General features: G+C 42.5%; 1 long non-coding RNA gene across 1 annotated transcript; it reads right to left on the bottom strand.

Annotated features, from left to right (window-relative positions):
• Nucleotides 1-48991: 48991 nt before the first annotated feature.
• LOC138065585 (uncharacterized) lies at nucleotides 48992-86963 on the bottom strand. Its single transcript, XR_011138631.1, has 4 exons — nucleotides 86825-86963; nucleotides 84742-85007; nucleotides 80747-80853; nucleotides 48992-50609 (listed from the first exon to the last, which is right to left on the bottom strand). It is a non-coding gene; the product is annotated as an uncharacterized lncRNA (long non-coding RNA).
• Nucleotides 86964-128053: the final 41090 nt, after the last annotated feature.

Genomic DNA, 128053 nt, shown 5'->3' with positions numbered 1-128053 from the left:
TGTGCTACTGAAGACATTGCATATCATGCTTAAAAGGCACTTAGGGCTTCAATGACCAAAAAAAAGGTTATCTGAGGAATAAGTTTAAATTAGTTACAGTCCTGGCCAGTCCTGCCCTCCTCTCTTTCCTTTCTACAGTGCTTGCTTCTTAAACCACTAGCGCAAATAGGAATTTCAGCAGACTATCAGGGACCAAACTTGCACTTCTTAAATGGAAGCTCTTGTATTAAACTCTTAACTGCAAAGCAAGTACAGTCACTTGTGCTCGTTGTTCCAGAAGGCACAGGATCAGGCCACCAGGCAGTGTTATGGGGATGGCCCATCCTGCTAGGGAAGGAAAACATGTCATGATCTGAACTGGGTGGAGTGGAAGAAATAATTTTCAAATATTTGTTTGAACTTGAAAGCCACTTTGTATTTCACTGTGTTCCCTACACCATCGTGTTCGCTCACCACAACTGTTTGACTGCTGGATGTTATATAAATGAATACTCATGGAAAGCCTGGTTTTCATACGCATGCTTGAATAGTGTCTGAAAGTCTGTTTCCAACCGAATTGCTGTCTACAGGATAGCTTTTGAATGATGCTGATTTCTCAGTTCTATTTATGATCTAGTATTTACTAGAGACGTTCACAGCTACTGAGTATTAGCTTAATAGACCTCTCTCTCTCTCTTTCAGCTTCACTTTCAGCCACTCGCTATTCCTCCTTTCTTGCTCTCTCAGTTCTCTCTCCCCAAAGTTTAGAAGCAGTAACTTCAGCCAGAAATCCTTTTTTTTCCTAAATTTAAAAATAATGTGGCTCCTCACTATAAAATGTCTGTCTCCTCCACTCCCAGCCTCCTGGGGGTTGCCGTGGGCATGGTCTGCAAATTAAGTGGAGGCACTCAGTCCTCAGCTCAGTTCTAGTCAAACATTAGCTGCAGTGTTTACCCTTGTGTAATCTTCAGTTTTGCATTAATTTAATACTGCTCAGCACTTTTTTAACATATTCAGCAAATCTGTGGCACACAGTGCTTTGTGTCTGTATCTCCCCCACCAAACCGAGTTTTGATTTTTAACCAAACTCATCAAAGTAAACTCCTCGGAATACTTTTCTCCCTCTACTTTGATCTTTACTTAATAAAAAAAAAAAAAGAAAAAAGTTACTTTATGTGGTAATTCAGCTATACTCTGAGGGTTTTTTCCCCCTTAACTTCAAAGAGAGCAAATAGGAAATTGTTTTCATTTTTCTTTCACATTTCACAAACAGCATGTTCTAGTTGCTTTTGAGCAGCAGAAGGTAGTATGCATCTCCCTATTAATAATTCCCAGGTAATACCACAGCCTCTTGTAAGCGTAGATCTCAATAAATTCTGTTCAAAATGCAAACAAATAAAGGGTTTGACCTCACTTTGAAGGTCTGGCTAAAGGACAGCTAAAAATGGAGTGGGAGCACATCATCAGTCTTAATCAGCCTTCTATCTTTGAACCTTCCTCTGAGCAGAACAAAACAAATAGAAACCTTGGAGTATTTTGTTAGAAAGCCACTCGCCTCCTGGCTTCAAAACTGCAAAATCAAAATTCCACTGTGCTGGAAAAGGGAGTGATTAATACCATATAAGCTAGAGATCTGGCCCCATCCCGGTTGTAGACAATCCCACAATGAAGAGTGAAGAGATTTGCCAAAGGAAAGATTGAAGTAAAGTTGATACCAGATCTCAGGCTTTAGGTTCTGGGGAATTTTGTCCAAATACAGATCTAGCATTTTACACCCACCAAGGACACCTGTATAACTTTGACTGCAAGACAGAGCGGGCAATCAGGTTCTTATGTCATCATCTGAGCTTTTTTTTTTCATTTGATCTTTTCCAGGCTGGTGAGACACATGAGCACATGCCTCATACCACCTACACTGATATAAGTAACACTATAAAATCAACGGCCATATGATGGAAAGGTTTAGGGCTCTGCACGCCTATGCACAGGCTTAGCTTTGGTCACATATGAGGTCGGGTCAGGCCTGCAGAGGAGAAGGAGGAGGAGATGGAGGAGGTTAGTTACACTATGCATAGCAATGGCCTCATGAGAAGAGCTGACAGCGTTGAGGGCAGTCAGGCTGCACTTGGGTTATACGGTGGCACAAAGTCCAAGAAAAAGCTGTTTGAGATCCGTCTTCTCCTTTTACAACCGATTTTTCATCAAACCACCCTCAATGTGCTACTCTCACCCCAAGGATGCTATGCATCTGAATGTAGCCCTCACAGGGTCGTGCTCAATTTCTTGTGCTCTGAACTTAGTACAAAGAACGTAAATCCAAGAGCAAACAAACAAAAACACAGAGCTTGCTGTTCCTTTCACAGGAGATAAGTCCCTTTAGCTTATTGACATACATTGCTTTGCTTCTTCTCCCATTTAGGAAAGTATACAATTCAGTGTGTGGCGGGAACTTGGAAGCGAAGAGCATGTTCTCCTGGACGGTACCCCGCTGGCTGAGTGCTCCCGAGGGAATCCCTTGATCTCCTTGCGCCTGTCTGAGGCCCTGTACAGGTCAAAGAGACTAAGGAAAAGTCGGTGAGAATTTAGGCACGCCTGGCTCCAACAAGCCATTTGCACCAACTCACAAAGGAAAAACCTTGGAAGTGTTTCCAAAAATACAGGCCAGTCGTGTGAGTTAAGGCTGCTAGGGAGCCTAACGTGCAGACTTTCCCCATAATCAGGGTTTACCTCAACTCTGTTTATTCTGTAAACTCTGGTTTCTCAACAGAAACAGCTCATCACGCTACACCCAGGCTCGACAGACATGCAGAAAGTCTTTGTAAAAAGCTAGATGTAGAACAACCCAGCTGTTTCTTTCATGAAAACTGTTTGTTAGCAAACTATCTCATCATTTTCCAAGCATTTGAAAAAACGATATTAATAATAATTACATACAATGGGAAGCGGCCAGATTGATGGCACTGAAAAGCAAAAGAGTATTTCAGGCCACAGACAATTACCAGTGTAGACAGTAGCAGCCTAAGTGTCCCCACAGTCTCTGGCCAGGGAGCAGAGGAGGGCAGCCCAGGCTTTATCTTGGAGATAAGTGAATTATTCAGAGCAAGCCATTTGCCAGATTGTCTTTTTTCATTTTTTTCTTGTGATTTGAGGAGTGAATTTCTACTGAGCGCTTATGATTTCACAGATTTATTTCTCAGAATTGTTGAATAATTCTTGGCCCACAGCCCGTTCGCAAGCTGTTCATTTTGAGACTGCACAGGCTGAGCAGCATTAGGGAGTTTAGTCCTAGGTGCTGGGCAGGGCTGGAGGCTGCCACAAGCAAGAGAAAGCTGCGTATGGGTGGAGAGCAAGAGGTTGCATAGGACCACCGCCACACTGGGACTGTGCCTGAGGGCCGAGCGGTGGTACACGAGGGTGAAGGTGAGACATGGCAGCACCTAGCTGCTTTGCAGTTCAGGCTGAATTTATGGCTTCTTTGCTCCTAAAAACATGTCAGTCCACCCTTCCATCCTGTGATGTCAGATTGAGCCTTCTGCATCTCCACAGCTAGCACTGGAAGGATGGAGGAATGCACATGGACACGCAGATGTAGCAAACTGCCTCATTACTTTTCATTTTTTAATCGAATGTCAGGGCTGAGTACCTATATTCATTTATTCAGCGTTCACTGGACTATCTACCTGAGCTTCCATTACGAAGGTGCACAAACAGGGTCAGCATGAATTCACTTTCGAAAGTAAAACAGTCACATATTTGTGAGAAAACAAAGGCAATGTGCTATTTTGTCCTCTTTGATGCCTATAAAGTGTCAACCTGCGGAAACAGAATGGAGGGGAGATAGTGATTCCCTGTGCACTGCAGTGGCTAGTAAATGGAGGGCAATACAATCTGGATTAAAGTCAAACCACCGTAAGCTCCTAACTGGGTCACTGCCAAACCCTGAGCCATCCAGTCGCTCTCTCCCTCGCCCCCAAAAAATATGTTTAGATTCCAAACACAAAGCCTAATTGTTTATTAAGGAAGTGGTTATGATGGGAAAATAATGCCGCTGTGGAGGAAAGAGCAGGAGGATTTTACAAGATGCAGTGGGATTTATCATCATCTCCTCTAGTTCATGCCCCTCACCCCTCTGTTCTTCCTTTGGTTTTGCTTTAGTTCATACTGAAATAGAAGTTGCTTCTCTGGCTGTGGACAGGATGGTATGCAAAACCCACACAGGATGAGTGCATTGTCTTGATATCATGAAAAAAGAACAACTTTCCTTGTATTCATAGCCCTATAAGTCTCTGGCTAAACACGTGACCTTATTTAACTCCTGCTTTATTCTCCTGACACTGCCGATGTAGTTGCAACCCAAATTGATTTTACATCTTGCTGTAGTTCACTGAGATATCTCCTGTTAAGGAGAATAATTTACGCATGTGAATTAGAATTAATTTTTTCTTTTGAGAATGTAAGATTGTGAACTAATTGCCTATTTTGCGTAATGATACCTGAGAAAGCACCACAAAAATCCAGAAAACATAGTCATATATTTTGTTGCTAGGATCTTGGTGGCATATTTACAGGACCACAGTCACCTCTCCGTTATCTCCATTCGAGCTGTACCTGGAACAAACTTATCTCAATGAACCTCCGGTGGCAGAACAAGAAAATTCCCAACGGTGGAACAAGGCACAAAACAAATCCAGCTCATTCCTAAATCTGGAGTGTTCACATCATGTGTATCTTTACTCAGTGATGCAGCATGACTCACAAAAATGTTAGCTCAAGATGTATTTTAAACTCCTGAGCTAGCACTGTCCCGAGAAGAAAATTCTAATTTTGCTTCCTGTGGGCATACTTTCGAAAGCAGATTATAAATCTAAGTAGTGAAAATTGCACTCCCCCTTTTTTTTTCCACATAGGCAGTTTTGGAAGATCGGGATTTTTCACTGTAAAAACAGCAAATTGCCCACACAAACAATTTACATGCACACCCAAAACCACACACTCCAAATCCCATGCTCCTCCTCTCCACCCTTGCACAGTGTGTTGCTGTCTTTTCTCTGCTGCCTGGTTGGTCTATACTTGCCTTTGTGAGATTGCCCCTAGCTTTGCAGTAACAAATCTAGGCCTTTCTGTTGAGATAGTGATTGTTCATGCTCTAAAACCAGCAGAGCCAGTTTCATTTCTGGTTGGATGCAGTTTGCTCCGCGTGTTCACTGAGGGCATTTCAATTGAAAAGCTGAGTTGAGACCATTTCGAACGTTTGGCTTGGAGCGTCAGGCGTGAAACAGATTTGAAGAAAGCCATTTATGTGGTGGGGCACAAGGCAACTAGCTTTGAACAAGCTGGCACTGCAGGCAAGAGCAGCACAGTTGCCATTGCACACTAGTCTGCCCAGGCTGTTTAGTAGGCTCTGCCTGTATCAATGCAACCTTACTTGTCCCGGGAACCAGTTCCCCACTTTTAGACTCAGCTTAGGTTGCTTTGGTACTCTCAGATAATCTTGTTCCCACCTTCACTCTCAGATTCCCATCCTTTGATTGTCTACTCTATGTATGTTGTATTTTTCTCTCTTTTGTAGCAAATCAATCGCTTCTCTCAAAAAACAAAAGCCATGTGTGATCCTGGGAATAGCTGATTTCAAGGACTGCCCCCTGTGGGAAATATGGACAAGATTACACTCACTTTAGCTCCATCGTCTTCCAGTAGACTTTGCATCCTCCAACATCTGCACATCCCTTGTCGTGCCCTTGGCATCACATTGCATAAACACCCTCTCTCATCAGATCAGGTTCTTAAAAATGAAAAATATACAAAAATAAAGATATACTTAAGGGCCACATTGGTACGAGAGGAGGCCCAGTGCAGGCTGTGGTCAGAACACTTGAGAGAGACAAATGCTGAGCAATGGGCAAGAGCAACTGTCTTGATGCGTGGTCTGGAAACCACCTCCAGCACAGGCAGCTGTAGCATTGCAGACCGACTCCAGCACATCTGCACATTTCTGCGCTGTGCATTGTCTCTCCTCAAAAAACTCACCTCCAAACCAGGGCTCATTTGAATCAATAACACCGTAAGTTTGCACTTAAAGAGAGGTAGTCACTATCTCCCCCTCACAGTCAACGGAGGAGGCTGCTCTGTATCTTTGCAGTGCCTGGGAAAGCCTCTGACCTCTCTGGGGACAGCTACCTCAAAGAAAGGAGACCAAATCAGGGGTGAACAATGCTTGTTCTCTCAGAAAAAACATAAAACAAAAACTATTTTGCTTTTATTCATTTTTTTCTTCCAAAACCTCATACCTTTGTCAGAAAAAAAATGGGGGAGGACTTGAGAATTTTCCTACGAAAATTTCTGACTTGATGAGAAAGCCAGATTTTCAGCAAAAAGCAACAACAAAAGACATATGTTGAACAATGAATTTCATTCAGCTCCATAGGCTGGATGAACATGGCTGGCACACACAAACCAGAAACATCTCCTTGAAGGGACAGAAAGTACGAGCTCCTCCTTTAGCCTATGAGACATCAAAGTTATTGAAAAAGTGGGTTTGCTTTCCTACCAGAAGAGATCACCAGGTCATGGACTCCATTTCCAGACATCTTCTGTATGTTCCTCAGCGTTCCTCTAGTATAGCCTTTAAAATTTGCTAGAAGAAGCAGCTTCTACCAGTTCCCAGGGGAAGCCACTCCACAGCAGGCAAAAGCATTTAAGTATTTCAGATTGTTCTCCACAGTTTTTGCTTCCCTTACTCAAGATAACCCATTCTCTTGTCACTCCATGTCAAAGAAAATGAGACCTACCTGGAGTTCAAGTCTCTATATCATTCAATTGCTAAAAATGGCCCCTGACAATTGAGAAATTTTTCCAGTCAGCCAGGCCCTGGACAGGTTTCAGGGACCTTAAAGAGGTTTCCAGGGATCCTGGGGATGAAAAATCTGAGACATAGCTTTTCTCTCATGCCAGCTAGCACTATCCTATAGTTTCCAGGCATGATTCATGTGTTAACCCACACAAGGAACCGTTGAGATGGGCTATTTGGACAGGAGGGGTGGACTTCTTGGAGTTTTGGCAGTGCTGTGTCAGCCCAGACCTACCCTGCCACCATCCTCCGGGCATTTTCCTGGGCAGAGGGAAGATCATCAGCTTTAGCCAGCTTCTCAGGTGTTTCAACCCACCATGGACCCAAGATCACCCTCTGAGATCTCTTTTTCTCCAGTGAGCCTTGAGGGAGCCTTGGGCAGCTACAGCCATACCTCAGGTCCCTCGTTTAGGAGGACATAAAGTTCACTGGAATAAATCTAGGGTAATGTTTCTGAGGGGTTTCAACTAGCAAATAGCTATCCTTCTCAGATCAGATTGTACAAATGAGATGGGGAATGAGCTTCACACCATCCTTCCCCGCTCACAACCCCTGCTGATATCTGCTTCTGTGCAGCAGTAGATGGCCATGCTTTGCCTTTTGCGTGAGAAACTTGGCGTATGCTTGTTGCGAGATGTCAAGACAGTGCATGATCTGGCTGCCGACTGCTGCACAGTGAGATTTTTGAAAGCTGCCAACACCAGCCTTATTCTGCTTGCATTTAGTAATACACGGGTTTTCAAATCCATCATCTTTCTCATTAATTAGCACATAATGGTATTGAGGCAGTATATCACAATTAGCTTCTCCCTTGAGACTCCCTGCCACAAACAGATTCAGAACATCTTTATTTTCTTCTAAAGTGCATTAATCTTTATAATCAGGCATTTTTGCCTCTTCTTTCCTCTTTCCGCCCCCTAACAGAAACCCTCTTCTCATTGTAAGTCGGTTAGGAAGTCCTGCTTGGACTTAAACATCAAATCCAGGAGCATTTCAAAACTGGATTGCTGCTTTGGTTGGTGCAAAAGTTTGCCCCTGTTGATCTAAGTGGTCTTCTGCAGTATGCAGTATTATGAGCCCGCTTAGCGCTTTCTGCACAGAGCTGTGAGTAGCTTGCCACTAAGTAACTTATTCTGATCTCTGCTGATGTTTTCCTTTTTGGCGGGTTTCAGGAGGAGAGAGAGAGAGGGAAAGGACGCTCTGTTTTTCGAAGAGAACTGAGCATTTCACTGCACTGAATCGCTGACGTTGTGTGTGACCGTCGTGTGCGTAAGGACCGATCTCTGGCTTTCTCTTGGGAAGAGGAGGGTTAATTTGCCTGAGTCCAGCCACTGGGTTGAAAGGCAGAGGGGCAACTGCGATTTCACACACCACTGATTTCGGAGGACTATACCTATTTACGTTACATGTGGAGACAGAAGCTGTTCCAAAAGACATCATCCTTCTGCCACTGAATTGGGGGATACTTCAGGGGACCAGTGGAAACAGGACTGAACCCCAGCTCTGCCTCTCAGCGCTGTGTGTTCACTATGCATGCAACGTGCTTTGCTCTTGAAATTTATTTCAAGGTCAGAGAAACTTACCTTCTGTGTATATTGGGTTGAGGCATATTTTGTTAGCAAAATTTATAAGATGGCTTGTTTTAACAGTTGTTACGGTAGATTGATTGGGTAATATTTACTTGTGCTATAATTATCTTATTTCATAGTAGTGAATGTAAGGAGGCAGCTAGGCTCGCTGAAACCAGAATAACAGAAATCAGGAGATTCGCAGCAGGAGGCAAGGTGTTGTACTGTACATACTGTTGTGTCTTGTTATTTATATCAAGCTAAACTTGTTTTTCCAGCTATTTGTGCAATTGACCAGCTACCCAATAAATTACATCATTTCCAGCACTGAATGGCACTATGACATGTTAACTAGGAATTTAAGCACCAGAAAATAATCTTGACTGACTTAAAAGCGCAGCTATAAAAGCTCAATGAAAGCTAATTTTCTGAGGCGGGATGGGGAGGGGGAGAAGTAGGAAGCAGGCAGGAGGAGGAAAGGAGGGAACAGGGCAGGGAGACAGACAAAAAGAAAGCCACATGCACGACCAGATTCACAGACATACACAAGTTTTCAAATTCTTAGTCTAAAAATATACTCTTTGCAAAGATTCACTTGTGGGTTGATCACCCTCTCCTCCCTTGGCCTTGCTGACTCTGAGCCCCTTGTACATTTAAAGGTATAGAAGAACATTTGCTTAAAGGTGAACTGCAAAGAGCTCACACTAAATTAAATATATGTAATTATATGCGGCAAATGACCTCAAATAGAATTGTAGAAGCAAAGATGCCTTCCCCACATGTATTTTAAACTCATTTCGTATGCAGCAACAGACCAACGTGGACAGATACAAGAATTATCTTGTTTTTTGGGTTTTTTTAACTAGACAGCCACAAACTTATTAAGCCTTTCACTCTGAGCAAACGATCTCACAAAGGCACCATGGTCTCAGAAAGCGAAAATGGGAAAGGTTGGTGCCAGCTGCAAGGCTGGGTGTATCATGGGGCACGCTGGCTTCCAGGGCACCCAGCCCAGATAGCGCTTGGAGGGCTCCCCCCGGCTAACCCCAGCTTTCTTTGCCTGGGGTCTCACCCCAACACGAATTTAGGAACTGAGCAGGATCCCTGAGTCCCACAGGACAGGCACAACGAAGGAGCCTTTTTTTCTGTCTGCCGCATCCCTTGCATACGGCCCCGAGCCAAAACCTCAAGCCCCCCGAAGCAGAGGGGGGCTGTCTCTGCTCGTCATGCCACGACTTCCCGTAGCCTGGGCTGGGGGTTTGCTCCCCGAACCGGACCAAGGCTTGTGCAACCTTTGGTTAATTTTAGCTTAGGAAATGGGAGTCATGCAATTGCTCTCTCTGTTTGCCTGCCTCTCCTTTCAGCCTTCCCTTCCTCTCAGTGCACGCACCCTGAGAAATTTTGAATCCAATTTCAACTAAAACTAAATGAAGGAAGAAAAGATAGACCCAAATTTGTGACCCTAGTGAGGGAAGGACACGCCAAACTCAGCTGTTATATTTGGCAGAGCCTGTCTGGCCAACCAGCACAAGCTTACTGGCTGGCAAGTGAGCGTGCACACAGGCTACAAATGTGTATTCAGTTATATGGTGCTGCCTGGCTGGAGGGGGAGCGGGAAGAAGCTGGCATTGTTGCAGTGGCATCAGGGCATTAGAAGTCAGAAGAGGCATATCTTATGAAACAAGCTATCACCACTGGTCCTGTGACTCACAGAACAACATGTTTTCATTTGATTTACATTTCTTTTCACTCTGCTTCATTTTGGTGGGAGAGGAAGAGAGACTGTGTATAATGTGTTTCGTGTACATGTACAGCGTGGAATTTGGAACACACCTGTATGTAAAATCCCAAAGAATAAAAAGGAATTATTCAAGAAAGTAGTCTCCTTTTTACTTTTATTTTATGGAGTGATCACTTAAAAGAATGTAAAGAGCTGGCTAGCTCCCTTGGGTCAGTAAACAAGGTACCAACACAGTATCTCCTGGGGAAGCTTGGAGGCCTGTCTTGGCTGAGGACACTGTCAATGTATGGATCATGCAAGTGAGGACCCTGCCACTGATGTTCCCCTATTTCTTGTCTGGGTGCCTAAGCAAAGAGCAACCCAAACTTTGGAGTGTGCTGAAACACAGAGACGCCTGGGACAGCTTGCAGGCTCTGAAGATCAAAGCTCTGAGCAGTCGGTTTCCCAAGAACAGCAGTATCTGTGCAGTTCTCATTGTCTTTCCTCCAAACTCTGCACGTTCGCATGCCATAACATCCTGGCGTGAGTAGATTTATAAGCTTCCTCCAGCCTTCTGTCTCTCAAACTGCAGGGTGCTTAGAGAAACCAGTGCCACACGCACTTTTATTTCACTCACCACACATGCTGCCATCTCTGCAGGCAAGGACGGGACTCACTCTGCGCCAGGTTCTGCTCTCCGTTCTTTCTCCCTGAGGACAGTAGGTTTGCCCCAGTGTAAATGAGAGCACAAAAGCTGGCCCTTTATCAGTGGATTTTGGTGCTCTTTAATGGGATTAGCCAGTTCCACCCAGTGCTAGTTTCTACAAAGGCTTTTTCTCCTGTCTCAGTGACGTGCTACATCTTAATGTGTGTGGCCATATCTGCAGTCGATTTGTGCAGTCCTTTGTTCTTTGCACATGTTTTCATTGCCTAGGGGGCATGCAGCAACCAGGCTTTTGTGGTACCCAGTTTACTTGACTGTTTATACAGTTAATGCACTGCAGCCAAAGTAAGAATCTGCAATATCAATTCATTGAAAGTAAAGCTGTACCACAATCACAGAGCAGGTTTGGATGGGCAGCATCTAAAGGAAGCAACACTGCCAACAGCATATGGCATAGCTGGGATACCTCTCCTTTAACTTTAGCCACCTGCCAGCTTGGCAGCCCGTCTCAGCCAGATATCTAGGTCCCCAGTGATGACAAGACATGAGAAGCAGCACCTCCACAAGGTAATTTATCGCCTCTCCCTTAGACACCTACTTTAGGTCGAGATAATCACATGCCTGAGGGCTCTCTGTCTCTCTCCTTTCCCATCAACTACCATAGGAACTTCACACAACTACCTTTTCAAAGCCCAACACCAGGGAATGTGAATCTAGTCCCAAGTTTCATTAGAGGCGGGACTGTTCAGGACTTGGAAACCTCAGAGCTCTTTTCAAATAAGCTACCAGGCCACTCTTGAAGAAGGTGATCAATGATGACTTGAGGTGCCTGTGGATATTTTGTTAGGAGAAGCATAGAAGTGAGAAGTTCTCTTGCCTATCACAAACTGATATACGCATTTACCTGGTCACAGAGCATTTATCATAAGACCATAAATCCCTGTAGCAAGTATCCTGAAAAAAGTATTGCCCACTCAATACGGCTTGAGTTTTCCCCCAACCCAAGCACACGTATTATTTCAGCCTAACCAACTTTTAAAAAGAAACATTTACTGGTTATATTCAGGTGAACATAATCAAGAGAGCAAGGAGTTTGGATCATTTGGAAAACTTTATATCCAGAATGGATTGAAATGATTGAAGATAAAAAAGTGTTATAGAAACTCATCAGGGAGATATCACTAGCCAGAAAATTCAGGAGGACCATTCATATCTTTTCACTGTAAAGTGAATTAGAATTTCATTTACCTGAAAATAAAATTCATTTGTGTTTTGAAAATCAGAAGAGTTCATATTTCTATTTTGAATTTTGAACTCTTGTGTGTCCTTACCATTCTTTCTTCTACTTTCCTTTTTTTTTTTTAGATTCTCCCCAATTTTTTGACTGAAAAATATGGAAAACAGTAAAAAAGAGTTGGGGAATTTTCTCGTTTCTTCCTACCTTTTTTATCATATTTTTCTTTTCTCCAGGAAGAAGAAGTAGAAATAGAACCAGAAATAAAAATAGCACTAGAACTAGAACTAGAACTAGAACTAGAAGAAAAGAAAGAAAAATATGGAAAAAGAAATACAGTTAAAGGTTCAGCAAATGTTGCCTGTAAGTGTAATTCTAAGTATCAAGAATAGAAAAGTGTCTTTTGTTTTTTTAGGAAAAAATGATACTTTGCCTTTGAGTGACCTGTTCTGGGAAAGCTACAAAATGTGTTCCACACTGCTGTCAAGCCCCATCCGCCCAAAGGCCTCATGAGCAAGCCCAGACAGATGGGCTTGGTCATGTTTAGCACCATTGTGTCATCCCAGAGCCCACTGATGCCAGACACGGAGCATATCGGGCAGCTTCCGCTGCGGAGGGCTACAAAGATGATTAGAGGACTGGAGCATGTCTCCTATGAAGAAAGGCTGCAAAAGCTGGGCCTGTTCAGCCTGGAGAAGAGAAGATTGAGAGGCGATCTCATCAACGTGTATAAGTATCTGAAGTGCCTGATACTATACCGTGTAAGTATCTGAGTGTCAAGAGAATGAGGCCAATCTCTTCTCCGTGGTGCCCAGCAACAGGACAAGAGGCAATGGGCACAAGCTGAACCACAGGAAGTTCCACCTGAACCTGAGAAAAAACTTCTTCACTGTGAGGGTGACAGAGCACTGGAACAGGTTGCCCAGAGAGGCTGTGGAGTCCCCTTCGCTGGAGATATTCAAAACCCGTCTGGATGTGATCCTGGGCAATATGCTTCAGAGGACCCTGCTTGAGCAGGGAGGTTGGACTAGATGATCTCCAGAGGTCCCTTCCAACCTAAACGATTCTGTGATTCTGTGATTCTGTGTGACTGACTGATGTCTTCTCTGCCTTCACCTGAGCAGGGTAGCCCAATCAGCAGATCCAGCACATGGAGCCACCATAGGGACGCCGCTGGCTTTTTACTGGCTTTGTCATCTTCCAGAGTGGCCCCACGAGGTGCTTGGCCCATCCACCTGCACCCCTCCCACCTGCACGCTTCCGTCAGGGCAGCCACTCCAGAAGGCATCCCCAAACCAAACAGGTTAAGACGCAAGAATCGAATTGGAAACTTTCTGGCACTTTTTTTCCATACACTAAATCCTCGATAACAGATTAGCACACCAGAGTCACTGAGCAAACATAATGACTCCTTCCCCTTGCTCCCTCCCCTCAGCAAACCTATGGCTGGAAAACCTATAAATGTGCTATTTCAGCTGTTTTAAGCAGCTTATCATGATTTTCTGAAAGTCTGGCCTCAAGACTCTGGATCCCTTCTTAATAACATTTAATGCTACCATTATGTAATTGAATCCATTTTGTCTGTGTGGTGGGAATATTATTAAACTGCAATCCATTTCACTGTCTTGATGCACTCGGACTTTCAGGTCCAAGTTTGGAATGTCAAAAGCTTTAAGGAAAGAAAAAGAAAAAGAAAAAGAAAAAGAAAAAGAAAAAGAAAAAGAAAAAGAAAAAGAAAAAGAAAAAGAAAAAGAAAAAGAAAAAGAAAGAAAAAGAAAAAGAAAAAGAAAAAGAAAAAGAAAAAGAAAAAATAAAAAAAGGGAAGGGAAGGGAAGGGAAGGGAAGGGAAGAGGAGAAGAGAAGAGAAGAGAAGAGAAGAGAAGAGAGGAGAGGAGAGGAGAGGAGAGGAGAAGAGGAAAAAGAAGAGGAAAAACACTAATCCATCCAGCAACTTCCGTTGCTATCCTGAGTTTTTCCACAAAGAAGTACTATCAATTATTTTATCACCCTTGTTCTTATATTTCTTATTTTTTACCATATGTGCACAAAGCCCATAGGGCTCCTATTCATTTGTCAGAGCTTCATCCTTTCCTGATATGGGGAGATTCTTCAGTATCCTGATTTGCTGAGTGTTAACTTTTTTGCCAGAGAATTTTTGGAAATGCAATCATGTCAGGGGATGGTACTTTTTTACATCTGTTGCCCCCTCCATATTAAGTGCTTGGCTTGTTGCCAGCCATCTTACAAGTAGCCATATTATTATTGAAACCACATGCTCATTAGTGAGGCTGGCACTGGCTCAACAACCACTGTCCGAGGCTAACATTATATTCCATTATACCCCAGACAACAGGACAGTGCAGGATACAGTTTGAGCAGAAGAACAAACAGTCTCATTTGACAAAATCTGAATCTTGAACTGTTAGAAATGTAATCCATTTTCTGTCTATTAGAAATGTAATCCATTTTCTGTCTATGTGTGCAGGCGCTACAAGTTCACAGAGAGATGTATTTTGAAACAAAATAGTGCAGCATTACCCTATATCTTCTTCATTTTTAATTTCAAGGTTTGCAGGGACAGCAGGAGTTCCTGGGCCCTTCTCTAGTGGGTTTAATCACATTATCCTTTGGGAGGCATGCAAGAGTATTTCACTTAATATACAGGAATGACTCATGGTCATTGCTTTCAATTAGGAATGTCCTCTGGGATTTCTGGGAATGGTATTCTCTTGGTTTGAAGAGGGAAAAGAGAATAAGAGGGAGAAACACAGGCAGAATGAGACCAGATCAGATCAACTTTTCCAAGAAAAGCATTTCAAAGTGGATAAGCTTCCACTTTCACTCATACATGCTGCTCATTCGCCTTGCCTAGCATAGTTACTGGCATTCATTTCTTAGCTTAAACCAAGGGTTTATGTGAGCTTCATCTTCCACTGAAGCCCTTGCTTGTTTATCTTTGATAGCCGTATAAAACAACACTTTCTAAGGTCAGAAACCTCACACACTAGAAAATGGATGAGGACATTTTTTAGTGTTTCTTTTCCTGCTGGAAATAGCAGCAGCTGAAGGTCAGTTCCTGTTTCTCCTGCTATAACAGGTATTACACCAATGCCTGTGTGCATAATGTCTCAGGTGCAATATAATATTTCTCAAAGACTTCTGGATTGATTTTAGTTCAGCTGATTTCTCACAGCAGTAACCTTATTCCATTAAACTACTTTCATGCTGGTGACCGGGACTTACAGAATTACACAGAGTTGATTCCAACTGTTGTTAAGGTCCATACAAAGGCAATATCAGGACCATCCCACACTAATCCAAAAAGTGAGATGAAAACACTTTCTTTGGTTTTAAGTGTACCTATTCTTGTATAAAAGTACTATGTCCTGTTCCCAGAAGCAGGGATAAACTTGCATTTATCATAACCCTGAAGAGAAATAAAGGCTTACGTGAGAAAAGACAGTTCTAAAGTCCCGCAGTTTAGAGTTTTAGAGAAGCAAGTCCCGTTTGCAAACACAGACTACATGAAGATAGCAAATAAGCTCCTTTTCTTTGAGGAAGGGAAGGGTTAACCCTGACAAATGACATGCTAAATTTAGAGTCATTTTTGCATGTGGTTGCATGTCTAGTTGGAACGAGTCTGCCAAAACTCATTTTACTTATGACCCTTTACAGCTAGCAGAGAAAGAGGTCCATTGTTTTCTTTGTATTAGCGAGATTAAAAACACAGTCCCCCCAACTGAAAAGGCAAGCACTGGAAGCACTGTCTGAGGCAAAAAGAAGCATTTTTAATTCTTAATAAACCACATATATGCATACAGATGCACATCTATATGTGTGCATCCAACACATGCAAGCATGTGTATATCCTAGAGGGCCAGATCTTGTTCTATAAATGGCTACATGCCATGTGGGTGAAAAGAAAAAGAGAAAGATGGATATGTCTCTTGCTAGCCACCCTTACTTCAAACACTGTGACAGAGTATTCCCCTCGTAGCAGGCCCTCTGGAGATGCCTTATATGGATGTCTCTTACTGCATCTATCTGCCCTCAACCAGACGTGACTGCAAAGGAGCAGATATGCTACTACCCTCCTGGCACAAGCAGCAGGGAGAAAGAGCAGACGAGCTGAGGATGGCTGCTGTCGCTTTCCAGAGCAATGGCACATTACAAGGCTGCGGAGCCATGTGAGTCTGAGCAAGCTCTACAGGTCCAGCCAGCCTCGGCAAAGAGGCAAACATCCACCCACAAAGCTTCAGCAAGCACTTGCTGAGGATGGGATTGATTGGATGTAGAGGTCTATGTCTGAGCTAGGTGCCACGGGGCCCATTTGGCGTCAGTAGGGAGAAACAGCCACTTTTGGACACGCTGTTACACTGAATGTCTTAAATAGAGCTCCATGGGCTCTCAGGGGAGTTAAATGGCTAACACAGGTGTGGACATCTGTACTCCTGATATCAATAGCTAGCTGGGATGAATCACACCCTGGATATTTTACTACTCTTCATATTTCTTTGCAACAGGTAATCTTTGCCTCTCTTCTGCTTCTGATGAGGAACTGGCCTTGACCCTCTCAAATCTTAGTCTAGCTGGCAAAACTCCTAGAGGAGCTCCTCCACCATATAACGGGCTAGAAATGAAGTTAGTGTGTTGTGAAAAATAGCACAACAGCTGCACAGCTCTTCTGTAGGGAGCACGATGGCTGAGCAGCAGGACTGTAATAACTGTCTCTACCTACACACATCTTCACTTCTTTGTTGATAATAGAAAACTCATTTTTCTTTTCTCTCAGAGTCATAGTATTTATCTTCTGGCTGCAACAGCAACACAGTTAGGCAGGGTGCTGGGTTTTCTCTGAGCTGTTGAGAGCACTCAGGTGACATTGGACGTGCCTTTCTCATGTGTGCAACGCTCTTGCAGCCATAATGTTCCAAGGAGGTAAACTAGGTGGAGCTGGTGGAGAACACAGACAAAGTATAGAGGCTCTTCTTCAGTTCTGAAAGATAGGCAGCAAACTTCAAAGCTAAATATAGAGTGAGAACAATAGCTCTGAATTTGGTTATGTTAATCAGTGAAGTGATCTGAGAGAGAAGATGATTTCTATCAGTGGAGCAAAGAGGCATGCTAGCAAGGAGAGAGGTCCCTTTGAGACAAGCAGACAAAGCAAGAGAGAGAGAGGTAATTATCACCTGTATAACACCAAAGGGTTAGTTGAAGGGAAATGGAAAATTACAAACCAACTTCTCAAGCAGCTTAGGCAGAATTTAGTCACCCATATCCAAATATGTGATCCACAAAGGATTTGCTTAATCCTTTAGATGTCTGAGAGTCTGTAAGTGCTTGAGTTTGGACGGGAAAGCTCAATTTGGCGTCGACTTTTCTGCTGCAAAGCATGCCCAATGGAACCATGATACTGGCTGAGCCAAATACTTTTTCTCCATCTCTGCCAAAGACTGTGAGATTCATAGATTGTGCCTCAGTTCCCTAAGGCTAGATCCAATACAGACATTCAGAGCACACCTAAAGTTCCTTAACAATCACGAAAGCAAGAGATGCTTTCATTACCCGTGTGCATTAAACTCGAGAGTTTAATGCACAATAGCTCAGCAATTATCCCGTAATTTCCCAGAGGAGTAAGACAGGTTAATTCCCTCATCTTGAGGGCACTCAGATTTCATATCAACCACCTCTCATGAAGATGTTCCAAGCACCCAAGAGTGGACAATATTAGTTATTTGTTTCCCTGGCAGGCAGGTGGAGCAGCTTCCATAATTTCTGAGAAAGACAAGCAGCTGTGCCAGAAGGAGAAGAAGATTCATAAAACCAGAGAAAGGATGGTCCTGACTCCACAGTCTTCCCCTCTGGACACTCCCCCCAGTGCTGGGGACTCCTGGACTCTAGTTCTCAAAAGATTTAGGTTCTACTCAGCCAAATCAGCAGTACTTCTGAGTGTACACAGCTGCAGAGCTGTAGAAACATAAGAGCTTTTTTGGCTCAAATTTTGGCACCTGGTGTCAGTCTAAATCATACATTAGGCATCCACGTCCTCCTTTGGATTTTGCCCTAAGGGCCCTATATGTATGCGTTCATGGGAGGGGCATCTACAGATCAACAGGCCTTGGGATCAAGACTGCAGTTAGAGTCTCACCAATGAGCTGCCATGCAGTTAGGTCCTGCCCCTGCTTCTTCATTACTCATTCCTTCCACTGTGCCAAGCTCAACAACCCATCAAAGTCAGACCATTGCCAGTGGTTTTGAAAGGTCCTAACGACCGTTTGCACTCCTCAAAGTCCTATGAGGAAGGCTCCAGCACATCTCCCTCTTCTCCATCCTCCTGACACCTTCCTTTCACTTCAGTTGGTTCTCAGTGAGTTATAAGGGACACCGAACTGTCCAGACGCTTCAAAACCGGGTTCAGCGGTTTTACATGTGCCCCACCAGGTGTAGAACAGCTTATGGCATTTTATTCATTTATTCATAGTTAAAATCCCCAAATGTATTTCCATCCACAACAATTTCTGTTCCTCTGCGATACCCTCTATCTTCCTGAGCTCAGTATTATCTCATGATGATGACTTTCATAACTTACTTACATGTTGTGCAATTGATTTTATCAATTTTAATTAGCTCTCAATTCCACTGAATGTTCCTCTGGTTTTTTTTATTTGGAGAAAGGGTAAAGAAGAGCATCTGATTTGTCTTCCCAGTACTATTAGCTAGCTTGGATAGCTCTACCATATCCTTCTCTTTTTCATTTCCTCTCTAAATGATCCCAACCTTTTCTGTCTCTGTTCATATGGAAGTCATTCCATGTCTCCAATTCTTTTTTATTGTCCATCTCTCTATCTAGTTTTACTATATCCTTTCCAGGAGCAGGGAGACCAGAAGAGAATGCAGCATTCCAGGCAGCTGGAGGAATACCATTTATGCCATGACACAGTGGGATATGGCTGTATCAAACCGTGAATTCCATTTTGTATTTTAACCTCCATTTTGTACAACGTACTGAGAGTGTTTAATTCGAAGCCAAGATGTGGGACTGAACTCCAGTACAGCCTGCTGTCACGGAAAGGTATTAGACACTGCCCCAGAAAGCCACTTCATAGCAGTCTGGACCCAACAACGGCAATTGGCTTTGAACTGTTGGCCCAAACCCAAAGGAAAAATAGATTTTAAACAGAAGGTGCTGGCATGCCTGGTGGATCTGCAACTTCCCAGCCTCAGCACATGGCAAGAGGAAAGAGATTTTGCTTAACTGGAGATATTGCTCTCAGCAGCATTAGCTATCCATTGCCACGCAACAAAGCAGTGGTAGGAAAAAGAAACCCCTCCTGTTCTAACTGACGAACAAATCTCATGGAAAAGGTGAGGCTGTGCAGAGGGGAAGGTGTAGTCTCCAGATGTTTGTCACGTGGCAAAGTTTTATGGTGGCTTTGAAAAGAAAAATGACTGTGGAAGTCCGATATGGCAAGGACGAGTATCCAGAGTCCTCAGACTAGCCAGAAACAGCAAGTGGACTAGTATATCTTTGATTTAGGCACATATTGGATCCAATATAGGTCTAGTGGACACCAGCCACATTCTGCATGTTGAATCTGTTATATTTTACATAGCAGCTTTTATATATACCAACATTTTCTTTGCTTTTTAATCATTGCTGCACAATGACCTGCCTTTGTAGTAACCAAGGCTGCCCCAGTCAGCCACAGCTTTGGATCTTGCTTTGCCAGCATGGTCGACGTGGCACAAAGTGGGCTGACCCTGCTTATTTCCATTTCCAGACCCACGCTGCCCTTTCCCAGAGGAGACATTTGAAGAGTACCACCCTTACCAGTCACGGAGGTGCCCAGGACCCAGAGGATCTCCTAGTGCCTATAGCCTCCACTGTTCCTGTCCTGTCTCCCCAGGACACTGGAGACACCCATCCAGCTTCGCGCATGCAGAGGCTGAACAGACAGTTATTGCTACTGTCATGGCAAAATGAGCATGTTTGGAAATAAGCACTGTTTGGAAATGGGAAAGGACCCTGCCTAGAGAAAACAGTGGTCATCCCCCACTGCTAGGCCCCCGAAGTTTTAGGTGGAACCCTTGAAACTCTGGATGGTGCATCAGGCTGTGCTGGTGAAGGAGGCAACATATAAGGACTCCCATTCAGACATCTGCCTCAGGTCTGTCATGAATCGCCCCTGGGAAGCACCTTTTTGTCTCTCATAGTTCTTCTATCCTTAATTCTGAGTCCCTTATTCATCTCGTTGCCCTTTCAGATTACAAAGAGGATATGCTGAAGAGACTCCATCGCGTTCCAGACCTGCAAGACCCACCCTGTCTCCCTCTTTGTCTTGCTGAAAACTGACGTGTTAGTCCTACCACATCACCTGCAACCCCAACAGTCAACAAAGTGTATAATATTGAACAACAAAATCATCAACTTGAAACTGTTGAGAGAGGAGAAGAAGAGGTAACCTCAGCATTTTGCAAAAGCTGAATCAAAAGCAGAAGCGGACTCAAGAAAAGGCAAAGGCTTTGAGGCTTGGAGATAGGCGCGGAAGTGAGAGAGGGAAGTGTTTTCGGAATAGCAGAGGCAAAACAGAAGAGCAGAGGGAAATGTAACATGTGCCTTATTGCCTGTTGTGTAGGCTTCAGGAAGCTGTTTCTCAGCTCTTGGTGGTAGATTGTTATATGCTTTGCACACACATCAAATGTATATTTCTTTTCCTTTCAGCATAAGTTACTTTCTTCTGCTGCAGTGAGTCTGGATGGTTATTTCTGAAACACCTACATTAATATTTGGCAAGTGGGGATTTTCTTGCTGTTTATGACGAGGTCCTAACAAAGTGAACAATAAGTCCTCCTAAAATTCCCACTAGTAACTGGAGACTCATTTCAAATTACTGAATTTACCAAATGAAAGCAAATGAAGAACAATAAAAAGCAGGGAAAATAGATGAGAATGTGCACTTATTTTGACAATTATTATTGCACTTTAATTATCTAATATGCCATTGTATAATTTATAGGAAAAGCAAAGCCTCCATAATGCAAGCCAAAATTGCAGCAGTTTGTCTGCTACTAAGTATTTGATGACACACACAGCAAAACTATCTTTTCCTCCTGCCGTGCCTTATGCCAGGCAGAGTAAAGGAGGAACAGTCCTGCATCCTGGCGTATGGGTTACCAAACAGAATGAAGGCTAGAAAGCAAAGTCCGGGGAACAAGCACCTGGGTTCCCACCTGAAGGAAGACTCAGAGCAGCAAAAGAAGCCATGATCTTCCTCTGGTCATGCCATTAGTGGACTTGTCTTCAGACACAGAGGAAAATCACTGGGGCTAGAGCCATGAAAGCACTGGAGAGAAGGGGTGGGGAAATGCACTAGTGATTAACAGCTGCTTTACATGCCTCACTTCAAAATTCAGACCTATGAAATCCCATTCAGCTTTTGGATAGCTCTAGAGGCAGTTTAAAGCTGGCTTCTCCAGAAGCACCTGCTTCTTGATCTGCCTGTGACAGATCCATCTCACCACCAAATGTGGCTGGAGGAAGCAGCAGTGACAATCATACCACTTCCTCTTTTGTGCAAGAGCTCAGTGGCAAGAATGTTTATCAAGGATATAAGAAATTAGGTTCAATGCCTTCTTCTGGGGGAGTTCAAGCCTGCATGGAGGAAATTCAGACACTTTATCTGTGCCCTGACCAGAAGGCAGTGAGATATATCCTGGGCACAAGGAGATCTGGAGATAGCAAAGGAAACAGAATTGCATCTTGCATAGGTGCTGCTGGAAAAGTGTTGGAGGGTGGAAGCAGCACTCTCTTTTTCAAAGGTTAACTGGTTGTTTTCTGAAAGAAAGGATTTAAGTGCTAGCCCCAAATGAAAAACCCAAATTTCAGCCTCTTATGTCTTCAGAAGAGAGGCAGCAGGCATGTCTTCTCCATTTTCTGTCTGACTCACTAACCCAGAGATTGGAAAAGGACTCATTTCCCAACCCTGGGGCTCAGCTTGGCAGGAGAAATAAACCCTACGCTCTCAGCGTGGCCACCTGCACTGCGAGAGATGGAGAGGTCCAAATCTGCCCCAGCAAAGCAGGAGCTTGAGCCAGGGCTTCTCACATCCCTGAGACAGCTTTCAGGGGTCTCTTCCCCCAGCCACTCCAAGCATGAGAAAATCTCCACTTTGTCCTGAGGCAGAAAGGTAGGAGGAGACCAATGTCTGTCCCCAGTGCAGCGTGGAAGAGGGCGATGGGTTCCTGTTCTGGCTATTCACCGGTTGATGCAGGAGGACTGAATTTTTTCATACACCTAAATTCAATAGGGTCTGTCTCTCAGTTACGTTAAAGCCACATTATAAATGCTGGCAATGTAGAGAGGCTCCAAATGTAATCCATAACCTAGCTGAAGGTGTTTACTTACGCTGGCCTTAACGTAAAAGGGAATCAGCCTGATAGGTTCATTAGGGTTTGTGTAAGAAAACACCCCACACTTGATTTGAAGAAACTGCTGTTAGCCAAGAAATCGCAAGCAATAGTTCTCCCCTAGCAGAAATGAAATAGCTTGTACTCATCAGACCAGACAGTCCTCATCAGGGGGCAAGGGCTGTGACCAGCTAGAGTCTAGTAGAAATTTCTAACGTATGTGATTTCCAATTGCTAGTGAAAACTCATACGGGGTTGCCAGATAACATTTATCAGCACACACAATGTAAAAAGAAGAATTCCACTGAGAAAAATATTTTTGGCCCATATTTTTCTATTAGGCCTGATGAGGAGGGGGAGGGGGGAATGTCTTTCTTCCCTGCTGGCTAACATATATAAGACAAAATAAACAGGCCTGGTGCAGGGACAGTTTGCTTCAACAGTTATCTAGTGACTAGTAAAGACAACAGCAGGATTAAACATATTTTTTGAGATTTCAGATAAGTAAGTTATTTTATGTTTTGAAAGCTCAGCAATGTAGCTTCACCATATCCAGAACAGACCTGAACTTGGCTGCAGTCACTGCCTTGAGAAATAGACTCCTTCTGGCAATTCTATTCAGCAGTGCAAGAAACACCTAACCATCCTAGCTGAGAAAACTTTTTCCAGAAAGGTATTTTAGGGGAGGGATAAACAAAGCCTTTCCAAGCCCATCTTTACCCTAAAGGATCCTTCCACATTGCTCTGCTCACTGAGAAGTGGCACATGACTGGAAAAAGGAAAACCTCATATGGACTGGTTTGGACACAGTCAAACAGGCTTTGAATGTTCTTGTTTAACCAAACTATTGCTTTAAAAAACAAGATCTACTGTAATTTTAATTTCTGGCAGATGAAATAAACATGTTTGGATCCAAACCACATTATACTATGTGTGTGCCTTACTGTGAATGAAACGCATTAGTGCTTTCATAATGTGTTTTACACATGAAGCAATGATAACACATCATTTTTGCACATACTGTAATGAAGCAGGAGAGAAATATATGCACAGAAACCAGCTTTACTTCCACATATTTGTGCTCAGAATCAGTTTATCCTTCTCCTAATTACATCCGTTGTGAAACTACAGTAAAATTAATTAGGAACAGAATGACACCAAAGCCGCAACATAACCTGTCACTTCTGCATGAAGTCCTGAAAATGTGCATTCAGGTGTGGACAGAAATTTGGTCCAACCTGCGCTTGCAGATCCTCTTGCATTCCCTTTTTGCGAGTACTTTAACGATTACTTTTGCAGGAAGGAATGTTCACCAAAAAATCACTTAATATTGCAGAATATTTGTGCAAAGTCAAGATGAAATTTGTAATGGAGAGAAATTGCACTGGAAAAAGGATTCTGAATGTTAAGCATACTCATTTAGGGAACATTCTTCACATCCAGCCAAAACAGACTGAATTTCAAGTATCAATATACTCATGACCAACTGATTGCAAACAACCTACAGACCAAGAATTATTCATGGAAGTTATTTGATGAGTCAGTCTGAATAATTTTCAATAATGATCAAATGAAATAAAATTGTGGTCAGGTCATGGAAACTTAGTGAATAGAAAAGGGGAGGTGAAATTTATTGGGTTGCTTGTTGGGAACTATTTGTCCAGCTCTGCCTCCTACCCATACAGCAACAGAAAAGCTGCAGGACGCGTCTGTGGAGCAAAAGAAGGGTGGGTAAGGAGTCCTCGTCCCACTTTGGTGCCACAGAGCCCATCCAGTCAGGAGAGCTATGACAGAAGTTCAGTTTCTTTTGTACCACCAGAACAAGGTAAGGGAGCTATACTGCCCCACTGAAGAAAATGGTGTGTTCTTAAGATAAAACAATTTTTAAAATTTTGCCAGTGAAGCGATACAATCCATTTTAAAAATAACCAACTCTCTGAGCACCACCTTTTATTTTCCTCTCTTTTAAGCTTGTTATTCCGGAATAGCTCAGCTGATTCGGTAGAGCTCTGTCAGGTTTACAGTGGCATAAGGAAGATCAAAGTTTGGTCCTTAGTGGTTTTTATGTAATTGCTGCCCAAGAAAAGAATCGGATCTTGCCTTGAATACGGCTGAAACCCAGTTATTTTTGATTGAGTGACTAATAGAAAAGATATACACTCTCTATGGGGTATGTATTGCTCACAACCAGCTCTTCAAAACACTCATCAAACAGCATTTCTCTCATTTACTTTTAATATATGGTACCTCTTTTCTTCATCTAGGATCCCTGGCTTTGTATAAGGATCTATGTATAAGGAAGGAAGATTGTATCTTTGTTGACAATAAAACTGTAATGTAAAAATACAGCAAGCACTTTGGTTTACGAGTGCAAATAAAACATTTCACTTCAACACACTGAGGACAGATTTATTTTCAGTTGCTTCTTTATGAAATGGCTCCCTATACCACCACATACGTTTACACACACATGCAGGCAGATTAGAAAAGAAATCATGCTGGTTCTTGGTTACCACCACAACTGCTAGAGAGTTCATGTATGGTCCAAAAAGAGTTTTCAAATGGAATTTTAAATTTTTCTTCCAGCAGAGATTCGTGGACTTGATTCCTGTCATCACTGAAGCCAACAACAAAACTATTGTTTATTTCTGTGGGAAAAGGATCAGGTCCCTTATTTGCAATTTTGGCTTTTTTCAGAATCATGTATTTTTTTATTAAAGGGAAATAAATCCCTATCTGCATTTAATCACACAACTAGCATGAAAATGAACTCAATGAATAAAAATGTCAGGAGTGGGAAACGATAGGGTTCTCTCTTAGCCAAGATTTCTGTCTAAAATTAGCCTGCCTTTCTGGATTTACTGCTGTTATTAAGTGAATGTCCTTTTGACAATAAAGCAGTGCTTCTTGGATTTAGACAATGTTGTGAAGAATATGATAAAGTGCTCTGTGATGTATGACTTTGATTGACTCGGGGGACCTTACTGTTTCAATGCTGTGGTCTGTTCTTTGTTCACTAGATGAAGACTTTCTGTTCATTTAATACTCAGTTCAGGACCAGAACTTGGAGAAGGATGTGTATAAAGATGTAGAGTACCTTGTTTCTGCCATGCTAACATGATGAATTATAGTGTATTAAGGAAGTGTTGACACATGTGGGAATAGGCTCTTGACATGCTTGCCAGTAATTAAGGCACATTGTATGTAAAATCACTAAAAAAAGTTGGAGGCTTATTCTTTGTTATAGGGATTGTTTGCCAAGTGGTGTTATTCATAGTCTTGATGGAAAATACTTGTATCTTCAAAATTGTTGTGGTTCACACAATAATGAAGGCAACAGACAGAGAGATTCATTAGTATGAAAGTTTTTAATGTTTCCAATAGCCAGATAGGTAATCGTTTTCCTGCTGCAGAGGAAAAGCTGCACTAAGACCAGTGCCTAGCGGATAAATCACCTGAACACTACCAGAATGATCGCAGAGTTTGATGAGCTGTTACTCAAATGTAAGGGAGTCAGTATTCACTTTGTAAGTGCCCTAAGACTACCCCTGAGACATGCCGTCCACCTGTACCTTCCTCCCTCCTTCCTGTCCTTGCCAGGGTTACAAATTTCTGATGTCAGGCTCTCCAGGATCTACGAGCGTGCCTGGCACAGCCTCCTCCCGTCCTCCTGGGACGAGGAGATCGACCAAGGCATTGCCAAGAAGCCACGGTGGCTGTTCTTATCCCCACTGCAACCCACGCACCTGCTGCAACCCCCATCAGTAATGCAGGCGGATCCCCTTGAATTTCCACCAGTCCCACCCAGTTCTGGGCCCCTAACCTCATCCAGGTTTCAGTCTGGTAAAACTGACTGTATTCATCCATTAGTGATCTTGTGCAGGGCATGAAGCAGACTGCCCGCTCTATGCTGGCATGATAGGTACATTTCTTTGTGTTTTTTGCCACGCAGCCCCTTGTTCCTCAATCTCTGCCCTTGACTGCATTTCGTCTGATCCTTGATCCAGTCATGTAGTTCAAGAGGAAATGCTAAGAAGAGCTTGGCCACATCTAACTGACGCAATACGGACTTTAACAGCTTCCTGGTGCCCAGCGTGGAGCAGCGGAGAGGTGAGTTCACCCACTTCTCCATGGACCAGCCGGTTCACCTGCCCCTTTCTTCCTGACCTCGGCGCTGGTGCTGCTGACACGACTCTCTCACTCGGTCCAACAACAAAATTAAAGCTTTCCTTGACTTTGTTCCTATCATCAATAACACATGCCCATCTCTCCTTCAGCTTGAGGGACAGGCTCCAGGAGGGCAACTAACCCGGCAAGCTTTACATTAGCTTTCCAGTTTTCCTTAAGGACTCTATGGAGCTCATTGTAAGGTAGACAGATCTTATCTTCCATTTCTTACTTTAGGATATTTAACTTGCTTTTGTTCTGGATAATACTTTTTAAGACTGAAAAGAAATCGTAAGACATTCCAGACAACTTCATGTTAAATCCAAAGATAACCCCATTTTAGACAATTTTTTAGTGTGTGATGCCATACATTTATCAGAAAGTTTCTACTCAGACAGTTGGCAACCATTATTTAGAAAATGCTGAAAAATTGTCTGAGCTGGGGAGAGAATTTAGTGCTTGATTCAAGATTATAATGCACCACAGGACAGACACTAGAGAGACAGAAAAGAGCTCATAGGATGCCATTCAGAGGTTTTGTATGAATAAATGCATATTTCTGAATGTAAAATTTCTCAATAAGACTGCATTCAAGTGTATCTACTGAATACATCTCAGCATACTTAACAAGTCAAATAGTACCAATATCAATTCAAAAAAGACCACAGAAATATAATATAGAGGGGTGCTGCTCTGATGTCACAGGCAACAGCAAGTCTGTACCAATATAGACAGTATTCAATTGCCAAGAAAATATGACATTCTGTGATTCAAAATCATCCTCTGACTTTTAGGATAACCACTATTCATTTGCAAAACAACTAGCACTTTCATAAAAAGCTCAGCTAAGCAAGAAACCTGTCATAAGATGTAAGTAAATTGAAAATTATTTCTAAAGACCTTTTTAGCCACTCTTTCTTTTCCACCTTCTAGCAGAATCTTCAATATCAGAAGTTTCCCCAAAAGATTAACCTAAAGCCCTGTGCTTTGACATGAATCCCAATGCCTATTGATTTATTTAAAACATTTTGTTCAATGAATTGTATTATCTACACTGCCAAGTTCCTTTATATCTTTCCATTGGCCAGCATAGCCTCCACAGAGTATACCAGCCAAATATATAAACTCTGCATATGTTTCCACTAGAACAACTGGCCTCACAATTAAGTTCAATTAGTTTTTACTCCCAAGAATTTAATCACATCTACCATAACACATTCAGTAAGTCAGAGTTTTATTTTGACTTTTTTCCTACTTCACTAGACATTTACTTCAAACTGGGACTATACAAACCTTCCAGCTCTGTAAGGAAATGGTAAAGGTAAAAGGTCAGAGAATAAAAAAATGCAAATGATGCAACAAAGGTAAATAGGGAACGATATCACTGCTTCTCACAATACCGGAACTGAGGTGCTCCCCATGAAACTGTCAAGTGACAAGTTCAAGGCAAAGAAAGATAGAGTTTTTCACGCAGAACAGGCCAAGTTGCATAACAGATTACCACAGGGTTTTGTGGAAGGCAAAGGTATAGAAGTGGTCAAGAGGGGATTATCCAGATTAGTAGAGGACAGGCCATTAGTGGCTATAAAAATGGTGGCTTAGCTGCAACGTGAGACGGACCGCTGGAAGGGAGGATGGAGGAAGCATCCCTCCAGGCTGCCCTGCTCTCTGCTCCTCCCAATCAGCCTCTGTTGACAGCTGGTCAAAAAATTTACTGGGTTACCACGACTGTTGGTCCAACCTAATCTGGCAGTGCTAACTCTCATATATTTTCAGCGTAAAGGTGTTATTTTAGGCAGCTCATTACACAAAGGGAAGTAAATTCATAAATAATGAAAATCAATGAAAATGATGAAACATGACATAAACTACTGCATTATGGAAAGAGTGAAGATGTCCCCCCATCTGCAGCTCTGAAGTCATTTTTGATCCTATCTAACATGACACAGAAGACATTTTAAAGGTTCCAAACTCTCCAATGAAAATGATTCAAAGAATTAATACCGTGGAAGGGAATTGCTACAGGAGCTTTCAGTAAAAAAAAGAATAAACAGGATCATTTATTTTACAATGAGCAAAGGGAAACATGAGTTAGAGATAAACAAAACAGAGAGTGCATAAAAGTCTAAATGTATGTTCCTATCCATACTCTTTTACAATGAAATAATACACTCAAAATGAAAAGCAACAAGCGAAAGAAGACAGATTTGCTTGCAATTCACAAGTAAGTTTTGAAGTGTACTGCTACCACATATTTTTGAAATAAATATGCTAACACTAAACAGAATTAATTGTTTTCTTTAAAAAGATCTTCTTCTGCTCTGTTTGGTCTTAAAGTGCTTCAACCCTGTTTTCACTTGAAAGAACAGTGCTGTTGACATTTTTTATTTTTCGAATTAAATTTTGAAAGGTGTTTTTAAAGCCAGAATTTTTAATATAGTCTGTGTGAGAGTTAAGGAATAATGTTATTTCCTCTCAATTGACATTGATTGCACTGCTTTTTTGTTCAGTATTATGCTTTTTCACTTTTTCTAGATTTAGAAAGTTTTTTTTTAAGATGAGGCAGATACAAAAACACCAAAAAGAACTATTGCAATTGAACCTCCAAAAACCACTTAGAATTTCATTTTCACAAAAATAAAAATAAAAAAATAGGGAGATACGTAGTGGGGGAAGAGGTTAAGCAACACCTCTTTCAGAAATTCTTGTCAAGGGAAATGTTTTGGATCCCATTTAGTTCATAAGTTTCAGAAACAAATTAGAGAAGGACAGGAACAATAAGACCATGCACACTACAGTGTGGTACATAGAAGGGAAGCAATATAAAAAGGCATGGTTCTGTACACAAGCCATTCATGAATTACTGGGTTAATGTAATCTTAGACAGCAAGTAGGTAAGCAGAAAAAACCTGAGCTATGGATAAACTCCAAAGACCTGATTCTAGCTGCTGTTGGAGATGCAGGTATGCTAATGTAGATGAGCTATTAATAAAACATAGTTTAGCAATTCCTACCCTTCTAACAAGTATTCATGCTTCATTTTGGTTCTGATCCTGTAGTCCGTATTCATGTGAATGCATATTGCCCAACCAGGAAATGCTGTTGGATCATCTCCTGGAGTCCATGCTTGGCTTCTTGGGCCACAGTTTTAACTGAAGGTAGCAAGAGTTTTGCCTGAGTAAAATCTGAGCAAGGACTTCCAGGTCTGGCCCAGTGGGACTGCTCTCAGGAGGAAGGGTTGAATTGTTATACCACAAAATACCAGCTGTACTTACGTTAACCAGGATAAAATTTCAAGGGGTATCCAATCCCTATACCTCAATGTAAAGCTAATCACCAGCTGGACTAAAGAATAAATTTCCCCTCTGGTATAATATCGCACAATTATATGCATTATGAGGGTTTAAAATCTGGCATTGGCTATGCTATTGTTGGAACCAAGATAACCATTCTAGTTCCAACATGAGGCCATTCGTCTACACTAATTTGTAGGTTAGGGAAGGTTTTAAAATAGGAAGTCTTTTCTTATGCAAATAGAGACATGGTAAGAAACCATGGGCCTGTAGGCAGCTGTCTGATGCATCACCAGATCACAGAGCGTGAGCGTCACCAGACCCACACACCAGGGGAATCTTCAAAACCAGGTTTAAATGGTACCACAGTGTAATATAAACCTTAAACTGGGCCTCTGCACAGGGGTGAGTTTAACTTATGCTTTGTATCCAGCTTCTAAAATATTGCTTACAACTGTCTGGTCCAAAGACTTGGGATGAAGGAATAAAAATAGGGAAACTAATCCTAATAAATTATATATCCCATAAATCCTGAACATACGTTGCCCCTTTTATTGCTTTCCTCATATTCACATACCACTGTATTTGAAGTATTCAGCAAAGTCTCTGCAAACAATGAACACTTTTGCCTGTGGTTCATGGAGGAGTGGTTCCCCTGTGGAAATAGTGCATACAGCATCTGCTGCGTATCATTGATCAGCTTGCTCACCTCAGTCACCTCCTGCACACTCCCTTGCATTCCCCACGGAGCCCCCAGGGACCCAGGGAGGGTAACATCCTAATGTTGCCAGGATCCCTTGGGAATACCTTCCAAGACTGGTATGAAAAGCAACGAGACCATCAAACCCATCTCATATGCTTCCAGCCTGAGCCTTTTCCCTCTCGGGCTTTCTCTGTGCACATACAAGAGCAAGAGGGATTTCCAAAGTAACGACTGATGTATGGGTTTTACACAGCAATAAGAAGGCAAAAATCACCCTACTCTTCTCGAAAGAAGCTGAACGCGCATCCCAGAGGAATCACCAGAAGTAGATGCTCAGCACCTTGGGGCTCCAGAGTGCTCCATACAACAACTCCAAAACACATCCCCAGTAGACACCACCTACCCGGACCCCACATTTGGGGCCACCAGGCATAGCCCTCGCGGGTGAATACCAACGTGAGACACCTTGAGCTCTACTTTTCCCTTATGTACTGCCTCAAAGCAGGCTTTGACCTCAAATCACTGCATGGCTTTTGGCTGCACTGCTCAGGCTCATGTGTTGCAAACTGGCATTGCAAAGCCAGGCACAGGGAGCCCTTCTCTTTGTATCTGCAGTTCAATGCCTGTCTACATCTGTGTTCCTGGCACTGTGATGGGACCGAGCTACTCACCAGAAACTACTCACCGAGTACTCAGCTACTCACCAAGAAACATGAGGGAAGCAGCACCTGCAGCGCCCCGAGCCAGGCACTAAAATCAGTGCTGCTGGTTTGCTAGATGTTTCCTAACAGATGCAGCTCATTTGCTAGAAAGAAGAAAACAAAATCTCAGCCTCCTGTCATCTAACTGCGAATCATTAACACAAACTTTGTTTATTAAATTTAAAATCATCAACAACCTAGACGTCTAACAGGAAATTCTGATATTCCTTGTTGACAAATAAGAAGATGGTGTCAAACTTCCTGTTGCTACAGGAAATTGGCCTATAGACAGAATTTAGCATCCTCCACGTCACAGTGATTTGCAGTGGAGTGTTACTTTGCAGGAGAGGCAGCACCCTAGTTATACTTCCAGCTTCAGCTACTTCTGCACTTAAACTCTGGGAACTCTTTCTATATCTTATTCTTCTACCTACTTAAGAAAAGCAATTAGCCATTCAGGGTGCAATTTAAATGCAATGAAAAATGATTTGATAGGTGCAAAGAATAAAATAATGCCTTTAGTAGCCAAGTATCAGAATGCCGAATATGTATTCCCATCTTACAGCACTAAAGTTATAAACACATCAAAAAATTCCCATAAGTGTAAGACAGACAATAACCAGAATAGACAAAAAAGACAAAGTCTTTGGTAGTGGGGCAGAATAGTGTTGTTTTGCAACTGGGGGAAAAACTGTATATTGATCTGTGATATACTTTAGATAACACTACAATTCTGATTCAATACTCTATATCCCAGAAATCATCTGGGTGTTTTAATACAGCAGCTACAAAGGTTAACAATTTTACACAACAGTTCTGATGTAGTATACCCCTGTTAATGTCTGCGTTTAACACTGTACAACTTTCCAGTAAATGGATCTTCTCGAAAGACAGTATAGTGCATACTAAACAGATTAAAAATTGAGGAGTCCCCAGAGTAACTCAATGGAGAGTGCCTGTTCAGTGGAGATATTTTACGGGAGGCTCATTTGGATTTGCTTTCATTATTCAATATGTTTATCTGCGATCCAGTACAAAAATCTAAAACCGTTCCTTGCGAAATCTGCAGATGACACAAAAATCATGGAGTGGTAAATAATGAGAAAAGCAGATCTGTTCTACAAGCAATCTGGCTTGTGTGGTAACCTGAGCTCGTTAGAAAAAAGAACACATATTTTATTGTACAGTTAAGCATAAGTCTGAGGAGCCCAGATAGTTTGTACACTGAGGATGTGGGCTGTATTTTAGAAATGGAGAGTCAGAAGAGGATTTAGAGGTCACGGCTGATAACCAGCTGAGCTGCACAAGAGTTCACTATGCAATGCACTGATGAAGAGAGAAAATGTGAGTCTGGTTTGTGCAAGCAGGGGACTATGAAACACAAGCACAGAAGGACAGATGCTCACTGTTCCTGAGACTATTAATAGTAGCAGTAGAACAGGTCCAGCTCTGATGTCCATATTTAAAAATGACTATTGGCAAACTGGAAAGAGTTGAAGAAAGAATTACAAATATATTTGCAGTTGGCAAAAGCTGTTAGTGAGATACTAAAAAAAAATCTCAATCCACTTATTTTATCCAATAGAAGAATAAATGGTGGTTTGTGTGTGGTTTATAACAGAGCTGGCTGGGAATTCTGTCTCAATAATGGAAAATGAAATTTCCACACAAATTTGTTCATAGAAAAAATAGTGCTAATTTGCCTTCAGGACAAACAAAATGCAATATTTCACTGTAAGTCACTCCACCTCAATTTTTTCTGTTCAAGGAAACCTTAAACCTCATCTTCATGTGAAGGCATTGATCTATAGCTTGGGTACCTGTTTCCTGCTCTAGGCCAGCCACAGCGTGGTTTGTCACTTAATTCTGCGTTGCATGTAACATTGTAGGAGCCAAGAAGCTTCAGCCTAAGTTTAAGAAGGATAGCATGTGCTCAAGTTGTAATTCCCAGGAACAATGCAGCATTATGTGAAAATATTTTTTTTATATTGAACTGAAACAAAACAAAAGGCCCAGTCAATTCAAACAACGCAGGTTCTGCATTGAAGAAAATGTTCATTTATTTTCTTTAATTTTTTTTTTAATTTCCATTCTGCTATTTTTTCTTATAGAAGGAAGCTTTTTAGTATAATTTGGGGTGGAAACAAGTGTTGACAAGCTATATCTGTCCATTGCGTGAAAATTCCAAATTTCGTTCAGTATTAGCTTACAAGTAGCTGTATTATATTTCTGATACCGGAGGGATCTCTGAATTAGCAGACAGAGACGTGACATCCAGTAGGTGGGATCTGACACTAGATTAATCCAAACTAGATAAATGCCAAGGTTTTAACAAGGAATTAAGGAAGGAATTAAACCCTGCAACCATTTATCTAGGAATGGCATAGCGTCTCTATCACCCACAGTATTTAAAGACGAGCTCTCTTCCTATCTGTTCTAGCTAGTGATTCGATCCTACAGACTGTGTTATAATAGATAATACCAAAAATCCCTCTAGTTCTAACATCTAAGAACCCAAGAAGCAGTGCTGCAAGGACAGAAACTGCTAGAAACCCTCTATTTTCAGGGCCAGAGAATAGTGATGGTATATGATGCCACTGGATATCTTTCCTTGTCCATCCATAATACAGCATCAGTATAACAAAAAAATTTCACGGCAGTAACCTGTAAGTGCTCTGTGGCTTGGAGCCTGCCCTGTTGGACAGGGCTCCCTCAAATTTAGTCACCTTAACCGGCGCTTGCCTCTTAGTCCCAGCGACATGACCAAGCGCGCTCTATTAGCCTTTTTCTTGCTTTCTTACTTGTCTGATACGTAGTCCCCAAATAAACAAAAAACCTAGCAAATTGCCTGTTCTGGCTCCCAGATCTGAAAGAGGACAGTAAAAAGCCTGATGCAAATATTTTTAAAGAATAGGTCTAATTAGCATAAGAAGTATAAAATAAGTGTGCTATACAACCACTTGGCAAAAAGCTGAAGTGGAAGCAGCGCTGGCACTATCACTCTCCCCCAGCAACGTCATTGTAAGAGTTAACTCCTGTATTCTAGGCGATGTTGACACAACCGTCGGAGACGAAAGTAAGTAGTAAAAGGAGCTGGATACTCTAAGCTCAAGTTAATCCATCCACCGAACAGGAAAACCTCTTTCAGTAACAAAATAGACCTTCTTAAGGTCAGTGATACCAGAGTTCATCAACTGACAGCAACCTTCTGAATGCAAAGGGAGTGTGATTTTTTTCCTTTTTCTTGGCTATGCAACCAATATAGTTTTGTTTTGGTCTGCCGGTCGGTTTGTTTACCAGAAAAAAAAAAAAAAAACTCTTGTGCAAAGAACATGTTTCCTTGTGCAACATATTCTGATATGCCAACTGAAACGACTCTGCACTCGCAGTGCTACCGGGTAGCTTTTCACAAGACAAACTCTTTGAGACACGTTTTCAGTAGTACAGCAGGGGCTAGTTAAGGTTTCAAAATATACAGCGGTCGAGCAGGGACCAGCCTCACTGTAGGCTTCCCCCCGCTATCGCCGAACAACAAAACATTAAAAGCTCGGCCAGCACACAGCACCATTAAACTGACTGATGGCAAGAAAACGTCAGAAAACACGGTTCGGTAAATCATTCCCTGCACATATAAAAACAGGTCTCAGATTTCCCTGCCCCTTCCACACACACACACACGCGCACACATACACATGCACACGCATCTCATAATTTCCCAGGAAGCCAAACAAATCATAATAAATTTGAAGCTTCTTCTACCTCAAAACAGAGCCCTTAACATTTTATTATTCAAATACTTGAGCAACGTTCTTTATGAATTGTCACAACTAATTTCTCTCTTTTTGAAGTGCTGCAGGAAAATAACAGTCTCCCACTTTAAAGACATGGAAACAAAGGAAAAAAGGCTGATATCACCCAGCTTTGGGAGACAGAACTTGTGTGAGATGAGACTACAACCGAGGGCTTGCGTATCTGGGAAAAAGTTTCCCAAACGTCCCTGGGAGCACTTCACACACAGCTGAGGAAACAATGAAAACTCAAAATTTCCCGGGTCTCATCTTATTCTGTGCTCAGCCTGGGCTGCTCTAAAATTAGACTTGTTCTACAGAGTCTGTTTCAGCTGTGTCAGGAAGACAGATAGCACATGCCATGCTCACAAGATTATTATTAATAACAATAATACTGAACAGAGAGGCACTTCCACGGTTCGGGCAGCTCACCGCCCCAGCACACGCGAACGCGCGCCGTGGTCAATCCTCCCGCGGACGCGCTCACCATCTGCATCGCCTGAACACAGAGAGGGTGGAGCAGCACAAATGTTATTATTAGCCCTCACTGGGGACTTTTCATCCAACTTGCTCGTTTGTTTGTTAAAACAGAAACGTCCAACAGAAACATAAGGCTGTCAATGAAGGTCTTGTTGGGAAAGTTTCCACGGGCCTGGCCTGGAGTTTCTGGGAGGAAAAGCCCCTCCTGGAGAAACCATGAGGCCATCTGGATCCCTTGGGAGGGCAGAAGATGGGGCTGTCTCCCTGCATTACCTGGCTCCGAGCTCAGCTTCAGGCAGACTTTTTGCTTAGTGCAAGTGGTAGTCACATATGGTTGTGATCCTAACGAGCCAAAAGGCACCCCTGAAGCAACACATACCAGCAAGGAAAGTGGTGGCACCATGCTGCGGAACTCCGTCTCCAGCTCCAAATTGCCCCTTCTATAAATAAATGACGGTTGCCTTGGCTGAGATTTGGCCTCCTCATCCAACATTTGCATCTCCTCCTAATTCCCACCATGCCTGATTCAGTGGGGGCAGCTCCAATCAGAAGCAGGTACCCAGAAGGTCCCCACACCCTGCTATGGTGTTGCCTGAGGGAGGATGGCAGCAGAGGGAGGATGGCAGCAGGTATTGCGCCGTGCAAATGCGGGAGCACCATGAAGTAACACCTTGCTCCGATGTACAGCCCCTCCTCTGACTGTCCCCTTGGATAATGAGGCTCCACGTTGCTTTAAAGAGGGACCAAAGTAACACAAATGTAAAGTTCTTCCCCTCAAAGCAGAGACTACCATCCTACTAAGAAATAAAGAAATTAGCTTTTTCCACAGTGCTGTTAAGAAAGTATAGTGCTGATGATCCTGAATGTGAAAACAGGAACTTTTCTGATGCTCAGAAAAGAGAAGACAGTTCGGTCTGTGGTCCTCGGCAACAGAATACAGAATCATCCATTTCCCAGCCTTTTGCTTTAAAAGCGTTGGTTTAACGGCTAACCCAGAGCCTAGGCACAGAACTTCAAAACAATCCCTCCAAGCATTCAATAAACAATGACAGTCCCTAAAATAGCTTTCTAGTTTTCTTATAATGTACTTCCATGCATCAACTTATGTGACCTTGAACTGGTATCATTTCTCACTTGGGAATTCTCCCTTAGCATTTGTTGCTGCAGCTCTTGAAATATGAAGAATGAAGTGCTGGACTCTTGCACTCCTTCGTTTCCTCCTTTCATTTATTTTGGGCTTGATGGGGAAAACATATGACTGGATATGCCATTACAGGCAGACAATCTGATAATCACTGGCTGATAGGACAGCGACTCCAAAAACTCCGTCTGTAGCCAGTTTGTTCTCTTTTTGTAACATCGTCAGACTTGGGGAAGGCGACTGTCTTTTGGCTGTTTTTTTTTTTCTTTCCAGAAATGCTACAGCTTATGTACAGCATGTTCAAGCCTTTTGAAGTACAGATTCCAGAGTGTTTCCAGTACCCTTTTACTTATTTAAAATCACTACCCAAAAACTCATTTTAGAGACCTACACACTAAAATATTTTTTCTGGGATTTGATGTGCTCATTTTGGTGGTCACTATGGGGCTTTAAAAGGCTCTGGTTTTCCCCGAGTAGTTGCACATCTTCCCAGGACGCTAAGGGGGGACCCCAAAAGGCCCTCTGTGATTTCTCCCTTGGGAAAGGTGAAATCAGGTACTGGCGATGTCCTCCCCAGGAGAGAGGGCTCTGCCTCTCAGCAAGGAAGATGCTCTGTGGGCAGCAGGTCATGGGAGTGAATGGTACGTGGAGGGGGCACAGGATCAGGTCTTCCCTTTCTGCCCCCTCTTTTATGTCCCTCTGCACTAAAGCATGGTTGCTTTCCAGGCTCCAAGCTCCTTTCTTGCTTTTAGTGCAAACACTGGTGGCACCAACCTAGCTATTAGGTCGTTCAGCTGAGGATCAAACAGGAGAAAAAGCGCCTAGGACATTCACTCCCTTGAGGTGGGCAGCGATCAGAAACCCACCAAGAACCACAGCGCCTGAGCAGTGGAAGGGCAAAGAGATACAGCTCTGCAAGATCAACCTCCCCAGACTCCAAATCACGGCTTGTAGCACTTGGCGGTGCTCCAGGGAGCACAAGCACCAGCTGAGCCATGGCTCCCGGATGAAAGCACCTGTGACTTTTATGAAAGCCGAAATCGCTGCCTGCAGTGTCCCTAGGACACTCCGGATCCAAAAGCCCTGGTTTACTGTAGGAAATGTGAAGGAGAGCCTCAGGCTTCACAGCACGTAAAAAAAACAAGGCATCAAGTGCACAGAGGCACCTAATAAAGTATCCCTTCAAACCATATGTGGATTTACTGGGAGGGAGGTGAGTGGCCCTCAGGGGTCTTTTGCTTGCCTATTAGCACTGGCCTGTGCGGTGTGTGCACCGAGACCACGGGCTGCAGGGGTGACAAGGCCCAATGACAACTTCACTCAAGGACACGCACATGCACCAATGCACACACATTCTGGGCCACAGAGCTTCTGCACCAGGTCGGGCAATAACATCCTCTGATCTCCATCCCACCTGTGGCTCCTTAACACTTGTGTCACTCTCCAGGGAGATAGGGGAAAACAGGGGAAGACTTGGGAGAGTGTTCTGAGCCTTCACATCTCCCAAAGAAGTGGTGTTGAGGAGCAGGAAAAAGCCTTAGAGAAACCGGTAAACTGACAGGCAAAAGCAGAAAGCATAAAAAGCAGGAAAAAAGGGGTGAGAAAAGGAGGAAGAGCAGAACGGAGAAAAGGAGCAGAGGAAAAGCTCTGGGCTGGAGGGGGAAGCTCCTTCACCTCTGCTGTGCAGGAGGCCAGGCAAGGTGAGCAACATGGTCCCTCGGTGTTGTACAGGCCATACAGGAGGATGAACATAAAGGGAGGAGGAAAAGCAGGAGACAGGGAGAGGTAGAGGAAAAGAAGAGGTCTGGCTGTGAGAGAAGAAAAATAACATCAGGGGAGAGAAATTCGGGGCAGGAGGAGAAAAACGATGCACTGGAGAAGTTAAGCAGGGGAGCCAAAGCGGGAGGAAGCAAGCATCCAAATGAAGAGAGATAAAAGCAGTGTGGTCCCAGAGGAAATGAACTGGGCATTCTAAAATAGTGTCAGACATAAATAAATCAGACAGGAACATTTGGACACTTTTAAAAAATGGGAGGAAAAATACAGTGTGATATACAATAGCAGGAAAAAAGAGGGGTGATGGCAAGGGAAAACAGGGAAAAGAAACAAAGAGAGAGAAAGAGAGAGTGAGCCAGACAGTCCAGGCAGTCCCGACATATTTACATGCACACTTTGAGGTGTTTGCTCTAATGAGCAGTTACGGCAGCAAAGAAAGTACGGAGTAATGCGATCACATCATTTATATGGGCAAATGGGGATTTTGCAAGCCAGAAGATATATGCACACAATAATTGTGGGTGAAAGTTGGGAGGCCAATAATTACAGCAGTAAATCATAATCCTTTTAATATATTATCAGTTTGATACCCTAGCAATAAATGCATACGCATATGGTTTCTGTGCTTAAGACGCGGCAGGAAACTTGACTGCTAAAACAAAGGGAAAGGAGAAGCTCTTTGTTGACTGAAAGAACGCAAAGAAATCCACTCCTTTTCCCTCCCTCTTTATGATGGTCGTCATTACTAGAGGTGCCTGGTTATTTTCTAATGGGAATGCACATCCTACAAAACTGAAATTTTCCACAGGAGGATTTTGATTTTGCTCTGAGAAAAATTTGAAAGAAGGTTTTGTTTTTGAGTGACTTCAACACAAGCCAGAATTTTGAAAAATGAATATGAGATTTTTTATTATACTATTATTAGTGGAATCTGGACATTTTCAGTTGGAAACAAAACATCTTTGAAATTTAGCAAATAAATTTACTCTAGATTTTGTTACGTTCTTTGTATCTGTAGCTCAGTAGTGGGAAACACACATTCCCACTGCAGATGTGTGCATTTCCCTATATGCAAACAAGCAAATGAATAAAATTGGGGGAAATAAAGAGAATAAACAAACATTCAGAGTTTATCTTAATTTTGAGCTGAATGTAAATGAAAGCCACTGTGGAAGCACTATAACAGACCATCTGTGTATTTCTTTTTTTCAGAAGAGGCATGGTGATCCTTGGCAGGGGAAGGGAATTAAGGATTTTAACAGTAATTTAGAGCATCTATTAAAAAAAAAAACACAGCAGTCTATGTTCCAAAACAGTCAAGGATAGGAAATATAACACAACCTTTAGTAAGCTATTCCAGTGATTAATTGTCTTCTTGTTTAAAAGTCTGTTGCTTTCTTCTCATCTTAAGTTGTTCAATTTCAACTTCCGGCTATTGGACCTTGTCATATCCTTTGTCTGCCAGAGCAAAGAGCTAGCTGTGATCAAATTTCTGTTCCCCATGTAGGTATTTATAGATTGTGATCAAGTCACCCTCTAATTGTCTCTTTGTTAGATAAACAGAGTGAGCTCCCCTAGTCTATCACAGTAAGACACGTTTTCCAGCCCTGTCATCGTTCCTGTGGCTTTTCTCTCTGAACCCTCTCCAATTTATCCGGCATCCTTCTTCAAGTGTGGAAACCAGGATGAACAACAACATCCCCAGAGCAGTCACAGTGGTGCCAAAGGCAGATGTAACGTCCCTCTTTCTATTTCGCGTTTTCAAAGCTGGCCACTTTTAATGCAGCATCCCTCTGGCAGCTCCTGCCCAGCTCACAAGCGACCCCGACTCCTGCTTTCTTTTTAAACACAGTAACTGCATCCACCCTAAAATTTCTGTCTGGTACAGTGGCAGAGTTGAGAAGCAGCTTCTGCCCACTTCGTCCCCTCCCTGCTTGCACTGTGCAGGAGTAGGTCCAGGAGCAGTTTTGGTGCACAGGAACTAAATCCCTCCAGGAGGAAACCAAGCAGGAAGCTCCATCCCCAGCATGCACCAAAGGTGTCCCAAGCCCTGTTGGAGACATCAGGGTCTGAACCAGCAACTGGTCCTTCAGACCACTTAAACCCATGTGTACGGTGAGGGTGAGCTGTGTGCAGGACCCAACTAAATCTGATTTGACGTAAAACACTGAACCACCTGGAGAGATCCCAGCAGGAATTGCTTCAGTGTGCTTGCCCACTGCTCTTCGGCCAAATTATTTGCTAAGATAGACAAGACTAGTGAATCCTGGGACATTACCTTTGATCCTATTGAAAAAATTGACTTTTGCTGATGTCCAGCTTTTCAAGTAATCCAGGAGATTTTCTCTTTGTTGTTCACATTATTTATCACTCCATCAACCTCTTTTTTTAACCTGCATGACTTCTTAAGAATAAATATATGTGCTCTTCAAGACAAAACCCTTGAATAGCAGAAGGCCAGCTATCACTTTTTTGAGGACACCATTCAAAATACCGACTTAATGACAATTCTCCGCTGACCATTGCATTTTGAGACTAGTCAGTGTGCCGCACTTTCAGTGAGACATGGTGATTTCATGCCTTTATAATTAAGATTTATAATTTAGAAAACATTTGTTTTCCTAATCAAACTTGCATAATGTGCCAAGCTAAATGCCATGCAGAAATCAAAGCACTTTACAACAAGTACTATTAGCTGTGTTGTCCACATGGATAATCTTGTTTTAAAAAGATATTGTTAGTTACATAAACACTTATTAAAAGGTTTTCATTATGATAATCTCTTTTAGTAAGTTGTTAGCAGAGTCGTACATCATCTTTTATTTCTTCAAAACCAGAGAGGGTCAAATGGAAAAGCATACGATTGTGGCTCTCACCCTATCTTCTAAATAATAAAACAACAGTTTATCCTTTCAGTCCTTTCGAACTTTTCTAGTGCTCACTGTCTTCTGTAAAACATTATTTATAGTCAAAGGCATTTCTTGACCTGCTCTTTAAGAACTCGTGGACATAAGCTGTTCAAGCCTCTCATTTAAAATATCTGCTTTAGTAGCTGCTATTTAAACATTTTCCTGAATTATTGTTGTAATGGAAAATACACCATCACTGTCACAGGATTATAAGTTTTCATTAATTTTTTCCAATCAACACAAAAAGTCCTTCCTTTCTTTTCTGTGCTAGTATCAGTAACTCTTCCATCCCTATCTATTGAGATAAACCTCACTGATAGACTTTCTTCCCTAACATAAAACAAAAAAAGTCTCCTTGTCTTTAACTTGTATGATCTTTAGCTCTGTTGGCCGGATGATATTCCTTTGTACCTTCTCTTGCTTCCCCTATGAATATATCACCATTCCTGTCTTCCGATTTAGATTAATTTCTGTTGCCTCACTCTTTCTTCCAGTTGTTACATATGGGCTCGTGTATAGTAGAACAGCTTTCACTTAAGCTATGTCGTTTTGTTTTTTAACAAGGATGGCTTTTTGGTAAAATGTTTTTAAACAGTTTGCAATTATCATTCACATTTTTCTGTTTAAATTCTCCCAGCAGATTTGGCTTATAATTGTTTTCAGCTTTGCAAAGCTGGCCTTTTTAAAGAACCAAGAATGTCTATTACTGGTTTGTATTTTACTCTTTTTGCACATAAATATAATCAAGACATGATCTTTTGCACATAGGCAGCCATTCACTTGAGTACCGTAATCAATTTCTCTCTATCTGCCATAATTAGATCAGGTTTCTGCTGAACTTCAATGCATTTGAAACGTTAGCAGGAGAAACAAAAGCTCTGCTCAGTGGTTGGGGAGACTGGAGAAGACACAGACTCAAGTCATTGCTCCACATTTGGCAGAGAGGGAATTTGAATCCTTGCTGCCCTGAGTGAGTCTCCCCGCCACTGCGTGAGGACCCTTTGAACATCACGCTCCTAATAAATCTAGCCATTTTTTTCCAATTTTGTTCTACTTAAAAAAATAGAGTTTTAAATGCTGCCAGACCTTAGTGATTTTTTTTCTGTCAAAATTATATCTTCATTTTCTTAGTACTCACACTTAGAATGAGAAAAATATTCCAAACTACCCCAAAATAATGATTTAGTTAAGCCACAAAACAAAAAAATCCACTGTTCACATACCTCTAATTGTTACCAACCATTTAATAGTCCGCTCTAGCAAATTTTCTCACTCAGCTTCAGTACCATTGGATGAAACGTATGCAAAATTACCTACTACAGGTGGGTCAGGAACAGTAGAACTTCTTGGCCTCACGTCCTTGGACAGATATGTTCTTTACCTGCTCAGGAGTCTGATTTTTGACTAAGTGAAAGTATACTTTTCCCCCCTTTTAAACTTCTTTATTATTACTTTAATATCCTCCTGAGTATTCAAGCCAACCCATCTATTAGAAAACTGTTTCCCCTTCCACTGAGGTAAAAACGATCCAAACTTTACATATATCCCTTCTGAGAAAAAGTAGATGGGCATGCTCAAAAGCTAGTCTGAGAAAAGGTAGATGGACATGCTCAAAACCCAATCTTTTACCTTCAAAGACAGTCAATTTATGCCACTTGCCTGTGAGTCACTTCCTGGCCAGGCTCTTCAGCTTTGTCTCCCTCTGCTTATGGATCAAAAATTATCTCCTAGGAGGTCACCTAACCAATTCAGGACTGTCTCCACAGCTCCTTTTCCTTTGAATCCAGGGTATTGTGGTTCAATAAGCCTAGCAGTCCAAGGCGTCCTCAGTTTTTCTTAGTCCCTGAAGATCTGTACTTGTCCATGTCCTCGGGTGATGTGTTCCTCCGTTGAACCCCCAGCACATCATCCGTGCGGAGGCTGCACGGTCCTCTCCGTTAGACAGGTCTACATTCACTCTTGGCAGCGGATCTCAGAGATTTTATTACATATGCCTGACTAAATTGCCACGGTTTTTACTTTCAGATTGGTAACTTGCTCTCATCATCTGTGCTTTTGTCATTTCTGGCTTAGACCTGCAGCATATCCTTCACATGGGGCTGCATTGCAATTTAATTAAAAACAGGCTGTGGTGCAGAAGGCAATCACACACCTGGTATGCACATCTTCTATAGAAAACATAGGACCTCTGTGCAATGGGACTTGTTTCGGCTACTTTTGAGGAGACTGACTGCTTTTAAGCTGATGGCTTTTGCCTAGAAAGCCCAGAGCCTCCAGGGAAGATCCCTCCTAAGAGAAATGCTCCGTGATGCATGCACCTTTCAGAGATGCAGGCATCAGAAGCACTGATGATTGGATTGTGTTCTCTTCAGTACAACAGAGAAGGTGTAGTCTGTAAGATACTCCCTAAAAGCTTTGTAGGCTTCATAAATCCCTTCCTGCAGTCTGAAACCATCTGTATTTATTGACTTTTGGACATGCTACAGGACTGAAGTGTTGGGGCTGCTCTTTGAGGAGCCTTAGGAGCACTGGTTGATGAATGGGGGGCCAATATTTATTTACTTCAGTTTGGTAGAAGCAGTGAGTCAATTATATTGCATTTTGGTTTTGCAGTCTTAAGTTGGCAGAGTTCTTAGAGCCTATGTAGGAACACATTTTATTTATTTTAAATAACTGAAAAAAAATAGAATAAATAAAATGATGCAGTTAGTGTAAGATTTATGATGTCCTGAATTTTCCATGATTTTAAGTGGTTGGTTTTCTACATGACGTGTTAGTCAAGTATGCAGTCCATTACCAGTCTTGTCTGGCTTTCGAAACAAAAGTTTTTTTGTTGTGGTGAATCACAGAGAAAGCCTTGCAGGTCCTATTTTTATGATGACACTTACAAGGAAGAATGCCCATGAAGTCCCATCAGCCTTGCTGGAGAGCAAGGGTTGGAATTCATATAGCAGATACAAGTGAGGCCAATCCCAGAAAGCCCCACACTGAAAAAAAAAATTTGTTGAATAACTTCACAGTTTTTGCCATGGTTCTCCACAGAAGGTTTTGAATGTATTTGCATCATTCAGCAACAAGCAGCCAGAACCATAAAGTCTTTCAACACTATTCACCAAGTTATGTGCCTCATTAATTTTTTAATCAGTTTAATTAATAACAAACTGATTTCCTCCCAAGTCCAGCTGACAACTGACAACTCAGTTTGGCATAGTTATGTTGACAGTAGATTTATGAAAAAAGCTCTTATCTAATAAAATAAACTGAGTAGGTACTAAAACACATCATTTATGGGCATTGTACAACCCCTTGAATGCTAACATCTTCGAAGTAGATGCTCACTGTAGCCAGCACCTGGCTTAAGGGTCACCATCAAATGTATCCTTAAATCATAGTCTTTCCCTTGGCTTCGGTGGACGTTGGATTAGCTTTCAAGGCTCAATAGATGAGCTTCTAGAGGCTTTTCTGAATGTTAGGACAAGCTTTCCTCAAAATAAATTTTGATGTCAAGAAGGCTCACTAACACATTACCAACAGGGCTATGAAATGTTTGGCTGGTCACAAATCCTTCCACACCAAACAGAAACCTTCTAATACACTGGAAAGCCGCAGTTAGGACTAGGAAATTCTTATGTAAAGTAACTTAAGGTAAATATGGAAATTAGTAGATTAGAACAGAAATGTGTTGGGTGAGTTATTAAACGAGGTAATCCAGGCTTCCTTACCCATGTGCCACCATATGCTCTGCGTTCTTCCTTAAGCTTATCCTAATGTGTTTTCCTTAAGGCTCTTTTCCACTTCCTTAGTTCATGAAATAAAGTAACATTAGCTTGTCTCAGTGTTAACAGATGTTGTGAGGAATTATTTTAAACTCAGTCGTATCCTGTATCTCTCCATATCTTTTAGCTCTACTGCAGCAAATTTCAGGATTTTCTTTTTTCCAGCAAAAAATAGAGAGGTTTACACCACACCCTTGCTGTAATTAAATAAATTTAGCATCAGGTTAAATCATTGCAGTCAAAGTGTTTTTATACATTTTAGAAGTCTTCCTGCATCCTCACTTCTCCCTTGAGCTGGCAGGGATCCAGTTTGGGACACAGCTGTACACTAAAGGGATTCTGGAAAATCAAAGACCTAAGGGCAGAGAGAGGCCATTGCATTCACCAGTCTGTGCCTTGCAGACATAACACTCATAACAAATTTGGGTTTTCAGGGGCAAAGCAAGAGGCCCTAGCTGATGCTGATTAATTATTACTATTCACTACTTTTCAATGGTGTCCCTGTCCAGTTACAGCCTTCATGGAAGAAAAGAAATGAAGAGAAGAATGAAAAAGTGATGGGCAAGTTTCAAAAATGCACTTTCTGTATGTTCAGGTGAGCACCCAAAATTTTGGCTACCTATCCGAAGGTAACACAACAGCAAAACTCAGCAGCTTCCTAGGTAGGAGTGAAACAATGAAGGCAATGGAAGAAAAATCCCATTCACTCCAATGGGCTGCAGCCGAGACCCCTGCTCTTTCAGAAAGTGGGATAAAATACTTTCAGGGAAAAGTTTGTGCTAAGTTTTTAATGAATTTTCCTTGAAATCCCCACCCATTCCTCACAGCAGCTTTCTCAAAGGAACCACCCCTGAAGAGTACAGCAGGTAATTCAGGGCCTTCACTAGCTGGATCTCCCCTGTCCCCACAAAGCCTAACTAAGACTCTTCAGTCCACTAATATAAATATAAGTCATGCATCATGTAATTCTCCCTTTCTCCTTTGCCTGCCGATCTACACAGATTATGAAGTAGCCTGAGCAGCCGGTGTGTGACTCATCTGTTTCAACAGCCTGGCTCCTGAGCAGGGCTTGGTCAGGGTGCAGCACATTGCCACCAGGTACTGCCAGTTTTCTCTCAGCTGGAAACCATAGCAGGAAGGAGAAGGCGCCAGCATGAACTTCAGTGTGTCCCCGGGTTTAGGCCATCGTTCCAGACATGAGGAGTCCCCAGAACCTTCTATTTTGAGGTAGCCCTTGCATCTTAATGGCTTGGAGATAACAGAGCTGGGGTTTTGTCTCAAAGGCCCATGGTTTAAAATGCAGAGGTCTCAAATTCAGTCTTCATGGTCACCAGGGAGGGACAAAAACAAATCGTTTCTGGCTTATAAAGTTCATTGCACTGCGTTAAATTTCTAAAGGCATATGTGACCCTGTGATTACAGAAAGGCTCAACGGAAAATGAGTCTGCTTAACTACTTTTATTGTTTGTTCTTGATTTGGGAGCAATTCCATACAGTGACCGGCACTCTTACATCTCATTATCTTCAGAGAAAACATGCATTAAGGTAGGACTGGATACAGATCGTGTTTTCCTCTGCTTCCACAACTTCTCCGATGTGAACAGGACTGAAACAGATTCATGTCAGGGCAGAATTTGGCCCACTGATGTCAGCCATGTGAATACACAGACAATATGCTGTAAAACAGAGTATTTATGAAGACTGTGCCATGAATGTGAAGAGATGAGGCTGAATCATATTCTCATAGTGAATGAGTGATGATACTCTTTTATCCAAACAAAAGAACTAATGTCTACTGGAAGAATGGCCTCAGGCAGTATTGCTTTAGGAGAACAAAGACACTTGATTTGTTGTAGCATATGTGGTAAGAGTGCCGACAGTTCAAGCAAAAAAAAAAAACACCCCAGCTAAAGAAGGACATTTAGATCTGCCCTGTGGATGGGACCAGGGGTCTGGCATTTACAGATTGCATATTGGTTACAGAAACAGAAACCAGTCACAGAAGTTTGATAACTATAGTAAAAATTTAAAAAACAAAACAAAACAAAACAAAACATGAAGTGTACAGTTCTCACTTGGGGTGACTCATGCATAAACATGGCTCATACTTGAATTAAGCACCCAGAAGATAAGCAGGAAGCAGAAGCAGTGTCTTGTCTGATGGCTAAGTGGGGAAGAGGGAGGCTTTAGTGCTCTGCAACCTCACATTTCCTCCGTGACATCTTCAGCTGAAGAAAAGTATGGCAGGTATGAGTAGTATTCAGGGCAGCCAGCTCATTTTGATCTCAGTAGAAAACTACTCAAAAAAATTGCTACTCACATATCTGTGAGCATCAAGTAGTCGGGGTACTTCCGGAGAAACTTTACTCCTCACAGGAAATACAGTGACTTATGCCCTTCAGGCTACAGAAGGAATACTTCATTGTATATCCTGTGAGCTACGAGCTGTTTGTCTGGATTTAGAGCCTCATGGCAGGACTGCATCACTTGTGGGCCATGTGGCTCCATTTCTTGCCCACTTTCATACCCCATGGAAATGCTGGTTACCAGGTCCATGGTTAGGGGGGCCAGGTTGGGACTCCTGGGCTTAGAGTCTCTTTCCACATTACCAAGGAGCATTTTCCGAGGATGCAGGCAAGAGCTGCACACTTTTTGGGCGAATGCAGGCCGTTTTGTTCAATGGCCAATCCCACAAGTGCTTGGTTGTACTGACATCGCTGTGCCTCGTGCGATGATCAGACGGGCAGGCTGTTGGGCTTGCAAGCCGCTCTCAGCAGTTTCATGCCGGTTCATGTGACAGCTCACTTGTTCCTCATGAGCACTTGTTTTCAGGATGGGGGCCTCTGAACACACACCCCAGGCACATGGCATTCATATGATTTATACACCCATTTTATATCACGTATGGCATACATATATGTAATGCGGCCATGGCCCTTCCCTCCCTGTATGACAACATCACAGTGCAAACATCACGGCATCACTGATGCCAAAACACAAACATCATAAAACAATCATCACGGTATTGGGGCCGTAAACGTCACATCAGCTCAGGCCTTAACAGGCTTAATTCATTCCTTTAGGCAGTGCTCCAGGAAAAATGATAAAAAAAAAAAAAAAGAAAAGAGAAAAAAATAAAAGAAAAGAAAAGACCCAGTGGATGGGTAGCACGTGCAGACAGGAGTGTGGGCACCTAAACATCCACTTTCCCCTGGGATCCCCAGGAGGTTTCTGCACTTTATTAAAACTGGCTCTTCTCATCTCAGATTCATGCATCTCAAATCAGGATAAACTTCTGTAACCACATTAGTCAATCCAGACGGATTCGTCCATTACTTAATGCATTACTCAGATTTCAGTAACAGAAGGTATGTGATCTAGAGTCAAGTTCTGTTATGCTTGGATGAAAATAAAAATACTAAAAAAAGCTCTGGTAACTGCACCTGTGAGACAAGATTCACTGATTTGGAGAATGATGAATGTCCAAATGTTTTCTAGCAAGTAATTAAAAAAATATGCATCTCCAAGTAAGTTAACAGCTTTTTTCTGATGATCGTATCGAAGGACTAATTGACTATTAACAGGCTATCTCTGTCAACAGAGGGCAAAGGGACATTTCCTCATCACTATTTAAGCAACTAAGTTTGGTCATGTGCAGTTATTGCTGCAGTAGGAGGACAGCATAAAGAGTCCATGGCTGCTTATTAGGAAAACAAAGCAGTCAGGAAAAAAAAATGATTCCCAAAGTTGAAACAAGCAAATCATGCCTACTGCATCAAATTTCCTACTCCAAATTTAAGAAAAAAGAAAGATAAGAAATCTACATTTGGGTGTTTTGAATTATTCTCATAATTATTTGTAAGAGTTTACATGGCTGGGAACTTTATTTGTTATTTGCCAGGAAATAACTCCCAGAGGTTGCAAGTGACTTGGAAATGAGGAAAATACATTTTAAAAGGTGATGAACTTTTGCCACTATTCACCCATTCTTGGTTTGAAACCCAATTGGTGCATTAGCAAAAGGGGAGCTGAATCCTTTCTGACACTCAGTGCATTGTGCAAAACATAACTGCTGTTCCCTACGGCCTTTAGCTGGAGATCTTCCTGCCAGAGAATAATGAACTTTTCACTGTTTTACAATTGAAGTTAAGGAAGGCTCCCCGGCCTCCCATGCCATGTTAGCAAATATGGAGCCTGATTCGTGACAAGCGTTCACTGTCACCCTGGTTTCCTCCATTTGCTTCCCACTTCCCCATCATTTTCTCCACCCTGACGTGCTCTGTGGGGGTGGAGGGGAGGAGAGGCCTTTAGGGGCAAGGGTGACCATTGCCACAGCTGGTGCCTGGCAGCAGCAGCTTCCTGGGCGGTCAGCTCCTGATCTTATAGGTGGAGCACTGCTCTCCTTAGGAGGCTGGTTGGGGACAATCTGAGAAAGGTCGTATCAGGTCGTTAGAGGTCCTTCTTGCTAGCTAGAAAGCTCTAGCCAGGGACTTTGTGAGGCAACACTTTATCCAAGACAGTGGCTGAGCTGAAATGGCTGCAGAAGCACCGTTCCTCAGAGCCAGGCAGATACTAAGAGGTCTGAAGGGCCTGTAGATCCCATCATGCTGCTACTCCTTCACATCAGCTCGATATCTCCTCCACTAACCCTTCCTAATCTGGCCTGCTCTGATTGTTCTCAGCTGCTGCCACTGCTTGTCACCTTTTCCACGCAGACATGTTAAGGAGCAGAGAGCAGCAAGGAGAAGAGTTGGCAACAGGGGGACAACAGGGGCCAAATGTTTGGCTTTCCTCAGGCTCAAGACAGCTCTTGGGGATCCTGGTCCATGTTATTGACACTCAGTCTGGAGGAGGCCAAAGACCATGTGGATTGAATCAGAGATGATCATCAACATTGGTATTGAAGACTGACCTTAAGGTCAACAGGAAACCTAGAGGAACTGAGCATTCATACTGTGACCACCAAGCTCAACACACACTGAGGGATCTGCAGGAGCTAAGCTCCATGGCTGCTCCTGGCTACCTACCTCTCTGCAGCATGTTTGCAGGCATCAAGGAGAGGAACTCAGCCCAGCATGGCCTTAGCCCATGACCCCGGCCGCCTAACCTTCCGCACCCTGCTTCTCCTCACCCTTCCCACGAGTGGAGGCAACACTAATCCCACTTCACATATATATGGCACCAAGTGACTTGGAGAGGCAAGTGTGCTGTTAGGGTGACATACGCCACTCAGAACAGATAAAGGGGACCCTTTGAGGCTGACTGCAAATGTCAGTGTAGACATTCCCAGAGAGCGTTTGGGAGGAAAGCCAGGAGGTGAGTTTAGGGGACTTTGTGTCTGCAGTCTTGTCGGTGTGTATGTTGAAATCTCCCAGGATGACAAGTCAGGGTATTTCATCACCATTGTCAACAAGGTATCAGTGAACTCCTTTATGAACTCTTTACTCTGTTGAGGTCTGTAAATGAGCATAAAACTCTGTGTTAGCTTTGGCTCAGATTTCTATTGTCAGATGAATGAATTCAAACCTTACTCTCAGCCTTCACGAGAGCTGCCAAATCCCACCCAGAGGAACTATCTGGGGCAGTAAACTGCTTTATCAAACCTCTGTGTCCCAGCACTTAGCTGAACTATTTACCAAGTGCTATGGATGGTCTCCCTGCTCTGCAGAAAAGACCATGCACATTCAGGGAGGTTCACAAACAGCACAGGTGCTTTCTGCCTCTGCTCACTAAACGACAGGCAGCCTCCTGCCCTGAGGACACCGCATTCACTTATCAAGGACTGTCAGACACTCCAGTGACTGTAATCAGATTGCATGGGTTAAGGTTCCAGCTGCTCACCTGCAGGAACCTAGAAGTATTGGATTTTTTTCCCCCAGTACACATTTAGCTGAGCATTTTCTCACTGGTTTGCTTCTTCCTTGCCTTGTTCTGAAGTTTGGCCACAACCGGAGATGCAGTACTGAAGTGGGCAGATGAGGGTGCTGAGGAGGCACAGAAATTGATCTCTTTTTTTTTTTAAGGTATGCCTTTTTCACATCTCTTAAGCTTGCAATGTTCACTCCAAACCTGAATTCTGAAACTCCACTGTCACCTAGGAGAAGCTGCTTGTCCCTGTAGCAGTGACAGACGTTTCAGAAGGACTCAGACAATTTGGGGACCGTTTTTCTGAGTTACAACCAGTCTATATTCCTGCATTCTCTAGGTTTGCCCAAGAATGGCTTTGGTCCTACTTAGATTAATGTGTGACCCTCTAGGGAAATGAATCTGACAGTAAGAATTCAAGCTCCACAAGGAATGAGTCAACTGTGAGGGTCCCTGGTTACATGAGCAAGAAAGTGGCCCTGCTGGTAAGCAAAGGAAAGCGTTCTTTTCCCATGCTTATAACACATGGGCTATATGTAAAAATAGTCCCTAGTCAGCAGCAGTTTGCGTTGCTCACATGTGCGGGCAATATGAGGACAATTTTATTTCCAGCTCCCCTTTTTCCCATTATTAGTCCATTGCCTCTGATTTTATGTGGGTTACCCAAGGATGAAGGTTATCTGAGGACTTATTTCCAGCAACAGATATTTTTAAAGGACTGGAGGTTATCTGAGGTTTAGCTTGAAAATAACAGCACTTTGGAGAGTTTGCAGCCCCGCCTAGTATCATTTAGTTGAAGATATGCCCACATGCACAACTAGTCAATTCACTCCGGTAATTTAACAACGTTGTTGAATTCCTCACTGATGCAATGGTTTCACTTGCTAACATTTATAAATAACACTTTCTAAAAATCTCTATTTACCCAGGACATCCTGGCTAACCGTGTTTTGGCACAAGTTACTCGTTCCTTCATCATTTTGTAGCAAGACCTCAGCAAAGCAATCCATGCAGACATGAAGCTGTCAGCCCTTAGAAAACTCCAACACAAAACACTGAATAAAGCGTTCCTCAATAGCACAGGTTAACAAACCATATTAAACTCTTTCTTCATGCTCTGCACTGCACTCCCAAATGATGAAGTTCAGAATATCGAGTTTTATCTTCAAAACATCCAGTGGTCACATCTTGTGACATCTAAAAGTCCTCCTAAAGCTGTAGGAAGAAGAGTGGGTTGACATGAATACTCCTCTGACACATTTAAACTACTCATGACAGGGCAAAAACCCATCTGGGCTCTGAGTTTTCCTGTCTATTTCTTATCTGTTTCCTGGATCACAGAGTAAGCAATATGATTCACAAGAAGCTTATGGGTGTGATAAACCCCATCACCACCAGCAACATATGTGAGTGCACACTTCTTGGCTACTTTTTGCAAATAAAAACCCAAAGCAATGTTCATGGAAGAAAAGAGAAGCTGAGAAAACCTGCAACCCCATCTGAGACACTCCTGTTTCACACATTGTTCTCTCCCTCCCCAAACAGAGAAGGAGGAAGCCACGTGTGACAGAGGTAAGTCACTATGTGACAGCTGGATGGTGCCGGGATGCTTTGGTGACCAAAGCAGGTTGTGCCCTAGGTCAGTTTTACATGGGTGCTCACCAGCACATCCCAAAACACAGGAATGTAAGAACATTCTCCCACAGGGCCTTAAACAGTCCCAAAAACCATAGACACAGCCACGAAACAGGACCCAATGTCCTATTACCTCCACACAAGCAAACACCGGCAGCCTGCCCTTTCTACCGAAACCCATGTTAGCTTTTGTTTTAATTGAGCTGCTGAAGAAAGGACACTGATGCGTCTAGAAATAGCATATTTTGAGGTCAAGAATTCAATCTGTTCTAGAGAGGCCTACTGCTGGTGCTCTTGGCAGTGCTCACTCGACACTGAAGTCAGCCAGTCCCCAGGAAGCACTCTCACTCGCTCGCGAAGCAATAGCTGTGCAAGTGGCCAACATTCAGACTTGGCTGCTGAATCAGAAAAGGTTTTTAAAACTTCAGCTCAGATCAACCTAAATCATTTTCTTGAGGCACGGAGGGATGGTGGAAACTGAAAAGTGTCCTTCACTTTTATTTCTTACCCCGCAGTTTCATTTTCAGTCACTTGAAAGAAAAGTGAAGGGAACAAAGGGCCAGGTAGGTCATTTCCTCTCTCTCCCATTCCATATCCCAGTGGTCAATGAGTCCACTCCGGATGAGAGTTATCCAAATTCACTTATTTTCTCCTTTTTCTGAAGAGATTTGAATCCTCATTTCTCCCCTTTCCCAAGAGCGCTTCAGACATGTTTCTCAGGGCATTCCAGGCATGGAGATAGTCTCTTTCAGGACTGTATGTCTTTGTATATAATCAATATTAATTGGACAAGGAGCAAAAATGTTACCTCCCATGAGAACAGGCTAGCCTCTAGCCTAAAATGGTCCAGTGTACGTCTCTGCATCAACGATTAGTCAATGCCCACTGGTCCCCAGGAGAGACCCAGACAGTCTCTCCAGTGCACACAATGGTGCATAGGCTCTTTGGAGTTGGAGACGTGGGTTTAGAGCCACTCGGAAGAGCAAATCGTATCTCAGTTCCTCATGCTTCTGGTGCATGCCACGTTGAATTTGTGATTTAGTGAGTGTATTAGTACATCATCACAACTTTGGTCAGTGGCCCATGTGCACACACAGCTCTTCAAGCCCCCGAATTTGTTATTCGTTCCAGAATGAATGCAATTGCATGAACAAATTTTCTTGTCGTATTAATATACCAATCTCAAAAACAGAAAAAAAATTACTAAGTTAGAGGTTACGATTATAAACCCATCACTGGGCAATCTAAGAAACTCCCAATTGCTGACGGGTTTATCATTCAGTTGGCAGCAGGAACAGCTAACAAAGCCTGGATGTTTCTTTCTCTGAAGCAACAGAGGGAGCATAACTGGTTGCCATGGTCTCACCTCCTATTTCCTTCCCTTACAGGTCTGTAGGTCATCTTGGGTTTTTTCTTTTAAACTTTAATGATAACTGGAGGGAGATAGTCCATCCCAAACCCCGAGGCTCTGGCCCACTCCTCCACATGCCTGAGACCTCAAGGCTGTGTTGGGTATAAAACTGATGTAAGCACAAGAAGACTGTGAGAAGTTAAGCCTCCACATAGATTGGCCCAGCTCCACAGGGTATCGAGCAGCCAGGGTAGTGGAGCATCATCTAGTCAGGAATAGTGTTTTGGGGTCACTGTATACAATAGACGGTCTGAGTAAACCCTTTGCATTACTGTCCAAAGGAAAGAGAAAAAAGCACTTGGAAAAAAAGACCTAACAAGCAGTCTTTCTAAAAACAATCTTTTCTAAAAATAAGAGGAAAGAAGGCAGTAAACCATCCTGCTGAAGGTACCAGTATGGGAAAGGGCAGAAACATATCTGTATTTTTCTTTCACCTAAAAGAGAACCAATGCAAAGGAAGGCTTTGAAATGCACAGTGAGGAGAATTGTTCAGCATCAAGAGAAAGCAGAAACGTCCCGATTTTCTCACCTCCCTTTGGAGGGGACACAATGGAGTCAGGCTCGGCATTGGACATCGCTGCACCCTGCACTTTCCCAGCAGCTTTTCCCCATCTGTGTAACTGCTGATGGTGATAGTGCAGATGTTGTTAGTAGATCGCTATTACATAGCAATCATTATCTCTTCCAAGAGAAAATGAGCAGCATTTACAGACAAAAAGGAGAACAGCAGAAGGCTTGGACTAGCCAAAGAGAGGCCTACCAAGAGGCTGAACTCATTTTCAGTAGGAGCTTATTTTTACTAAAAGGTGGCAAAATGTATGTGTGTGTGAAACCCCATACACGTACGTCACTTACGAGATATACTGCACTTTCTTAAAAACATTGGCATCCATGTGGCATATGACCTTTGTTCATGTCGCAATTTTGTTCGAGAGAAAAGTATGTATCACTAACTCAATATGTTTTCTTAGGGTGTAATGCTTATATTAGCATAACAGTGTCTTACAGTATCACTACAGCTAAGCTTGTGTCAGCATTTCCAGGACTGTTTGGAGGAAGCAAAATGTGCAAAGGACTGTTTAGGGGCCGAGTTTCAGTCTTAGTTTTGAAAGCATTTGTTTTTGTTAAATCAGAAGAAAATGACCAGGCTTCTCTGCCTCACATTTGACCAATCATGACTTAAGTCCTATTCTGGGCAGAGGAGATTTTGCAGACAAGATTATAGCTATCTTTTCATGAATGGGAAAAAGAACGTCTTGCCAAACAATATGATTTTATGATGAGTTTTGCAGTATGCGTTGCTATTCCTAAAGGCTCAGCTCCTGGGTTCTGTGAACTTCTGAGAAACTCATATTTACCTCTTATTTACTTGATTGTTGCTGTGTTAAAAAAAGACATTTCTGAGAGAAACCAGGGCACATGAACCCTAAAAATTCTCACACCTCATGTCAAATGTGGGAACTTCCAAAACATTTTTGCATCTAATATTTTACCTATAACATTGAAAGTCAGTGACAAGACTCATCGCATTCGACAAAGTAAACTGACAATGTTAACAATGCATTTAACAAACAGAAAACTCAGAAAAACCTCCAGTTCAACCCACATAACGACTGTAATTTAATCAGAGATGCTGGGTTGCAGCATGATTACAAGTTACAGAAAAGATGGAAGCTACATCCATGGCAATCCAGGGCTTTCGCTCGGTCTGAGTGCTATGCATATATTTAACAACGAGACAGTCCAGCACCAGGAGTGCTTAGGGACAGACAGCTGAGACAGAAGTCACTGGAGGATAAGAGGGTGTTGTGATTTTATATGGAAGTTGCAGATATGTATCAGCAAAGAAATTTCCACACACATATAAAAATTAAACAGTTCTATCTCAACCTATCACAACCAGAGAGCTTTTGAGATATGTGGTTTTGCATAGTTTGGGCAATATTTTTAAATGTAAAGCTCCAAAGGCAAAAAGAATGTGATCAGTACTATAATTCACACATAATCACTATCATGTCTGATGCACCTAAATATTTCACTAATTCAGGGTACTGTGCCTTGTAAGTGCTACATGTAGTGTATATGAAGAGCTTCTTTACTCAGAGAAAGCCTTTATCTGACATCAGAGGGGGACTCATGCATCTTTAATAGCGTATCAAATGAAATAATCAAATACCTTTTAAAATAGAGGACATACTGTATTATCCTGGGAGATACCCGCAAGTGTCATTTCTCCCTTGCTTTTGGATATTCCTTTAGGGGGCACAGGTGAATTGCTTTCCCTTCAGAAAAAGAGAGGGAGTGAGAGAGAGAGAGTTTGTGAGAGAACGGCAAAGGAAACTTGACAGTAAGTTCTAAAGGAGTGGTGGTAATACCCACATTACTTTCGTAACCCTTGTCGTTGCAAAGAAACATGACTCTCCTGGTAGATCACAGAGTGTTGGTTGTGCTGCTAAGTAAAATCACAGAATCACAGGATGGTTTAGGTTGGAAGGGACCTCTGGAGATCATCTAGTCCAAACCCCCTGCACAAGCAGGGTCCTCTACAGCATGTTGCCCAGGAATGCTGCTGAATTTCTCCAGGGATAGAGACTCCACAACCTCTCTGGGTAACCTGGTCCAGTCCTCTGTCACCCTCACAGGAAAGAAGTTTTTCCTCATGTTCAGATGGAACGTCCTGTGTTTTAGTTTGTGCCCGTTGGCTCTCATCCTGTTACTGGGGACCCCTGAGAAGAGTCTGGCCCCATCCTCTTGACACCCTCCCTTCAGATACTCTTACACATTGATGAGATCGCCTCTCAGTCTTCTCTCCCCCAGGCTAAACAGGCCCAGCTCCCTTAGCCTTTCTTCATAGGAGAGATGCTCCAGTCCCCTAATCATTTTTGTAGCCCTTCACTGGACACACTCCAGAAGCTTCATGTCTCTCTTGTACTGAGGAGCCCGGAACTGGACCCAGCACAGCAGATGCAACCTCATCAGGACTGAGTAGAAGGGGAAGATCACCTCCCTTGACCTGCTGGCAATAATAATGTCGCAGATCACAGAGGACCAGACCAAAAGTGCCTGTCCACTACGGGAAAGCTGCAGAGAGGGGAAATAGTAGGCTTTGCTTTCACACAGAGGCTTTCTCCTTCCCAGTTGAGGGTACTGATACAAAAGGATGGGCACCCTCCACTCCGTCATCTCCAGAGAAAAAGGTACTTTAAAACTACATGACAGGGGAGGATTCAGATGTCCAGAGCAAGGTGCCAAGTGCACCGCTTGGAGCCAGATGCTCAGCGGCGACAGGAAGAGCTCTCACACAGCTGGTGCCCACTGCGTCCCGCTCACTGTCTCCAGCCTCTTCACCCAGGCTTCCCGAGCTGCTCTTGGAGGTGCCTGCAGATCCAGGGAGCAGCCTCAGCACCTGACTCAAGCTGCCTGGGCCGGCCAGCTGGGGTAGCGCAGCTCCTGAGCTGTATGCCAGAAAGCCAGTCTGGCTCTCACCCTTCTCCCTTGCAGGGAAAGGGAATACATGGCTACAAAATAAAGGGATTGGGAAACACGCAATGATTACAGATACCCAGTCACGTCTGTACCGCCTTTGTAACTTGCTATTTCTGCTTTAAATAACATTGTTTCCTAAAAACCCATGTTCTTTCCCCTCCTCAGTTACTTTACGGCTGTGAATCTCCCTCTACACTGAAAATAATGCACATTGCAGTCTTCCTGGTTTCAGTGCCTTCAGATATGCCAAGCATTTTCATGCACATTAATAAAGCAAAAAACTGAGAACTGGCACAGCTCTCTCTGAGTTCAGTTTGTGCTTTTAATACTTGTTCTGTGAATGCAAGCGTTACTGTCAGTGCTATTCTTTATTGGATGGAAAGAAGCTCTTCTATTCTTATAATGGGTTTCATTGAAAAGCAAAGCCACTTCTCTGCATTTATTTAAGTGCGGAGCTAGAATAGAGACCAGCATGATGAATTTTAAACAGAGTTCACATCTGGTCCAGAAACCACAATCAATTTATTGCTGTATCTGAAACATTTTCAGCATCTGTCATATAATATATTTTCACACGTTTCTAATAAGACATTTTCTTGGACGTAACATAGACAGGTATATCTGTCAGTTCAATTTCATGCAAACGAAACAGAAGAATTTTTGGCATGGTGTATTATACTGTCTTTGGAGCAGTGTAACTATCATGTGAAAAGGGTATTATTTAAGGATGCCAGAAGCTCAGCAATTTCTTCCAAAATGTGGAACTACTGACTACACAGCAGATTTTTTTTTTTAATCTATACCTTCCTTTTTTCCATTTTGATAGAATTCATTATTAAATGTATTTGAGAAAGGTGCATACCTTGCTATTATAAAACCTATCTTAGCCCATTCTGGGAATTTTTGCATTTTATGTTAAAGTGGAATCTTCCAGTCGTGATGGCCATTTAATCAAAACTTTATTCAAAGTTTTATTAAAAATTAAATTGCAATACAAATCATATTAAAATCCTTAAGAGCTTCACATTTTCACCCAAACCTCTCCTGGGCTTTCCCACACAGAACCACAGATGTATCAAATAGCCTGACAGCACTGCAACCCTATAAATAGGCACGCCAGCTTGCCCCCATATTGGCCCCAGTACAACCATTTACCACCTCATTTTTGGCTACATAAACTGCCTCTAAGCACTTTCTCATTTGAAAACCCTGGGGTTCCTGTAAGAACTCTACATCAGCACACAAAATCCTGCACTCCTCACCCTTCCCCCTGTGCTCATATAAGATCATGCACAGCCATTGCTTCTCTGATGAGACAAATAAAAGGCAGTCAGGGTCTGGGCTGAGTATCATGTCCTGGGGTTGGTTTGCTTCTTTTATTGTCTCCCTTTTATCTTACTGAAACTGAGAGAAGATGAAGTTTGCTGGGGCATGGTGGGGAGAACCCACAAGCAAGCAATCCTGTGCTTTTGCTACCAGCACGCTCGAAAAGCGGGGAATCAGATCCCCACCATGGCAGGAAGACCCCAAGATGATTAAACATCTGTTCTTACTAAATTATTATCTCCCACAATTAAGGATGACATTTAGCAACTTGAACCAAGAGGGAGGACTGAACTCTGCTATCCAGGAGCAGTTAAAGCTACGTGATTTCTGCCCAGCAGAAAGGATCGACCTTTTGAAAACTGCTTAGCTATCAGCTCAATAACGGAGCAAGCTAACACGTGGCTGGAGAAAACCCATAGGCAGCACTGGAGGAGGAGGAGGGAGAGGTCTGTGAGTGGGCCAATGCCCTCCCTGCTCAGAGGGCCCTGGCAGCCTTGCACCCGGGGGCCAGCCGCGTGGGGCACGGGAAGCACAGCCAAAAACAAGGTGCTAAATGATTGTACAGGTGCCAAGGCAGGGGCAAGCTGGTGTGCTTGTTTATGGGGTTGCAGTGCCCACAGGCTAGCTGATACCTCTGTCTTTCTCCCAGAGGATGTCCAGGAAAGAGCTGAGTCAAAAAGCAGAGCTTGAAAAAAAATGCTAGTTCACTTTCTGTTGCATTTTCATTTGTACTGTCTTTTAATGACATTCTGGATAAGACTGTGATGGTTCGAAAGCTTGTTCTCATGAAACGAAGGTATTTAACTGCTTTAAAGACACCGAGCCCTAACAAAACTTGGGTGCCTGATTCATACTATCACTCACATTTTATTTTTCTCTAGTATTAATCTAGGTCTTCATAAGCAGATTCTCTCAAGACATTTCATGTGGGCTTGATTCCACAGTGAAAATAAATACATTTCCAGTGAATTTGCCACAAGAAGTTTGCCAGCTCCCTTGAACACGTTTAACCATTTGACTGCTAACCAACGTAGCAAGTATAAGGTGGTAAGCAACCCCGTGTCCCATACATGCCTAATTAAAGGTATATTTCAAATTAAAGTGCTGGTATCTTAATGAAACATAGTTCTTCAAAGGAGCCCATAAAACTTACAATGGCATAAGGCAGCAAGGGGTTTAAGGAGGTACACCTCACACTGCAGTATGCACTGAATTAAGAAGAAAGAAAAGAAATTTCTTCATGGGAAAAATTAGGTGATATGTGACATTTGCTTAGAATTGAGCTTTTTCAATATATATTTCTAATTATTTTAGCCTGAAAAGGAGAGCACTCCACTTCACTTGTGGCTTTGAAGGACTCTAAGGTTCTCATTTAATTGCAATGCTTTAAAATAACTGCATGTTGGCTTTTAGTACCGAGTCATTCAGTAAAGTGCAGAACTGACGGGTTACAGAAAATCACCTGTGGAAAGAGCAGATTTTTATCTTTCTCAAAACACTGTGATATGTGTTGCCAAGATTTATAACTTCCCTACAAGCTGGAAATCCAACTTTCTCCAAAGGAACAAAAAAGTCAATGACTGTTCCAAAATGAGAAAGCCAAATCTGTGGAAGAAAACAGACTGTTAAGGAAGTGGGAACACTTACATCTATTTACACATCTGCAGCCGTTTGGGACAACTGACATTCAGAAAGAAAATTCTCACATCTTTCTCCCACTTAAGCCATAAATAGCTAAGACAGGGTCCTCACCTGTCTTAAATTTTGCCAGTGCACTGTAAAGGTGTCACAAACAGACAGGGATGGACTTCAAACGGAGACCGCGGTCGGGGCGGCAGGCAGGTTGTGCAGGATGGCAGAAAGCAGCAGACAGGGTGAGCGCATCGCCCACGGACATCCCGGGGTGTCCCAAGGGCACGTGTCAGCCTGGCAGAGCGTGAGAGCTTGGCATACTGGTGGGGAGTGTTTTTGATGGTGGGTTGTGACTTGGAAAACAAGTTTGAGCCTTTGGCATAAAGCAGGTGTGCTGGCCCAGGCCATATCGGATCAGGGGTTGCATAGTCACATTTCGGGTTACGAGTATTTCAAATCAAAAGGCAATGATCAATTTTCCTCTCTCTCCATCTGTTCAGTTCTGTAAAATGTTTCTTTCCACTGTCTAGGTTTTAAATATTGATGCTGAACATATGTATAACATGACAATCCACAGGCATTTTGTGTTTTAATCCTGTAGGGATAACTCAGCTGTCTCCAATACCATGCTGGACTGGTTGTTGTTTAGTGTTAACAAACCTGAGCCTCCTGCCTTTCTTCAGCTTTTCTTCAAATCTTCATTCGTATGTATTAGGCTTGTTTCCCATTACTGTACATCGTCTTGAGGTCATAGGAAATGCATATGTGTACCCAGTTTGTCTGTGATGACTCGTGTTTGCAAGTTAAAGCAGGACTACTCACACACCTTCAAAAGAAGAATATGGCATCTGTACATCAACGTTCAAAATGCAATATCGCCTGTCCTCAGTAGAAATATGAATGAAAATGATGGGCAAAAATGGTTTTCCAGCCATTGCTAGAAAATACCCCAAAATTACTTCCAGGGCAACTTCTAACTGAAAGACAAATTAACCCCTGCATTTGAATCACCCATTCATCAGTCCTGAGGATCTCCATTAGCTTCCTTTGCTTCTGCCTGGGGTTTGTTTCCACAGGACTCGGGCTGGACTCCATCCCAGGGATTGTTGTCTATGTCTGACATCAGGAGAAGGTCTCTCAAGGCAGCATCATGCAGACCTTAAAATGCTCCAAGGGGAAAATGGACTTCTTTGTACAGCATATGGATGAGACTGATTTTCCACAACTGTTCAACAAATATTCTTCTTCATAAGAGATGTTTGGTTAAGTCACCACTGCAGATATTCATGTTCAGCTGAAACACAGCACAGAGCTTCCAGAGCTTCCTTTTTTGTTTTCGTACCTACTTGCAGCACCAGGATTCAAACTCACGACAAGAGCTAAGCAAATAACTGCTTTTTTCATCTCAATGTCCAAAAATTATTTGGGGTTGACCAAAACCAAATATTTTTCAGTGTCTCCACCCAAAACAAAGCACTTCAAAACTGCCATCTCACAAAACGTTTCTTTCAAATAAAAGTAAATACAAAGCCTTTTGTTTTCCCAGGGAGGGGAGAGAGGAAGGGGAAGTACTTTTTTTTTTTAATTAAGGCTAGGTCAGCCTCTAAAAATAGACATCTCAAATAAACCCAAGATTATTTTTTAATGTTGAGTCAAAATGTTTTCTTTTTTTCTACTTTCCTTCTCAGAAAACTGCATTGACATAAAAATGCATTTTCAGCAGAAAAAAACAACACAAAATTTCAGCCAGATCAACTCTTGAACTGTTGCTTTCAAAGACAAAGTCCTTCACTGTGCTGTCACTCGATCTGCAGCCCACAGATGACTGGGATCAACATCACAGTTGGAAGTAGTCTGCAAAACCATTGCGAAACTGTGTGTTTGAAAAGCAAAATAGCCAGTTTTCTATGCCAGTGGGTGCACAAGTGCCAGCAGACAAAGGTCAGAGCTGGCTCCCTGTGGCAGCCAGTTCCCATGAGGGTCACCCGTAGGGTCCCCAATACTTCTGATGAACCAACATTGTAAGAGCAAAATTATAGGGTTTTGTAAAACAACGGACTATTGTGTATCTAAATATAAATATTAAAGGCTTTATTTCTCTTTCCTTCTTCACCTTCCAACTGGTAAACACCAGTGGGACACAAGATGGCAGTAGTTTTTTTGTTTTTCTTTTTTTTAATGGAAGTGTAAGGTGGTTGCTAGACAGAAGGAGGCTGCTCTACTGCATTAACTTGGAATTAATTGCGTGAACATACCTGGCAATTATCCAGTAACAAGTAGAGAAGAACAGAAATACAGAGAAGGCCTGTTTCTCCTCACTCACCCTGATCTGTGCATGGGCATAATGGTGCATGTCACTCAATGCATCTGGTAAATCTCATCATAATGTCAGGCAATATCTATATCCACCTCTGCTCTGCTCAGATGTAGACATCTGCAGTTAGAGGAGATGAATCGCAACCACAGAGAAGTCCAGTGGCTAATGCTAGAAACAAACACAGAAGCCTTCAGAGTGCGTTCCCCATTGCCAAAGAGTTCATATATTTTATCCAACAATCATTCAATGCCAAAGGAATAAGCCACCCCAGGGCCCCGAACCTCCAGCTGAGAGGTCTCATCTCTGGGCTGAAGAGACAAGTACCCTCTTTCTGTGGCACAACAGCTCTTGCATTTCTCCCTGCAGCCTCATAACGAGACAGAGGACACTGCTTGACGCCCTCCCGCACCCACAGGGATCATGGCGCTGTCCTGAGAGATGGAAGAAGTGTGCACAAATCCCTCCAGCACCAGTTGGAGCTCAACCGTGCATTCTCGAAGCACATCTGCCAGGTCATGTTCCTCTTCATATTCAGAGGGACATCTGACGAATTTATTCATGAAACAGTCACCCAGCCATGCAACCCTGACAAGATGAAGGCCCACACAGTAGCAGCACTCTAGGATTTACAGGTAAAAAGCCGCTAATAGTAAAGAACTGGGTATAGGCATTGAGGACTGCATTTTGGGACTTGGGCAGCCAACTTCAGCCTTAATCTCTCTTTAGAGAACTTCAGCTACTTCTTTGCATCTCTGGGCCTTGGTGTCTCATAAGACAATAACGGTCCTAGAGTGAGTAGGAAATGGTTTCCAACTTCGACATAAAGTTCAGAGATTTTAAAGTTTTTCTTTCTTTTTTTTTTAAATCTTCATAGAAACTAAACCAAAGCATTGAGGAGAGAAAGATTCCAGAATAAAGGCCTTGTGATCCATTGGTGCCATCAGGTCAGGTCACTGGTAGGACACCAATGACCTATAATATTTCTATCTGAAAGGAAATTTTTACTGAGTGCCAAAAAGGCTTGCCAGTCCTGTATTAGTGGTGAAAGCAATCGCATATGATGTGGAAGATGAGATCTGCAGTGCTGCCTCTGTAGTTCTCAGATTTGAACTCTGTATCTGAAATGCATTTGCTGACCACTGGCCTGTTAGTTGTTCTTGGAGGGGCAGGAAAACACATGCAGGGTCTCTGGCTGTGGTGAAGCTGTTTAAGCACCTATTTCCTCATGGTACCTTTCTTTAGTCAGTACACCAGTTGATACAGACTGGAACTGTATTTTAATCACCGTGAGCTGCACAGATACTTTGATGAGAGACAACTACACACTTTACCATGATACACTGACTTGCACCCCTTGTGATGAAGGTGTCAGAGATTATTGCTTTCTGTAAAAAACTGTATAATATGAAGCCAAAGAACAGTTATCCGGAGCACCTTTGTTAGCAGCCATATGTGTTCCTCTACCCTTGCATTTCTGCCAAACTTCTCCAAAGCCTTTGTATCCATTTCGTTCTCTAGTACAGTCTTACTGCCTTGCCTTTCCTTTATGCAACGTGAAGGAAAAAGAAGTAGCAGACACATAAATCTGACCTGCGAAGCATCTCCTAAAAGCTGCATATGGAATGACTATTTGAGTTGATTTTGTTTTGTGTAAATCATATAGCCCAAAGGACAATTTAATCCAGGGGGACAACAGCTATGAGTCAAGACCTGCTGGAATCAAAACACAAGTAAGCAGCCTCAGTGAAGAAGCAGAAATTTGATGATCAGCATATCTTTTTTCCTCCACTATTGTCCTTTCCACATTATCCCGAAACACTGCAGCAGTAAAAAGAAAATTTCCACATCCATAACGGTGTGTTATAACAAAGCAGACTGCTTTTCAGAGCTGGAAATCTAACTCTCTTACCAAGCACTACCACCAAAAATCTCTTTTAAAGGCCACAGAAAAGCACACACTAGCCAAATTACCCCAAAAATATGAAGTCTGTAAGACTGTGTAAGTTCAGTATCACTAAGGCTATTGAACGATCAGTGGAATAAAACCTCTGCCCAGAAAAATACCCTGTCCATGGAAAAATGCTGCAGACACCCCACAACCCTGGGTCCAATGGGACCCAGAAACGTCCATGACATCTAGTGATGGAAACAGCTTTTACCATAAAAAAAGGCCAAATCAAGATTTCAGGCCTGATTCTGATCTCATCTTGCTGTAAATCATAAGTCACTCCATTTAGGCTGGAAGTTAAGTAAAATCAATTTAGGATCCTTAATTTTTAGGGAAGGATGATTATTTTATTCCCTCCTTTCCAACTTGAAGCAGCCCATCAAGCATCCAGCTGGCTGCAAGCTGTAAAAGAGCATTTCTCTGGACGAAATCAGCCCTTCTCCCTCCTGTAAATCCCCTGCCCTCTAGTAAAACACTTTAAAAATGTGTAAGAGCTATTTTTGTTGGGGTATGCCCAGTTGTCCCAGACATAATATAGACTGCCTCCCAGTCCAAAATCAACTCAAGTGGCCACTGTGAAGCAGTGAAGTCAGAGACATACAGCATGGGAGCACCAGGAGAAGTGCCTTTCAAAACAAAAGGTAGGTCTTTCCCCTCTTCATGTCAAGTCACCTGCAACAAGTAGAGATCCAGCCAGCAAGTCGCTGCCTGGCCTGTTGTTGGACACTGAAGACATCCCTCTGTGAAGGGCTCTGGATTTTGGTTACACCAGTTTTCAAAACAGCTCAATTTCTTTGTGGAACATTTAAAAATGACTCCAAGATACATTTCTTCTTACATCTGTCAGGTTAATGTTGCACATCCTGATCTGTGTGAGAGATGAGCAGACTCAGACAAGTCTTGGTTCGGAGCCAGGCGCTACCAGTGTTAAAACATGCAGCTTCTGTGTCTAATCAGCCTTCAAACTAAAACTAAAAAAAAAAGGTGGAGAAACCCATGTGATTCTTACCTCTTCTTGTACTGGAGTGGTTTCAGTAGTATTGAACCATCTCCTATCAGGTTTAATTCTAACCTTTGAATTTAAATGAAAACGTTCTCCTTCTCCCATGTGAGCTTGTAAAGTCATGGGAACATATCCTGCTGCCTTCCTGACATAAATCAGTCAACAATTTGGAGGGACAGGCCAAAAAATTTATATGTTTCTTGCCCTTCTGCTCTATTTTACCCATAAGTGTTTGCGCACACCCTGGAACAGAAAGCATGTTTTCTTTCCTTTGAATTTCCAGCCCTGGTATTTCTCCATAAGCTGGCCATCACCACACAACTGATATTAACAAATTGACCCAAAATCTGTCAGAAATAGGGACTATTTCAGGAGAATGGCAGTTATAATCCATCCAAAAGTATCTACAAAAGGAATAAAGTGAGAGAAAAGTAAACTCTTTCTTGAGGATACTCTAACACAAACCCCTTTCCAGTTTTGCTCTCCTTCAAGTATACTATTATTTAATAGGTAATTACTGTCTTATTCATCCTACTCCTGTTCAGAATATGCACAAAGACATTACTTTGAATGCAACAATAGGCTACAAAACTATGAATAACCAGAAGTTTTTTGACCAGCAGTCATATAAATGTATCAATTGTAAAAATTCATAAATTCAGGCTGCTCAGAAATGCTACTTTCTAAACTACCATGGAAATAGCTACAGGCAATGTTAAATATGTAAATACGCACAAGAGAAAATCAACATATAAATTAATCACATGCTATAAGAGATACTTGTCTTTACTGTGGACCACTGTTGACTGGAGGTTTGTGTATACTTAGTAAATCTTCAGGGCACCTTGGTTTTCCACACTTTTTGTAACAAGAAAACATCTCTGCAGAAAGTAGCCTTCTCCATCATCTTCCTTCAACTCTAGCTTGTTTCTAAAGTACAGATTTTCAGTTTCTTAAATGCACTCCAATGTATTCTGCAGCTCTAATATAGCACCCTTCCACTATCCTAGAAGCCTGTATGATGTATGACTCTAGCCCTGTTAACATGACAGTATAAGCTTTACTAAATTCACCCCCAAAGCACACCCTACAACAGTGAAGGCTACCACCTCCATGCCAGGATGGAGAACGGAGTCCCAGAGAAATCACCATTAGGATCCACAGAGGTGCTTAGACACTTATCAAGCCCCTGATGATGATGGTGGACCAGTACCCCCATCCCACCCTGACTGTCTGAAGGACTCCCCTGTATAAAATGCCCCTGCAGTCTCTCTCTGATAGTCTGAAGGACCTCCCAAACCAAAAAGTCCCTACTGTCTCCCGCCATGGTCTGAAAGACTCCCCCGTAACAAGGTGCTCTTGCCTCCAAGGAGCTCTTGGGCTACCTAGACGTGTGTGAGTCCTGCTCTGTTAGACTCACCAGGCGTGGTGAGTCTATCAGAAGTGCTCTGGTAAAGACCACTCTCAGGGAGTCCAGGATGAAGCAGAAATGTTAGTCCAAACCACTGTCAGTGCCCCGGCCTATGCATGAGACTATAGTGTTAACACCGCCCATGATCATCTACCATCTTGTTCCCTTTTACCCTGCCCAGCTGGCTTTGTTTTGACTCTCTTGCATTTACCCACAGTCCACACACAACCTGGTACCTGCTACTGCCTATTTCTGGTGGATTTAACTGCATCACCTACTCTTGTGGAGTCCTCCTATAGCCTCCTCAAGGATCCTCATCCATATCTACACAACCTCCCCTACACAACCTCCCCTTCCCTCCCCTCCCCTACCCACCACGAGTTTTTTATCTTCTTGACAACAGATACCAGCTTTATTTTTTCTGTTTTTTTCTCACACTGTCTCCATCCTCAACCTACAGCTCCCCACACACATGGAGTCTCCCAAGAATATTAACCAAGCTCTCCACCCATATGAGAAAATATTTGCTTGAAGATGCTCTTATAGGATGTCCTTTCTACATGTTACACTCTCCTTGGCATTTCCTTATAAGAAATACCTTATATTTCCTTATTATCCTTATAGCAATATTTTTTTTCACATGATGCAAGTTGGTCTCAGATGATCCAAAATGAATTTGAGTAGAATTTGGTTAATCAAATTTCTGCTGGGAAAATAAAGGGAAACTTTAAAAAAAAAGGTTAACTTTTTAAAAAAGACATTTTGTTTTTTCTCTTTTCAAAATAAAATTTGTTGTGTCAGATTTGACCAGCAGTAAAAGAAAAATATGTTCAAAAAAAGACATGAATGACCTCCAAACTTTTCATTTTGCAACCAAGCAAGTGATCTGGGTTGAGCCCAAATATGTTTCTCGTTTTTTTTCTTTTGGCAAAAAATTGAAGAATTATTGTCCCAGGTGGACCTGAACTTTTTACCCCTCTTTTGCTTCCGACATTTCACAAAGACCATAATCTAACCCTCCTGACTGTCTTGAGGGTCATGCCATAGCAAGCAGAGCTGCGTTCTCATTTCCCTTTCCCCCAGCTGAATCCAAGAGTTGGTCCCAACGGCCAGATTCATCCCAGCTAAATTCGAAAGGCTGACCCAGTGCTCGTCACCCTTGGGTCCCTTGGAGAAATAGTTACATTTGGAGGCAAATTATGGCACCTATATAAGGGTCCTGCTTCAGGATGAGATGTATCCTGCCCCCAAATACGCCATTTTCTCTTTGTCAGCCCTAGAGCGAGTGTTACCACCAACCTCAGGCACAGATGCCCACTCCTGGTTGGTACCAAACCTACCCCCAGCCAGTGCTGTATCCATGTGGAGCTTATCTGGGCTGCCTAGAAGGCATTACCTACTGATTTGGTTGCGGAGCATAGCATCGTCTCTTCTTATGGTGTTGAAAACAGGTAATGAATTAAGAAGTACACCCGGCGAAGAGGATTCAGGTTCCGAATATCCATAAAGCTTTTGTCCATTTGGTGAACTGGTAAACCCCACAGGCAAGTGACTGAAAACTGTACAATAAAGCATTTCTTCATGAGTAGCTGCTATAGCAAAAGACTTTAAATGGGATAATGCACAATAGCAACTTTTTAAAAATCCGGGAGGCCACTAACATGAAATTACTGTATTTTTTTAAAGGAGAAATACTGCATTTTGTTGTTGTATTTTCTATGCAGGGAACTGGGGGTGAATTGCAAATCTGAGTGCATTATGATAACATGCTCAAAAAATAGCAGTTGGAGATTAGTTTTTAAAGCAAATATATTCCTATTTTGGCATCGATGCCAAAAGGAGTTTTTTTGTCCTGAACATACCCTTGGGTTGAAGGCAGCTGTTACTCTTGGAGATAATTGCTAATCATCTGCTGTGACCAACTGTAATCTCCTATATTATATTTTAACTGATCTCACACTTCACAGTTTCTATATTCTCTTCAATAAGGTGAGTGCCAGTACTGCTGCACTGTTCCTGGATAGCACATCACTGTAGTGATAACAGACACTCAGGGGCATTTATCACTAAACAGAAAGTTTCCATGCAGTGAATAGGTTGTCTGAATTATTTAATTTTATTTTTATTATGATTTTATTACTACTGCTTTGATTTTTTAAGTATGATTTACTTTGATATTTTAGCTCTTCTCAGAGGTGCAAGTGAAAGGATGAGGGACAATGGACACAATTAGCAACATACTGCAAATTCTAATTGGATTTTAGGGGAAAAAAATTCACCGTGAGGAGGTCAAACCCTGACACAGATTGCCAAGAGAGATTCTGCAGTCTCCATCCTTGGAGATATTTGGAATTTGACTGGACAAGACCCTGAGCAGCCCGCTCTAACACCAAAGTTGGATCTGACTTCAGAGGCTTTGGGCAGTGGTTGGACCGCATGATCTTCAGAGGTCCCTTACAGCCAAAATTATTCTGTCATCCTATCCCCTTCTGTGTTAATGTCTTTTTAAAGGTTGCAGTCACTTTTGTAGTTCATGACATTTTTTCCGTGAGGATCATGTCTAGCCACTCAAAGATTTTGATGCCATCAGGAAGCATAAGAAATCATTTGGGTTTGTGAGTGAGACCATTAGGCAGGAAGTCTGTACTTCAGTGCTGACCACTGCAGCGTGTCCATCACTAGGCTCCAGAGTTAACACCAGTCCTGGAACTCACGTCCTGCTTGCAGCTGCCTGCCAGCTGTGACAGGCAAGGCTATGTTGGTAGGCTGGTGCTCCTTGCCGTCCTCACCTTGCTTAGGGAAAATTAAGCTCCGCCTACCCGTGGAGGATGTCACAGCTGCCTCTGCTAATGCCCCAGGCGTCTGGCAAACATGAGCAAGACACTAAAGCAGTGAGGCTTGGGCTGTCCTTTCCCAGTAAGCCGTTAAGATGAAGCAGATGCTCAGTGAAAGTTTGAAGGATGGCTTATGGGGAAAAAAAAATCACCACTAGACACGTTCCCATGTCCAAATCTGGTGTGAGCCCAGGGAGCGCCCAGGTTAGCTGACAGCACGATCACTACCCCAGCATACCCAGAGACCCTAGCAACGGTTCATAGCTGCAGTACCACAGAAATGACTTTCTTTTTCCTTAATAAAGTCAAATAATTTATTTCCTGGCCTTTGCATTTTTATTGCAAGCTGCTCTGTGTAAATGGCTTTGTTTGTTTGTCCTGTAGTTTTATAGTTGGATTCTTTTGTAATTAAAGGTGTTTTTAACTGATATTTGTCAAAAATTGGAGTGGACAAGTGGAAAAAATAAATGGAAATTTTTAACAGAAGTTATTTGAATTGTCTGTGATGTTTTTCCCCCACTAGCTAGTGAGGTTTTAATTAGCTTTGAAAATCATAAGTAACTGGAGATGAAAGAACTGCATTAGGTCACCCACCCAGTCCACTTGCCTGACGGTACAGAATTGCACCCAGCAGCGTACTTCCCAGTGTTTTGTCAAGTCGGTATTAACCCTATTCATTACATGAATAACATGCTCTTTTGAAGTAGCGAGAAGGCAACTGCTTGCAGTCCAGATCCAGGCATTTTTACAGCTTATAACAAAAAAAAAAAAAAAAAGATAAGCAAAGATGCAAGTGAGTATAGAAATTTATATGCAAGACTCTACATGAGGTATTTGTTCTATTTATTCTTACAGGAGAGCTTTCAGGTGGCCCAGTAAATATGAAGAATGGGCTGAATGACATAGCAGTAACTGTGGGAAAAGTGTTTAACTGCTCCACTGAAATGATCCTGCAGGGGCCTGGAAGAGCAAGGGAGGAGAAGCAGCAAAGCCATCTTCATGCAGCTTCTCCTTGCCTGGGTCAGACGTTTTCCCACTGGAATATCTTACATACTTCACTCCCACTTTCAAAACAATTTGAGCAGGAATTAAAAAAAAAAAAGCATGTGACTTAGGTGACAAATCCCATAAAGCAAGCAGCCAGAAGGGAGTTGTCAAAAGAGGTGAAAGTTTCTGATAAACCAATGAATCAGTATAGAGAGTAGGAAAACCCTAGTTTGATAGATGCGTGCAGGAGATCCCACACAGCCCATAGTAAGACATCAGCAGGATTTCTTCAAAGTATCGATGACAATTTTCTAATACAAAATGCTTTGTACAAAATACAAGTCAACTCTGTTTTAAACATTCTTATAAGTAAAAATGACAGGCAGTGAACTACAACAGCCATCTTGATCAAAAGGACAATCAGCATAGACCAAAAAAGGTAGTTTGGACCAGTAACATATTTAAATACAGTTTTATAGGCATAGTTATGCACACAAAACATATTCAGTACCACAGAAGATCTTTCCAAAGAAGAAGAAAACCAGAAACAAAACCGATCAGAGATTAAAAACAGAGAAAGAAAAATATAAATGGTGAGTGTGTTTCCCAAAGGAATTTCTTAGATAGCCAAGATGCATAATTTCATAATCGAGAAAGATAATAACTTTTGACTAAAAGCTCATTCTGATGAACAGGAAGCTGAAGCTAGAAATAAAGGAGAAATATATGCCAGATGGATGAGGAAGGAAAAGAGCAACTAATATAAATTAAAAGCTGAAATACAGAAAATTGATATGGTAGACTAAAGATATCAGGAAAAACTACACAGTTTTCAGGGCTAAGAAGAAGAAGAAAGGGTATTTGGGAAAAAAATAAATCCGTGCAGTATTTAAAAAACCATTCTAAATAGTGCCTAAACTGCAGAAAAATACGGAAGGAGGCAGAAGTGTGTGTGACACACAATTCTGCCCTATATATGCAAAGCATAGTAAAATATGAATGATATATTCATATCATCTGGGTAAAATAAGAAAGATTTGAGTCCATTCACAAGCAAGAAAGATGTTGAAGATTTACTAGCAAGAAGCATTTTTAATAGAAAGCCCATAAAACCTCCACCTAAGAGTCCTTAAAGATCCACTTACTGCAATCACTGGCTTACTCATACTCATTTCTGATGTCTCTTTGAATGCTGGAGCCTTTCCAAAGGCTCAAGGCCTACTGCAAAGTGCCAAAATACAGAACAGGCAGGCCGCGTGGCACAAGTATCTGGAGTCTGGGTAACTGGATATTAATTCTCGGCTATATTTATGAGTCAGCAATGAGGGATTCTGTCAACAAGGAATTGAAAGACGAGGGGGTAATTGTTGGTAATCAGTACGGTTTCACAGGGAAAAGGTCTTGTCATCCTAAGAACAAAGTTGGGTTGGTGTTTATTAGGTTGTTAAGTGTCCAGCTGAATTATATACATGGCACTTCTAGAGTATGTTCAGTTCCCTGAATTAGCATCATACGCAGTCAGTAAGGGCTACCATATCAGGGCCAAATGCTGGCTAAATGACATCCCCGTAAGTAGTTATCAGTAGGAGAACTATCTATACAGGTGCATCTCAGTTCTGCGCTGATCACGGTTATGCTAGATACTGTTCACCTCACTTTTCATCAGAGATTTGGGAGTAACGCAGTACCTTTTCGTGCAGCCGGATGCTGCGCTGGGCACCTCGCTACACAGAATATGGAGCAAGCTGACAGCAGGAAGGGCCAACAGGCTTTTTAGATTTTATCATCAAATTTCCTCATCAAGTAGCTTTGCCCCTTAATTCTGTGATGATTAGGTCAAGCAGAAGAGTCGCAAAAGGATGCTCTGACCCCAAAACGTGATCGTTGTGGTCTGGCTGTTATATGAGAGCTAACAGCTCCTCATGGCTGATAAATTAGCACCATGGCTCCATCTTACGATGGAGAAATCCACATGAGAACAGCCAAGGGCACCTTGTTCACGTAGCAGGGACTGAGCTCCTTGAGGTTCTTGGCTTGGCCCTCCCTGCTGACACTCCAGAAGATGACCACGATTAGCTTTCTGTGCCTGAGCTGCTCTCTTTCGCTGCACAAGCAATCAGAAACGTTTTTAAACCTCTCACGGGTGAGAGCAGAACAAAGGTTTCAACAAAAGCTTTTGTGCCAAGCAGAACAAAAGTTTGGTCAGCAGTTCCATCAGTCTGGGCCCTGGTAGAGGACAAAACAGCTGGCCGAGAGGAGAGAACCGCAAGCGCCTAGGCATCGCCTACGAATGGGTGCTGAGATGATGCTCACAGTAGGCCTCAGCCCACGTTTCCACCCCACAATTTGCGAGCAGGGACAGGAAATTGAAACTTCCCCCCTCGCTCCCCTTGAAAAGCACCCTGTCTTCCAGCAGACCGGCTATTTGGTGGTAAAGGTGGATTCGTCTTTCTCCCGCTTTTTTTCTGCACCCAGCGGAACAACCACGAAACCCTGGTGGTTATTTAAAATGACTTTAAAAATGTACCTAGAACTAGGAATTTTTACCTACATTCTGTCAAGACAGGAACTAGAATGCCTGCAGGTCTGCTGTCTGCCTGTTTGAAAGGATAGTCAAATATCTGAGAGGATGCCAAAAGAGCTTCGAAATGTTTTAAAAGGAAATATAAATCGCCTTTTTGGGAGAAAATTAAACAGCACAACCTGTTTACATTAATTTAAAAAAAAAAAGCTAGAAAAGGGATTGGGATGTGATTTGGTTTCAGTGGATAAGTACCTTCACGGAGAGAAAATACCTTATACGAAAGCACTCTGTCACCTGGCAGAGAAAGGCATAACAAGAACCAAGGTCTGGATTCAGCTCCCAGCCAAGTTTAAATAGGAAATAAGGCACAATTTTTAACCGCTGGAATAAACTACCATGGGAGTGTCAGAGTATGCGTCCCTGGATGTCTTCACATCCAGACTGGATCCATTTCTGGGTTCTGCGATTTAGCCAAGGCTAAATCAGACATTACTGGGCTTAACAGGAGGCCAAATGGGTGAAATTTAATGGCTTGTGTTACGCAGGGGGTCAGGCTGGCGGCTCAACTGGTCGCCTCTGGCCTTACTTTCTGTGAAAGACGTTGGCCACAGCAAAGCAAGAGCAAACGACCCGGTGCTTGCAAAATACCGCTGCAAGTGTGGTTGACCCATTTTAAACAATTAGCAATAACCAAATCCTTTCTTAATCACAAACAGAAAACAAAAAAAGAAAGGGGAGAGCGATTTAGTCTCTGAAAATAGCTCACTCTGCTTTAATCCAGAAAAAAATTGCACCAAACTCCCCAGAAAATAGGTGTGCAAGTGTTTTTATGGAATCAAACCTAGATTTTACAAGAACAAAAAAGACTTATGTACTTAAAAGTTCATTTAGCGCTTGGCATAAAGCTTTTGCTTTCTACATGAGTGCAAGCATACTTCAAGGGCACTGGGGATCCGATTACTATCCTGCAAAGTGTAGGGGTTGGCTGAGCAACCCCAGAGTAACTCAAATAACAGGGAACCTGGCCTATTCCCTGTCCATAAAATACACAGAAAATGATCCCACTCCCTGACATTTTTTCAGCTGGGACAGCTGCTATAACAACTCAGAGCTTTTCAATCCATACACAGTGCTGGTGTATAACCACCTCAGGTTTTCAGCATGGAACCATTTTTCTTCTGAGCCCGTTTTGCTGGAGCAACCAGCACTCGGGGAAAAGCGGTTTGATAGCCTGGGGGTGGGGGGGGGATGAGGGGGGAGAACGGTATTAAATCAATGAAAAATTCAAAAGGTCAGGGCGGGAGAGGGGGTAGTGGAGTAGGGTAGAAAGATTTACAGCAAAAAAAAACATACTTCTTGAATCCGGTCCAAGAGGAGCCACAGGGGGCTGGTGCCAGTCATCACTGATGAAAGGGTTTGGATTTGTCAAGGAGAAGGATGCTGTGTAAAAATTGCGTTCAAAGACACAGTGATTTTGCATTAAGGGGCCGGTCAATGCGGGCATTGCCTGAGCAATGGCTCCAGGTTTGTGTGCTCCTTCATATCCTGCTCTTCTGCAGCAGCCCTGCAGCTCCCGCTGCAGCAACGGTCCCCACAAAGGGAAGGTTGCAGGGAAATGCTGCATTTTTCAATCGGGGACCGGGTTTTTTTTTTTTTTTTTTGATTTAACAGGATGTGGAGTAGTCCCTTCTAGTATTTGCCATGGCAGGGGCGTGGGTTCGCTTCACCACTGCTCATCCACAAGGGTAGAAGTTTCCATCAGCAGCATAAAAGCCTTATAATGCCGACAAAAAAGGCAGAGACAGTATAAAGCCTCCATCACAGAAACTCGAAGCATTCGGCAACTGAACAGAAAACACCAAATAGCAAACACTCTCACCGTGTACCATAAAGCCATATACTGTTGCCTTTTGACCCAAGCAGTTGGTCAATATTCAGGGTCTTTTTCTTCCCAAAGGGCTGAGAAATTAATGATAATTCCAGATATTTCTTTGATGCAATACGATTTTGTTTAAAAGAATATAAACAGAGTCTTATTTCACCGAGCAAACTGGGAACCAAGCAGCAGGAGATAGTTTATTTGCCTCTTCTCGGTCACCTTATCCCCAGCGCTTCAGATGCTCTTCTTAGAGCGCTGCTTTAACACTGCAGTGTCTCTTCAGCTGAAAGAACACCTGCACCACACCTACATATTTTGGGCATTTCCCCTTGTTTTACTTTCTAAGATGGCAGCCTCATAATCAAGAGATTAGGTCACAGGTCTTCCTCTCCTTGCAACACCATCAGTCCCAAAACAATTTAAACACTCACTGCACCCACAAGCATAGGTTCGTAGGAGTATTCGTATCATCACCTTGCACCATCTGGATTTTGCACCAAGGAAATAAAACCCCTGGGTGCAGCAGAGTTTTGTTGGTTTATTAAGTTGCAGCTGTGATGCAAATCAAGCTCCCCTTGGAAAAGAAATAGCATTATCTGTGCAGCAAGACCTACAGTTGCCCCGTGTTTTGGCCTAGCAAATCTGTAACGATCAGCAACTAGGGATATAAATCCCTATTTGAAGCCTGAGTTCATTTCTTGCTTCTTTTCTCCTAGCTGACTTGCAGCGTCACCATTGGCATAAACAGCCCTGACTTCTCCATCAGCTATTTCCTTCTTCACTTCCTCTTTCACCAAGTGCATGTTTTTCACATTTGTACAGTACTTGCAAACTCAGAAAAGCTCATCTGACTGTGACTGAAACTCTGGCACATAGTTTCATTTTTTTCCCCCCTTTTACTGAACTAATTTTTGCATGATACACTGCCAACTTTACTTTTTTCCCCCTTCCCTCTATATAAACAATATTTCTCTTCCAGATATTTCTTACACATTTGATAAAATGTGTTGCATACATAAGATGACTTTGGCTCAATTTTAGAAAGATTTGGCATAATGCAATATACTAACTCAACTTTGATTCACTGAAAAAATTTATGTCATTAAGAGCTGTATATACTTCTGATTTTAGTGTATAGCAGTGATTGATTGTTTCAGTTGTAAGTGATGAAGGCATGGCCAAATATAAATAAAAGCTGTGCACCACCTTTCAAAGACGTGCCTTTTAGTTATTTTATAGGAATGGATTAGGTTCTAAGGTTTTCAGGAGGTGTTGCTTTACCAGTGGCACTTCTGCAAGTACAGCAGTGTTAACCTTGGTTCCCTGGCCAGATTCCAGTGTGGTTAATTATATTCTGCACACTGTGAAATTCCCACATAATTTTCAATTAAGGAAGTTATTTGCCACTTCTCCACTCCTTAAAAATTGTCGGTAAGATCTGCTGCATACAAAATGGCTGCTATGCTCCATCCCAGCGGCGACTGCACGCTAGCCAATCCTCCTGAGAAAAGATTACTTCGATGTAAAATAAGTTTAGTCCTTTACTGTGGTCAAGGTCACCAGAAATTCTTTGATCTTGTGGTACACAGGCAAAAAGGAAAGACAGAGTCTGAGAAGTATGAAGATATCTTAATGCATGCGCTAACCTCACCATGTTAAGAGTATTTGGAGCTGATCTGCACCTAAACTTGAAGCTGAATAGCAGAATGTTTGCGTTAAAAGCTGCTGCTTTGTTGTTGAGACCTAGAGAGAGAGAGAGAGAGGAAGAGAGAGGGAGAGAGAATGATTACATCTGGCTGTTAAGGTCCCCTCCAAAAGAGGAAATGATGAAGCTGCGTTCACATCAGCCTTTCAAGGACCACCTCAGGTTCGGTGGCCTCTGTCAGTGAACTTTCCTGGCGATCGCACCGCACACTGGCCGAGATATCCTCGAACGTGGCGAGAGTTGCTTTGCCCTTGCCTCGCTGCACGCACACGTGCAGCCCCAGCGCACGGTGTCCCACCAGACTCTGCATCTGGGCTCCAGCCAATCTGCCATGCCAGGACCTTGCTGCTGCTCATGAGGGTTGTGGAAGGGCAATGTGATGAAGTTATCTCACACCACTTGTGGCCTTGCACTTTCAGCATCCACTGATGACACCAGGTCATGGTCCAAGCACAAGAAGATAACAGCAGGCTACTCCTTTCGGGACAGGAAGAGTCAACTTCACAGCCTGGTGTTACAAGCAACCACTGACTCTAGAGGGTCAATGTACCCCAGCTACTCTACTGCTGCAGAAGTAAATAGATTTCTAGCTCCATAAGCTGCTATACTAAACTCATATTTGTGGCTATCCACAACAGTGCATCATGGCCACTGATATCCTGGAATAAGACTGTATGGCAGGCAGTTCACTCCTTGTTAATTGCCATTCAAATGTCATCAGCACTTTCTGGGGGAAAGACACATCCAATAGCGCAGAGGACACTGAGAACGGCGGGTACACAATGTCCTCTGATTATTGTAACCCTGAAGGGTATCATTAGGTCATCAGCCAAACACACCAGTATCAGATATGTTAGCATGATGCCCTGCATGTTTTTGAACATCAGCTCCTTCCTTCTGGACAAGGCTGGTATCCTTTTCTCACTCAGTGACATGGGTGATGATGTTTCACTCCAGTTGTCATAGAATATATGGCCTTACTCTAACAACTCTGGTGCTCACGGCAAGATTAGCTAGGTCTTCAGTTCCTTCCAGCTGTCCATCAAGTGCATCTCTGGATGCTCAAAGCTAGCAGCACCGGCTGTCCAAGCAGCACAAAGCTAGCAGGGAGGATGCTGTCAGGATCCCCAAGTGTTGCACCCTCCACAGACTGTGCAAGGAAGGACAAAGCCCTTCCAGTTCAGGATGGGAACACGCTGGAGTGCTTTTGGCCAAACCAAGGCCTACCTTGGCTACAGACTCAGCAAATATGTCACCTGTAAGGACAGGGTTATGCCTGAAGTCACTCATGCCTATATCATTAGATTTCCCTTTGTCCCCATCTACAGTGACTTGTTCTGTTCCATCTCTGCCTTGCCTTAAGACATTTGAGTCTTCTGTCTTCCTTTCCAGCCCTTCCAAGTTTTACCATTCCTTTATTATTAAAATTTTTTTCAAGTCTTATTGAATACTTTTCACTAGGCCCTTTTTTTCCGTTTCTTCTTCACATTCTCCATGTTCACATCTCCCGTTGTCCTAACTGCAAATTGTTCAGGATAGCCACTAACTGTTAGACTTCCCTGTTCCTTCTTGTCAGAAACACATCCTTTTGTGAAGAAAAAAAGAGGAAAAGCTTGATCTCCTCTGCATTTGTTTCCATCCACTTACCCTGGCTGTAGACTCCTCCATATTGTAGGGGCTAGCTTCTCTCCCTGTCCAACGACCTGATGTGACACAGACGTGATATAAGGGATGGGGCTCCACTGCTTAAGAGTCTGTGCCGGATGTGTACCCTTCCTTACCAGTTCCCATTCTACATACAAACATATACGTACATGTCATGCCTTCCATGTTGCCACACCGTCTTAAAACTGCCATGTTGCTAACAAGTCCTCTTGACAGGTGGCTTGTGCACAGATCCCACACACACTCACTTTTGCCCAGAAGGGCACACCCATGCACTCCCCCACCCTAGCTGAAGTCTTCTTGCACCGGTCCTGTTGCACTTCACCCTCTACTCTGTCATGACATGAGGTTGATTATTTTTAAGGTTTTAAACAGGTATATGGAATTATCTTCAGGAGGGGTCAACAAAAGTTCTCACCATAGTGAGAGGGGAGGGCTTGAAGAGTCTAACCTGGCAGTTTTTTCTACTGACAATGCTCTCACCAGCTGATTTATTAAAATATTCTCAGGAGTAGTCTACTCCAAGATTTCTTTTTCAGTGTAAGGAAGGTCCCCCAAGGCATTACATTATATTACAGATTGCTAAAATTGAGGTTGGTTAAGCCAAAAGTGCTTTTCAGAATGCAGTCACTGTTTGGAAGGCCAAACTGTTCAATAATGGCCTACATCTGTCAAACAGGGGCATTTCCACTGACCAAATGATAAATTTAATCCACGAGAAAGCTCAGAGCACATAAATTATGTTGTTCCCTTTTCGACTAAACTAGAGAGTAGTTAACTTGCTGTGAAGTCTTTATGTTGTAACTTCTAAAAAATTGTTCATAGTAACGATTCTGCAGAGGCTGTTTTAGAAGTAGGTACAATATTGGAGTGCCTGTGGTAGTAACCCCCTGGGAACAGCCCCTTGTAAACCGTTCATAAACAACTTGGAGAGGGGGAGCTCTGTGTGTGGTCCTGACTTGATCTTGCAACTTTGGGAGCTGAACAGCTCAAGGTGGATCCATTTCATAATTGTTTTATTTGTTTTGAAATCTCTCAGCATCCTTCAGATGACCTTCATATGAGTATGAGGCAAGAACTTTAATTATTATTGTACATAAATCTAATGCTTATCACAGAGAGGCACTCAATCTCTGCTGGAACCTCTACGCACTACTGCAATAAAAACAAAGAAATGCTCCCACTAATTACAAAACTAGTATTTAATCTCTCCATCAATAAGTCTAATGCTGCCAGCATTGCTCACAGACCTAGCCCTGGCAACTGGCAGAGAATAAATTCTACAGATGCTACGTGACAAACAACTATTCTGAAGATCCCCTCAGTGCCTCAACTTCCCATCAGTTTCTCAAAATAACTTGGTAAACAACCTGCTAACACTGGTGGTGGAGACACCGCTAAAATTGGTTCCTACTTGTCCACACAAGCCCTGGGATTCCAGGACTTCGGCAGTCCAAGAATTTTGTGGCCACGCCGGGTATATGAAGTGACAGTTCTTGGCTAACCTGAATTAATGATGACATGCGGACCACCCTGGCTTGTAATTTTAAAAAGGTCACCTCAAAGGTCATCAGTACAAACACAGGAAGTAGCAGTGTTCTTATTTTACACTACTGTGTTGCAAAAAGTCCCAATGACAGAAGGAAGCCACAAATAGCTGCAGATCTAATATTATGGAATTGTTTCGCGGTAGAAGCAACGGTAAGAACCCAATTTAATAAGCTATTCCCTTCCCCTCACTATGAATCAACCAGGGGTAATGTAAGGAATGCAACGCTTTACATCAGAAAGGGGAATATTTTGAATGAGCAGTTTACAGCTGTGAAAAACTCTGCCTGACACTTCACAGAACAAATAAGAAGGTGCTGTCCTTGCCAGAAGGAGGTAAAATCTTATTTCAAAACTTGTTTAACAAAATGTTATCAACAGAATATGAAGACTGGGAGAAAGAAGAACAAAGATTACCTGAAGGAATAGTATGTGGGCCTTGTCACAACAGGATGGAATATATTCTTTTCTGGTATAAATACAGGAAAATAAATCTTCATGGAGATGTAGGAGCTCTTAAGGATCTGAACAAAACAGAAATATGAATTATTTCCTCAGTGGACATCAAATGGAATCTAATCCTGCCATGCTTATCTTTTTACTGCATAATCAATAAAATCAACTAGGAAAAAACCTAATGACAATTGCACCAGTTGTCTTTTGTGTACCACAGTTTGACATCATCTAATGAGAGGTTAATTAATAGTTAACCTGGCCAGCACAATTGCCTAGTGAAACCGTGCTGCTAATCCTGTGGCTTTAACTAACTTGTAACTTGAGAAGAATTTGTTCACAACTGGCTCTGGCCCATGTCGGAGACTAGAAACTTTAATGGTTAGTGACTCCTGCAGGTATTCAGACGAGTGTTCAGGGTTGCTGCCTAGTGAAAACAGACCTTTGTTTGCTCTTTGCATGTGATTGTGGGGAATATCACCTGTGTTTGTTCTCCACTGGAGATAACAGTAATTTGGTGTTAAGACTGGTTGATGCTGGAGTATCTGGACGCTAGCTTCCTGCTGCGCTCTGGTCCAGCACACACAGGTGCCAATGCAACCACATGACATATAATCACCAAGGAGAATATTGATTTCTCTCGGTTGATAAGTAAGCATCACTTACATAAACACAGGCTTAATTCAGCAAGTCAGTCAGTTCCAAGCTCTGCAGGACGTGATAGTGGGGTTGGGATGCAAACGACATCTCCTACGTGGGGCTCTTCTAATGCGGATCCTTCTAATTAACCTGCGTGATCTTTCACTGATGCCTGGTTTGGGAGACACATCCGCAGCCCAGGCCTACGTTGCTTGGGCTTGTCTGTAACATTATGCCCCTGGCTTTTCTCCTGAAGTACAAAGGCTGCTGCACAGAGACGTTTGCTGCGTGAACTTCTGCTGTTGCGTGGTCCTCACACAGAGACTGTGACCCCCTTATCTCATTCTTTTGAGCCTCGGTTGATATTTGTACAAGCTCTAGCAGAAAAGAGGCTGCTTTGCTTCTGAAAACTAGCTAATAAGTAATTCCTTACAACTTTAGCAGTTAAAGTCCTCTACCATGTCCCAAGCAGTTTGTGGACCTAGAGAAAAGCATGAATACTCTTGGCTTTTGTCTACACTACTAAATCAAATGCTGCCTAGGAATGGTATTTCGTACTGGAAAGAGGGATCATCTCTATTGTTAAACTCTTAGAATGGCCCAATTTTGGCAGTTTCTGCCCATGCCAGCTAGTGTGTCCCTAGCAATTCCCAGGGACAGTTTGGGAGCCAGAGTATTTCGGGCCAACTGGTCAGTCTGTCTGCACATGGCCTCCCTGCTCTGAGTGCTGAGGCCCTTTACTAGCCTAGACACTGGCTGTTCGGCATCGGCTGGCATCAGTCTCAGAGAATAGACCTGGGCACATTTAGTCTAATAGCACACACACAGCCTCAGGTCCCAGAAAAAAAAACTGGCTTACAGCTGTCAGAAGATATGAAAAAGAGCAGACCTGCTTAGTACTTGATGATGAAAAAAAAAATTAAACCGAACACTTTCCAAAGCTAAAAAGCAGGCTTCACTGAGAAAAGAAATATCACGTCATTGAAATGCTACTGGATCAGTTTTACACAGGAAAATGTAAAATTATTTTTAGCTTGATTTCAAAAGGAATTATATTTTTGTTTTTCTTTCATTTTCAGATTAAAATGCAGTTTCCCTTTCTCCTTTTTCTCGCTTCTCTGCCTTTCTCCTCTGGAAAAAAAGTAGCAGGGAACCAGAGCGAAAAGAAGGGAGTTCTTCGGGCTCTGCTCTCACTTGTTTTTATTCTTTTCAGAAGATGGTAGGGAAAAACAAAACATATCTACTGCCGAAGAAGAAATAGCCGCAAAATCCAACTAACTACGCAAAAGAAGATGAGAGGTGAGAAAGAGAATTGCTGGGGAAAAAAAAAATCAAAATAGACAGAGGGCCTGGGCAGAAAGAGGTAAGGCATTGGAAGCAAGGTTGCATGTAACGGTTGACTGGAGATGAAATCCATCTGGAGCTGACCAGCTGCTTTGAGTGTTTGCTCAAGCTGTACCAACACGACTCGAACAATGACTCTTCTGCTGGTCCAGGTCCAATCTCAATTCTTTAGCTCAGTCTGCACACTCTGGACGTCTGCATCTTTAACAAAAAATAATCATCAAGGTGAAAAGAAGGGTTTAATTGGGCATATGGCACCCTCAAATGGGAAGGATGGAGACAGAGCTCTCTTTCTGTAGCAAGGAATTTTGTTTAATTTCCTACTTGGTGAAAAAGACACAAGCACTGTAAGGCTTAAACAAAGGGTAAATACAGTGATATTGGTCAAGAAAACAGTGAGAGAAGAAAATCCAGACAGTCAAGAAAGGATGTACACTAATGATTAAATGTCAGTTGATTCAATTAAGATCGATTGAAACACCAAATTCACATGTTTAGGATTTATTTCATTTGCAAACTAAATTCTGACATGATCAGGATTGATTCAGTCTGTACACAGACCCTTTTCTAGAAAAGTCAGAAATACCAAACATAATCTGAGGACCAGATCCTGCCTATTTGTATTTCTTACAGGACAAGTTGCAATTTAATACAAATTAGTGGCAGAATTTGGTACACTGAAAGTGCTCCAGCATTCATTTATCCAGATTATGTATTCACTTCATTTGACATTGCACTAATTCTGACAAATTCAAAGGCATTTCACACTGGAAAAAAGAAATCTTTTCCCATGCAGAGATAACCTTGGAAGCTCCCCAGTGCTTCACAGAGCCTAAAATAGAGTCCAGTTCTCCCATTTCTAATTTGCAGCTCCGTTGTTTGTGTATTTAGCACGACAGCGTTGCCGTGCAAAAGCTCGCACGGCGACACCGACAGCCATTGGCCTGAAAAGAACCATGGAGACGGTGCAAACCTGACACATTGCTAAGCATTTTGTCATTTGTGGCTGGTTGTGCGTACATGATGATTACCCATGCTCCGTTCCAGTTATTCAACTGGAACCGCCAACCAAGACTGCAGCTTTGGTCACTATATGGTCTGGGTTCTGATGATAGAACAGAGGATTTCATACTACAGTGCATTTTGTAAACAAGCATTTGTTACATACAAAAACCCCATAAATATTATTTATCTCAATGTAGATTTCAAAGTGTCCAAGAGTCAGGGCTAATTAAGGTTCAATAACATATTCCATAATTTGAAGCCTTTTTTTTTTTTCTGCTTTATTATAAAAAGAAAAGCTATGGCCATTATGTTCTAATTTGTAAACACTTCATTTGATGGTTGAGCCTGGAAAGTATGTTAGTGTTGTTTGTCCTGTCAAAGGCTTTGGAATGGTCTGAAGTCTACAGAGCTACATCTGTTGCTATTTATCTTTTTTTTTTCTCTATTTCTAACACAGTTTATAAAATGCAGAAATATCTTAAACATTGCAATTAGAATTTAATAAAGGATTTTTTCCTCCTAACAAAAATTTATTAGCCTTTTCTTTGAACTTTCAGAAAGAATACAGATATTGTAACACACAAAAGTAAAATGATCTTCAGATTTCCATCTTGCTGTGGAAGCAAATTCTTGTGGAAACTCAAATTTAGAAGTGGACTGACAGCAGGAGAGCTTAGCTTGCTGTCCACGTTTCTGTTCTTTGCACGTTCTTACATCACTGAGGCGTCTGCACATGTTCACGTGAGCCCTAAACAAAATGGCTAATTGCTACTGTGAGCTGCTTTGCTCACCCACTCCTTGCAGGACAAATCCAAAATCTGACCTCCTGCTCAACCCTGTTGCAGTTTTTAAGTACAGAGCTGAAAAACTATTTGACTCCTTTCTGTCTGCCCCTTACCACAACAGTTGTCAGCAATTATTAATGTATTTTTACTGTCACAACACCTTAGTGAGGAAGGAAAATTTCATACCTGCTGTACAGGAAATAGGGCCAAGGATTGAAACGAAGTTTGATGAACACCATCTTAATATCCTACCCTGTCTGTAGTTTGTCAGCTTTGACAGCGTACCCACTGCTGTGCCAAAGCCCAACCTGAAGAGACGTCCTCCCTTTCCGTCTTCCTTTCCGTAAAAGATGGTCAGGAAAAAGGGCAACCAACCGTCTGTGCTTTTGAGTATTCCAGGGGTCTGGCATTAGGTAGTGCATCTTTAGCATGCAGTGCAGTAAGATCACAGTCTTTTTGGAAAAAAAAAAAAAAGGAGAGTTGGAAATTATTCCATTCCTAATGGACAACCTAGAAAGAGACAGAGACAGAATACAAAGCAGGTAATGAAGAGATCGGCAAGACGGACACCAGCAGCAGAGCTGAAGAGTTATAAGGGATGGATGGAGAAGAGCTTTACACTCAGCATGTAAAGAAAGCAGCCAGCATATCCTTGTAACAAAACTGATGTGATTTGACAGTCAGAACCATAGGCAGGGGTTAAATATTAAGTAATCATCCAGAAATGTTGCTGCAGTGTTTTGCGGGAAACGTCATGCAGGTTTCCGATGATCCTTTTCTCTTCTGCAATCCAATTTCCCTTATTATGCCACATTTCCCATGAACCATAGTCTTTACTGTTGGAGATAGGGAAAGGAATTTCTATGGTATATCATGGAGGATATAGTTCTTCCTACTATTTTTATCTATCCTTGCTAAACCAGCCCAGGCTATAAAGAGAAATGGCCTGAAGAAATTGAGTAAAGCTAACACAAAGTACTGTAGCAGTATTTTTTACCTGAGTAATTTCAATCCTGGACTACATATGTTGGCGTTCTAATAACAAACAGAAAGAAAATAGCAACTAGAAAGAATACATAGAAAGCTGATATTTTAAAGGAATAATTTAGTTGAAATTTCAAACTTCTGGCAGCGGTCGCCATTGTGAAATGCTGACCATCTCAGTAAGGATTTTGATTTTGATTTTTACATTGTTAGCAGCTCCAGTTGAGGACATACGAGAGCTCAAATCCAGCTCAAAGTTCTAACAAACCACTTCAGTTGTTCACAGCTATGTTTTATATGCATTATTATACTAATGGGCAATTTAGTGATTATAATATGAGAAGTGAGTGCAATTCAATTTCCTTTTAACTTCTCTTTCACTCACTTTAATAATTTTTTATAATTATTATAGTAGCAGTGTTGCTTAGCTCGCACACTGATCACAGTTAAAAAAAAACATTTCCTAGTTTTCCAGATTCTCAAGCATTCTTTGGCCCTTTCACCATATTAATGGCATAAAAAAGCCTATACATCCAGCAAAAGAGACCTCCTGGGCACTATAAACCATCCATCTCCTGTGCCACATTCCTAGTTTAAGGAATATTCCCAGGATGCGGGAGGTAGGTGGGATATGTCACAACAGCTGAGTACTCACAGCAAGCCACTCTGCCAAAGGGAAAATTCCAGGATCCAGGAAGAGCAATGGGTGGCATAAAGCCTCCTTTAGCTCATCCCCTTACCTCGCCCCAATATTACTTTGAGTGCAATCGTGGTGCCCACAAGCCTTGCTGAAAACGAATACATTACACGCTTTTCAGAAATGATCCAGACAGTAAAGATCTTCGCTTTGAACAGATGCTGGGCCCAGCTCAAACAGACCAGAGAGCAAAATCTGGGATATACCTATTTCTTCTTCAAATAAGCACCTCTGATAGGTTGTTAAGGAACTATAAGCAAATGCTGCTGTCTGAACAGTGTTCCTTGAAAATAGTCCTTCACTTTGAGATATTTTTTTCCAGTCTTAAATTTACCATAATATACCCAAATCAAGGCAGAATATCACCACAATTGGTTAGAGAGGGTGATGAGGGTTAGATAACAACAGACCGTTAAATATTTTGGTCGTTAATGCAATGAAACCTTCAAAACAGCCACATGAAAGTTAACAAAGTCACCATAGGAAACAGTGTATGCTTACACAGTAGGAACAACAGGATACACATTTAACATGCTTTATTAGTAAAATTAGGAAAGCATTGAAATTCCAGCATGTTAGCATACTCACAAACTCGGTGACTTCACAAGAATCAAATGACAGCTATTAAAAACTCATTTCTTGCAGAAAGAGCTTTTTCTTTAACTGCTTCTTTTCTTTTCGGCGTCTAAGATCAGCAAATCTACATACGCTTTGTCGCAGCCTTGAAATCCCCTTTTTTTGGTGTGTAATTTCACGTTTACATCATTTCTATACCACAGTGTCATCACAGCCACAGCCCTGCCAAGCCTTCCCTTTGTGAATATCTTGCCAATAAAGGACTAAGCAGGAGACTCGATACTAGAACATCGCATTCACTTTACAGCATTTCAAAATAATAAACTTGTGTTCTACAGAGTTAATGCACTTTTTATTCCTTTACTAGGAACCGTAGGCCTCTCTCTCAAGATTTCCTGTTACATCTTTGCCTCTGGAATGGCATGTGAACTTCTGTTATGCCAAATACTGTTATATCTGTTAGAGAAATTAGCAAATATTTCAGTAGATGTCTTAAAAAGCATGATCCTCATTTAGTAATTCAATGCTGAAAGTTTTAATGTAACAGATGCTGTAACATCATCCTCAAAGGTCAAGGACTCAGTGTGGCTTAGAGTCTTTAAAATGAGATTGGATACTGTTTTTAGAAGACGTGCAGGTATGTTTTGCTCCTGTGTTGCAAAAAAAAACTGCTGAGTCTGTATGCGCAGGTATTGTAAGGACTGTGGTGGCCTATTGGGGACCTAAGCCTTTCTCTCACTCTCATCCTTTCTGGGTCCTGAGCATGTTCATGATACCTGCTGCTCCATGTTAGGACAGCAATCACTTAAATCGGACACTCTTAAGCTTCACCTGCACATATCAGGTACCTGCTTGAGACTGGCAGCTTTGAGGCTGAAAATGACTTTTGCCCTAGTCAGCCTGGGAGAGTTCTACTTTTTCTGCTTTTTGCAGGGCAATTCTCTCATGTGTATCACTTCAATACGTGCAATCACTGCAGCATAAGTGGCTGCCTGGTCTCCACCAACAGCACTCATTTTTTGACAACTGGAATATTTTTCCCCCTGGGAATCAAGTAGAAGCTGATGACGATGAACGGGAGATCAGATGTAATCTCTGTGAAATCTGGGAAATGTGACTTGGCTTCAGAGTTCGAATGCATTTGTTTGTTCTGTGGAGGGTTTGGTTACTGCCTTTTCAGTCACCGATCGCTAATACAATTAGCAGGGTAAATGAATGTGACAACTGACTCCTACCACATTCGTTCTTTCACGACATCAGTTAAAAAGGATCACTTACACAAATTAGCAAAGGGACAGCGAGATGGGGAAGTGTGGGTTTGCTCTTTAGAAGACATGAGACTGGAGGCTAAGGAAGCTAACGTCTGATACATGTCTTCGCCGGTTTAAGTTAAAAGTTGGACTGTTTTTTACCCTGATTCACACTTCATGGTTTTCCTAGTCTCATGTTACTGGACAGTCTCCTTCCCAGAGATGAAGTGAAGGACAAATGCTGCTTCATACGGTGTCTGTGGTGTAGGTGATAACGTGATTGCATGGCACGGTGGTTATGATATCTCTACAGTAAAGCATATCGATCAGGGAATTCTGTAACCTTAATTTGGGTCCCACTCAGCTTTCTTTCTTTCTTTTTTTTAAATATAAGTTGTGCCTAGTTCAGCCTTATAATTAATTGTCGTTCTACTTCTCCCCTTGGATTAATAAAGCTTCATTTTCAGTTTACATATGACCCATCTATTTTTCTAGCTTCTAAGAGTCAAACATGACCAACCCAGTGCCTCCTGAGATAGATACCGGTATTCATAATGGCATAATTTTTACAAGTTTGAGCATTCCAAGCTTTCAGTGAAGTCAGTGGGATCTACAGGTAGTTCACACCCCTGAAAAAGGCCGCGGATGCCTGACTCGACGTGCCGTGTGTCAGTATTTTAGCAAATGTTTCATCTGTGAGTATCTAAAGCACCTATTTAGTGTGTGACACCGGATCAAGGTTATTAAAGAACACATTAGTGCTCTTTCCCTTTCTGCAGCTGTTTTATAGAAATAAGAGACAAGGTCTGAGTACGGAAAAGATCTTGCAGAGTTCAGTAAAATTTTAGAGAAGCCGTCTGATATATGTGAAATATATTAAAATGTATTCTGTTCTTTGTTATTTCAGTTACATATATGGTGGTGTAGTGAGCGTAAGTTTAGTGTTCACTGATATTCCACAATGAAAAACAACGAATCAGACCTTACAAAGAAATGAGGAAAATGTACCAGCCCTAAGTAATGTCAAGCCTGATTTCTCCAAATTGATTTTCTTCCTCTATAGAAATCAGAGTTTGGTTTACATTAGCTATTGTGCGTTGAATGTAAAAGGTACAATTGAATGCCTGAGCTTATTTCAGATATTTGTACAGATCTGGTAAGATTTTCAAACCCTGCTCCATCTCTGTCTCTTCTGCTCTGTGGGAAGGCTGTTTCTCAACAGCCTGACAGTCCTTTCTGGATTTCCCCTGCATTGGGTTGCAGGGGCTACAGGACACAGCTGGGGCTCCTAGCCAGCCTTCCACTTTCAGGGCCTCCGTTAATTGCCTTCCTTCCCTTCCCTCCTACCCAGATCGCTCATAAAAGGTAGAAAAGTACCATTTAATATCTTATCTGAGGTCTTTATGATAATGAGATTGGGAGTTCCTACTGTCATTCCTGACAGAAGAGTGAAATCCGCATTGTAAATCCTTTCCCATCACTAGGACTATTTTTTTGGTGAGTGGCAGACCATTGTATTATCCTGATAATCTCTAGGATGATCTCTCTGTAATATTTCTTCATTTCTTATCCCCTGACAAAGCTCAAGCCAACTTAACGCAGAAACTAAGAAAGCTCCAGCCAGTCAGTGTGTTCTCTGTGCTAGGTGGAGACATGACGGATTTGAATTTCCAGGGCTATTGCCACGGCAACTCGTGAGGGGTACGAAATGGGGTTGTTAGGAAAGTAACAGCCGGAGCGTCTCATCCAGAGCAAAAACTATTGCAGGCAGGTCTAAAACCAGCCCTGACTCACAGGGAAGAGTATCAGGTCCTCACGCAGCTGAGCGCGGGCACCTGATCGACATCTTGCCCAGAAACCAGAAACGTTTCCCTATGGCTTTGCGTGTCATACAATAAACAATAGTGATGCTGAAATAGAAATAGCTTGGGCAGGGAAGGGTCCTGTACCGTGAGATCACTCAACTGTTCTGCTGTTGCCTCTGTTCTGTTACCGCTTCTCCTCCTCATCTTCATCCCAGCCGGGGAATGAAAGCAGGTGGGAAGGAGGATGAGCACCCCAGAGCTGCCGGTTGCATGGAAGGGGAGGTGGGGAGAAGGCGAAAGAAAAGGCAAAACAGCTGAGCCTGTTGGGCCCTCTGCATCATCGCTATGTTTTGAATCATTGGGATGCCCACCCAAACGAACAAAGCCAAAAAATACCACCCAAATTTGGGGGCTTATTCCCGCATCTGCAGTGGATTTGCTATATGGAGTTGTGCAATTTATTAAAATCCTCTGTATCTAAGACAGCCTGTTTGTAAAATGGAGCTGTGAGGTACTGTCTTTTTGAAAGCATTTCGAAATCCTCGTATGAAAAATGCTAACTGGTATGTCTCGTTTCTACCAGTGCAGCTGTCCTGCTCAATTTATTTCTTCCTGGAGAAAGTGTGCTCTATGAAATAAGATAATACATTTTCTTGGCTGTGTTCCTCCAGTACATGAATACAGTCCCCAGCTCCACTGAACGTTGTAGCAGACAAGCAGAAGACATTGTTTGCGAAGTATTTTTGTCCTGGAGAAGCAAAGAAAATTAATTGTTTTTCCATTTAGTCCCTCAGTTAATAGTGAGCTCATGCACAGTATCAAAACCACACCTCTTCAGATACATATATATGTGTTATATTTTACCTACATTTTATCTATTCTGCACTTTAGCAGCCTCCTCTAAAAGAGGAGCCTCCTCCAAGAGTCAGATTTTGACTGCCTTTGGATTAGACTCAATATCTTAGATATCTTAGCTAGCATATAGCTACTAAGCTGCATGAATTTCCATTATTACCTGAAAGCAGGAGTCACAGTTAGAAACAGAAAACCCCCTCGTGCTGTGCTCGCCAGTTTTGCTCTCCAGACAAATGTGTATCTCCCCACAGCAGCTGCCACATCTCACGCCAAGTGCAAACACCTGAGCTTTTAGGCCTCCAGCAAACCTTGTTCAGAGCTGAGATGAAAAGTAGGCGAGGGAAGTTCTCTGCAGCACACAGGGGGCTGCACCATCCCTACAAAACCCAGAGACAGTCCTACTTGCTCTTGAGTACCTGCTGCTGGTACCTTGACAAATCGGGGAGAGATGCAGTGGCGATGTGAGATGGGTCAGAGTGGTGTAGCTGCTCCCTGTTATGTACTTGGAACACACACATTGCACCCAAGAGGGGAAAGGCAGGGAACAGAAGAGAACAGGGGCTACCAAACCTTCCCCCTGCTGCCGTAAGTGTGCTCTGGCTACCTAGACCATGAAACGATTCACACCTATACCACTGCCTGCACAGCATGGGCTTCTCCCAAGCCTTCACTCTCAGCCATGCTGCCACATGGATGGAGAGCGAGTAACAAACTCCCCTTGAAATCCCTTTTCTGTTCATAAGTATGGCACCTCACAGAAACCCATGAGCAACTATTTGTGACTGACCAGGCTGCATCAACTCCTTGCATCCCAGTAAGAAAGGCGTTTTGTGTGGAGGTGAAAAAAAGCAGCTAAAATATTGAAACCTGGTGCCCCAATGAGGCCTGAGTGGTCTTTTCCAAAGGAGTCAGACTATTACAGAGCTCACCAGCATCACTGAGAGCTAGGAGTGCTCAAGGGTGCTAACTTGGGATGCAAGTTCCCTTTGGAGGCATTGGGATGGGCAGAAAGCGTTTGCAGAAATAGTGTCCTTTGGAAAATACGAATGCAGTTCAACAAGCAGGCAAAAATTTAAAATCTAAACTTTAAATGATATCCTTTGTGGCACTGGCAGTCCCAGACTCAGGGATTTGGCTATCAAACATCCCTTAAGGATTAGTGCTTCGAGGCTACATTTTTCTGTGGTGGCTCTTGGCCCAGATACGAAGCAACATTGTATTTCCTGAAGACAGATCTGATCCTACATTTAGTGAGGATACTGCAGTGGAACAGCTACGGCTACTGCAGAAATATATAAGGCTCAGCTGACCTCTTTGGAGAGTGTTGCTGTTTCTTCTGAACGCACACGTGAATCTTCAGAGTTCTCATATTGATGGAGAACCTCAGCATTCCCAATAGAAAGTGGTTTACATAGACCTTTCCAGTGGCAAAAGGAGGTGGGTCTTGGAAGGTAAAGGATTTTTGCCCAGCTAACAAAAACATTAAGATCAAACACAGCCTGCTTTACATAGCCGGTCTTTTGCATGCCAGCTATTTTTTTTTAAGCAAAAACAATGGAGTTTCCTTCTGTAAGAAGAAAACAGGAATGCTAGCTGGTGGCCACATGGACAACACAAAAGGAAATCACATAGGATACTCTCTTAAAAATTGGTGGCTACACCAAAGCCATGTCCTTTACCCCCTTACCTCTCATTAGCCCTCTAAAGTAGCATGAAGAGAGTGCAAAATAGGTGTGAGATGCTATCCCAGCCAGAAGAAGGGAAGAATTATCAGTATATGGTGGGTGAGAGCAGCTGGAGCCCTCCAGCATCTCCACCAGCCTTCAGCTGTGCAGGGCAACTACTGCATCCACACAGGAGGAGGTGATGGCCTGGCGATGCCGGGCACACAGAGCTGTGAGCCACCACTGCCACCATCACATGCTCCATGAGACAGCCCCGGGCTGCTCTTCAGCTCCTCTACCAAAAATGCTGCACTGACATGGTTTCCCTCAGATCTAGCCTTCGATATTTCCACCTGATAGTGAGTCTGTAGAGAGAAGGATCGCCTCGGTGGATTTATGGGGAAAGAGTCTGAGGTGTCTTGCATTCTGGGAGAAGGTACCCAGGATTTGGCAGGGTAGGGACGCTGCCATTTCTAGTGGAGTTTTACACAGGAAAGGCTTTTTCTGCTTTTACCACCAGTGAATACCCATGTGAAGATCAGTCGCAATAACTGTACTTTAAGCAACGCTTACTGATATGTCTTTTTCTGCCTTTTCTTTTATTTGAATTAAACTCTAAGCACTTTTCCTAAGCCTGATACAAGTTTCGCTCACAGAGGACATTTTAGGGCACCACTTCTCTTTGTTTTTCTTGCTTCCTTTCCCTCTAAAAGGGGAGGAAAGGCAGAGGAAAAGGACAAAGCACTGGACTTTTAACTATAGCTAAGGCAGATGCAGTCTCTCTCTTATTGCTTACACCATGTAATTGGTAACAGTGTTGGACCTTGCACTAAATCTATACAAATTTCCTCTGATTTGGCCAATCCCTCCCTCCCTCCCCCAAAATAAAACCCTAATCTAAATCAGATCTGGATATGCAGGAAACGTACGGGCCACTACAATGAGCAAAACATTTGCGAGTCATCCAGAGACTCAATTTCCTTCCTAAAGAAATAGCACAACAGGGTTTATTTTGTAAGGAGAAAAAAATCCCTTTCTGAGTGCCTACAGTAGGTTTACTGTCTCTTTGGCTGATCCCCCTTGGAGCATCCAGGAGCTGAGGACAACTTGTTCACTTTTTAATGATTTTTATCACTACCTTGCCACTTCCAAATGTGGAAAAAATTCTAGCATTACACTGCTAACACCAAATAAAAACTTTAGTCATTTCCACCCTCTCAACAATAAAGAGAGAAAAGTGATGATAGTAGAATTTTATTGGCTTTATTTAAACAGGCTTCTTCTCCCCCAACAATACTGTGCTACTACTATAAAACTTTTCTGACACATTACTTTAAACATTAGTGCACAGACATGCCAGCTCTGCACTTCAGGAGCTGCAGTTCAATGCCAAGAGCTATTAGTCACATTAAGAAGTCTATTCACAATACAGCGGACAGAGAGGAGAGCATTTGAATCGTCCTGCTTCCAGTGCCGTTCTGCACCCTATCCCCCTCCCCAGCTGAGACCAGGGGAGTTAAAAGAGCTTTTCTACCGGGGGTGCGAGGATGAAGGGTTTTAGGGAAGGGGGATTTTCTATCCCCTAGCTTTAAGGTGAAGGTTGTGTCCTGTGTTCAGCAGCTCCCCACGGGGACGGCTGCAGTCAGCTGAGGACAAGTGATGAGAGAAGGGAAGAACAATGAAGTTAAGCAAACAGAGGAATGTCTAGTCTAGGTCTGGGGAGCTTCTAGTCTAAATACATAGCTATCCTCCTTTGGTATACATGTGTGTGCTGCACTTCAGGACAAATGGTGCCTTTCTTTTCTGCCTCTTTGACTTCAGCAAGGATTGCACAGCTGGGACGATGACTTGTCTCCTGATCTTATTAAAACCACTTCTTACAAGTGCCGACTGTGTCTACGTGTTCTTCTGAGTCACTCCCTCAGAGGAGAGAGAAAAAGAGAAAATATTTTAAGACCCAATCCATCATCTTTATGCGCTTTTGCCTATCTTTAATCTGGTTTGCGGGGAAAAAAGATATCATCTATTATTAAAAATTGTGATTTATAAAATAACCATCCTGGGTGTTTATCTGTCCACATTTTTCCCCATGTATGGGAAAAGGCAAGAGAATCTGAAATGAGCAGAGCACTCCTAAACAAAGATACAGCTCAGCCAAAGCAGAAGGAATATTCCAACAGAGAAAGAGAGGGGAGGGAGCATCCAGAGGAAATCAGACAAGTTGTGTGTAAGACCATAGAGATGTCTTAACCATCCACATGAAACAGTAATACTGGGGTGCTTTTTAACTTTTGCGCTTAAAACAAGTACATTCCACTGCTGATCTCAGGCAGTGCCAGTTTGTGACATAACATACGTGCTGAAATACAATATGGAAAGTGCATATGCACTGTACAAGAGAGGTTACAATCTGCAAAAGTGAATGAGGCATCCATATATCAATTGAAATGGCCTGCAATTCAGGGAGTAATTGCTTTGAAACAATCTCACATGAATTCACCTTCACGAGATTAGAGGCTGATGTCACCACGAGGGTGAAGTCATCAGCAATGACTTAAGCTAATGGGATAATGCCAGAAGAACTCGATCAGCCGTTGTGCAGAACTTAACTCCTTCCAAGCAATGAGGAATGCTGAGAACTATTTACTTCTTTTGTTTGCAGCATTTCCTGAGTAATTTTTAGCACAGGAAAGCTCAGGGTTGACTAATGGGGACAGAGAATGAAATCTCCTTCCTACACTGTTTCTTGTGATCTCTGTTCGGAGAGTTTAAAGCCATATGTCTGAATTTAAGTTGGACTTCAAGTCAGGGAAAACTGGCAGTAAGCTGCAGGGATAATTTTATGATGTATTGTCAAGTTGCTGCAATACTAACTCGTGGGAGTAGTCCTTACTCACTTAGGTCACCAAACGCAGTGGGATTCTGCAAGAGGACTTGGACCTAGTTTTATATTAATTAGAGACGAAGAAGTAGAAAAGAGATCTGGCCCACAGCGACTACAGTAAACTTTTTTCAGACATAATAAGCAAACCAAGCCACCCATAACTGTGTGTGGTATGACTGACGCAAAGTCGCACCAGGTAGTGATGCCAGCTCAACACAAGTTGTGTGTCTTCCCGAGCTAACACAAAAGCATATGATTTAGAGTCAGTGGCATTAAAAATCACCAGAGTCATCCCGGAAAGTACAGATATTTTTGTTTGACTGTGTAATGCATGCTTGTGTGGGAGTGATGTGATCTTGTGCTATTTTCAGCGTGTTAGCATTGAGGTGTGACAAACCCGCTCGCAGATTATTCTGTGAATGGTGCTAGCGATGCCACTCCCTGCCATTGGTTAAAAGCTCATGCAAAGCAAAAGATATTTAAGAGAGCTGTAAATCTAAGAGATAGGCCTGATCCCAGGCACTATAGACTTCACTGGCTTCTTGCAGAGGGATTACATCCCCTAACAGGAGTGTGCAGGAAGGATTTGTCTGCAGGTTACACAGCTGAGCTCAAGAGTAAAACTGCAGTGCACGCTGCACTCACTCCTGAGGTGGACATTTGCACTGAACTGACTCATATGGCACCCTGGATAGCTTGTCTGGCACTTATGGCATTTAAGAGAGCCTTCAGGCTGCATGTTCATGTGCTGGAATTTCACATGAGGTCTCAGCAGCCAGGTGGACTCCAAGTTTGCAGAAGATGGTTTGTGTGCTCGGGTGCACATAAGATTAGAACATGGCCCTCTCTCTTTAAATGTTTTTCATGTTTTAAAGTCAAATATTTGATTTAACTTTGGCTTACTCCTCCATGCTCCTGCAACTCATTGATTTGGTAAAGCTTGAAACAGAGAAACTACTCCAGTCATTTTTGCATTCTCCCATAAAACAAGTCTACGGGTTGAAATGCTGAAGATTAAATGTTGAAAGCTCCTCTACCAGTACACAGATGGAATTATAAATATGAAGATGCAGAAGTCCAGCCAACAAGGACATTTCTATCCTAAAAGAGCTTAAGTTATGACTTTTCCAGTTGGTAGCCCACAGGCCAGATGTTGCTAAGTAGGTTAGCCCATCATCTTTTCCACAGCAGAGATAAAGGATGGCTATTTGGAGAACTAGCACAGGCAAATGGCTCTTGTGCTTGCCCAACGTTGAGACCCAGTGCAGCCCCAGGGATCAGGATTGCTGCTGGCTCCTGATGGACTGGCAGAGCAGCCCTGCCTGCTGCCCCCAGGGCCCCGTCACTGCAGCTCACAGGTACAAGGGGATCCCACCGCTACAACGCAGCCTATCTGGCCGTCAAAACAAAGTCACCCACAATCAAAAGGTCTATACCTTAATTCCAAATTTCCAGATGATTAACATCATAAGCGGTCGTAAAGGGACGTGAGGGGACCAGAAGACTGACAGAGGTGCGCCAGGTGAGCACCTACATTTTGGTGGAGGGTGGCTGGCATTTCCTGCACCTGGAAGACAGCTGGCACATGCTTTGATGTGTCAAACTTGGACATAGGCTGTGGTGTTCAGCTCCTGAGGAAATACTTTGAACCTCTCCCTTGAATGGAGAGTCCATCTACCTGCTGTTGAAGGTAAGAGAGGAGGCAATTCTATCGCTCTCGTTATCCTAGCATGCCTTATACATGGGCCTAAATTTAACTTATAAAAAATATTGAAACCTTACATCTTGCAAATCAAGTCCTGAAAAGGGAAGTTTCTACAATCTTAGTTATAATTTACTGCAAGAGGTCCAATCTCCACCACTTCCTCCAAGGCTTGCGGCAGCTTACATAATATTCTAGTACACTTGATAGAAATACAAAATTGCATATCCTTCTTTGTAAAATGACTTCTAGAGCTCTGCCACTTGCAGTCTGTCAGTGGATTATATATTGGATTTTTCTGTCAGCATGTAATAAAAGGCAAGTTTAAAAAAAATCAAAGCAATACACGAAAATAATTCCATTCATATTAGGTTTTGTAAAACCCACCAGCTAAACTGGGACTGCCCATGTATGGCTAACTGAATGAAAAGGAAGAGGTCTTCAGTCCCTCGCAGAACTATGCAAAGGCTGGCCATTAATTTCATTTGTACACTACCAGGGACAACTGGGGATTTCCTGGTACCAGTTGCGCTCAGATACTGTAATAAATTGGCCCAAGACCTTGTCCACCCTCTGCGCTCAGAGCTGGAGTAACTTGCAAGAAAAGCTTATGCTGCATCTTCTTCCAAGACGTTCACCACAAGGCTTTCCTCATGTTGTCGTGATGAGGTTAGCCAGAGAAACACCAGGAAATTGCTGCTGGGGTGCCTTCTCCTTCCTCTTCCTCTTTGCTCACTACCGCAGACAGTGCATGACAGAGCAGAACCATAAATGTGTTAAATGTTCTAAACTCCTTGGCAGTGTCCTTCTAAGAGCTTTTCATAGACCATGTCAAGTTATTTGACACACTGAAGCACTGTACAGTCCTCTCCGAGTGAAAATCCCACTGCATGACCTAAACTCACATTCAACAGTTCTGGTCTCTGACGAGTCCAAAGGGGTGAAGAGGGGAGCACATCATGCAGCGCCAGGTATATCTGGTGCTGATATAAGCACAAGAGCCTCACCTGAGGCCCTCGCATCATGCAGTATCCCGTTTTCACACAGAAGGTAAAATAGGTAGCACATCTGCTAGAGGATGCAGCATGAAAATAGTTAAGCAAAGATCTCAGCAGAGCTACTTTGTTCTCTAGTAAGATTTTTGAGCGCTGAGAAGGATTGAACACTTAGCCCAGCTGCATATCTACTCTCTGACTCAGGATGAAAAATTATAATTGTTTTATTAAGACATGCCAGGATTAACAGAGCTACTTAAAAATGAGCCACAATTCATATTGTATCTAGATCTGTGCAAATAAGCCATTCTTCAGTTCCTTGGCAAAGAAACAAAAAAAAAGAACAACATCATTTTATTTTGGGTCACACATGATTAATTTTAGAGTGGTCTTTAATTTCTGTATTTAAAGCTATGTACATTTATAAACAAATTTTCATTTTGGAAATAAAAATGCATTTCATTTAGAAAACAACATTTAATATTTTTAAAAGGAATCAGCTCTTTTCAGCCAAAATAATTTGATGAACTCAACACAAATTTTGCCAGCAGCTTCAGTAAACCCAAATCTGCATTTTTTCTGCACATAAAATTAAAAACTAAAACAGTTCACTCAGCTCTAATCGCAGCTTTAATCCTGAAAGATGTCCATGTTTTATTTCTTTATGTTGGATGCAGTGCATTTTGCTTTACTTGCACTTAATATCTTTCGTGATACTAGGAAATTTGAATAGTAAAGCCAGAAAAGAAAACCTTGCTTTCTCTTATCTGATCTTTAATCCCAGCTTTCCCCTTTGTACATTATGTCTAGGGAGCTATGTTTTTCAAAAACATAAGGGAAACTCATCTGCTAATCTGTCAACAAGCCATCCATCTGTAATGTCTGCTCTACATTTGTTTTGCTATGTCACCATGCACCGAATGTTTGATGCAGATGTTTTGACACGAGTGGTAGAGCAAAATGAAATTTGTTGTTTCCTACCACGACCGCCCTCAAAAGAAGATTTATTTAAACAATAAAATCTGTCCTGCTTTTCTTTAGAATTAATGGAGTACTCTATGGAGTACTCCACAGAAGTAATGGAGTACTCCTTGACAGTAAGTGACTTCTCAATACGCTCAGGCAGGGTGTCGCCTTGTGTTTTATGGAAATCACACCAGCAAACATTAACATTACAGACCTTTTATATCTTCTGTAAAGATATGGAAGAGTAATTTGACTCTGATTTATATACTTATATTGGAATGAAATACTCACTTTCCAGGTTCTGTTAAAGACAGGCAGAAAAGATACTTTGCAAAAGGCATCACCCAGATGAGAGGTAGCCCAGACACTCAATACCAGCACTGAAATGTTCCTGTCAGACCCGTACTTTGCACCAGTAATTGTGCCAGACGTCTTACCACCTGAGAACGGATGGAAAGACATCTGCTTTCTTTCAGACAGTGCATTACACTGAACGCTGAGTTTCTGCTGCTTCCACTCCAGGAGGAGGCAAGAAAAAAGCCAACCCCCGCTTTCCAGTAAATATTACATGAGCAACGCAGTTTGTGCAGAGATGGCTTGTGAACGCCCAAATCAATTACCCGGTCATATCATGGACTCACTGATCCAAAGCCATAGGCCACCTCCAGTCACTGCTTCTCCAGAGAGCGACCATCCACCCAGTCTTGGGCTCCTCGCTTCGATCAAAGCGTATCACACCCTAACGTGCCTCTTTCTCCATGGAATGTAGAAGGGCCTCACAAGCTTAGACTAGATGTCTAAATGTAGGTGGAATTAACTGATCTTTACTGTCAACAGTAGTATATTTTACACCTTATTTTTAAGTGCCTTCCTGTGCCTCTTCACTGCAACAAGGATCCTTGAAAATATTTTCTTTTAAATCTGTAGTGGGGAGAAATATGTGATAGTCACATTTTCAAGCCTGTTCCGTGTTTCCAGCAGCCATTCAGGGAGGGGCTTTTAAGGCCTGAGAAAAGCCTCAACCTGTAGGTGTGTAAAATGAATTCACGGCCATGAAGATGATGCCACGTGGACTTCTTCCAGAGGCACTAAGACTATCATAAACTCTCATGTGGCTGCCAGCCAACAGCTTGCAGCTGAGGTAGGTTTTCTGCTAACCAGCTGGGGTGATGAAGCACATCAGAAGAGGCAGACTGGAAGCAGGAGAAATAGCAGGACAGAAACCATGAGTGAAAGCAAGTGACTGCTGAGTTCTAGCACTGAGATTCTTTCTATGACTAGACTCAGTAGCAAGAAGATTTGGCTATACCATTATTACTCTATACCACCTCCTCCTCCTCTCTTCAAGCCATTGCATTTCCCCACTGCAGTCACCACAGCCATGCTTGAATTTGTCCCATTTGTTTTTACTCTCACATTTCCTCAGTGTGTTCATGACAATGAAAAAATGACCATTAACACCAAAATGCCATTTTCTGGAGCCGCCATTTTAGTTAGAGAGTTGCAGGCAATGTGACTGCCTCTATCTCCTTCTCCTTTAGCTAAGCGACCACAAGAATAAAGAAATAGTATGTGTCTCGAGAGGAATAAGCTAAGAGCTTTTTACGGTAGAAAATGTAGTCTGAGACCTTGAAGGAAGAGTTGCCAGCTTTCTAGCTGCCTCTGTGGTAGGCAATGACTACATTATCTGCGCTGGATGCTCTCCTTATTACATAGTCTACAGGGGCTGATAATATCAAAGATGTCTATTCTTTTCATACCACTATTACTATCACAGCTTGTCCAAGAAGAATATTTTAGCTGAGGAAGGAACTTTGGTCATCTGAAATGTGACAGCAAGCACAGCTTTTCTGTTCAGCGGTTCTTATTCATTCTCCCATCGCTTAACCTTCTCTTGTAATTTGGGGGAGTTATGTGGATTTTCAGTCCTCTGTCACTCTGCACAGACAATTCTAGCCAGCAAAATTAAAGAAGCACTCTGGTTGCTTCAGCTGTTTCAGAGTCTGAGAATGATTGAGTTTCAAATCAAAAAATCACCACTGAGCCATTAAAGACAACCATCGATGTGAGTGTTAAATGAGTCAAAGTGGAAATTAAGAACTAGCAGGTGGCACAAGGGGCTGTATATTGCTCCATAAGCACCAATTTAATCTGGCAGACATTTTCCAAAATTAGCAGACACCAATCATGTAAATCAAGACTAAGTCTCTCCTCACAAATCAGCCTCTTCCTGGCTGTACTTTAATGCTGAACTTCTTAAAATTGTTTTGCATCTCTTGGGCTTGTCTGGGGATGGAAGTGTTAAGCAGCAGGGAACAAATCCAGTCCTTCAGGTAGAGTTTCACCAGAGTCCAACGGCAAAAGAGAAAGGCTGTTGAAGGCATCGTGTCTTTTCATAGACACTTCTAAATAATGCTGATCTTTCTTCATGTTGATGTGTAGTGTTGTAGACTCCTGTCTATTGCACCTTTCTCTGTCACATCTTTCAGCATTTCAATATTTGCCCTCCTTTTGGAAATCTGTACCTCAGATCTTTTTTCAGTGGGTAGGGTAGTGGCTGCTTTCCGAGATTCATTCCCTTTCAATATTCCCAGCCCACGCATCAAAGCTCCATTCAGAAAATTATTCCATTTTTATGGGTCCAGAAAGATGCAATTTTGTAACTCTTTTGGCTGAATGGGCACACCTACTTTAGTGTTTTAGCTTGGATTAGGAGCACGCTTCAGAGTGACTCTCCCAGTTGTCCCCACTCGCTGTGTATTGGTTCACATCACTGAGTGGACTCAGAACATACAGACTGGATTCCTTCCAGAAGAAACTCTTGCAGGAGGTGTGCTCATGGAGCCTACCTACTCCAGCAGTTACTGAGTGTACTGCTCATGGATTAGACTAGAGCTAGTCTCAGGTAAACCTCCTGAGGCATGCACGGTGTGGCCTTAGCATCAACTGTTTTGCTTTACAAACCTACTTCTGTTGACCTGAGCTACTGCTAATGCAGATACAGTCAATAAATGCTATAGAAAGACTAAGCTTACTTCTGTGGCTAAAATTTTTGAAGTGGGTGTAGAAAGAACTTACTAAAGCAATGAAAAAGATGCCCAGTGGTTGCTATATAAACCATATCTTTGGGTGGATGAGTTACTCTGGATTACAAGCATTCACAGTAGTATAACTTACTTCTGGGGTAGCTTGAGTTTACATTTGGCATTTTAATAGTAGAAATATTTTAGTTAAAATAGGTCAGCTCACAGCTGAAATAGTTGTCATGGTAAATATTTAAGTCTAAACTAGTTCACAGAGTGAATGAGATTCAGACCTCAATCCACAGCCTAAAAAGCCACTTCCATGAGAGCACTGCAAAACTGACCTCCTGAAGCCTGAGGAGGGTTGTGTTCCCATTAAAACCAAGATAAAGGCTGGGAAGAACATCATAAAGATGTTCACCACTGGGCTAGAGCTAGATCTGTGACCTCTCTTGAGAATCTCTAAAATTACGGTGATTAGGGAACAGGTAATGCTGTATGCTAAAGATATACAGATAAATGTTGCTCTCCTAACAGCTGATGGAAAAATTAGCATGCCATTATCTTTGGAGAAACCAATAAGCAGGTGCGGTACTCTAGGATGTTTTCTTCTGGTGTTCCTGACTTACTTCCCTCTTTCTCCATAAGTCCAAAACTTCTGCAGAAAGGCTATCTAAAGAAGTGATCACTTTAAGATATAAAGATGTGCTATTATGAGCCCTGTGACTTTCGGGGTTGGGCCTAGTTATCTTCCCATCAGGTTTGTGCTGATGCTAAGCTAACTTGCTATAATACAGCTATTCCTGATTTACAGTACTGCAAGTGTTAAAGAATCTGGCTATGCATGTGTATGGATATTTCAAAAGACATGAGACCAAAGGATAAATGGAGTTACTCAAGGATAATCCTAATCTCTTTGAAATGCAGTGCGGCATATCCCATTTCTGTTATAAGACGACATCTTCAAAGAAAATAGAAGAAACAATCCAATCTACACTTACTGGAGGATGGTTTACAGAATGTGACACCACTAGGAACTGGCAGCTTTCTCAATTCAAACCTGTAGATCTAACTGCATTTCAAAATCATACCTTATACCATTGCCATCATGCCTGCTATTCCAAGGAACTAGGGCTCTGATCGAAGGACGAACTCCTTTGGAAGATGTACAAGCTTCAAAGCTGATGATGTGCTGAAATGCTTTCCTAAACTGCGCCCTGGAGTTGATAGGACATTGCATAAAGGATGCCCAGATGCATTCATTGCTAGAGGAGCCGTTCTCATTGCACATGTTGCCTTATTTATTTGCTCCTCAGCACCATTCATGCAAATGTCTTCATCCATCTGGGATAAATGGGAGTGGTGATTACTTATACTGGTGCTCATACGCGCCCCAGATAGTATTGTTTCCTACTCATAACTCACCAGTTTTCAGACCACTTTCTTTGTTTGAAATTTTGTTTTACCAAATTGGAGGACAGAAGTAATATCATGTAAACCCAGTGGTCATCTGCACCATATGAATAAAGAACATTAAAATGCCACATAGAATAGAATGAACACTGCATGCACCAAAAAACTGTATGCGAAACATTTGGCAGACATTTGCTCTACTGAAAATTACAGCAAACTTCCAACGTATTTCCAAGCAGACCAAAGGGCTGTGTTAACATAATTTACTCATTGCAAACCATTCAGTCAGCCCTACTGAAAGGTGCATTGTAGTGAATGCTGTAGTAATCTTTTGAATTTTGGGAAAAGTTAACTTTCGTATTAACTTTGACAGTAGTCAGAGTGGGCCTTGTCTGATGCAACAAGTTTGTACAATAGACTTGCATCTCTTTATATGATTTCTATTTTGTATTATTATTATAATTATCTGTACTTCGGTGACTTCTAAGAGCCTCGGCAATGTACTAGGACCCCGTTATGCCAGCACTGCACAGATACAGAAAGAGAACATGTATAAAAACCTTCCAAGTAATCTGCAAGTCCCTCTGTGTCAGGATACGCTGTACACTGGGAATGACTTGTAAGCATTTTTTCAAAGCATCTGCCACTCAAATAATGGACTGAAATACCTTTGGGAAAGCTCTACGTGGCAGCATGCATTCGTATTAGGCATAGTAAATTTAAAACTCCTTCCCATATTACACAATAGTATTAGGTCTTTTCAGTTCCATTAAAATGAAAATGTCTCAAGACTATTGCATTTCTGCTAGGCATTTTTAAAGGAATAAATGAGAGAAAATAATGTAGAGGACAGCACACCATTATAATTCAATGATATGCTCATGTCATATTAAAGTATGACCAGGATTCCTGAAATAAATCAGACTCTGAAATCATTCCCCGTTTATGATTCACACAAACATGTTTTTTTGTTAGCACTCTGCAGATCAAAGAAAGAACATCTAGAAAAGCTGCGGAGTGTTTCTTTGCTCACTGGAATGAGAGTTTTGTGAATATAAAGCACAAGAGAAGCCTCTTTCTTTAGATGCCTCTTTAGTAGCTGAGTCACGTACATATTACTGGGCACGAAGGAAAGTTTTAAAACAGCCTGGCAAAATCTCAACCTCCCAAGAGTAGTTTTTTTAATTGAAAATATCATTAGTGTTTTCATTATTGTAGGAAAGGACAGGAAGTTAGCACTGCACCTTGACCAGCGTGTTTCCATGATATTTTTGCAGGAAGCCCTTACAATAATGTATGAAGTAGAAAATAAGCAAATAAATAAGAAAATGAGGGGGGTTTTTTTGTTTTTTTTTTTTTTTGCAGTGCAGCCCTGGGTTGCCAGCGCGAGTGAGCACAGGGGTCCCAGCAGATGGCGAGACCTGCGGGAGCGCACGCCGACGAGATAAGCCGCATGGGAAATAGGGAAGACGGTGACACCTGGGACATCGCTCCTGCCTGGGGGGGACCCCACAGCCCTGCTCTGGTAAGTGCAGAGGCTGCCCCTGAGCAGCTTTCTTAGTCCCATCTTTTTTACGCCGGAGCAACCAGGTCTGCATCCAAGATCCAAGACGGGGGAGCGCCTGGGATTTATACAGTGAGACGGTGACGTTTTTCTCTTTTATTCTGAGCTCCTTTCTTAATCACACCAAACACTCAGTTTGTCTTTTTGACCACTGATAAGCGCTGAGTAAATGTTAACTCTTTCCTGAGAGGTGAAAGTTATGTTAGTATTTTGATGTAGGTCCGTAACGGGTGTAACTTGTCTTTCTTGCGTCTCACCTCGCACACATTGACAGCGAATGTCAGGTTGCTGCGTGTTTGCTCTCCTGCAAACCTCGCTTGTTTTTTATGGGCCATGCACTCTGTATTACAAAGTTTTTATGCAGCTCCTCTCAGTTCACTTTAGTTTTACTATCCTAAATCATTTTTAGTTACCCATAAACATTGTCACCTCATTTACTAGGTCATTAGGTATATGCTAACTACACAGGTGCCTATGGATACCCTCAGGTAACCTTTCTCTGTTGTGTAAATTAAAAACTTCTTCCTTGTCTTTTTTTACCATCTTTTAATCAAGTATTAAATTGGATCTCCCCTCCTCTTCCCTAACAACTAGTTTTCTTTGAAAAATTTGAGATGGGACCACAGTGAAAATTTTTGGAAAATCCAGCTGACTATATGAACCAAATAACCTTTATCCGCCGCTTGTGGATAAATCCTAACTTTTGCATTAGCCTCTCTATATAGAGTAATGAAAGAAACTGTGGGTAGATTCAGTGCATTTAAAACAAATGTTTTCAACTTTATTTTCTTCATTTAGTTCCTTTGGATATCGTAACAATAAACAAACAAAGTGACATTTTCACTCGGGCCTGAAATACAACTTTTATCTTTTAGTATGCCAAGTTGTATGAATTAGTTTTAAGTCAGCATGCAGTGTAGATCTTGTAGATGTCTAATTAACTGATTTGTGGCAGTAATCAGAAACTCAAACGACCTAAACTGTGCAACTATTTGCACTGGCAGATTACAAATGGAAAAACTAAGACCAGGCCATAAAAATTTGATCCGTCATGTCTATAGTCATAATAAAACAGTTATGGTCGGTGATTGATTATAGGAGTATTAAAATGAAGGGGAAAAAACTGTTTAAAATTGCATTGTCATCTCATATTTAGAAAAAAAAATGATTGCCATTATCTTGACGTGTTTATCACTTTGAGACTGAGCCAGCTGTTATCATGTAAGTTCATTCTGTCCTGTAGCTGACAAATACTATCGTGTACTATCAAAATCATGCATGGGTCACTCTTGCAGCTGTAATAAAACAGGAAAGCAAACACAGTAACCATTTCTATTTAGGACTTCAGTCCCAGCACACATCCAGTAAGACTGTGGCTTGAAAGCTGAACCCTAAAACAGGCCAGATTCTTAGCTGTGAAGGTTTTATTCCAGAATTGATCACACTAGCATTCATACGTTATTTGTGTAAGTGGAAGAGAAAACAGAATCGGAGCCAATATGGTTTAAACCACGTATTGTTGATCTTGTGTGTTTGCCAAGGACTATTCTGTGCTTTCTAGTTTATCTGCTTCTTTCTTTTGGGGTGAGCCTCAGAGATGTAAAAGAGTCCCCTGGCTGCTACGAGTGTCTGAATTTTCTTTTCATAGCACCTTTTGCAGTTACTCTTCCCACCAAAGTGGTCTCCTGCGGGACCCTCTTTTCTGAGCACTACTCAGTGGTTATATTGTATTCTTGGCAAACTCTCAATTTCACGCCCAAACCCTAATCCTCACAAATCCAACGCTGATGCACATCTGGGCCGTGCTGTACCGTGCACCAAACGGTTCCCTTGCCAAAGGGACTCCCGGGTGTATTCACACACTACTACCAATGATATCCTAAACCTTAGCCTTACAGCTATCTTTTCCCTGTGTGTTTTCCCTGTAGATAAATTCATCAATTAACTGATACAATCAGAGTCATGCCTACTGCAAATCGTGTGGCCCTAGGAGTAATGTGGCTTTTGCTGTACACCGCAGTCATGGCCCTCAACAGGGCCACGTCACCTTGGTGTAAATTTGCACCTTCCTCCAGAATCTGCTGTCACTGTCCCACTGCAGCTGACAGAGGGGCAGAAAGAGTTGAGTAATCTCACACGCCCCATATGTTTTGCTTTCTCCTTATTCACTGTGCTTGAAAATGCTTGAAATACCTCTTGGGTTTGATCACAGGAACTAAATCAGGAACATTTTACACTCCTCCTTTAGCTTTCACAGTGAAAAAGAGTCAGATCAGAATTGCAATGTAGCTGCGGGCACCTGCGGCACCAGAAGACACAGATGGCCTTTGCTTGCATTTATGAAAAGGCAGGTGTGCTCAGAGAAGTGAGGGTGATGGGCTGCACTTCCTTCTTTTTCATTTCATGATGCTGGAGTTTCTGAAATCTAGAAGCATGCCAGATAAACAGAGAATCAAAATGCAGGGCACCTTGTTAGCACAGCATTACATTGTACTCCGGGGATCCAGGACCCAGGTCAACACTTCACATCAGTGTCTTCACGATCTCAGATCCCAGGAAGGGTATGGCTGAAGGGTGGTTTGGCTGGATGACATTCAGCACCTTGCAGGATCAGACATGAGTCAGCATCCTTGGAAAAGGCAACCTCATTTCTGACAGGCTCAGAGAATATACAAAAATATCAGATCCTGGACACTTCTTCCATGATTAAACACCCTTTGGATGATCTGCCAGGGCCTGCATTAGCCTAACTCTCTTAAAGCCACAGCTCTTGGCAGATGTTAGTCTCCAAGCCTAATATTCCTATGGAAACAAAATAATGACAAGTAAGCACCTGTGACAGAAAGACAGCCACTGTAGTACTATATTATAACTGTGTGATGGCCTGAGATGTTTTCTAGGTACATACATTGCCGTGGTGTTTTATGGGGCTTTAAGTAAAAGCAAGAATGGCTCAAGCTGAGCTACCGCCACCTCCTAGTACTCATTTTAGGTTTGTTAAGAAACAATGGTCAAGTTTTTTGCTCTGAATACTCTTTATCTTATCTCTGGGCAGCTCCTAGAGCCAATGCTGAGAACCAGGGCTGAAGGCCAGAAACAGAAAACAGCCAAGGGATAGCTTCTGAGGAGGCAGCTCCCTGTTTGGGAGGGAGCGCAAGAAAAGCCCACTGAGATGGGCACCCACAACGGTACCCAAAGAAGTTGTGCCTGCCTCCCCAGCAACAAGGAAAGAAGCTCCTTTCAGTCAGACCAATACGTGTATAGCCTGCTGTTTTAAATCCCTTTCACTTCAAATACTTGCAAGTATGCTGTTGAAAAAAGTAAAGATTTGGTTTTAAGCAGTTTGTCTCTCAGGATGCCCCAGCACTCAAGGTCTCTTGTCAAGAAGAGCTGTGGATAGCAAGTCCGGCCAGGTAAGCTAAGAATTTACCTGAGGGATCATCCGCAAAGTAGAAAAGAGTCCCATTTCAGGAGAAATGAAGGCATTTATAGCCTGATACTTCAAGTGGTGCCGGAAAAACTGGCAGGGATCAGCTCCTAGTAGCTGATCCAGTAACCATTTGTTCAGAATGGTATTTAACCAGAACAAAACAAAAAGTACTTTTAAGTTCCTTTCTCTTTCTCTTCTCTTTTTCTTTTAATCCCTTGTGAGCTTCGGCAGTGTAACGACATGAAATACTTCAACACTGATTGGCACGTTTCTGTATTGATTGGCTTCGCAGTCTGATTCGATAAGACAGGGCCAGCTAACACAAGCCACTAGAAAAATCTTTTGGAGTATTATCTGCTGAGATAAACTTGCAAAACCCCCAAGCCAGTCTATTTAATACGGCTTTCATCTAGACATATTTTGATATTAGTGACAGTATTGTGCACAAACAAAACCTGGGACACTAACAAAAGTGTTTTGTAAAAAGTGTGATTACAGTCCTACGCAGATAAAGAAGGCAGAGAGCCTGGACTTTAAATCCAGAAGTAAGCTAATGGAGGACTGACTTTAGCACTTGCCATTCCTTACATGTAACTCAAATTCTCCTCCTGCCCCCCAAAAACAAAGAGGAAACTCTAGGCTATTCTTGTTACCTTACACCACATCACATTAACGGTGTTACGCATTACCGTTCCTCTTCGGAGGAGCAGCTTGATATGGGACACTCCTCCTTTTTACTTCATCTTGTTGTTTTTCAGCTATTGTACTGGATCTGCCCAAAGTCCTCTCTCAGTTTTTACACAGTCTTTTTGGAAGTGAAAATCTTGCTGACTCAGTAGGAGTTTTGGCCGATTAAAACCCAAGCAAGGGAGGCAGGGCAAAGCCCAGTGTATATACTGCAACTTCTACCTTTTTAATCCTGCTTTCAGCCCTGCAGTTCCAAATTTCTGTGTTTTCCATAGGATGGAAATAGCTGTTATTGGAAGTGATTTGGGGGCATATAGGACATGAAGGGAACATCCTGGGATACCTGATCTGTTGGGAGCTACAAGCTGTACAGCATTCATTTAAGGCAGACATCCAGGAGAGAATCTGGGCCAGTCCTAAGCTCATGTATCAACCTGAAATAACTAATAAGTCTAAAGAGGAAAGAAGCAGTTTGAACGAGCTGAGCACTCTAAATTTCCTCAGCAGAGTTCACCTGGGAAAGGCAAGAAATATCCCTCACCCTGCTCAGACTCACACTGACAGCAGAGTAAGCCACGGGGATGTGCCTGTATACCAGACTAGGCAAGGGATTTCCAGAGCGGTTACCTGTTTTAACACGAACATTGCAGTGTGTATTGTTATCGTATTTTGCTCTGTTACAGTCATTTATTGGGGGAGGAGGCGGAAGGCTATTGAATACCAGTCTCAGGAGGTGTTTCAAAGCATCTGGCTTACACGCACACACACACAAACGTTGTCTATCCACCCTTCTGTTCAGGCTTCTACCTAAGGAAGGGTTTATTTTCTGAGAAGGCAACTGTTCCTTTACAGTGATGAAAAAGGGCAAATTATTAGGTGTACAAGGCGGGCAGAAGCTACAGTCAGTGTTTTTTTCTTTTAGGGCTGTCACCAGACCAGTTAAGGATCTCTCACCTAGTATCTTCAGTTAAGCAACTCTAAATCATCCAAGAAAAAGCTCAGATGGTTTCAGGCAACTTTTTCTTTTGTTCATGCTACAGCTTGCTATAAAAACAAAGTTTTCTGTATACCCCACAATCCGCTCACAAGCCCGATGGCCCTCTTTCTGGGATGCTGATGTTCCCTGCAGAGCTCACACAATATAGTTGCTTTTTTTTTTTCCTGTAGTTGGGGTTAAGTAGCATATAGATTCCTTAGACAGTAAAGCTACAGCAAAGCTGAGTGCATTTCTACCACCTCAAAACAGGAATCACAAGCAACAAACTGCCTGTGCAAAAGCTTCCCACACTTGGCCAGCACTGAGGTTCAGGTAGCCAAGCAGACAGGCAGAGTTTTGTTTCCATCTGTTTCCTAACACAGCTACAATATACATTCAAAGCTGCCATTATCTTAACAACCCGGTAATAAAAGTTCAGCCTTCCACTCCAGTGCAAAGGCTATCAGCTTGTTTCTGAAACTCGAATTCACTATAAATCTGCCAGAGAGCTCTGCCTGGTTGTACCCCAATGCTTAGCCTGCTTAGGAGCAGACGTCTTGCAAGAAGGGGCTGCCTAGGGAGATTGAAGTGGGACCTTCACAGATGAAGATGGGAGAAGGCTGGTCTCAAGGGTGCCAAACAGCCAGTGAGGGGGCCAGACTTTAACCTCGCATTCCCCCCTAAAGGGAAAAATAATGATTCATGTGAACTATTTCAGACAGGTTATCATGTTAAAAGGAGAAAACCAATTGGAAATCCCAGAGATTTGTATCTCCACTTGGATATCACTTTGACTTGGAAATAAGACCTCCTTTATGAGACCATGTGTAGACAAGTCACTAAGATGAAGCTTATCTGGGATTTTATCTTAATTTTGTCTTCTCCTATCTAGAGCACAGGCCAGTTTTTTAGGGCACACTGCCCGGACAGGGGTAAAGAAAGGAGGTATCCAAGTGTTAAGAGGAGCTCAGAAGTCAGCATGCGGATTCACCCACTCATTTTGATGCTTTAACAGGATCTAGGCACTTTGGAAAACCTGCAATTGATTGTGAGTTCTGAATCCTTTAGAAAAATCTGGCCTTTAATGCTGTGTAATTGTTGAATGTCTTATAATTACCTGCAGGTTTAAATGGTGGGTAACACACAGGCGAAGACTAAGGATTTCCTTTGCAGCTGAACTTTGAAAGCTGCTGCATTTTTTTCCAACGGCTTATTTATGTCTAAACTGCAAGGTCCAACTGTAAGTATATGATTTATTAAGGAGCAAAAAAAAAAAATCTTAAATACAAATTTAAGCAAAGCAATAGCGAACAATATACGTTTTCTAAAATTTAAAGCAATTGATAAAGTGCTCAAGGGCTTTGCACCTTTGATATGGATGATTCAATCTTAGGATTGAAGTGCACGAGCAGAGAGTAGTCTCATAGATTGAAACTGAGTCACACACTACAAAAACAAAAAACACCCTATATTCTGTGTCCAGGGGTGCTGTGCACCCTGAATTGGACAGAACAAATGAAGACGAGAGTCTGTCTGCAATCTTTGTTCAGAAGAAACTGAGCTGAAGTTGAAATTGGCTCAGCAGATAGCAGCTAGTAGTAGAAGAATGGGAATTACATCAGGTCATATTTAAACCATGTATCCCATGATGAGTTTATTCACAGCCAACAAAAACAAGAGTCTAACATTTTGTTCTTGTCTATGCTGTCTGCTCTAAGGGTGTCTAAAAATCCGTCTGTTGAAGAAGCAAGACATCACTGGATTTTGTTTTCCTTTCAGATCTGCATTCTTGCCTTAAAGCAATTATATTCGTTGACATCAGATTCATGAGTTACTTAATTTGGGCATACTGGAAAAACAGAACATATTAGCTACTAAGTGTGCCCTTTGCATGTGGAAAATCATTAAAACTTCAGAGACATTTCAGCTCTGATGGGAGGTGTCTTTCACTAAGTTGAATCAAACCATGCATATGAGGAAATGTTGACAGAATGTTGCTGAGTTGTAAATTATCTACAAATGTGAAATTGTTCTGCACTAACTGTGATGTTGCTTAAAATAATATTTACTGATGATTTATCTCCTAAAGTCACATAGATAATAGTTCTATTCCTCTCCTTTCTGCTTTCTCTTTGTACAATAAAATATATTCCACGAGAACTTACGTTGTACCGGATCTTGCCTTTTCTCATAGTTATCTTTTCTGTGTCTCTGTTCATTGATATATTTTAGTTCTCATTGGTAATAATTATATTAAGATTTCAATAGGTTTTCTGGGTATCTAATATAGCTGTCATATATATAAAAGATGTATGTAGTGGAGAGTATGTATTCTGATTTGTATGTGTTCTGTTTGCTACATTCAAATGCAGTATTTAAAATAGAGTACCACTGTAAAATGCAGCTGTGTGAAAACCTGTTATAATATTCCATCTTTGCTGTTACATTGACTTCTGGAGCTAAACTGCTTAGCTGGGAAGTAAAAGAGGGGTTTTATATCTCATGATAAAGGTAAATTGGAATTTGAAAAACGGACTTTTCTCTTTTGTCCATCAGTATCTGTAATATGGCCCAAATGAGACACATTACAGCTGAAGGCGCAGTTGAGGTATATAATTGTTACATTCATGGACTGTTGGTGGGAACTGCTAGGGCTGATGGGTGAGAACATGTTTGCTTAGCTTGACTGACCAACTCCAGAATGGGCCTTGCAAGAAAGGGAATTAGCCTGAGCAAACCTGTTCAGCATGGGCAGCGGTTCACCTGGAGCTCCCTCAACCCTTTTTGCATTATGAGCTATCTGAATGCACCTAAAGATCAAAGGAAAACATAAGAATCACAGAAGCCATTCTTAACTTTAGACTGCTGAAGGTATGGAATATTTCCAAAGTGCCGTCTGATTTGTCAGCCAGATCTCTAAGTCCTTGCTTGATTTTTACTGAGTTCTTACTGAGGCAAATTCTAGTTGCACTAAATCAGAGTTAATGCTGTGGGTCATGCGGGTCACACATACAGATCTGCATGTCCCACTTTAAGGAGACAGGCCCTGAGCACCTCAGGATGCAGCCCTACGTTTGTACATTTATTTAGGTATTTTATTTAATAATGTGGGCAACAAAGTCAGAAACAGGCTGGAGTACAGCTTCAGTGTCTGGCCCTGTCTTTCCAAGAAATTTAGGTTAATCCCTGTGCAACTTCTGGTGGCAGGAAGAGAAAAGAAGGTCTCATAGTTCAGGCTGTTGAATGCTGCCCTAACGAACTGGATCTACCCCTGCTGCAGCCACAGGTTTTCCGTGCAATGTCAGATTAATGAAACCAACTTGTCACTTGAGTTCGCTAATCACTTGTGCCTTTTTTTCTGCATGGTCAGCTTGATAATCAGAGGTCCAAAATGTTAAGCACTCACAAATGCAAACGAAGCCAGAGGATACATGCCTGAATATATAAGCGCTACGTAATGCTGAGCGCAGCAAGGGATTCGTCTCACCTAAGACCTATGTCTGTGCTCCGCTAATAATGTCTATGCTTCTCCAGTGAGAGAAGAAAGACAATTTAAGGGCAAAATTCCTTGGCATAAATGAGAGATCTATAAGCAGGAACAGCAGCCCAGAGGTCCCCACGAATTTCAAAGCAACATGATAAATTAGTGGATGGGCTTGATCTTACATTTTTCCTTTTTCAGTTCCCTGTGTGTAAAATAGAGGGTATCAGGAAGGCTTCAACTTTTTCCCTGTGAAGATTAACTAGTTTTTTTTAATATGTTGAGGGTACGAATCCCTTGGAAAAGCACAGGAAAAATTCTGCCTTCAGAGCAGAGTGTGCAGTCAAGGCACGGAGGCGCACCTTGGCTAGTGAGGGTGAAACAAATGGCACAATAGCTGCTGTTCTTCGAGGAACACAGCCAAAGGGAACAGCACGTAATCTGAACTGAGGAGGGTGAGCACGCACAGTGACCTTAACTCCAGCATTTCCTAATGGGAGTGATTGATTTTGCAAGAGCTGTAAAGATCTTTTAATGTGCTTTTAATACACTGCGACCTCTGTGTATTTGAGTCCACTGACTGAGTGTTTCTGTCTCTTCAGCAAGCTGTAGGAGCTGGACCTGATTTTGTAAGAAAAATTCAGTCACTTATATGACCCTTATATTTGCACCAAATATCAGCTATGTGAAACTGAAAGTCCTCTTACTAAGGATTGAAATTGAGCTCCCTTTATTCCATTACCTCCATTCTTCCCTTGATTTACCCAGCCATAGGAAAATCAACTGCTAGCTGTGAGAAGGGGCAATCCCATACGACTCATGCAGGAGGGACTATTATTCATAAAGGTCCAGCATTCAATCAATATGGCAACAGTTGTCTACCAGCTGTAATAGCTCATGCTAGCATGGAAAAAGGTAGTCAGATTTCCAAGTGATTCACTCTTTGAGAGTGGTTTGCACTGAAGCTCCAGGGCCTTCACAGCTTGAGGCACTTTACCAGTGCCTAATCAAGGCCTTTATCTTAATGAACAAAGCCACTAACAGATTAACACCAAACAACACCATGACAGGCTGAGGCAAGTCTGATTTACTTGGCATGCCGTAACAGTGCCAAAACTGTTCTGCCGTAACCAGGAGCAGGAAGCCGTACATAAAAGCTCAAATTTGGAAAGAATACTAGGTATGAAAAACACAATTCTGGACACCCAGAAAGAGCAGTTTCTTAAAGGCCCACATCAGTGAGGAGTGGAGCTCCACGTGAAGTCTGAGTGGACGGTGTTCCTCAAAGCAATATTACTTTATCACTGAAACAATACAAGGACAGATGGTACAGAAGAGAAAGAAGATGCAAAGCCTGCATTTTTCTCGTGGGTCACATGATTAATAAAAGGAAAACGTAACACAAGTGCAATTGACTGGGCTTCCCCAGAATAGTTTCTGTGCTGGGGTTGAAGTAAGAGCTGGTATTAGTATTTAGGGAGACACTGTCAAAATGACAGCCCTTGGTATCTGCTCGTGCTTCTAGGAGAATGTCCAAAGGGCGTAGCTCCTCTTCAGCACCTCAGTGCAGCAGCAAATACTTGACATCCCACTGAGAACTATCAGCTGCACGATTTGGCCCTAGGACTTTAATGAATCGCATAAATTAGCAGGGTGTAATTGCTAATATGATCCCAAGGACAGTTTGAAATGGATTCTTGCTGAGTTTGAAGTGGGGTTAGGATGACACGCTTCCTTGACTCCTGAAAATGAGGAGGAGTTTTAACCATTAACTTCCACAGCCAGGTCAGCCTAATCTAGGTCTTCACCCTTTTCCTACAGTTCCTTGAGATTTGAGGCCAAATGTTGGAAATCTTTATTCAGAAAAACACTCCAAAACCCTTCTTTTGATTTCTATCCTAAGAAAGGCTATTCAGCCTCAAGCAATCCCTAGAAAAAGCAGTCTCTGCATGGAGAGGGTAAGATTAGGCCTTTAATGAGTACTTCATCCCAGGGATTGATTTTTGGTAATGGAATCTCTTTTGGTTATTTTTTATTTCCTTCCCTTTGTTATTACTGTACTTTTATACTTTTTTTGTCCTGGCGTGTTTTCCAGACTCAGGGTCCCGTATTTAGTTTCCTTAACTTCTCCAGTATTCGTTCTAGCCATCCTGGTTGCCTGCCACGAGTATAAGTTTCCCTCCTTCTAAGTTGGGGGGCAGGGAAGGAGAAAAGCTGTTTCCAGTGCAAACAGCAGTGCCACTCTAGAGCTCATTTGGCAGGTTGTGCAGCTTGAGAATGAATCATTGCTTGCGATACTTAAATCTTCCTCCCTTTCTCACTTTCTCTGTTCTAGGGAGCGAGGAAGAGGTGGTGCCAGCAGCTTCTACATTTAGTAATGCACAAAGTAAAAGTAAACAGTTAAGATTAAAATTAACTTGATTTCTATTCAGAAGTTATGCGAATGGTGTGGCATAATGCTTGTCAATTACTGGAATTACTCATTTTTAGCAGAAACTGAAAGATTATAAATGAATCAAACCACCTAGCCTATGCAGCAGCTGTAGCCTGCTTCCCACAAGATGCCTCCAGTTCTCTTCTGTGCTTCTAAATGACTAATGATGATTGCTTTAATTTTCTCTGTAGCCCATGCTTGCTCTAACTAGCTTATGCTTCATCTCCGACCACATGTTGATAACTTTCCCCGAGAAACTGTCCGTTCTGAATCCAACTTAGTACTTCCTCTTGAAGCTTTACATGGCACTTGCAAGAGTGTTGCAGTTTTCTCTTGGACTGTGGTCTCAGTTTTAACGTAGATCCTTACAAGAACACCCTAAATACATAGAAGTTATATTTTGTGTCTACTTTTTTTACTTGCTGTTACCTCTTTTAAAGAGCCTCTTCTTCACTACTAAAAATTGAATTTTAGGAACATCATAGTGTAAAGTTCACAGCTGCAGCCGCAGAGTAACCAGCTGAGCCTGGACTTTCAGATCAGACATGGCAAATCACTCTAACTCGCGATACCTTTACACTTTGATGGACTTTGCACTTTCGAACGTAGGCTCAGTCCTGCCCCCATTGATTCTCACAGGACAAGGGTACAATCTCAAAGGAAGCAAATATGTTTCATGTCTCGTCTTTCAAGGGTCAATGCTTAAACTCACAAATCCTTCCTCTTTGACATTATAATCTCTGGTTGTAAAATGGATTTAGTGGTTTAACATTAAAATTTCAGGCACAGTTAAGGCAGGGATTGCAAAAGAGTTAATAAGCAAAATAGTTTAACAAACTTTGGCAGAGAAGATTGAAAAGCTCAAATAGTCTCCCAGTGAAAATATTTCAGCCCCGAGTTTGCCAGTCTTCCTATTAAAAACTCTTTTAACTTTTTTTTCCTTTGTTTTTTAATTTGATCAGCTTTACTACTTCTGAAACTTAGAGACTTTTGAGCACGGGAGAAAGCCAGTCAAATTACAGGTAATGACTTTGCAAGCTTTTACACTTCTGCCAGCACATCTCAAACCTGATGTGTGATACCCTTGTTGTTTCGCTCTTGGGCCTCTGCTGAACGGTTATTGACAGTCACGGCAAATGGCTGAGGAATAAAGATCCAGTAGGAAGTATCAGAAGATTTCCAATTTCATTCTTCTGGTGACCCCACATACCACAGGTGAACTTCTGTCTCCAGGGCAGGTTGCATTCATGTTCTCATCTTTCCTTCCCCTTCCTTTTCCAAGGTTTGTGTTCTGGGTGTTTTCATCCATGCTTGCCTGAGCTGTAAAGGAAAAAACAGTGCCAGCCCCAAGCAGCGATTTTCCATCACAGCTTACCTCTGGGCATAGTCACACAAGGCTTAGAGTAGGAGGCCCAGGACACTCCTGCACAGGCTAATCAGCAGGGAACCCTTCTTCTGGTGACAAGAAAACATTGGCAGCGAAGTTCTCCCTCGCATTAGACCGTGTCTGTCAACAGAACCCTTTTCCTTCCAAAAATACACAAGCACAAGGGAGAGAAGGGCAAGATGCCTGACCTGGGCTGTAAAGCACCACCCTTTACGTGGTACCGTGCAGAAGCATCGATGCTTGCTGAGGTGAGAGAGGTGAACAGGCAACAATTCTGGCTAACTGAGCCAAAACAACAAAAATATCTCAGGCCTCCATGCATGCTAAAAATAGCAATTCCTCCACCTTTTCCAAGCAGAGTCAGCACTCCTGCCCACACTGCCTCAACTCTCTTGACTCAGCTCTGCTTCCAGCCCAGCTCCTGGACACATCAAGCTATTTCAGACAGATATAAGGTTCTTATTTTATCTCTTGCCACTCTTTGACTGTATACTTCAATATAATCAACAGGTCCGTCATGTTAAAAAATTTGTGTCACTCGTTGCTTTCTACGGAGTGGACATCTGGGTCCAATATCTTTCCGTTGCTCCATTCTGTAGCGACTGCGTAAAATGTCATGCTTATTGTTCCGCATCATTATGATGCACAGTGGGACTACATTAAAGGAAACCACAATAAAAGGGATAATCTTCTCAAACCAAACCCACTTCAAAGCAACCGGGTTCTTCACATATAGCCGAGAGTACTAAGGTATATGAAGAACGTTAATCTATGATTTTTAGCAACAGTTAGAGCAGATTAATGAAACAACAACAAAAAAAATCTGAACTCTTAGAGGAGATTGAAAACTTTAAACAATTACTATTGCTCAACATAAAATAAAATAAAATCTTTTTTAACTATAGAGATATTGCAGATGAAAAGTGATCAGCCAGTAAATTTTTTAGCCTTCAAAGGTAGGACAAAAATGACCTGAACAGATCCAAAAATTAGACGTATACCTGCTTATTAAGCAAGATAGTAGGTGCACTGATGCATCTGGCATTCTGCTTTTGGTTTGTGGAGATGGAAGATCATTCTGTTCTTACAGACGTTCATCCCCACAACGGGTCCAGCTTAATGGCCATTTTCAGGATTGCAAGAGAAAGCTCCAGTTGATTCACATGCAGGCTTTTACTCACTGGTGACATGACACCAAATGTTGATACCAAGTGACAAGTCGCACACCCTCAGTAACAGGAAAGACGGCATGAGAGATCAACGTTATCAGGTGGATACTTAGTTCACGCCTATTTTCTCCTGCACAGCTCCTATCCCTCTACCTCATCCTGTCTCTGTTAACAAAATAAAATGAAAGAGAGAAAAAAAACAATAAGGGAATGAAAGAAGATACAATGGATTCATTTATCTCAGGCATCACGGGATTCTCAGCGTTAAGGGAGCTAAGCCAAGGGGATGCCAGTGCAGAATGGGGAGCTGGTTAAGAAACAACAAGAAGGCTTATATCCCACGCCATGTAAGCTAGGGCAGGGAAATCCGCACAGGAGAAATGCTTCAGAGCGGCTCTGAGAGTGCTGTTACTGGCCATCTCCAATGGGTTGGGAGGCAGAGATGGTAACATAACATAAACATGCTTATCTAAAGCGGGTGAGAGTCATTTTCAAAGCATGGTGGAGGGAGTTGAATGAGATATGCTGGAAAATAAGGGCAGTGAAGAAGAGTTTCCAAAGCAGGGTGATGTGATGATATAAATGGACTAATTTCTGCAGGTGCTTTTTGACTGGTCCTATGAAAAAAATAGGTACATACGAAAGCTTTAAGAGAGGAGGATGCAAGGGTCAAATCCATAACCACATTGAAGCTTTGAGGAAAGGAAAGATGCTTGCCTTTTCCATATTCTCCTTTTATTGACTTACACAAATAGAGGCTTAACAGGGGATCTGGACCTAGACCTGGGGATCAATTCAGCTACACAAGAGGGTGTCAGTTCCTCCCCAGAAAATGCATTAACAGATTTGGCATGGGAAAAACTGTGGCAATTACTTGCAAACTAGGAAATAATAAATATATATGTATCAACTGATTTTCCAAAATAGAAATTCTGCAGAACTGGAGGGCAGGTGGACATTAACCAACACAATTTGTTGCAACTACAGTTTCTGAGTTACTCAATTTTTCCATGTCAAAATGTGAAGCCTCTTAAAAGGCCTGACTTTCAGAAGGGCTGAAAATTCCCTTTTTTTAAACAAGTGCATGGTGCTGGACTCTCATGCGTGGTAAGTCCTTACATTACTAACCCATCCCATTTGAAAGTCTCTGTCTTTATATTTTTCAACACTAGAAAAATGTTCACCCACTCCTGATACCTCCCTATACTAAATCATTCGTTATTCCTTTAAAGGATTTTGTGTGTGTGTGTTATAGAGTTCAAAGATAGACATGAAGTAATCTCCTGTGAAATAGCCTACTCTCTATCTTGTATATCATCACTCACACACTGGGAAAATGAAAGTCCATCACCTACTATCCTGCCCTTTCAAGAAAGAGAACAAAATCTGACAGGCGCATCTCTGCAGTCACAGATGACAGGCGCCACAACTGCCCCATGCACCAGTGAAGGACTACCAAAGCCTCAGGGAGGTGGGAAGCCCATAAATCATCTCATCCTTTTCCAACAATTAAGGATGGTGAAAGGTGGAGGCGGTTCAGAGGAGGTGTGGAGAGCAAAGCAGAGAAGAGAAGATGCAGACAGGGGAGAGAGCTAGGATAATTGTCTGGAAAAAAAAAGAAAAAGAAACAGGAAAATGTGCATTTTACTGCTTAATGATCTGTGTGTGTGTGTGTGTGTGTGTGTGTGCGTGTTCACGCCTCTACTCTCTTCCGGGAACAGGAGGAACTGCTTCCCTGGGTGCCCTGCTGTACCAAGAGCTAGAAAATAATACCTATTAGGTAATAAATAAATAGGTAAGCAACCTATTGCACTAGGCAAATGGAGCCTCTTTCTGATTAGGCTGCTTGGTTGCCCGTGTGCAAATTGAAGTGTCTGTCTCCACGCCCCAGATGAGTGCAAGCCTTTGGTGCTAGTTTTGAAGCCTCCAGTCAGCCCCTTTGCTGGCTTTTTCAGGTACTTCTCTTCCAAGGTACCCACAGGCCGTTTTGGGAGGACAGGCCTCTTCTGACATTGCGCTCCTCCGCAGGCAGCAGTGCTCATCAGTCCCCCCAGGCTCCAGACCTGGGCAAACAGGAGCCCACAAAGCAGCAGCAGACGTGGGTGACCATCAGGTGTGTTCAGGCCCTGAGAAGGTGCTGTGGTTTTGGCCACTGGCCTCTGCTGCCCTGCTCCAGCCCCTCAGCTTGGCTCTGGCAGCAGAAACCACCCAGCTGTTTACCCTGACCACAGCAGAGAGCGAAGGTGGCCAACTTCAGGGCGCAGGCACCCGTAGAGGTTAACCGCTAATACAAATGAAAACGAGATATTAATACTGAAAGAGAAGAATTTAGCTGACATGTTACTGAGGTTTTTTTATAGGGCAGTAAGGGTGCTACCGGTAGCACCCTCCCTTCTCCTTGGTCATGGAGTGAACAAAGTCGAGCAGCAGGAGATCTACAGGAAAGGGGGTAAGTCACCAAAGCTGAGGTCTTCAAGGAAGAGCTCACCACACACTCCTCTGTACAAGCTCCCTGGCTGGCCATAAAGCAGACTCCATGGATTTCCCCCTCCTACTCCCCCCACAGACTATGTATCACATGGACCTCCAGGGAGGGTTTTCCCAACCCTATATGCTGGTCAGAGCCTGTCTGCCCCTCGCATACAGGCCATAGGGTAGGGGAGAGGCTGGGGCAGTAGCACTGCAGTGCACCCATGCCACATAAGGTGCTCTGTGTCCTGGGGCCATCCCACGTCTTAACACAGCCGGTGGGCATGTAACCCTAACAGCTCAGTCTCTCACAGGTTGGAGAGGAGGAACTTGGAGCACCTGAAAAGGATGCCACTAACAAGAGGTTGCATTGTGCACTTACGTGCCTCTGGGCCTGTAAACCAGAGGAAGAGCAAAAGAGACTACAAGTTTTTCAAAAAAACATTAATCTTTCAAGGTCAAGGAGCAGAAGGGACTCTTCATTATCCTAAAGCCTTCCTCCATCACTAAGGAGATTAGACCTTGTCCGTCTAAGGATCAGGTCACAGGCAGCCCTTGCCTAGTGCACTGAATATCCAAATATCACCATGCAGTGGAAAACAAACCCACAAGTTAGCTCGCTTTGCTAACATCACACATGCTGCTGGCTTCAGAAGCACGACTTCCACTTTGCCTCATTACCATCAGCAAGGGAGTAGCACGCAGCAGAAGGAAGAGTGACAAAAGCTAAACGAGGAGGAAGGACAAAAGTCAAGAAAGACGGAGCACACTGAGATCCTTAAAGAGGCTATATGCTCCCCTGTTGTAATTCTGAAGCATCCTCTCTGGTAAGTGGGTGCAACACCGGTGTTTATACCAGTGGTTAGTATGGCTGCTGATCTAAATACAGCGTGCTCTGTTTTCTTTGTAAGTTCGTCTTGCATTATTATGGCATATCCACTTACAGTTTAAAACTACCTGTGGAGTAAATAATTTGCTCTTTTTGACAGGCATACAGAGAGCTTCAGTCTGTTACGCATTTGTTTTAAATATCAGGCTGTAAAACTGTGCTGGAGTTTTTGGCTAGCATCATGATTAATGATGCACTGTGCCTATTCTCTGGTTATGGAGGAATTCTCATGCTATTTCTGGGGTGAGCTAACAGTGAATGTTGCTCAGAACAAATCTTAAGTTTTTGGTTCACCTGCTGCCAGTGTAGGAAATTACTTTACTACTGCTATATCAGTCTATCTTATCCCCCTCTAGCACTCAGTTTTAAAATTGATTCCAGTGCAACCTCTGTCTAAGTAAGCAGTTTTGTTTGAGTGTAGTACCACACCAGTTCCCTTTAACAGCGCTCACGCAGCATTTATATTGGAGGGAACCATTTCAGCACGTCATCTTTCCAGGTCCTTTTGGGAGACCACCTTATTTTTCATATTCAGCTCTGTGCTCTTCATTGCATTGTAAAATTTCCTACAGCAATTAACTTCTCATCAAACTAACATGCCTTAAACACAATAATTTGAACAAATTTAATTGTGCCTTTTAGTCCCTGGAACAAAGACAGAAACAAGGTACACGTCACACGTCATACCTGTCAAGCTACAAACACATCAGTAGAACAAAGCAGAGCAGTTCATTTTCCCGTCTTCACTTACATATTTGTATTGAAATAGAGCCTTCAGGAACAACAAAATATGTCTGGAACTGCAGTGTTGCAATTAGGGTCTCATTCACACTGATGCTTAGGATAGCGTTAAAAAAAAAACTTTAAATGACTGCACTCAAGCTCTGTTAGGTGGTTGCATTCACATTTGGAATCGAGTCTGCCAGGGACTTCAGAGCTCCATTTTTCTCTGATGTGGTTACAAAACAGTGGAACATTTCTAGCGTGACCAAAACTTAGTCATGCCTCAGTAACTTAGCTCAAAATTCCACATCTTCAAGCCTGAAACTAGTCTGAAGGGCACAATCCCATCTGAGCCATCCATAAAATGCAATTTAACCCTATTTTCCTGATTGCCTTGGATGTTGTGGTGTGTGCACATCACCTACCCTGCTAATATGTGCGGTGCTGCCCAACAGGTCGTAAATCCCACGATTGTTGCCATCTCGTTAAGAGAGCCTCACCATATGGGAATTTTCCTTTAAAAAAAAGCCCTCTCCAGTATTAACATAGTGGAACTTGTATTCTTACTACTGTCAGAACTGAAGCTTTCAAACAGCCATATAATACAAGTAACAGGGGCAAAAACACTATCCGCTTTTACGACAGAACGTGATCGGTGTGTGAAAGGTCTGCCTGACGTGGTGACGACAGCAGAAGGAGACGGGACCGAGTGACTCAGGCTTTCCTTCCAGGCGCCCACTACCGTGAGGGCTCCCAGGGGCTCTTCTGCTATAAGATAGTGCAGTTCTTTCCACTGACGTGGAGTCATGTCCAGCTCCATGAAAACTGAGCTCGTTCCTCGGTTTGTTCCTCTCTGAACATCAGGTGAGTTAGGGAGAAGAAAAAAAGAGCTATTTCTTCTCCCTCTCTTGTCACTGGTTTTTGGCCAGTGGTAAAATTCAACTCTTGAGAGCAGCTTCCTGATAACTTATGGTGACATCATCACAGGAGAAAAAGAGACACTGGAAGAAAGTAGAATACCTTCCTAAGTATAATGCAAAGATTTTTCCTTCCACCCACACTTTTCCCTTTCTCTAACCTAGGTCCAGGTTTCTCTGTTAACCAAAAAGGGTGTGCTACGTATTAGGCTTTGAAACAACCATTTGCTGCAGTTAGGAAACAGTGGAGGTCAAGAGCTAATAAATTAAAGTGAGATTCTTCTCAGCAATGCAGCACCTTCTTAGCCAGTAGGTCCTTTCTGTGAGTGTCCTTGAAGCCTCTTTAGTCTACTAGTGGAAGGTGACATGCTTCCTTATATCCTTGGTTCTATGAGCCAAAATAAGGGACTGAAGCAAATGCAAACAAGGTGATGAAACTGTAGCAAAGTCAATGGCTTTGTACAAGTGTCACTGAGGTCACAGCCTCGAAGCAGCACAATTCTGTCAGTATAAAACCAATAGAGTTTAATGCAGTAGCTGGCATAAAAGAAGGAAAAAAAAATGCTACAATCTAATTTTTACAATTTCAGGTTGAGTTTCATGGAACACTGATTTTGAAAGCTGTATATGTTTGTGAGAAGTGAGTTATGGAGAAGGATGAGCCCTTTTATTACTGAGCACAACAGTTAGGTTTTGAGAAACAAAAGACGTGATCCCACAGTGGCTGAAGCAGAGCAATTTTAATACATATAAAGTGTTGGAAGGATGAACCCTTAAGAGAAATGGGTTAGTATGTTACAAGATTAACTATTTAAAGACTAGTGGTACACGAGCTTTGTCTTCCCTACGTTGAAATTTATACCACTTTAACATTCGAAAGGAACAGACATCAAAGAAGAAGATATCTACAACCTGTCAGAGCGATTTTAGCAATTTTAGAAAAAACTGTGCATATGAGAGGTCCCATTAAAGTTCTAATCAGTCCCTTCAAGCGTACGTTTTTCTGGCGCGTAACACATTTTTGTGTGTGGAATGCCAGCACCCAACCCACATTTTTTCCACTCGGTGGGTGTTGTCTGGGAGTGTTCTCTCAGGAAGTCTAGCGCTGCAGATCCAGCATGTACCAGAAATCCCCTCCGTCTCGGCGCCCTACTCGAGCTTCATGCCTTCCATCCTCTGTTATTGTGTTTCTTCAGTTCCTTGTACTCCTGCGCCTTTATCTTGTTAGCCAACTCGCTCTATCAGCCCACGGGATTCTCCGTTTGATGAAAACCTCCTGCACGCTGTTTTTTCTGGTCTCAGCACTCACCCGCTCTCAGACATGTAGACATAATATGGTCTGAGAAGATCAATTTCTTCTTTGAGGTCCAGTCTTATCTCCCAGACAGTGGTTTACACAGTAGATTCCCTGGGGAATTTTCCTCTTCACACATGGAGCCATTCCCTCGGCCAAAAGCTAATGAATATGGAACTTCTCCAAACTGCACCATGAAGACAGACAGGAAGGATGCACGCCCGGCTTCTTGTGCACTCAAAAATCTACTTTGAAAAAAAGAACGAAGCTTTATGCTGGTGCAGCTTTCCTCCCAAGGGGATGAAATAGTCCACTCCCTTGATAAGCACATTATATAGATACTTTGGACTCCCCCCCCCCAATATTCAGCAGCTCAAAGGTGAACGAGGGAAGTGCATAGCTGAAGTCTGGGGTTCTGTGTTTCTCCCTCAACAGCATCATCCCGTTATCACCAGACCCTCAGCTCTGTTCCCGTTGTGGGAGGTGTTAACAACACTTTGACTAGCAGTACCAGCAATACAAGTGATTAATTCACCGGACTCAGGGGAGGAGGAAGTGGAGAGGAGGTACAGTGCTTTGGCCTGCTTTGGGGTGGCTTGCTCCACTCTCCTGAGACGTCTGCATTTTCTGTCAGCTTCCCATGCCTTTGGGAAGTCAGTGGTGATTACCAGACTCCAGCTGCTCATGGCTCTTTCCCACATGTCCTTGCAGTCATACCAGGGAAGCCAGTGCCTTGTGCTTTGCAGAAATCAGCTTGAGCTGGAGAGTTCAAGCCAGACACAGATCTCTTCCAATTTGGAAGCATCCACGTCTGGGATTTGATTAAGGGTCATTTCTTGTCATTAGCCTTCCACAGCTGTACTGATATTTGCTGGGAGATAAGCTGGCTCCCTCCTCCAAGCTGCAAGGCTGAGGGCACAGCTTGCCAGTCGGCAGGCTGGCTCGGCAGTGGTCTCTGCATGGGTCTGGAGGCCAAGGCAGGCAGATTCTGCTGCAGCTGGCACAGTGCCCTCCCGCCAAGGACAAGGTAGGTCCTGATGGGACCTGGGGCCATCAGCAGCCCATCAGGAACCTTCAGTGTGTATGAGCCAAAGCAGTTACCCAGCAGCCATACTAGCTTATCTTGCCTGTTTACACAAGCCCCATAGCTGCCTTTCATGCTACACCCTCCTTTTACACTGCTGATCGTAAAATCAGCCATCCTCCTTTCCTACTGTGGAGCTGCTTGGTGGCAGGCAGCTCTCACCATTCCCCCCTCCCTGGTTGGCTGGCCCTGCACAAGCAGAGATACTGAGCCACAACTTGCGCAGCCCTCCAATACAAACCTAATTTTTCACTTCTTCCTCTTCCTACCTGCCTCTGCATGCCCCACAGCCTGAGCCCCAAATTCTCCCTCAAGCAACTAGTGCCATCCCCCATCCTAGATGATGTGCCTGTTTCCCCAAGAGTTCAATTGCAGAGATAATCTTTTCACAGTTTTCCTCTAGAGGGACCCTTACCTTGATTTTAGTTTTATTAACTCTGATTAAAACACTTTTAAGTATAAATAAGTCTCACTAAAGACAAACGGCTAACCCTGCGGAGATGGTGGTAAGGTTACAGTCACTAGCACAGGCTGTCTTAAAATCAAGGGGAGTCCTGGGTCTATGAGAAACCAAGACAGGACCACTTTAGTGCAACTACTAAGTTTTACTGAACCATACAAAGCAAATATATTAGTGTATTTGGTCTTAAATGTAATTAAATGTTTCAGTAGCAAATTAAGTGAAGAAAACAAATCAACCACATGTTTTCAGATATTGGGTATATAAATATTAAATCATTATATCAGGCGTATGAAGAGGAAAATGTAAACATTATGCAGATTTTAATTTCCTCAATTATTCCTAATTCCCCCTGAGCCCTACATTCATTCCCAGTGACTGCAGACAGACTAATCACTCAAAGCAGGACACCATTTAATAAGATGCAGCAGCTGAAACATAGACTTTGTCATTGGCCCTGTGTTGGCACTGTCAGCACAATGGTGCTGTCTCCTAGATCAAGCTCTGTAGCTGATGGGGACTGTGGTTTAAGACTTGCATGTATGCAGGTACGTAGGTGATGTGCTTTTTACGTGCTCTGCAGTCTATCCGGGAAGATCTATCCATCAGCATCTGCCTTCCAAAGCCTACAGAGATCTATTTATGTAACTCCCTCTCTGGAGGAAAGGTGCTGGGAAAGCAGCCAACAATAAATGGAGTGGGTGTGGGAAAATGAAAAATAAGCAAGCAGAAATACTACATAAAAGAATGACCATATGGTTTAAGCCACAAGCTATATCAGTCACAGCCATAAAGTTGAGTCTGATAACAGATCCAGCAGAGTAGGTGCGTAGGGCCAGAAGCTCCATGGAGGGGGTGCTGGTGGGTCTCAAGTGTGGAGCAGGGACGCAGGCTAGGAGCCTTCCGCTAAGCCCAAAAAAAGCCAGAGCCGTCCTAGAGGCAGCTCTGCCTTTTCCACACCTGCCACAGATCGGCTTTGCTGATCCACAGACAACATCCTAAAGCCACTATCTGTGATGATATCCGTTCAACGGCCACAATTTGGAAAAAGAAAACAAAAATACCACTGAAACCTATATACTGCTCCACTTTGAAGACTCATATTGAGTAGACCAAGATGTTGAATGTGGATCGGGAAATCAAGCGCGCTTTCCTGCCCTGTTCAGGTTCTTCTTAAGGCCACTTCAGCAATCTCTAAAGTGACAACACAAGCAGATAAAAAGAAAATCTAGTGTATAACTTCTGCTTAATACTCCCCTCTCATTCCATATCTAATAATGCATGGAGTGGGACAGAATGTAATGGGCTACAACTGTATTTCAAAAAGCACATGATGATCTTTGCTCTTTTTATCTTTTGTGAAAGGGCTTCAAAGCAGCCTGTCATCTTGGCTCACAGCACTGGGAGACTGCGTGTAGGAAGTGCTCCAGCTCACTTCTTACACAGCTCTGCTAGGGTAGACCATACCTAGTGTTTAACACCTGGCATGAGCACTGCACTGCATTTCAGGTGGGTGGAAAATACTCAGGAAAAACTGAAGCAGGAATGAGGGCAGACTGTAGCAATAATATCTGAAGTGGAGATTGGCCAGGGTGCTGCAATCAATCACCTTGGAAAAAGGGTGAATGTTGTTACACCTTAAACTGCACCCAGAGGAAAGCATGTGAATTCTCTCACTCTTAAACCAGGCACCTTAGTTCATTACTTTTAATAAACCAAT

This window comes from Struthio camelus, chromosome 1, assembly GCF_040807025.1.
Source record: "Struthio camelus isolate bStrCam1 chromosome 1, bStrCam1.hap1, whole genome shotgun sequence".
NCBI classification, from domain to species: Eukaryota; Metazoa; Chordata; class Aves; order Struthioniformes; family Struthionidae; genus Struthio; species Struthio camelus.
This window is presented reverse-complemented; position numbering and strand designations above follow the sequence as displayed.